The 108,666-nt window shown below is 39.2% G+C and overlaps 1 protein-coding gene across 1 annotated transcript; it reads left to right on the top strand.

Annotated features, from left to right (window-relative positions):
- Positions 1-3,502: 3,502 nt before the first annotated feature.
- On the top strand, positions 3,503-92,001 carry LOC139724402 (receptor expression-enhancing protein 2-like). Its single transcript, XM_071635547.1, has 8 exons — positions 3,503-3,670; positions 36,635-36,707; positions 43,672-43,748; positions 47,829-47,949; positions 51,131-51,244; positions 85,076-85,292; positions 89,436-89,908; positions 91,862-92,001. Exons 1-8 carry the CDS (start codon positions 3,639-3,641, stop codon positions 91,952-91,954), a joined length of 1,200 nt encoding a protein of 399 aa, XP_071491648.1. The 5' UTR covers positions 3,503-3,638; the 3' UTR covers positions 91,955-92,001.
- Positions 92,002-108,666: the final 16,665 nt, after the last annotated feature.

Below are 108,666 nucleotides of genomic sequence, written 5' to 3'. Positions count from 1 at the left end.
GGAAAATATGTCAAAGAAATAATTTAAGGCACATTCAGCTTAATAATCAGCTTAAAGGTGAATAAAGTTGTTTTCATAACCCATAGGTAATAAAATGCATGAAGAAGTATCAAATAGTTCATGTTAATTCGGAATTTTATGAATAACATTGGCAGCACATGAAAATTAGCTGGTAATACTGCTCACCGAAGTTCTGATTGCCTCCCGATGTAAATTCGCAAATGAGAAGGCATTGATTGGATTCTAATCTATATATTGGATTATATATATATTTTTTGCCTTGAGTGTTTAGGCTTCTTTTCAATCGTCTGAACACAATAAATTCCTTTCAAGATCACGCCATCATTGACTTAGTGAAATCACTGATATTGTCTCTGCAAGACTGCTTGCAATAATTGATTGCCAAAAGCAGGAAATTAATTAGCTAGTCATTAAAGGATGTGTCCGGAGAGACATAAATTATGAATATAATTCATGAGGTTTTCTGAATGAATTGAATCATTCCAATCATGTAATCCGAACATTTTGCACTTTGTCGACATAAACTAAAACTGAGAAATCATACTAGTATGCCAATTTCATGTATCTCGATGGTGATTAAAAAAAATTAGGCATTGTAAAAGATATCCATACGACTGCCGTCATCTCTCACCGTCAGATCCAAGTATAGCATATATAGTTTGGCTTACTATGTGGTTGGTAATGCTTTTCCGATGCAGTGGAAGACTTCCAAATGAAATTATAAATGTTGAAAAAATTGCAGATGGCAGCCACCATTTTAGCATCTGCAGGCTAGATTTTGGAAAAACAAAACGCAAACCAACAAACAAACAATGTATGTGTTGTGCACCGTTTATGTCCAGCTAATTGCCTTTCGATGTTATTTAGTCTTTTTGTCCACGAGGAGACTGCAAAATACAAGCTTAGCTTTTTAGCATGTCTCCTCCATTTCCTACAACTTTAATTTTGATTCAATATTCTCTTGCTTTTTTTCATGCGTATTATTGTTAACTTCACGTATTTTTCTTTGTTACGACATTGTATTGATGTTGTGTTATTTTGTGTATGAAAATGTTGTTGGAAATGAAATAAATGAAATGAAATGAAATGAAATGAAACAAACAAGTATGACTTTGAGTTTTGGTTTATTAACAACAAAATATGTTTACATGTGAATAATTATGAAGACATAAGTTACATATTTTGCACGACATGCGAGTATGACAGTACAATAAACAAATATGTACAAGTTAGAAACATGCATACACAATCCTTTTATTTACATTGCATGAGATGCGAGTATGATAATATAAATACAAGAAGCACATACATGATCGTAATATTTACCTTGATAGAGTTAGAGAGAGAGAGAGAGAGAGAGAGAGATGGAGAGGGAGAGAGGAAAGAGAAAAAAAAAATCGTCGCTAAATGGAGAACCAACAGTTTACAAGTACTAGTCGAAAATGGTTCTCCAGTGAATTTATATCAGAAAATTAATCAATATATATACTTTGTACAAAAACTTTAAATTTAGTTCGTAATAAACTTAAACTTTATCATCAACCTTTGATAACAAAGAAATCTTAGATTTTTATGAACTGAGAACTTTGTTTTGTATGTTACATGAGACTGATTTATTGATTGCTAGCTTGACTGATTTTTTTTTTCGCACCGGACAAAAACTGTCGAAGGATTGATTAATATTGAATGGCATACAAGTATGCATGAAAGCGCTCTGAATGTACAATGTGAATTACAATCTCATCCAAATGCCTAGTTACCTTGCTAAGTCATATGAGTGTACGTCAAGAAAAGTCAGCTCGAGTGTACTTCAAGAAAAGTCAGCTCGAGTGTACTTCGCTAGTAGACGATACAAAAATTGTAATTGTGAATCGCGCCATCTCTTGACAGACTATACCTGGTAGTTGTGACCTGTCGGATACGGCATGAAAGAAAAGAGGCGCATGCAGTCCATGAAGCTACTAACTCTATAAATGAGCGTTCACATCACGCCTATTAAATCATAATTTCATTTATCTGGTTATCAGATTAATCAATCAATGTGCATGCGCTCATGATTAAGTCAGCTGATAAATAACTTTTTTTTTCTTCTTTCTTTAGATACTTTCCAAACTTGGGTGAAAAACCTGCCTTTGGTCTTAAGTTGATACTTGTTGTTGTTGTTGTTGTCTTTTTAAGGCAGAACCGATTATATGCTTCATTTCATATGTGAATACTTGATCGCGGTCATTTAACAAAATTATGTCATCATGTTTTCCGTCACGGGTCATTTTCTGAATATAATTACAAAAGATATTCGTCCATCCATATCATAATTCCTATTATATCCATTTCGCCCGCCACGGTGCTCTGAATTTACAGCACAATCTGAAATTTACGTTGCGTTATATAGATAAGCGAAACTGGAAGATATCTTTGTAGATCTTTGGAAAGGATGTAGATAACTCTTCACGCGAATCAATTAAGGACCAGACTAAAGAGCAGTTATACACCCCTGAAATAATCTGTGGAAACATTACTACATCCAAGAGTGTATACAAATTTTTGAGTGAACTTCTAGAAGTTAGTGAAGATGCCACAGTACATCTTTTAGACCACAAACTGTAGCTTGATTGACACTAATTCAGAAAACTTTTGGGAACTGGGGATCAAAGATATTTTAATTCCCCCATGACTGATGTGCTAGCCCGATAAGAGATATGATTTAATCTTTAAAAAAAAAAGAAACTTACAAACCTTAAAAATCCTGTCAACCTCCATATTTAAGATTATAAAATCGCTGAAAAGCAATGTAAGAAGACAAACTCAACAGAATATGTTAATCTCGATCCCCAGAAAAACAAAAACAAACAAACACACACACACACACACACACACACACACACACACACACACACACACACACACACACACACACAACAACAACAACAACAACAACAACAACAACAACAACAACAAAACAAGGCAAGCAAACAAAATCATTTATCATACAAAAACTACAGCAAGAATAATGCCGGTGAAGTACGTGACTACCTAAAAAAAAAATAGATGTATGAAGCAGGGCGATAAACAAACAAAGAAACATACATGAAATTAAAACAATGATAGGTAAACTCATTTTCGTTCTGCTGGGTTTACAAATGAGAAAACCTAACAAGTTCTTTGATACACAACCCCCACACAAATAGTGTTGGGGGCAATGATTATGTGGATTCACCCCGGATTTCTGTTGATTGAGTAAAACGTAAGCTATCCATGGACTTCACTTTTATGTTTTACTACTGGACTGCATATGGTGTAAACGTCTCCAGAGGAAGTTTGACTCAAATGTACTCTAATGTAATCTAAATTCCTGAAGCGTAGGTTGGCAACTTCGCATGGCAGCAGCATGTAAACAGTGGAGACGCAAACGAAAAAGATAGATAATGACATTGAGCATGCGCAAACCGGTCAACAACAGATAGCGGATCAAGATGGCTTCGACAAGAAGCTAACGAACGTTCTCCGATTTGAAAAAAACAAAGTGCTTGGCAGCCTCTGTCGTAATTCCCGACACACCGAAATAAGTACCAGACGTTTAGGCAGGATTACTTAGACACGTCGTGCAAAGCTTCATAATGGTGGCCTATCTTTTATCCAGAATTGTCGTGTAAGTATTACTTTATTGGCATTTTGAAATATTTATTTGCGCTGCAGACGTCATCTGTATGGAAGCGCCCGTTGTGCATCGCTGGGCTGAGGTCGGGTACATACAGCTGGCGAAACAGCTACCCGGCTCGGGTGTTTCACAGCACATGCTGGCTGGCTGGCTGCCCGCCCGGCCTGCTGCTATTTACGCTGCAGTGGTATGCCTCTAATTAGACAGAAAGATCCGTCTGTCCGGAGGACTCTTTTGTATTTTGCCATTAACGCCGTCCTCCGTAGACAGACGGAAGGTTGTAGTAGCCATTGCTGTGTGGATGTTCTTAACCACTGTCTCTATGGAAAATTGGGTGAGGTACCTCACCCTTCTCGATTGCGTCTAATTCACGGCCCTAGGTCGGCAAATTTAAGCTTGAATAGTTAAATCAACTATTCAAGAATAGACTACACTCACCAGATTAATGAATAATCCAATATTTCGGTCAAATTTTCAACGCAAAACACACATCAACCAGCCCGTCGCGTCGTCACGTTCAAACTGCAGAAACATACAGTATGAATCTATTAGCCAATCACATGCGAGGTAGTTTCTACGTGTTTTTTTTACTTAATAAAGTACCTCGCATGCGATTGGTTTACAGATTCAAAATGGCGACCTACAGCTAGCGAACGGCGATGTTGCGATATGGATAAAATTTCTGCATTACAACCGCGTTACTGTGAGTATTTCGATTGCAAAATGTGAGAAATTAGCCCCAAATATTGCTGCATAATGTGTCATGTCATGTCAAACTTGTTTGAAAGTAAAAAAGCTGTCTGAAATTTGGTTTATCGTAACGTTTGATCTGTGCGCTACTGCCACACAGGAGCTGGCATCATTGACTTCGGTCTGTATACGGAGGGGATCCGTGAAGCCAGACGCAGTCTCCGCGGAACATTCCCCGACGGACAGATACAGACCGATCTTTCGGTCAAGCCTCTAATAAGACCCTATTGATAAATGTACAGTTTCCAGAACCATACTCGTACACACTGCATGCTGCAAAGAGCTACAGCTGTAGTGTAAGAGCACTGTGTTCGGATATGACCAAAGCAATAAATAATGCTCTCCTTGAAAAAGTTGTAAATTTAGTGTAAATTTACACTTGACTTCACTTGCCAATCCAATACCACTTTTTTTACCACTAACGTTAGATCTAGTCTACTAAAACTAAAGGCAATACACAACGCAATGAATAATATAAATAATTAGACAAATTTGTATATATTCTAGACTAGTGCAGCTACTATGTAAATAAACTCTACTGCGCTGTGATGTAACAGAGCTCCTGACATTGTCACTGATTAGACACACGAAAAATAGATAACAAATTAATCAAAGGCTTCTGAAAAAAGGTAAGTCTTCAATAAAGTCCGTGTGTACTTCGTAAATTAAGAGAATATGACTTGAGTGTGTTTTCATTGATATCAACTGAAATTACCTTGATTAAGTTACCGCAGACACAGAACAGATGTTATCCAAACGTTCAATATTATGAATGGGCTGGAAGACATGAGACTAAGCAAGTTTTTTAACTTGAGAACTGACAACAGGACTAGAGGGCACAAGTTCAAGGTAACGAAGAACAGATGCAAAACTAAAAAACGATCAAATGTCTTTTCACAGCGTATCATCACGGAATGGAATAATCTCCCGGATTATGTGGTAAACAGTACATCACTCAACTCTTTCAAATCCAACTTGGAGAAAGCATGGAAGTCAAAAAAGGACAAATACAACCCCGAACAACAATTCTTATGCCCATGTTCTCACTAAAACCGCACAGCACAGAAAACAAAAGTTTGCTAGTTACTGTATCCAGACAATGGAGCAGCAGAGGGGCAAATAAGTTCTGTATAACTTTAATGCCCACAACCAGGGCCCCATTTCATAAAAAGTTGATACGATAGCAACCCTTGCTAGAATGGCAATTGTCATGGTAACAACAAGAATCAAGCTTCCTGATTGGTTGTTGCTTTTGGAAGTTGCCATTCCAGCAAGAGTTGACATCCTAACATCTTTTATGAAACGGGGCCCTGGTATGTTAACCAGGTATGTAATCAATTCTGATAAATAACCAGGTGCTAGATCTAGACTATTGATCCTAACTCTTCTTGCAGTGACTTCTAAAAGTTCTAATAACTGCCAGGATCATGAAACTTTCAGATTTTACATTGCATTAGACCTGCCACATTGTAGATTCTACTATGATTTTTGGCTCTCAGTAGTAACTTTGCTTGAACTGAGTGGTATGTCATATAAATAATGAGCTGGCTGGCTATTCAGTTTCAGATTGTGCAGGCCAATGCAGGCAACGTACACCGCAATTGCTTTCGAAAAGTAAGTTGTTTTGAGCAACGACATGAAAATCAATGTTGACATCAATACTTCCCAACCATGGATTTGGTTCGTATTTTTGTGAGTGATTGAAAATAAGCTATTAAATATTTCATGTCATTCTGGTGTAATGTGGTGCTGTGGAATTTGAAGTAACTAGAAACCCTTCTATATGGATCATAGGAAAGTACTTAAACTCAGAGCCAATGATATTTTATAATATTTATATATCTCTGATAATATGAAAGTCACTCATGACTGGCCTTGGGGCCTCTGGCCCTGGCCTTGGGCCTGGCCTCGGGCCTCGGGCTTAGGCCTTGGGTCCAGCCTTGGGCCCAGCCTTTGCCGCTTTGGCCCCGAGCCCTACTGTACATTGTATATATGGTCTTTGTGATTTTCAGCTGCATTTTCTAGGTCATTGCCAATAAGACAAAACGATTCGTGTTGTATACCCTTTAGGTACTAATTTAGGTACTTTAGGTACTCATGTGCTACAAACCCCATGCGCTACATCACCTAGTCACCCCTATCATTAATCCATTTTTGTGCTCTTGACAACTCTTTAGCCATATATCTATAGGTCAGTAAAGTACAAAATGTCTATAATTTGGCAATTAATGTGAATGCGTCTATGTCCTCACTGACAAGACTGTGCATACATTATAAAGAGTGTATGTGTATGTGAAGCAAGATGTTTCATCTTTTTTGTTTAATGTTTACCTAATTTCTTCGTCATTTCATTTTTCTTGCAAATGTTTATTGTGACATTTCCTTGGTGTGTACCGGCTCCTATTTTGCAATAATTCATGTGCAGAGAGTGTGACTCATCACTTGCACAAGTAGCACTGGTGCTTGGCATGCTGTATTCTGTTCATCATGTAAGGACACTTGTGGCTGGAGCATGCCTGCAAGCTACTGATCTGCATGTACTCGCAAGAACCTCGCTTACATACCTTTACATGAAAGACTGCTGTGATGTCTATAGATACTGTCGGTCAAATGTTTGGTTGACGTACATTGTACAATGTACCATGTCTTTTCTGTATAGCATATCGATGCTTTTACATGTAGATCAGGTATCATATTGACAGAATTTTTTGATGGCAGATTATTGCAGAAGGTAAGAGTCACTGCAGTGAGTAAAACTTGTAATAATTTGAGGGGGGGGGGGGGGGAGTGGAGGGACAGAATTTTTTCCAGCTCTCTGGATGGCTTACCTTTGTAGAATTGTAGAATACATGCTTTTGAGATATCATATCAAGTACCACAGTTCGTCATATGGCAGAAATGTGATTTGTGCCCTGAATTTTGTTCAGATTTACATCTATGTACAACAAACTTCAAGAGTACATCAATAAGTGTAAAGCTTTAATGTTGATGTAAATGTCATGATTTAGTGTGACATGAATGTTGGTAGGTATGACAGTTTAATCTTTGGCAAAATGAGAGATCATTGCAACCATTTTGCGTTTGTTTACTTCTCATGGGTGTATGCAAGGGGGGGGGGGGGGTCGGAAGGGTCGTACGACCCCCCCAAATTTTCAAAGGTCCACTTTTTGTAAAAGGCATTTTTGTTTTTTGAGGGCTTTTTACCCCATATACAACAGAAAAGTGACTAGGTGGTGTTCCAGCAAATTGTCAAAAACCTCGTAAATTTCGTACTTAGTTTTAATATGCCATACCTTATTTCTAAGCCGCACTGCCATGCCGAAAGAGTCACTTTTGTATGCACCAAATGGCCCAATTTTAAGATATAAAATTCAAAAACTCCCTATCGTGGGAGGGGGGAAACCCCCCCCCCCCCCTCCCACACCCTCCCCCCACTCGGTCGCTCCACTCCCTTGCAAAGGTAAAGGTCCAAATATTTTGATTACGACCCCCCCAGAAAATATCCTGGATACACCCCTGCTTCTATGCTGTATGTAGTTCAGGTGACAAAGGAGTGGTAATGCTCAATGCAGGAAGCGTAATGAGAGTGTGAATGAGAAGTGACAGTTTGTGACTGATAGAGTCATTAACGGGGAACATTTGTTCAAGGGGTAAACAGGATGGATCACATTGATCACAAAACAAATTCTTTACATGTGATAGATTCTCATATTATGTGTACAATTTACTTGCTGCCTAGCTGTAATATTTCACTTCCTGCATGACAATGAGAGAACACATTCATTTTATATCTTGGGATCAATTTGTTATTCTTGGCTGCCTCATTCATGCCTTGAGGATATTATTTCATCCCTCTTTGTTTCTCTGGATGCAAGCAATTGTATAGTACAAGGCTCGAGGCCAGGTTCAGGAGTACTTTTGAAAGAATGTAAACTCTGTATTTAAATGGTCAGCAATAATTTAAAGTAGGGCTCCAGAAGTGGTACTAGTACATATGTATGTGATGCTGCGCTCTGTGAATACAGTTATACATGTTTAGAAGTTCATGCGCATGTGCAGGGGCGTGACATTTTAATGCCCCTCTCATCCACTTTGCGTGTGGTCTCGGCGAGTGGTGATTCTCTATATTGAACAAATTCAGAGGGGCATAAGTCGAAGCACTGCAGGAGTGTTCACTGGGCTCAAATTTGTGTAAAAATGGGGTATACATGTCTAAAAGGGGGAAAAAAAAACCCCCCCTCAATATTGTCCTGTTCTTATTTGTTTCTGGGCACCGTGACTCATTTCTTCATCAACATATCTTGAATAGACCGCTGTGCCATCCTCTTTCAAATTCTTTTCCTGTGTTTGACAAAAGTTGAGATGGACGTCGGCCCTGCGTATTTCCGTCGTGCTCAGCACGCCGCTGTCAATGTCACTCATAAATTGAGAGATGATAGCCTTTTCTAAAAAGTAACCAGGCATTTTGCAAACTTGATTATTTCCGTGACTACCCGTGACATTGTGGTTGAAAATGATGACGGAAAAGCCGAAGAGGAAGAAGAAGAATGAAAAATCTCTGTGATGCATCAGGATGAGTGCCGGAAGCACTGAAGTGTGTTTGTAATGATACCATTTAATGTCAACTGAGATATCAGTTGCCATCCTGCTTTTAAATATTTGCAATTCTGTTTGTCTAATGAAAGGTTACTGTCGTAGTGCAGACAAAGGATGGGGACCTTTCCCTCTGCATGAAGAAGAATAAAGATGTATGAAAGCATACGTCTGTATTTGGCTCATTTTAAAATTGTTGTTGGTGCAGTAATATGAGGTACACTTTTGTATGGACTGTCGGTACATTTTTAATGTCAGATCTATCACAATATGCAGCCATCATGTTGCCAGATTTTGAATGTGTATCAAAACATGACAACTGTCCAGGAAATTATCTGCTTGTAAAGATTGTATTATGTTTGGATTCCTTGATAGGACACACATGCAAAGCATCATGCAACCCAAGAGGGATGTTTTTTAATGTTCATCTGAAAGTGAAGTGCTCTCAAAACTGCTTTTAGAAGACCCATTTAAAGATCTAGTGATGTTCTTGTTTTTGGTTTTGGTTTTGTTTTGAACAAAAGCATTTCTCTATTCTGAAATACTGTGTGTGTGACCACAACTGACATGTCATCCATGTCCCACCTTTTCCTCAACCTACTTCTGAAGTGATGATCTGATCATATTTGTTGTTGAATGTATAGCGTTTAGCAATATGAATGTGACTGAGACCACAGAGCTAGTTTTCTGGTACATGCTTGATTGGCCGTTGGTTCAAGTCCGTAGGATGTCATTATGTTCCTGCAGTCACCCGTCACAAGGCATGGCGTCCTCGCCCACATATATATTTCACTTCTCACCAAGTAGCAGACAAGAAAACCTGTTGCGTGGGATGCTCATGGCATTTTTCACACCTCTGAGTAGGTGGAAATAGTCCTGAATTCAAGGGATGTGACAAATTGGTTATAATGCTTAAGTATCACATTCCGGTAATCACTATTGCCACTTTATGTATCTTCAGAGTACTGGTGTAGAGTGTTTTACAGGAATAGTGAAACAGATAAATGAAGAAAGTCGATAATATGTTCATATCATACAGAAGTAGATATGTTTGTGAAATGAAGCCTTTAATTTATGTCAGTAATGTAAATCTTCATTAAGTTTACACAAAAAATGTTACTTTAAGCAGGAAGCTATGCTGTAGGGTATCTTAAGTAACTTTTCACTGAACTGTTCGACCATCAATTTAATATCCTATTAAATGTGTCAACCTGAAAAGTTAACATGTATTGTGATAAGTGCAAATTCATGTATTAATTGCTCAAACCCACACCATATACTGTAGTTGGCAAAAGCCCACACCATTATAAATATAAGCCTATGCAGACTGTGGTAGACAGATGTACCCAGTTGGTTTGCTTGTTTCCATTTCAATATGTAAAGACACCCTTCTAATGTGTACTTCACATGATACAAAGTATTAATATCTTTGAAGTTGTCAAAACTAAAGAGTTGGCTAATTTACAAGAAATGGTCCTCTATTCATTGTGAATCAGTTTCAGTACGGACAGTGTTAAATAACTCGTTGAGGACGGGCTGACTTTGCTATGTACGTGTACGCATTTCCCATAGACAGTTGCCCGAGTATACTCAGGACTCGCCCTCAATGGTTACTGATGTCAGCATGTAGGCCTACAGTGTTCATCTTGTGCGTTGATTTCTTTAAAAAAACAACAACACATAAACACACATTTGATTTCGAGCATGTCCCCCAGTCTGTAGGTGTGAAGTGGTTATTTGTCTGTTGACTGGTATTGTCTGTAGAGAGCATTTCGATGATTCACCTGCAACCACAGCCCAAAATTGCACACACCATCATTGCATACATTTTGTACAGGCACTATAAATTAAATGGCAATTGGTTCACTGACTTTGTACGGTAAAGAGAGGACGACCCTTTAATAACCGATCATGAAGAGTTGTCTGCTGCTAGACAGATACAATGTGCAGCGTAATCTCCGGATGTGTTTTCATAATCCACAAAGGCCCAGTCACCCCTCCTGGTGACTAGAACCCTGGTGTATACATACCCAGGGCCCTGTTTCATAAAGCTGTTCGTAAAGTTACGAAAGACTTACGAGCGACTGGTGATCAGTTCTTGTGCTGAATTATTGAAATAAGTATTGATGTGCTATATAAGTATAGCACATCAGAACTGATCACCAGTTGCTTGTAAGCTGTTCGTAACTTTACGAACAGCTTTATGAAACACCCCCCTGTTATCATAACTTCCATTGACAAAACATTTCACCTGGGTATGGATATCCAGTAAACTCCATTTCTCCCTGCAGTGTGTATGTGTGTGTGTGTGTGTGTGAGTGTGTGTATGTGTTTGTTTGGAATGCCAATAGTAATTCAATCATTAGTCAGCTTTTCTCTTAAAGTTCAGTGCAGTAGTATTCTACAGAGAATGTCCAGTTAGGCGATTGAAATTGAAATTATTTTTCATACAAATGTATGTACCGGTACCTTATAGCCTGCTTAAAGAGATGTCCCAATACTTTTGTTTTCAGTATTGACTTGATAGAGATTTCAATAAATGGAACAATGAAACTGAACACTAGATAAGGTGTGTATGTGTGTGTGTGTGTTATTTATTTCATTTTTTTTCTTGAGGGAGTGCCATTTTATTTGTCCTAAGATTTTAAAAGGTTGATGATGTCTGAAGTCATACTCACCATCTGATTTACATGTTATGACTGCATTTGTTGTTGACATCAGATAGTAGGAAACCCAGAATTTTGAGACCAGATTTAATGTGTTTGAAAGAATAATTTCAGGCTGTCATGCATTGATAAGACATTTTTTTTTGCTATTGTAATCATCCATTTTCCTTTGCATTATGCTTCACATACATGTATAAGCATTACCATATTAAAGTGTTGTGACAGTCATGGGTATCTTTGTTGTGGAAAGATACAAGACAATGGAGCATATTTTGAAAGTGGGTGTTTTTAGAATGCATGTGTGGTGGCCCTATCATTCGTAATTTTGGGCAAGAATGTCAAGGCTTCATCTTGTGATTGTTATGACATCGTCACAGTTGATAGTTATTACATGTATGTACCTCGTTTAACAGAAGCGTGTCTACAAATAAGGGATGACTAAGCAGTGAGGGCAGTATATATGTTTGGATACCGTCTAGAAAATATTACGCTTTCATTTTCAGCACTAAATCCTTTTTTAGTGGTTGCCTTTAAGTAGAGGAAGGAGGTTGAGGGTTAGTTGTTTACAGTGACTGCCTTGTGCTAGGGAAACTGATGGTACTGGTATGACGTTATTGGGGGGGGGGGGAAGGGGGAATATAGTTACTACCCTTTGAATGAGACTGAATGACCAGGGGATGTCCAAAACATGATGTATCTGCTAGAGGCATTTTGTTTCACTTAAGCAAGAATTAAGAAGTGATAAAACTAGACATCAAGGATTTTGCAATGTCATTCTTCCATAGGTATGTTGTGCATGAGCCCAGTAAGACGTTTAATTCCGGGGTTAGCAGAGTGAAATTATATCACTGCATTTTTGGGGGAGGGGTGAGGGTCCTCTCCTTTGATATTTTTTATAATGCTACCTTATCCCAAGGATGGTATTAGTTGTTATTACGTTATTTTGCTGGGTTTTGTGTTGATATCAATTTATTCCTTTTACCCATTTGTTCTGTCATTGTGTAGTCAGGAAATTAGCATATCTCTCGCTCTTTTTAAACCTATCCTATTCATTTTATTGATTTAGTCTGTGCTTAGGCTGGGAAGAAGCCTAATTTATTTGTGGAAATAAAGCAAGATTTTTATTAGTCAAAATTGATGTGTTACTTTCAAAACTTTAGCTATCTGATTGGTGTCATATTGATGGTGTACAATGATCATTTGCATCTTACCAATCCAACTGAATTGTATTAATAGTTCTATACAGGGTAGAAGCCATAAGTAATGACAGTACAGCACAGGTCTTCTTGGTAATTGGCAATTATCTCTCAGCATTTGTGAGGTTTATTTGCATGAACTGATGACAACAATTATTCCCCCTCCATGTTTACTTTTCTCAAGCTTAATTTGCTATATTTATTGACCGTGAATGAAAGCCAAGATTAGTATGATCTAACATAATTGTTTATGGTCAGGTCCTGTTAAAGTTGTTTCACTGCTTTTATAGTGTGGTTTTCAAGTGTGCCAGATTGCTTGTTTGGCAAAGGATGGTAACATCTATATTGTCATTCAGGTGAGCTTGTTTGATTTGTATTATCGTATTGCTTGTGAGATTGTACAGATGATAGATGAACGTTATCCACCATTTCTACCCAGATGATGGCATGTATGCCATGCTCCTGAGTCATAAAGCTTGGTTTTAAATAGTTTTACTGGGTTTCACTAGCTCCCTGCTGACCAGTGATTTACTATAGGACAAAATATGTGTACACAACTCCTTTGGAGTGTTAACTTACACGTTGTACATGGTATGGGGAGATTGGTTGACTCAAACAAATTTCAAGTCGGTAAATATTGCAGTCATTTCTTCCAAAATGAATCACATGACCATTAGTTTGCACTTTGAATAAATTCTTTATGTGGATTTCACCTTCCAAATGATGTCAGTCTACCAAGCCTAGTTGATTGATATTCTGAGTCTGGAGTTGTTGCCTACTACAAAGCAAATTGTAAAATGGAAACTAGCATTGTAATGCTTATATGTGCCCATGAATGAAAAACATCTTGAATCATTTGATAACAGTGGTGACCTCGGCCGGAGAGAGAGGCAGAGAACCATTGTCATATTTAAATCACTTCTACAGGATGTGACTCCACGAAATGCCAAACTCATCAGCGCCGCCGCCACATTTTGAACTCTCTGTGCTCGATGACGTGGAGGATGTTTTGATCAGGGGAGCAGCTCCGGTGATGGTGTTGCTTCCACAAAACATGTTTATCTTGCTAGTTATCAGATATCAGACCACAATAAGGGATAGAGGAAAACCACTCGACAAGTTCTGACCTGCACCTCTCATGAATGTTTAGTAAACTTTCTTCTTTCTTTTATTTTGTTTTGACATCACCAGCGGCTTTTATCTCAAGAGTCCATGTCATTCGTTCGCCCTTTTGGTGATCGCAACTCAGCAAGGTCGTACCTTTGTCTGTGTACCACTGACATTTGTGCATTTCCTGTCATTGTGTGATGTGATAAAAAGAGAAGAAAACAACAGAATACTGGGTTATTTCTGTGGTATCAGAAGTTGTCATTAGTAAGAGGTTAGTTCTGATGTGACAAGGAATGATAAATGTTTGTAATCTGGGTGATTACTGAGTGACCGGAGTGCACTGAAGTCCTTGTGTTAGTTTCCAGTTGCACAAGGTGAAACTCGCCCACAGGTTTTCCATGCAGAAGTGACTACATTGTATATTCTTGATCACATTGCCTCAAATCACATTGAATCAAAGTGCTGCTTTTAGTTTCCATTTGCACAGGGTAAAAGTCGCCCACAGATTTTCCATATAGTATTGACTAAATCACATTGCATAAAGTTTCAGTTATTGTCAGTGGCTTTCTAATTACATAGCAGAAGATGTAGATCATCAAGTCAACAGGGAAATAGACAAGATTGTTTATTTTGTGCACTCAAGTTCAAAAGGACACATGGAAGTGATAAATGTAGGGCCGGTAGTTTATTGTTTGCATTGTGGTAGAGATTGCACATTCTGCTGAGAGCTAGCACTTTTGTGGTTTGTAATTTTTTATAATATTTGGCCACATTTTGTACATATCTGAAAAGGGAAGTTTGATCTGACATTTCTAAACTGATGGCCTTTCCAACTTGCATGGTGAATACAGTGGCAAGAAGGGACAAGGAAAAGGATTGTCATCATTCTTACTGTACTCTAAAATTTCTAGATATAAGAACTCCTTTGCACTCCTTGTAAACAAACCCCTCAATCTCAATGAAGAGATCAGCCAGCAATGACATAAATCATCATATTTAAGAATCAGCATAACTTTCTTGTGGAAGTAAAAGGTACAATCGATGCTTTTGTCTTGAGTTAGATCCTAATAAGAAATGTGTCTTTCATCTTTCAACAAAATTGGGGTGCTTTTGAGCTGTCATGGACAAAACAAATTGAGAATAATCATGTCATATGAAGATATAATGCAAGGCAACATCAAAGCTTTGAGGTGCCATCAAATTCATGTTGGAACACTGTATAAATGAATCCGACTTCAGATGAATGTAACTTATGGCGGCCATAACTGGGGGGCTTCCAAAGAAGATCAAAAATACTTTCGATGGGTTATGCACTGAGCTACAGGTGCATTGCTATGTCAGTGCATAAAGTATCTTTTGTTAGGCATACTTGCAGCCCCCCAGTTAGAAATTACCTTAAAAAACTACCCAAACCGAATTGGTCTATACTAGGCGTTTTCACATCAACCCGTTAAAATCCAAGCTCGACATATTTTTCGCAATCGCAAATTAGCGCGCTATTTCATTTCCTATTCACATCAGCCCAAAATTTTTTCGAGCTAATTCGACGGCTGAGCATGCGCAAACAGTGTCGGGTATGCCAGTAGAGCGCGCGCCCTCAAAAAGATTACCCGCGTGATCGCCATCACACACGCTGGGCATGATGGGATGCATCATGCTGATTTCTTGAGGCGATTTCACATTATCAAATAGCGCGCTAGTTCGCAAATCGTCCCGCTATTTCAGAAATTTCCCGAGTTGGACTCGAGAAATTTTCTCGATCAGAGCGATAAAATTAGTGCGCTAATTTGTATTCACATTATCAAATAGCGCGCTATTTCGTGATCGGGTTAATTTCCCAAGTCAGAAAATAGCGCGCTATTTCGAAACATCGGGCTGATGTGAAAACGCCTTTTGTCATGAAAATGGTCACAACTTCTGTGACCTTTTTTTCTTCAGTGTGAGTAAACTTATTTTTGTTGCTTGCATACATTATGTTCCAGATGTACAGTTTTTGTTTTTCCTAGGGAACATTCTCACCAGGAATTTAAAAAGAAGTTTTACGTCATATGGTGTATGCTGTCTTTTGTAATGAGGTGTTAACTAATTTTCAAATTACAGATAGTACTGAGCAGTGTGAAAACATTGCTGACTGATTGTTAGCTTCTGCGACGCTTTAAAACTTTGAACAGTCCCTTTCATCTGTATTCTGCTCTGCAAAATTGAACAACGGACCCCATACTGAGTATATACTGGGATGGGTGACGTCATTCATCCTGAACGGCGTACATGCATGTGATTTGACAGCTAGTGCCCACCTCAGCGATTTGGGCAGATGAAAACCGGTCAGTCGTGTGATCCGACAGCTCACTTCAGTTAGTTTGATATGTGCAGCGAAGGAGGGTGGACGATGAAATCAAATTCTGCATTTTTTTCTTATATAAAATGCAGTGTAAACAGTGCTTGTGGTGCACAGTGATGTCCAGTCCAACTCTCAGTGTATTGAATGATGTTTACTACTTTAATATCCATACTTTTTATGAGCAGAGTGAAATTAAAAGCTGAGCACAGAAATGTAAAAATACAGGAACCAATCACAGACTAGAAGGAAGCAAAATTGCTCTTCTAAATCAGCCAATGAGCATCAAGTACTAAAAAATTCCAAGTGGCTGCAAAGATCCAAGGGATGAGATTGCATTTATAATTTGTGTCAAATACACAACTTTGACACATAAGCACAATCAAAGGAGAAAATTCAATGAATTGAGTTATTTCTCATTAAAGTGATCTTCAGATAGTGCATGATGAATGCAGAGGAGTTCTTGAAAGTGGCAGAGGGTGCAATATCATTGTGTATAATGTATCATTGTTTATAATGCAATGTGTCAGACTTCACTGATTTGTATATTCAGTACTGTCAGGGCTAAACTTGTACTGGCAGTGCTGTGGAAATATTTCACAGGTGTATGGCAGCGTCACAAGCCTGCAGTAGAGGCAATAAAATGTATTTCTCAGTGGCACAATTAATGGATTAGTGTGACACGAAGTTACTCAAATTTCCAGAACAGATTTACATTTTTTTTAGTTCTTTCATGCAGTATCTGATAGACCTAATTTGTAAAAATTATGGAAGATCAAACAATATTCAATTTTGCACACACATGCAAAAAAAAAGAAGAAGAAGAGAGAATTAGATTTGACCTGCAACTTTCTTCTTTGAAACGGTGATGCACAAATGTGAGCAAGACGTGCCTCGTGCCAGATTTGACCTATCTTGACCATGCCGCTGACCATACTGACAGATTAGCGAAAGCTATGTAAGCTTGGCAAGGTGAATTGAATTGTTTGGGGGTGAGCTCAGTTTGATTGCCAAGAATCGTGTGTAATGAACGCAAATGATACTGAAATACTGAATAGGAAGGAACCTTCTGTTTAAGTGCCAGGGACAGGTTACGCTGTATGCAGTTCATGTCAAGTCGGTGACAGTGATTGACATTGCTGTTAAAAAGATTAATTGTTCGACTGTGTGTGTATTTGTGGTAAGTGAGTAAAACAGTAGAACGCTGGTTATATTCATCAAGTTAAATGCTATTGTTACAGCCATTTTCTTCAAGTAATTCATGACACATCAAGAAAAAAAATACTTAAAAGACATACGGGCAGTTCCAGCGTTACGGACATTACATTTCAGACAAAATTTACAACTTCAAAAGGTCATTAAGATAACAAAATATTTTCATTCTGAACTCATACAGTGGAATCACTCACATATGAGGCTAAATCATAAACAGTGAAAATTTCAATCCATTTCACCACATCATATGGCACTTACTGCATAAAATGTTGGCCGTTACGGACATTACATTTTTTGGACATGACTTTTTGCATGCCTATACAATCATTGAAAAGTCTGTGAGTTTAAGCACATAATTAGACCAATGTAGGAATATATTGAAAGGTAAAGAAATGTTTAAAGAAAATAAAATCAAATTTAGTGAAACAGATGGCACATGTACCTCCTATAGCCATAATTGTGGTGTTACGGACATTACATTCTAAGCGTTACGGACATTACAGATTTGTCCACTTTCATTAAGTGGCAGGAGTCACGTGCAAGTATTAATATTTTTTATCCATTTCACTTGGATGGTAATCAATACACATTGGACAATGCTACTATAGCCCTTTCAGGAGATCTTTTATTTCAGGAGTTGCCAATTTGAGGACTATTTAGTCAGTAATGGACCCCTACTTTAACAATTTGTTGACTTTTCTATCATATTGGAATTTAATCAACTTATTTAATGCCTGCAATAAAGTTATGATCTATAAATAACATATAGATCAGCCTTTTGACTTTCTATTATGATATTCAAACTTTTAATTACTCAGAATGTAATTTTAAAGAAATGTTACGGACATTACACTTTTTATTCACATCTACATAGCCATCACTGAGCGTAACTCTGCACGAATAAACAACTTTTATTTTAATCAAAACTAATGCATAATCAAAATCAAATAAAATAATGGTTCAACAAATGCTCAGTACAATGTGTATGTATTTTTACACAATGAATGTTTAGTTTTACTTTCTTTTTTCCCCCAACAGTTTGTTGAAGTACAACAGTCTTTTCCAGGGTCAGAAAAGTCTGTTTAGGAGAATATTGTTTATTCTGCTTCCAAATCAATCACCTTGGAAGCAAGAAAGGTGTTCTTGACCAATTGTTGGAGAGGGTCTAATACTAATGATTCCATCCTGTTCTAAAAATGGCTCTCCTTCACTACACTCAAAGAAATATTCTTGGATCCTTGTCTTTTCAGAAATTTCATAATTGATGGACTATCCTCATTTCATAAAGTCCAACCTCAGTTATCCAGCAATCACTTTTCTGGATTGCTCTATTATCCAGATATGGACTGGCACATTATTATTATTTTTTTTTTTGCATAATTCGGTGCAAAATATGACTAAAAATACATACCACTTTTTTATTCTTTACAAGGTAATTGTGATTCAGGACATAAATGTTAATCACTATGGTACAACATTATATTTCTAACAACCAAAATACTGTTGCTAGAAGGAATAATGAGGAAGTGTATTTCATTCACATTCCATTTGATTTCCACATTATTGAATAATAAAACATGAAATTTTCATGTAAATTATAATTAATAGTCAATTAATAATATCCTACACGATATGCTTACAAGTGTCATGCGTGAGCGTATCTCCCTTATCCAGCAATATCATTTTATCCAGATGGCTACCATTCACGACATGGTTAGAACTTGAGCTTGGACTGTATTTCCTTAACAGACAAGTCAGACCACAACTGACCATACATTGTGTAAATGGCCTTGTCCAGAGATGTTTTTGACTGTTTTAACATACATTCTTGCCATCATAGTATAATTACTCAACTTGATATGCTGTTGCTGTCATAAAGATAGCTTGCATCCATTTACACGTATTTCATGGGAGAAATAAGTAGACACAAGAAATAAGATTGTAGAGGAATGCAGAAGATTAGTCAAAACCTTGTTGAAACATTGTTGCTGAGTTAAGTCCCAAATCAATTTTCATGCAAGGGCTAGGGCATTCATTGTGACAGATATCAATATTGTAGGGTAGAATCCAAGCTATTCCTAATAATCATATGTAGCTAATACTTTTGCCCCAAATGTGTAATGTCCGTAACGCATTGGTTTTGTACAGTTGTGTAATGTCCGTAACGCTTTTTAAAAGGAATTATGCAGGTTCCCGAAAAACTGTGTGGATATGTTGTGTGATATCATATTTTAGCTTTGCATTTGAATTTAGAACAAAATTAGACCAAAACACAGTGTGTTACAAGAACTTTTACATCTAAAACGTTACGGACATTACACTTTGAAAGAGGTGGAAATTCAAAAAAATTGAAATGCTCATATTTTAAGAAAGAATTATTTTCTTTCAATATCAAGGATGATGATGTAAAAATTAGTCATCAGCTTTATTATAGCATAAAAATGGTTGCCTGAAAGTCATTTTATAGGGAAAATTTCTACTTCAGAAGAATTACATGCAAATTATACTGAATTTTTCTGCAATGTCTTAGAAAAAACACACGATTTCAATACCTAAAAAATTAATTTTTTTCCAAATTGTACCAAATTTTTTCATCATATCAGTTTGATATGACGCTTCCTGAATACTTTCCAGGGTAAAACGAAGTTGTTTCTTGATTTTCATTTTTCCACCCTCGGGTAACATTTTTCATGGAATTGCCCATACAATTGTGCTTCTAGTCATCACATGAATTAGGGCAACACTGTCTTGGTATTAATAGTATTATGCTGTTCATATTCAATGATATTATCACGTCATTCAGACAGAGAAGTTATGGGGTTAATGGAGTGGATGATTTGTCATAGCTGCATCCTATCAGTTTGTCAACTTCAATGTAGACACAGTTATGCTGTGAGGTTCCGTAAATGCTTCTTTAGAAGCATTTGGATGGGGAAAATATTAATATCCCATTTCCTCCGTATCCCAGACATAGCCTGTGATTCGACAACAGCAGGCTGAATCTGCAGCACTTCCAGGGGCCTTGTCTTCTTCCCTTGTAGGCATGACCATCCATGTAGCATGGCAGAATTGTGCAAATGTTGACACTGCAATTATACCGGTCTGTCATGTGCAGTAGCAGTGCTCATTGTTGGTTTGTTGTCATCTCCATGGTTTCTTGAAGAAAAAAAAAATGATACCCCCAAACGACAACTCATGTGGCGGCATGAGTACCACAGGAAACAATTCGAAGTCAAGAGGTAGCATTTAATATGATGGATTACACTTCCTTTTCTCTTCGGGCCATTATGAAGATGGCTCTCAGCAGGAAGAAGGAGTTCGATGAAGAAAACTAAGAATGACATGCAAGGAATAGATACCCTCTCTCACTCTGTTTGACCTGTTAGCAGAAAAATTGGACAAGAGCTAGCACTGAACTCTGATTAAGTGTTTTAAGTGACATGACACTTTGAAGACATTTGGAGGGCTTTGCATTGGGAGTGCCAGTGAGTGCTCTGGCAGCGAAGTTACTTGCCAAAGCAGGATGTTCAGGCACAAAAACTTTCACGAATTTCGCGAGGAGCCAATATTCACGAAATTGAAATTCACACAAAAGTTTTTGTCTACACTAAATGCATTGAACATCAGTGGCAATTCACAAGAGTTTCATGCCATGAAAACGGCCATCACCTCCAATTTGCGAAAATTTCATGCTGCAAATATTTCTGGTTTTACAGGATAGTGTGGATTTATGTGTCTGAATGCTGACTAACGACACATTATAATGAAACGAAATGAAGTGAGTCAGAGCATCATTTCGAACTAGAACTTGATAGTGAATCATCTTTCCATGTGTGTCTGAACACATGGCGGTCATAAAACAGTGTAACTGGGCGGGGCTTAAAGTGAACATGTGCAAAAGGTGACCTTACCTCATGTCTCATTTCCAGTAGTGACCATAGCAACATACACAGTGGAAAACTGCACATCGATACTTTTTTTCCAGTCAGTAAAGATATCTGTGTCTGAACCATATGTTACAGGCTATATTATCATATTTTGTGTCTGAACAAGGAGCAAGTACGCTCAAACAACTGCTAACGTAATAATGACACCTTACTATCCTGATAAAGGTCAATTTGCCCTGTGGAACAACCATTTACATCAGTGGAAGAGAGGTGATAATGACTATGGGAGGAACTGAGAAGGAAATTAGAGTGAGAAGGACATGCTCCAAAAAAGGCAGGTGCAAATGAAGAAATTATCACTCTTCTTTATTGAGTTAGAGACTTGCAAAATTAGATACAATGTCACTGTTTGTAGAGCATCCCTGATCTTTTCAAGACTTGAATTAAAAGTGATCTAAATTTGGTTTCATTTTCAGCGATGTGGACTGTCTGAAATGATGATATGACCATATCTTTTTCTTGATGATTTGACACGTCAGGAGTTTGACATTGACAGTAAACTGAAAGCATTGTCGGTTATGAACCAGCAGGGTGTGTATGTAAACACGCTGCAGACTTTACAGAATGTCAGAGCCCTTTTGATTCTCATGTAATGGTACACACTGCTCCAGCAGGTCTGTACATTCAAATGCAATTCAATTGGCACTTTGCAAATATAGAGTATCCCATGGAATATGTTCACTGTCTGGGTTGTTTGACAAATGATGTCTATGATCATGGCTGCCTTGCGCTCAATTACACATCAATGATGAAATGAGCTGTGAATTTTCTTCAATTTGTCTCCCTCCAACAAATGAAATTTGCAAGATCGCAACTGCTGATTTGTAATTTAACAATCATGTCAAAGTCAAGGGACTGTACAGTACTGGTTGAGGTGGGGATTCATGTTTTGAACATTCTTAAGTGAGATAATGAGAAACCTCTTATGAAATATGAAAGAGCATGTAATTTTAAGAAGGATTCAACGTTTATTTGATGAAAATTGGTTTTCAAATGGCTGAGATATCCAAAATAGTGATAATAATAAAAGGCGACAGGCCACAACTTTATTAGGATCTCTTTGTTTCACCTTGTTTTTGGATATCTCAGCAATTTCAAAACCGATTTTCATCAAATAAATTTTTAATACCCCTTAGAATTGCATGCTCTTTGACATCTCATAGAGTGGTTTCTGAATATCTCGCAAAACGTTAAAAGCTAAATCCTCACCTCGACCAGAACTGTACACACCCTTTAAGGGGAGACAAATTGAAGAAAATTCATATCTCAACCTTCACCCCTCTACGTAATATTCTCCTGCTTTCAATGATGAAATGTATTGATGAGTTGGGAGAGATTACGAGTCAGGCAGAGCTGTTTTCAGAATGTTATTATATTATTACACCATTGCATATCGGCTATGCACAATGTAATCATATTGCAACAGAGGATGAAATAGCATATTGCGACAAAACAGCATGACCATTACATGGTATAAGTGTCAGATAGCTATTGCTGCATATATATGCAATCAAGGAAAATTTACATGGAACTGTGAAAACATGTGAAAACACAGAACTTGGCTGTAAATTGTCTGCCAAACTCTTTTACTATAAAACCCTGTTCTGGTGTATAAGATAGTTAAGGAGAAAGGCACCTTCAAAAAGTTTGTGTTTTGTTGTGCTGAACCCTTTGACTGTTACACGTTCTTTTTTCCCTGTTGTGTGGTTGGGTGACAATTGTTAGAGGGGGGGGGGGGCAGCAATGGGGTCTTCTTGTATCATAGGGGTGTTCAAATCCTGTTGTGCTCAGAAAAATTGCCTGAACAACATGCTAAGCTGAAAGTATTGTGTGATTGTGTGTTTGGATGCACTGAACTGATTTCTTTTCTTTTCTTTTCTTCTTTTTTTTTTGTTATGCCTGTGTGTGTGTGTGTTTGCTGTTTTTGGGGACAGAATTGTTTAGAGGACCCCTGAAAGGATAAAAAGGATGGAGTCTGTCCTTTGTGAGTGACCTTAAATGGCTGAGCGATTATTAAGCAAAGAAGTGTTAAAGTGGATAGTAATCTTGCAGTGAAGTTAAATATACATTCATTGCACTCTATGCTATAGTGGCTTCGAATCAACCAGGCTTCAACCTTTATTGAATGTACATGTAGCATTCCACAACGTGTGTACAGAAAAGGAGGCTTGTGTGTAAGGGAAATGTGTGCATTTCAAACACAGCACAAATGGATAGCAAGAATGTACGACAATGAAGTATGAACTCGTTAGATATATCCTTGTGACCATCCCATCTAGATTAAAGAGGTCTTTTGGACCAGCTAAAAGTGGTCTTATCAAGAAAGAGTAAAACTGTATTTCAAATCACAACTATGAACATTTGATCAAAATTAGATTTTAAAAAAAACTGAGGAAGTTATGAAATGTGGAAGTGTCACTAATTTTCACCAAACAGTTCTTGAACAGTCGATATAAATGGGCAAATAAGTGAGTCGATTGTGTCAGTGCCTAACAACTTGCCATATAGTTTGTATACAAAATCTTGAAAATTCTTCTTTTCTTAAAGTTTAAATGCAAAAACATTACATTGTATGCCCCAGTCTCAAATCCTAACAGAGCTGACTGATCACTATTTTGAAGCTCTTCAGCCAGGAAAAATAAAAGGTTTCTTACCTTTACAGCCAAAAAAAGTTAATTTTTGTTTGGTTCTATGCACTTATATAGAAATCAGTGATTAGCTGTACACAATGTGTTATGAGGATTTTGGAAAATATTAGAGTCGACCAGCCTACCAGCCTTCCAACTCCATGGTATCCCCACACTACCAGGTCTTTAAAGGGAACCCAAACCCAAAGAGAAATATGGATTGAGTGAAAGCAGCAACATTAGTAGAACACATCAGTGAAAGTTTGAGGAAAATCGGACAATTGAGGCAAACGTTATGAAATTGTTAAAGTTTTGGTGTTGGAACCGCTGGATGAGGAGACTACTAGAGATTATGACAGCTGAGCTCAAGTGTTCTTATATACCACATTCAAATGAATGCCAGCACCTGACAAAACATAATCTGGTCAATCATATCCTCATGTTTTAATGCCAGTCAAGAAAGGAGAAATTATGTAAGTTCGTGATAATATTCACCTTTAATATTTCATTGCAGGAGGTAGCATCGATCTTTATTTTGATTTTTTGTTCTTTCTTGCAAAGTCTTGAATTCTTTTGCAAAAATTGTCATATTGTTTCATCGTCAATCAGGCGAAAGATTATGCAAATCAGTGCATAACACTACTTCATGCATCACCCGTGGGTCTTTGGCTATTGGTGTTACATACCTGACTTAGCGATGAAGACAATATCATGCACAATTCATGATTCATCACCTACATTTTCACATCCCCTCCCCCCTTCCCCAGACTTCAAGTGATATTATCATGTATTTTAAATTTCCGATCCTATGAATGCCATTCATTTCCCCCCAGCACACTGCAACTGTCGCGCTATATATGCCATGCAACAGTTGTTTGCAAAATGTCTTGAGCGTGCGTGCCAATTTGATTCGTGGGTGCTACCAATATGCCGGAGATCCTCCTCCCCCCCCCCCCCCCAATATGCAATAATAGTGAAGAGCACACTTCTTTCCCCAACCCTAAACCGTGGCATGCTGCTTGTACCGGCGATTGAAAAAGCTTGTGTGGCTGCTATTTGTTGGGCTGCCACCAGTTTTGACATGCCATTAAGGTCTTCTGTCACATGTCCGCCCATCATGGGAGTCAGAGAGAATCGGGATGCCGGAGGGTAGCGGCCCAATATCTGCGAACCCTCCTCTATTCTCCCACATTTTAGATTGATCGTCATCACTGGCTGTTCTTGATTAATGATAACACTTGTCATCACATTTTAGCATGTGTGTATAGTATAAAAGCAGAGAGCAAAAAGCAAGATTAGAAAACACAAGGTGCAGCTTGATTCCAGGGTATTATCTAGAAATAAAATAGAGGTGAGATAGCAAAGCAGAAAGGTATTAACACATATTGCTTTTCTTTCAAGTTCTGTCATTTCTGTTCATGAGATGTGATATTCTTCAGAGTACAGTTTTGCAATATAATATGCTCTATATTGCTGAAACTTCTGAAATGTTTCTATTTGATTATAGTCTAGATGAGACTGTGAAACATTGCTTTAAATACTTCTCTCATTTAAATTGATCTTTTTTCGGGGGGGGGGGGGGGGGGGGGGTGTTAGGTGAAGTAATTCTGTGTGCATCATAAATGCTTCATCAGTATATTTCACCAGTTCGGACTTGTAGAACAATTTCATGAGGGTTTGAATTCACAATCAAGATCCACATTGACAACAGTAGCAATTTCCTTAGATATGATATGCAATGCACTTGCATTACTAGAGGCAACACTTTTGCAAGTTGTTAATTTGATGAATTCATATCAGTTGACCTTAATATGAAATTCAAGAAATTGAAAACAAAGCAAAAATATACTACATGTGTATGAGATGTGTGCAGCCATGCTTTGGGTACTGGGGTTTAACAGCCTCCTGAGATGTAATAGTATGTAAAATGGTTTGAAATCTATCTTTGATTTTAATTCATATGGGGTTGATTGATCCACAGCTTTTCAGTTAAATGATGGCACTAGTTTTATTATTGGGCTCCTGATATCATCCTTTAAACTGAGGTATGTTGCAATTGGCTGTGTAGTTTGGTTGCTTTGTTGTAAGCAGAGGCTGGTGTGGTTCTTGTGTATGATCATGTGTTAATGTCAGAGTCGATCATACATATTTCATGCTATGACAAGCACGGGAAGTAGTTCCTTGCGGCAGTTTCAAAATAAACCGTGATTGAAAGGTTGAGTTTTGCCGGCAGCAAGACATTTTGGGTATTGGTTGTGATACATGTCTGCTCCGTGGAAGAGTAGCTTTGCAGTGTATTTCGTGCTTCATGGTGCACATAAGAAACCAGTATCGCATGTCAAGACTTTTTTCAGAATTCTTTTCTATTGCCCTTTGCTTGTCTTCGAGATTGTGAGATATTATCCATGGACATTAGACACGTAGGCACGAGATGTAGTTTTCACTTTGCTGTACAGATGGATATCCACAGACATTTGATATACCTACTTATGAGATATGTTTGTCACTTTGTTTGACAGATGGAAATAATAAGAAAGGTGGCTTTTAAACTTTCCTCGGGAAGTTAATGTCACATACTGCCATCTTGCAGTAAAGCAATAGGTCTTATTATTATTGTCAATTTAATTTACAGTCAGCCTGAAAATTATGCAAAATTAGTGAAGGCATTAGATTTTCCATTAGATGAAATTTAAGTTGAATCAAACCTAAATTTCATGTCAAAAGACATATAGCTTGGTGTTTATATTCTTATTTGTTGAGAATATGGGAAGCCATAGGACCAAAAAAAAAAAAAGGTTTTCTATATTGCCTAACAATAATAGAGCCTAGGAGTTTGCAGTATGACAATACATGTCTCTTCACATACAGTGAAAATGCTATAATTACATGTTTCTAGGACATTTTTGTGACTTTTAAATCACAACATTTCACTGTCATTCCCAGAAAAAGAATTAGAGAAATTATCAAGCCCCCCCCCCGAAAAAAAAGAAAAACAACCAAATTTTTCCATATCCTGAATATGACCTATATATTATGCAGTTGAGTACATTGTGCGACATGTGTCGGCGTGATCTCAGCGTCCGCTCAGAAGGGTACAGATATGTAAACATCAACTCGAAAATATATTTGCCCACACTCCAGGCAGGTGTTTGCCCCAGGGATGTTCAAAATCAAATCTGTGTAAACTCTTTTTGTAGCTCCGCTTGCTTGAATCTCTCCATAGGGAAAGAAAGATAGATGGATGGAAAGAGAGAGAGAGAGAGAGAAATGGAGGGAGCGAGAGGGGGAGAGAGATAATCTATATGTATGAATTTTACAAGTACACATGTTCTCGTCAACCTAGTTATATGCACAGTTTGAGAGTATAGTACTCGCCCGATAATCGCAAACTGCTTTAGAGAGATCGCCACCTAAATGCAACTCAGACATTCAATGTCACATTTAAAAATAAAACAATATAATTCTCATCTGATAATCAGGACTCAATAGCAGGACTACCGCCTATGTGCAAAGACATGTACCCGTACTGTAACATTTAAAAAAAAATGTATGTATGCTATTCTTATAGCTTTATCTGCATATCAGGACAATTACCACCCCCCCCCCCCTTGCTAAATACTGGTTAGTGATAAGGTTAGAGTAAAGATTAGGATTAGGGTTAGGTTTAGGGTAAGGGGAAGGCTCTGGGGTATTTGCCCAGTGGGTAATTGCCCTAGACCTCTTTATCGGAACTGGCAACCTGATTTTTTGACACATATTTTGGCTACATCATGTCCATTGTCCTTGATTAGAGTCTGAAAATGATAACTAAATCCAGAGATATAATCACAGGGGTTTCATTTCCTGAGTGGAATGGTCATTTCTAACAAATCCTACATAGGTTATGCCAATTGCAGAGCCTGAACATTTGCCGCTGGGCAGTAGGACAGCACAATAGGGTGGCATTATGCTAGCATTCATATATAGTGGGATATTAAATGATTTGCTAGCATCAATACCAGCCACCGTTTAAGCGGGAGCCCTGCTTAATGGAAGAAAGTTAACTTGTTTTCCAACTCTTCTGAATTTATCGGGGGCAACTGTGTAAAACCAGTGAGCAAATTCACTTTCCTTTACACCTAGTGGTTTGTCATTCACTTTAGCTGCATTTATACACACCCAAAATAAATGTTTGTCCAAAGTTGATTTTTACTTGTCACTTGATGCCAAAACTAGTAATTCTTGCATGTGAACGTACCAAAAGATTTTATCCATTGCGATGCTCATCACTATGTGAAAATCAGTCCAGCTTCATTCCTTTTTTAAACCCTCGTGATGATTTGCCCTCTGCGGTGTATATGAATGTGCTTGGCATGCAAAGAGAAAATTCATTAGGAAATGTGATGCCAGTAGTACAACATACAATGGAGGAAAGTTATACATTTATTGTCTTGTGCTGAAAGATACAGCATCAACAACGCTCTTGTCCTAGGGCACATTGTCAGTGAAAGTTCCTATTATTAAGTAGTCTTATTATACCCTAATGTGTTTTCTTTTTTCACATGTATTTTGTCTGTGTTCAAAATTTAAAGCTGTCATTCGCGTGATAATTGAAGTGTGGTTCTTTCATTGCTTGTGTTCAAGTGATTTGTTCAAATGAAAATTCAGTGAATCCCATCAGGGAGGTGGAAAGACTGATCCAATTTAGAGACCAAGTCTTCTTGAATAGACTCACACTAAGTGCCAGGTCTTTTAGTTTGCCATTCAAAACTGGATGTAAGCTTACCAAGGATGACGACAGGTCCTGGCAGCCCTTTGTCCAAATTAATTATAATTACAGGAAGATTGTTTCAAGCCCAGTCATCGGCGATAGATGATCAAATTGCAAAGGTGCCCGAAGGTGACGATGAGTTCACAGTCGTAGCTTGGGGTAGACATAAGCGTAGACAAGCGTGCATGTTTGTGTGTGTGTGTGTCTGTGTGTATCTCTGTGTGTGTATGTGTGCATGTGTATGTGTGTCTGTATATCTATGACTGTGTTCATATGTCACGGGGATGGACAGGGCCCAACACCTGGTGGGATCATAATCAATAGGGAAGATGAATGAGACTGTAATGTCAAACCAGCCATCTACCTTTCAGAGAAGAGGAGGGCCCAGGGTTTGATGGAATGCCATGATGACTGAGAGGTATACAATGCCTGTCATTTAGGGTTCAGAAAGAGAGAGAGAGAGAGGCATTTCACACTTGTGTAAGAATATGTTTGCTCTTATATATTTTTGTGAAGTGTTCTAAAAGTGGGACTGAACCCTCCCCCCTTTCAGACGAGAGAGCTCTTGTATAGATATAGGATGTTTTTTTTTTCCTATCTGAATGCCCTCATATCAATACGTTGTTTCAATACAGCAAATATTTCAAAGCAATGTTTTGACCAACGTTTTGTATGATTATGCTATATCCATATGACTTTTTTTTTTTAAATCTGAAAGCTCTCACCTATCCATATGTACAATAAGTGGGCGGGGCTTATTGGCAACAAGGCTTAGGGCCCGCCCTCTACGATAGACGAGTCCAGCACAAAGTATAGACACAAAGCAGAAAGCCTGCACAAACTTTGTACCCGTACATCCAGTTGAACTTCCCACGAAAGTGTGCAACTGAGTGCGACGTCTGAATGCTCCCATATGATTATCGAATAACGGGGCGCTGCGTCTGAATGGATGCATATCAATACATCGTATATCCATACGTTATGTAAATATTAGAAGTTGATTCGTCTGAAAAGGCCCTTGGTGTTCAGACACCGAAATAAGTCTCTTTGCTGACTCCCATCTGCTAAAAAACATTTCATTCAGTGGTTGTTGTGTTACAAGCTCCATTTCTCAAATGTCATTCATAGCAACTACAAGGAACCCCCAAGGTCTTTAAATTGCATCTTACTCCAAGCAACATAGCAACAGCTCATGCTTGTGTAAACGAAGTCTAGCCATAGAATTGAGACGTGAAGATACATGTTTGATAATAGACATCTTATCAAAACGAGTTTTCTAGAAACTGCCTTTATAAGTTGGGTGCATGCTAACATTCACAGGCTGGTCAGTTTAAACAGGCACCAGTGGCTCAAGGAGGATACAGTGTTATTATCATCTCAAGGAGGAGAAATGTATGGGGAAATTATCATCCCTTCAAGATTGTATCCATGGTGATGATGATAGCAGGAATTGGTAAGAAACTGGAGCTAAACTTTGGCCAGCTGAATGTTTAATGCCAGGAACTGTTGGGTTAATTCGGCAAAGAATGAGTACATCTTAAGAAAAGCTGTTAATGTTGTCACCGAAAGGTTTTTTACCAGCATGAAACCTTTTCTGAGTGTAGAGGAGATAGATACCCTCTCCTCCCCTCCGTTCCTCTTTGAGCATCATAATGTGCCGCCTGAAGGCAAGTAGGTTATTATCCCATAAGCTCACAAAGGATAGTACTGGGTCATCATCCCTTATCATTGCCAGTCTGGGGCAAGCCCATTACATTCCTATCAACTGAAAATGTAAACAGCGGGGAGTGTAGCCTTCAGTCCAGACTCTCCTTCATCTCCCGTGTCCCTCAGAGATTTCCTGGATAAGAATTAAGATGCACAGATGTCACATGCCTGCTGGCAACAACCTATTGATATTCCATTCCATGCTCTCTGACTTTGACGGCTGTGATTTTGTCGATTTCTAATACTATCTGCATGAATTGAGGCATCAATCATACCATATATCAAATACGATGTACTTGTAATACTTTTGAAAGTTCTTTTGTTTTAAATTCTTATGTGAGATTTAATCCGAGACATTCAACCGCACTGTGCAGTCATTCTACTCCAGTAATGTACTCGGGGAAGTTTGTGTTTCATAATTATTTTCTTTTGGTATAAATGTGAGAACAGTGATCTCCTCAACTCTTAGTGTGCTCTGTTCGCACGTCCAACTCCAGTCGACGGTTTGCCAACTTCACATAATTATTTTGCTGAAACGCACAGCCGTGCACACGCCATCGATAAATCGCAAGAAGCCCCTGTACATAGACATCATAATAGCCATAGTTTTGTCATAAAATTGACGTCACTGCAAAGCTTGCATTTCTCTCTACAACTTTGCTGTACTGCATTTATAGCGTAAATGCCTCTATGAGAAAATACCTGGCTTTGAAAAACAGAATGTTTTCCAAAAGTGCGCGTATCTCATGGTCTCACAATATTGTGGCACACAACGAGTTAATAGCCAAAAAAATCTTATTATTATATTACATGAATATTTGTTTTTATATCAGTGAACCTGCCCATGCAATATATTGTTTCAGTGTATATGTTCAATTTAATTTCTTTGCATTTTTTTTTTCCAGGACATAAGAAATTTTTCTTCTGTTTTGATTTGAACAAGGCAAATATCTCTCCATCCAACCAAGATCGTCATGGGATCTCTTTCCATGCTGGGTGCCTAATCAGTAACTTCCTTTGAATGTCACTGAGGCAGTAAAATTGACATTAATGTTATGCATGTCAGTTTCAAAGGTCTCAAACCCTCGGAGAGGATTACCCAGTTCTTCACTGGCTTCAGGATATCGTGTGGCAGGTGATGTCAACAAATTCTCACTTTGTGGGGGGGGGGGGGATTTATTTCAACAAGTTGTTTTGAGACGGCTGGGAATATTAAAAAAATGTCCTTGATCTCTATTGGCTCAGAGAGAGAGATTATTGACATAAGCAATATTTGTGCCTCATGTCCTTCTAGAGTTATGACATTGTAAACAAGAGTTGTCAAGCAAATACATATATTTTTTCCCCAAAAGTTCTTCATGACGGTTGTATTGAATAAAACCTATGTGTGTGTTTGTGTGTGTGTGTGTGTGTGTGTGTGTGTGTGTGTGTGTTTATTGCTGTAGCCAGCCATTGTTTTAGGTCAAAAGCTTCGCAGGGATCATGCCATGGCTGTATTAGTTTATAAGGCATCAGTTTATACATTGCATGGGAGGAATCAGCTGCCTATTTGCTGTATAAATGATAAAGTTTTTCTCAGAGACCTTGAAAACAGCAATAAGATAAGAAAGTAATCTTTTATGATAGAGAAAAGGTTGATGTTTGCTTACCTTCTTTTAGGCAAGACTCATTTCCTTCAAAACAACAACAACAACAACCACCGTTGATGTTTTGATAATATCATGATCACAAGACTTTATGTCATTGGAAATAAGTGTGCACATCTTGAAGCGAGGTTCAGATGTGAGCTTGTTTTTGTTTGTTCAAATTCATTCTTGGCAGACATGAAAATGATTTGGACATATTGCAGTGTCTAGCATTATCCCTGCTACTGATTTTTCCTTCAAGGAATCAAAGCAATTCAATTATCAAAAGGCATAGCTGTCCCTTTGCCATTTGTGCCGTACTTGTCAAGTTGTATTGCACAGGGCATTATTGACAGGTATTGATTTGAGAGGCCAGGAAATCTTGTCTTTTTTCTCTCTTTGTGTGTGTCTGTCTATATCTCTTGCTTTTGCCACTATCTTTCTTTCTGTACCTATTTATCTTGTTTTCTCCCCTGCCCCCCCCCCCCCCCCCCGTCTCAAGGATGAATGTTTGACGACATGCACGCATATGCGCAGCACACACACAGTGTTATTATTGTAAGTCTTCATAGTGTATTTGAACTTCATCCAGACTCCCTGTGTTGCTTTGCCTCCGAGATGTCTTGAGTGCCGTGATTCATGTTTCCCCCGCACCGCTGGAGGCTTAGCTATGCACATTTCATTAATGTGATGGCACAGCTGCCGTGGCACGTAGCGCAGGAAAGCGATAAACTCGTCTTGATTTTCGAATGGCAGGATGCCCCTTTTTCTTTCTGGGTTGTCTTTTTCTTCAGTTTTGTCATGCTTTTACGAGAAGGACGGTTTTCTTGCAAACAAACATCTTGCTGGTTGCCAGATATTGGGGCTAGTTGTAGAGATAATCCACTCTTTCCATCTTCTTACACGTTTTTCCTCTTGTTCATATTTTATGTACATGTATGCTGGACTCTGACTCACAAAATGCATGTGGGACACATTAAGGACAGAGGATGCCTACACATACACAGTCATCTCAGATCTACTGAAGATAAATAATGCATCCTAGAATTGTAAACAGTGTCGTAGCAAAAACAAGTAGAAGCTACCTGAAAGTATGTGGTATTTATGGTCCAACTTTGCCCCAAATACTTGTCATGTGAATGTGGTGATTCAATCAGAAACTTGCATGTTGCCTGTTCTGTGAATATCTGGCATCTCATTTGGATATAAATTATGAAATCCTATGAATAGCTCTTTCCATTCTTTTAGTTCTCAAAGCAGATAGCAGTTGCCCTAACATAACTTTGGTGTTGAATTAAAGTGTTGCAGTACTGCCCACATGTTCTTGCAAAGGCCGCAGTCCATTGACAGTTGTAAATATTCTATGATATTCTGATGTTAAGGGTGAGCTTTAAAATCTGTTTTTATCACAAATAGTGATGATGACATTGGTTAGGGAGTTAATCTGTTTGAAGGATGTTTGTGATGTGTCGAAAAAAAAAGGGGACATCAGCCTCAAGGCCAGTTCTCGTATTGTAAGCCGCATTACCTTTTGGAGGTCAAGTATAGAACTTAAGTCTTTCACTCGAGGGCGGCGGGCGAACTGCTCTCGAAATGAAGGTTCCAAGCTATGACATTCAATCAGTGTGGAGGTGTACTTAATTCTACACATCCACACCTACACTGGAAGAGGACACGGCTGGAAGATTCCTTGATGACGAAATGAAAACTGTTGAGCATGGGAATGATGTCAGTGGATTTGTCTGGAGAAATTCGGGTTTTTCAACTGCATAAAGCAACATTTTCCTTGCCTTTTTTTTTGTGTCTTTAAGTTACAGGATCATTTTTGAGGGATTAGGAATTACACACAACTGAAACAATGTGGAGCCATGACACGGTACCCAGTCATTACTTATTCCTGAGTCATGCGGGTCCCAGTGATACGCTAAATTGACTGCGCTATTACGCTCAATGAGTTTGGAAGATTTCATTATAGCGCTCCACCTTGGCTTTAATTTTGTGCCTGTAGTCTCTTGTTTTGTTGACAATTGGATTTTGCCCCATCGCTTACAGCAACCAGTAACAACTTTACAAGTGCTGTATGAGGCCATGAGGGAGATGTTTTACAGCTTTAAGTAAAGTCTGCATAAATCACAAGGTTTTCGTCCCGGTGACGTTACTGCATTTAGGCAGAGTCGCCAGGAAATCAATACAAGTTCTTCGCCGGCCAAACCCAGAATGGAATGGGGAGACCCAGAATAAAACCGGGTAACCCAGATTCTGTCGGGCATAAACTTTTTTTTTTTTTTCAATTGGGTGCGTGATGGGGCAAGTCAGAACTGGAAAGGCCGGTTTGCTGACTTTGCTCCATCCTAAGACCTTTTTACACTTGTGTTTCTTAACCCCGTACTTTCTCTGACCAAGGACTATCGTTAGTCCCTTACCAATTTTTTCAGCTTTTTACACTCGCCAATAAGTCGCGTACTAAGCTCTTGTCTGGGGCTAAGGAGAAAATTGACCTTTTTACACTTGTAATTCTTAGTCCGGTACTACCCAAACCACATGCATATTCATGATTACGCTGTGCACTGTACACGTACACGCACGCACCGGCAGCACTTGATAATCTCGTTTCTGATTGGTCAGTGGGGGTCGGACTTCGTCTCCATCGCTTAGCCCCGGATTATTTTTTCGTTCTGTTTTATACACTCGTTTGCTTGGCACCGCAATTGCGGGGTTAGCACCGCAATTGCGGTGCTAACCCCGCTATTTTGCAGGGCCAGATAGTACGGGACTATCGGTGGGGCTGGCCCACTTTGGCAAAAACGAGTGTAAACAGAAAGTGGGCTAAGGAAAGTCCGGTACCAACGATGGGGCTAAGGCCCCCCCTTAGCCCCACCGTTGGTCCGGGACTAAGCAAAAATCTGCAAGTGTAAAAAGCCCTCTAGTGGCGTTAAGCTGGTTTCAGTGTTGTTGTTTTTTGTCATTAGAACAACTGAGACAAATTTCAAAGTGAAGATTTGGTTAGATAAACAGTGTCTCCCTTATGCAGAGAGAATGAAGGGCTTTTTACACTTGTAAATTTTCGCTTAGCCCCGGACCAACGGTGGGGCTAAGGGGGGGGGGGGGGGGCCTTAGCCCCACCGTTGGTACGGGACTATCCTTAGCCCACTTTCTGTTTACACTCGTTTTTGCCAAAGTGGGCTAGCCCCACCGATAGTACGGTACTATCTGGCCCTGCAAAATAGCAGGGGCTAGCACCGCAATTGCGGGGCTAGCACCGCAATTGCGGTGCTAGCACCGCAATTGCGGTGCCAAGCAAGTGAGTGTAAACGGAACGAAAAAATAATCCTGGGCTAAGCGACGGAGACGAAGTCCGACCCTCACCGACCAATCAGAAACGAGGTAATCAAGTGCTGCCGGTGCGTGCGTGTACGTGTACAGTACACAGCGTAATTATGAATATTCATGTGGTTTGGAAAGTCCGGGGCTAAGAAATACGAGTGTAAAAAGGTCAGTTTTCTCCTTAGCCCCGGACAAGAGATAGCACGGGACTAATTGGCGAGTGTAAAAAGCTGAAAAAATTGGTACGGGGCTAATGATAGTCCTGGGTCAGAGAAAGTCCGGGGTTAAGAAACACAAGTGTAAAAAGCCCTTCAGTAAAGTTAGGTTGATGCATCAACAAAAACAATGAAATCAGATATGGACCCTGCATTCACCTCAGCGTGTGCATGCTAGTGTATGGTGTATTGACGTTTTTGCATGCTGTCGCTGGTGAGCGGAGCAATTCTGTTTTAGCAAAAATGGATAGCGCGTGGCTGGTGTCACCAATTCAAATGGACTCCAGTGTTAAACTGACAATCAACTCATAGTTTTTGCACCATTGCGCGCTTCTGACATCACAATGAAATAAACCTTTGCCATGCGCACTCGACAGTTACAAGCGCGCATTCAGACACTTGTCTTACTGCCCACAATTTTAACCAATCGCTTTCATGTGCGACTGACCGGACTGTGCCACCTCAACTTCATCTCGTTGAATAGAGTGCCTCTGTCTTTCACCTCAAGCAAAGTCTTGCACCGTCTCATACTCATGACCATTTACTATTTGTATACAGTACTATTACATTGATTTTCGTGCATGACATTATCAAATCAAATCATGTGAATCTCATGAAAACATACCTGAATGTTATCAAGCAATTGTGCTGTGCAAATTTAAGAACCTGCAAATATGTTTGGCACAAAAATAAGGATGTTTGCAGTACTTAGCAGACGATTTATAAGACAGCATTCAATGAAATGTTTGTTCTACACAGTGTATGTCTTGGAGGAATTCTGCTGTAGAGATGACTGGACATACTAATAGCCTGTAATCATTCTCAGTGCTCGTTTAGTGTGGAATGAATGGTGTGAATGATCATTTCCTCTTTCGTCTCTGCTTCATCACAGACTGGTGTTTGGAACCCTCTACCCTGCGTACTACTCCTACAAGGCAGTCAAGACAAGAAACGTCAAAGAATATGTGAGTATATCTAGGAGCCAGTCCCCAAAATTTCATCAGTACCACATGTATTTTGTTTTGTTTGTTTTTTATTTTGTTCTTTCATCAAGATGATAAGCAATGAATATAAATTGAAGTTTTCTATCATCTAGTCTTGGCTGTGAATTGATATCCGCAATTGTAATACAGAGCTGTATACATGTATCTGGTAGGGATATTTCATTGATAGGTTAGAGCTTGTTTTGGAAGGGAAGTGCACAGAGTTCAGTTCATCGCTCTTGGATTCGATGTGGTATGACAAGTTGACACATTGCTTTATGAGTGTATCTTTTCGAAGAATTAATCAAGATTGTCCCCTCTAGTGGTTAGCCACAAGAGACAAGAAATAGTCAAGAAACTGCATAAATGAGGCATATCATACCCAGATAAAAAAATAAGATTTAAAGAAAAGGAAATGCTGTATTTGCCGATCTGATGAAATGCATATATGGATATTATGGTGGGTAGAAAGTGGATTTGATTCGAAAATTGGACATTAGGAACCCAACCCACAGCAAAAGTTTTTGGGTACAATGTATGCTTGACGACTTTCAGGCTCTCTGGGTATTGTTAGGTCATGCAAACTGCAACCTGGCAGTTAATAGCTTGAGTTGAAGAGAGGCCCAGGCCAACTGAATCCAACTTCCTGGCTTGTGGTATGGGTTTTACTGGGTCCTATCTCTATCTCTTCTATCCTTTTACTCTTTTTTTTTTCATTAGGTTTTTGGTTTTGACAAGTCTTTGAACTTTTTGTAAGTGACTTTCAGTGATAGAAAGGAAAATGCTTGATAAAAAGTGCTGCACATATTCAAGTTGGATTGGAAATATTTCTAATGCAGCTGCAGTTGTATTTGTAGGCCTAGCTTTGCCTGACGATATTTGTTAGAGATGTCAACACATTTTTGTACAAAGGGAGTATTTTTTTGATGGACTTTTGTGCTGAACCTGTTACGTAAAACACTAGGATCAATAGTTGCAGGAAAATTCTGAAAGCAAGCCTCTAAAACCTGGTAGGAAGATAAAAAAGTTGTGTTTTGACCAGCTATCTTATTTTGACTGGCAGTCAATAACAATTTTCTAATCTGTGCATTCAATGATAATTTCTGGCGCCTTGTTCAGCATCACTCAGATGTTTACGCATTGATAGTGTAAAACTGATGTGATGAAATATCCTTTAGCTACTTTGATTCATTTTAAGTGGTCATTCGTGTGTATAGAAAAAAAAAGACAGTATTGATTAAATGCATTAAATGCAGTCACCTTAATGGGGCTTTTGCAAGTTGTGCATCTTCGAGGTAATAACTCTCTACTCATTCTCTCAAATTACCACCAAATTTCATGAGAATATGCTTGCTACCATGCACAATGGCTAACGAAAAAATGTTTGAGATTATTTCTTCTTTAGATTTAACTCCTTGAAATCTTGCTCTGTTTTCACTTCTTTATGATATGGGTGTCCAGATAGTCATGAATAATTAATTTTGAACTGATATATAGCACACAGTTTCAGCTAAGCAGGATGCAGGCGAGGTAACACCCACTTTTTGCTCTACACCCAGGCCATTTAACTGCAGTGTCAGAATTACCTCAAGAAGCTGTCGCTGTGGTAACGGGGAAATATTTGTTTCCTGTCATTTCAGCCAGCTGCAGTTAAATTTTCTATGCTGTAATTAGGTCATGATATTAAACAAGACTTGTAGCATGTATAGGCATTGGCACACACCTTGGTGTAAAACCTGTAAAGACAACTGAATACCTGTAGGACTTATTTCCTGTGTCTATGCAAAATTAAGTGAACGCTCTGCATTGTTTCTGGAGTGAAATTCATACAAGACACTTTCATGTAGGGACTTGCTGCAGTGAACTTTATAAGCCACTGATGCAGTGGGGGGAAAAAAAATTGCTATAAGTGAATGAATGGATGATGGAGGTTCTTTTAAAATTTGAAATTCCACGAAAACAGTTTCATGTAGGGACTTGTTGCGATCAGCTCTTTGGCGAAGCGGTAACGTGGTTGATCAGAGCTTCCTGGAGAAATGGACCGGTGAGTGCTAGGTGGAGCGGCCCTAGATACGGCTTATCTGGTCCGTGCACACAGTCCTCTGGCGTGTGCCGATGGGCTCTGTCTCTTCGCTGCAGAGTGGAGGAAGTGAGGGAGAGTGAAGATGACCCTCAGAGGGCTCGCGGAGTGCGGCTTCCTGCGCTTCTCCGCTGCGCCCGCATTGAATAGTTCCGATTGCGGCGGTGTTGACGGCTACCCTGCACTTTCCTCGCGTTGGACCCAAGGGGCTGCTGTTAACTAGTTTTCTGAGTGGATGACATTTCATCAATGAGAGTACAACCATGTTCACAGATCTGTCTCTACCACGCAAAGAGATTGGCTGAATTAGGTTATCGCTAAAATCAGCAGTTTTGATTGTCAAACCTCCTACCCCCCCAAAAAAACCCAACAACAACAACAAAACAATAGTGGTTAAGTCTTTTATGTTGACTGTGAGAAAGATGCTTGTGAGCAAGTCTTAGCTGGAAACATGCTCTGTGCTACTGCTGCTCTGGAAACGCATCACATACGTGTAGTTAGTCTGAAGGGTGCTAGTGCATGCAAGACTGTGTTTCTGCAACCCAGACAACTTTTAAAACTTGGGTAACACATTAAGTCATACTTTTGCATCAGGGCCCTTTGTGGTTCTTTACCACAAACTGAAGACATGCTGTTTTTTTTTTTTTTTTTTTTTAATTTCATTTTGCTTTTTTTTTTTTTAGAGAGAGAGAGAGAGATCACATCATGTGAATAAAGACAAATCAGTCATGCTGTTAGGGCCCTGCATTTTGAGCTCAGAGCAAGCAGGACAAGGATCTAGAGATGCTGTATGCAGACAACAAAGTGAGCATGCAACGGTGATGCGAGCTCCATAGGGCCGCTCCCGCATCTCTGATTGGCTTTGATGTGGGAGCGAGCAGGATGCATGGAAAGCTATGTGTGAAGAGCGCACATCCTTCCCACTTATACATGAATTTCGGCTCTCTTTTCCCCAGGACATAAAGACACATAAGCCACGGTCGGCCAGAAATTCATCATCATCATCATGCATGAGTACATTATTTATCTCGGTTCCTCCGTGGAGAATACATTATTTGTGGGGAGCTTTCTTCACCTCTAACAGACTGAACAGAGACTGCAAAGTGGCAGGAAAGACCCAACATGAGCTTTCCATTATGATGTTCAGTAATGTGAAAGTGCCATCCTTCAAAAATTTCTGCTCTCGTTACCTGTCTTTGAAAACACTTTTGTCGTCGAGAGCTTGTAGTCTGTAAAATAATTCAAGATAGAATGTCTTGTGAATTCAAAAACCAGACGAAAAAATGGTGACCCATCGCTTTTCTGAATTCAAGACATAGTGTAAGTCAGACTTGTTTTCTTTAACCCGTTGAAGACTAGTCCTGAGTATACTTAGCCAGGTGTCTATGGGAAATGTGTGTTATAGCAGAATTAGCTTGTCCTCAGTGGGTTAACCAAAATTCCAGCAACAGGTAAAGTACAATGAAACTGACTTGGCATAAATGTTTCCAGTGAATTTTGTTGGTATTATGTCAGATACATGTATGTTACAGTCAACAATTTATATTTTTATAAGCAAATGAAATATAATTTCTTCCGTAATGCTCGACTTTTGATGCCTTTTTGAATTAATTTGCACTAATATGACATGTCATGAAGATGCGGAGGGGGGGGGGTAGGGGGAGGGGATGTGTGTCTGAATTCTATGACAGCATGTTATTTGAATAGTGTGGGGCAAGAGTAAAGAGGGTATCGAACAGTATTTAAACTGCAAATATAAGTCTCCAGCATCTGGGATCTCAACTTCAGCCTGTTCAAATTTCTTGTCTTTCTGGAGGACAGAATGGACAGTGTGTGGGTGTTTGCCTTGTCTTTCGTAAGTCTTTGCTTTCGATGCTTCCCTGCTTGTCGAAAGCCGGAGACCGCCCTGTCATGAAAATGTCAAGAGGCATTCCTTATCAGGCTAGGTGGAGCTGAGTAAAGGAGAGTTTATGAGGTGACATCTTAAAGGACAAGTTCACCTTCATAGACATGTGGGTTGAGTGAATGCAGCAATATTAGTAGCACACATCAGTGAGAGTTTGAGCAAAATCGGACAATCCGTTAAAAAGTTATGAATTTTTGAAGTTTCTGCTCAGTCACGGCTGGATGAAAAGACTACTATAGCTTGTGATGTCACATGAGTGCAACGATATAGAGAAAGAATAAAGAAAATTCAACATATTTCCATTTTTCCCGCATAACAAAAGAACACTCGACTTCTCTCTTTCAGAAGGCAGGGGGAATGATATTACCCTTAACATATGTCAGTAGCAAGTCGAAGAACTGTGCACTTTATTCAAAAAGTGAAGTTTTGTAAAATTCTCTTTTTATTTTCCTTATATAGTTGTACGCATGTGACATCATACACTGTAGTAGTCTTCTCTTCCAGCAGTGACTGGGCAGATACTTAAAATATTAGTAACTTTTGAACGGATTGTCCAATTTTCCTCAAACTTTCACTGATGTGTTCTACTAATATTGCTGCATTCTCTCAATCCTTATGTATATGAAGGTGGACTTGTCCTTTAAAGATGCAGTAGCTTGGGGATACAATAGAGTGGGAAGGCTCACCCTGGCTCAGATATACTGTATACGCTGAATATTTCGTGAGGTTTTTATTTTCGCGAATTTTGCGAGTCAGGTGCTATTCACGAAATTAAAGACATGCGAAAATATTGACTCTGATCCCGATGTGAATGTGACGTACGCGTGTACACTGCTCCGTTCAGTACAGGACTCCACGATCGTGAATTTAAAGACACTCAGTCGTGGCGAGTGGTTTGTGCGGCACGGAGACGAACGCAACACGCTGCCTCCCCCATTCTGTATCAAACATAGTGACCCCCGAATGAGAATAGCGCTGGCTCAATGGGTCAGCGAAAATACGGTAGGCTACAAGGGAGCTCCCTGTGCTTATCTCCCAACCCAAAATGGCTGTCCCAGCGAGCCACGAGAGCTTCCGAATGGACGCACACTCTCAGTGCGCATGCACATGAAGAGAGGCCGAAAGAGCCACGCGTCTTCTGGCCTCTCTCCTCCAATCACCGCAGCTCGCGGTGACAATATTTGTGTATGATGCGTACACACACACGCACACACGCACACACACACACACACACACACACACACACACACACACACACGCCGCAGCGTCTTCTGGCCTCTCTCCTCCAATCACCGCAGCTCGCGGTGACATTGTTTGTGTATGATGCGTACACACACACGCACACACACACACTTGTCTCAGTGGTAGCATTGCGCAATTGCATGCACAAACTTCGGTCGTTCGGAGTTTACGTACCATTACGGATGGCGATCGGCTGCCTTTAACCACACGCGATATCGTCGGGAATTCCCGATTCGCAAAAATGTAGACTCGCGAAATATATGGCGTATGCAGTATATTCGAGAATCCCCCGAAACAGATTGTGTACAGCTTTATCACTGATCTCTATGTAAACACACACACACACACACACACACGCACACACACACGCACACACACACACATACACACACACACACACACAGCTGAAGAATCCTGACTGGAGGCGATCGTTACCGTTGAGCATACACTTCGATGCACACATTCGCCGACTCGCACTCTTCATGGTTTTCGAATGTACCCTAATGGGCAGCAAATGAATTGATTAATCAGGCCACCCATGTCTCCCCATGCTACAGGACCTTTAAAAGCAGTGTCTAGCTCTCTCCCTGTCTCTCTTCCTCTTTCTCCCACTCTCCGTCTATTTCTTGTATTTCTACCTTTAAAGGGGGAAGTCACCCCAAATGTACATGCAGTGGATTCAGTGAATGCAGAGAGATTAAACACCCTGAAAGTCTTAGAATGAACAGGCAAAAATAGAAAGTAGACAAAACAAAAAAGAGAAGTGGTTGAATTCTGAAAGTTCTTGTTAATTCCATTCCACGGTCTCTTTAGAGGTGAAAACTCCGACAGGTTTGTAATGTCACAGTACTGAGTAGAATGATATTTGTGAGTAATATTTAGTTCATTGTAGAAATAAAGTGTCCCATGCGTTATTCTTGTGCTCTGCTGTTACTCGCTACAAATTTCAGTAACATCTGGGGGGTGTTTCACAAAGCTCTTCTTAGAGTTACGAAGGACTTAAGAACGACTGGTGATCAGTTCTTATGTGCTATACTTATCAGAATCTCAATAATTCAGCACAAGAACTGATCACCAGTCGTTCTTAAGTCCTTCGTAACTTTAAGAACAGCTTTGTGAAACACCCCTCTGATGTGATGGAAATGCAGGTCCCTGTTGCATAGAAAGAGGGAAAATCAAACGTAAGTCAGCTATCAACTAATCAGAAAATTTTTGAGCATGTAGAGACTTATGTTTGATTTTCTGACTTATGTTTGATCTCAACTTCCACGCAACAGGTCCATCATGTGAAAATGTTAGTATTAGCATATTTTTGTTAGAAACAGTCTTACATTGCTTTAAACAAGAATGAAATAAGCTATATTTTACCCCCAGCAACCTTTGAAATGCATTCAGTGAATAGATGATAAAAGTGTAATGACATACTGTGATACATTGTTTGATAAAGAAAAAACTGGGGGGTGTTTCATCAACGTTTGTCAGCGCTGACAATTTCAGCAAAATCCTTGGTTTTGATTGGCTGAGATGCTGTGGTCACTGACTGTTACTATGGTGATTCAAGTTGTCAGCGCTGACAAACGTTGATGAAACACCCCCCTGATCTCCTAAAACAAAATTCTGACAGACTTTATCCGTTGAAAAACGTATCTTATTGTTTGGTATAATTGCTGATAAACCATTTCTCTCTCTTTTCTCTCTCTCACTCTCTCTCACTGCAGGTAAAATGGATGATGTACTGGATAGTGTTTGCATTATTCAGCTGCGTGGAAACAGTAGCAGATATATTTGCTTCAATGTAAGTATGTCATATTTATTAAGAGCAGAACATTGGAGACAGGTGAATCTGTCCTTACCACGTGCCTCTTGATCAATGATTTACCTGCATCATAACTGCTCTCTTGAATGCTTATTAATTCCCATTTACTCAAACTGTGTCTTGTGAACCATTAAAGCAACCGAGGCACTTTTCAAAATGTGGCACATAATATGCTGTCAATTATGTCAAGTGTCAATTATTATTATTCAGATATCCACTTTGGTGCCTGAAAAATAGTGTGTACTTATCTATTGAGTGTCAAAGTTTCCCAACATCTAAGCTATACAGTTTTATAGATATTTTAAAGCATGGAATATAAAAGGTATTGTCATGTAGAACTGACCAGTATTTAAGACTTTTATAAATTAATGACTGACGTAGATATATGGTGTAGATGAATCCCGAGATTGCTTGTGTTCATTTCAAAGTCATGAATGTAGCAGCACTGCATCGTGCATTCATGCAACAGATCGGGCAAACCGATATTGGAGTAGTGGATTTACATCTTATATACCATATACTGTAAGGCCATAGGTATGCTGAAAGTCCCAAGCGCAGTCGCAGGCGATGCAGTGGGCATCAGAGACATTTGAAGGACATCAGAGATGTTGAAGGTTACTTTCACTTTTTTATCTATCTGTGGGGGGAAAGTGGGTCGCTGATTTGAAGGTTATGGCACTCCGGATTAGCAGCCATCAAGGCCGTGATAAGACACTGCCGATACTGATTGTCATACCGCTACCCCATAGGTATGCTAATGTATCACTGACGCTCATTGTATCGCTGAAGGTAATTGTCATACCATCCATGCTCATGATACTAATCGTATTGAAAAGCATTCAGTCACACAGCATTTTTTTTTTTGTAGTGTGTGTGTGTGTGTATGTGTGTGTGCAATTGTGTTGTGTCTGTATGTGCCAAGGACTCGATCAGCATCCCTCTAGTGTTCAAGCTGTAAAAAAAAAAAAACTGATTTGCTGAAATTTTGTTGAAATAGGAATCTCTCACTATGTATAGAGGAAACGTCATAAGTAGAGTATCAAAGTGCTGTAATGAAGATAGGCTTTGAGCAGGTTTAGAACACTTGAGTCTAGTTGTGGATCTTCCCTTTACAGAGAATACAGAGGTGGTCTACTCTCCTGAAATCTATGCTGGTGTAATAATACCCTGGAGCAATCTTGAGATCAATTAGCGGCAGTGTGATTGCGAAAACGAGCCAAACCTTTAGCCGCAGAGAAAGGTGACGACGACCGCCAGGCCAAATGCCCTCAATTATGTACTGAGCGTCATGTGAGGATGATGACATACAGTGTGGATAATATCAAGCGTGAATTTCCTGTAGTTTTATTTATTGAATGATTAAAAAACAAATTGAATTTTAAATCTGCGACGTGAATGCTAAGATGACACTAATTAGGCCGAAAATGGTGTTCTGCAGTACGTGAGACGGCTGTTTCTCTTGTCCAACCTTGGAGGCTGCATCGTCTTAGCATTCACATTGCAGATCTAGAGTTTAGTAATGACTGGTATGGGAGGAACCATACAGAACTACAAAAGCACTTGGGAGAGGGCAGACCTATTCCAAACAGCACATTTTCACGAATAATTGTGATTTCCACCCTATGTTATAGTCCTACATTCATATCCTTTGCATTATTAGATTCATTGACCATTGATACATTCTCTTAGCATTAGGAATCATGCGCACTGATATCATTAAGAGGCAACTCGCGAAAATTTCATGCTGCGAATAAGGCCTTCGGCTCCTATTCGTGAAAATTTCATGCCACAAAAATATTGTATATTACAGTAAACAAGCATCTATTCTCATTCTTCATACACCATAAAATCCACATCCTGGCATTCTAAACTCTTTCCTTTCTTGCATTGACCAGATGGAAAAGAATTCATGAACCAGTTATGAATATTTGTATAGTCACAATTCAAGATATGCCCCATTCACAATTGCTAGATCATCTTTCTTCCGCGAAATCTTTTGTTGGCCCTATGGACACGGTTCTAGATTTTGACTGTGAATCAATCACGCAAGCTTCTTCTCAAGGCGCACGTCTAGCCTTAAGCAAAATGCTTTTGATTCAGCTACACAATGAACAAAATGTATGAGGAGAAAAATACATGAAATTTAGGAACACAATATATAGCAATGTAGCAAAAAAAGCTGTTAAAAATTACTTAAGTCCAATAGTGGTGAGCCAATGGAGCAAAAAAGGAACACTAAATATACTTGAGCGAAAACTTGTAGGCTGCTTGTAGTAAGCCATGCCCGTACTTGGGACAACTCTTGCCATTATTCAGTGGGCATCAATTTTCGTGAATAAACCATGACGTCTCGGAGATGATGAATTTTACCCACGGGGGGAAAAAAGGCTCTCTCTCTTCTCATGTTCACAAGGAATCTTGCAATCCTGAATATTTCAGCTGGTGCAAGTATTGGAGGAGCCACATTATGCGTGACGGTGGCTCAAAATGTCCCTAGCTACCCGAGCTGCAGTCTGGTCGGTCCCGTATCACTCATGATGTAAACGTGACGACCGGTCTCCCATGATGACAGTGAGACATTAGCCATAATTTGAAACGGGAGCAGGGCTCCACTTCATAAAGGTACATGCAATTGCGCCAATGAAGTGGCATTTGTCACTAATGCTTCATGAAAATGAGAGAGAGAAAAAAAAAAAGGAAAGGGGGGGGGGGTAGGATTTGGATGGATCAGTTTATTCAACGATTCGATCCAGTGCTATGGACTATCCCTGATATGGCATTACAGCAACAATGATGATTATTATGTTTCTATCACTTGCCCAAATGGCTATTTGGGCAAGGACAGGTGGGCAAGTGGCTCTGTAAGTACCCTGCCTTACTTGCCATGATACAGGATGATATTTCCTCTCTGAAAGTGCTATTCCTATTGCCATTGTTGCCATTGCTCTGATAGAGTTAAACACACCCAAGATGAAAGCCAGGCTACAATCAGGCAGGCCCTTCAGGATCTAGACTACAGCTGAGAAGTCATCTGCTCTGCAAAAGAGATAGCTTTGAACACGATACCTCATTCCAGATGTTAGCTCTGTATTGCCGGTATATACACGAGGTGCTTACAAACTCACCTGCCTCTTTACATGGGGCAAGTAATATTCTCTGTCAGGCAAATGAAATGAAGGGATGTTCGTGTGTGTAGAATGTGGAGCCCTTGCCCGATTCCCCAACGTGGAAAAAAAAAAATTTACGTAATGCCCTGCAATTATCCTTTCAGTTAACATCCTATGCTTTGTGTGTACTGTGTAAGTACATCACAGGGGAAGATCCACAGAGCAATCAAACCCCTTGTTCACCGGCACTGGCCCTCTACTCGTCTACACAGCTGCCAAGAGCAATTTGTGCGGGATAACTTTGATTAGGACGAAGCAATATAGGCATCAAAGCTACTTGGCCGGAACAGTCGCAAATTGTTTCATGAGAGAGCTTACCAGACAAGCGGAGAATGCGGATGATAGTGACATCGTGGTATTGTTTACCCTGGGTAGACTCTACCAAGGGCCCTGCTATCATTATGGTTCTTTTTTTTTTTCTTTTTCTTTTTTCGATACACGAGTCAAGTGGATTACAGTAGGTAAAACATATTGTGGGAGGGTGGACCCACCAGGCAAGGCTTGAACCTATAGTCCCCTATTTCCGGGGGGCCATAGCCTTACCAACTGTACCACAATGCATTCCAATAAAGCTCCAATTGATACTATACAAGCTATGCATGTATAGTGTTCTTTAAAAGGTCAATATTTGAGATAGTACTTTTAGTCATTTATCTTTTTTGGAAGAGGAAGCATGGGTTGGGAGAGTTTCACAAATGTTTAAGTTCTAAGACTTTAATCCTTATTGGTATTGAGGAAATGTACACATTGTCATGAGGCAAAAAGACGTATAATACTGCTTCACTCATATCATTTCACATCTTTGACAGACTTTCTGTTTATCCCCATCTCTTTGACTGTTTCTAACTCATGATTTTTCTCTGCTTGTTTGTTTCTTTGTTTCCGTCCACAGATTGCCATTTTACTATGAAATCAAGATCCTCTTCATATTCTGGCTCATCTCACCCTGGACGAAGGGCTCCACCTATTTATACCGGAAATGCATCCATCCGACGTTAAGTAAAAAAGAGCAGGTGAGCCACAAGGGTATTTGAAGTGGATGAAATGAATCCTAAAAGCTTGGTCATGTATATCCTGTTGTGGGTAAATGAGGCTAAGGGTTAAGAGTTTCAAGTCAAGTAGGAAAATCCTTCCCCACCCACCACCCCAAAAAAGAAAAAACAAAAACAAAAACACCAACAACAGCAAAAAAAAAAAGAAGAAAAAAACGGGACATAACAAAACAGAAACAAAACAGAGTCAGGCAGTGCCAATTGAAGTAATTACTGAACAACTACATACACGAGTATTAGAATCAGAATTAAAGTGGACAAAAGTACTGTAATGCAAAAGCCAAATAGTGCAACATTCCAGTTAAAAAGAGCAGCATATTGTGGTAAGGGAAACCTATTGCTGTGGGTATGTTTTATCTTACCATTATCATAACGGTGATTTCTGCAAATGACCGATGCAGATATTTTGAGATGCCACTAAAATACTGTATTTACGAATATATTTGTCTCATTTTGATGGGGTCACTTGTGTTTCCAAAGAAGCTTAGGACTATACTCTCCATCAAACAAGGCTTTGCCACTAACTAATCGTTTGAATTTCTCCATGACTTTCTTTATAAAATGTACCAGTACTGCTATCTGTCTGCATTCAATAGGTTGCGTAAGTTGTAACTCATAGTCAACTCATCGCATGAGTCACAAAAACACTCAGGGAAAAAAAAAAAAGTTCTTTTCTGAAAGTTAAGTTGAATGTGACCACCATATTATTTCTAGCAAGATGATTCACATACAAACATGAAGAGAAAAGTTCAGACACCTGCATCGCCACAGCCGGGAGCACAGCGGAGTCTTGTGTCACGAGTCGAAAATTAGCAGAGATGGTGCAGCATCAGCGTAGAGAGAGAGAAAGGGAGGTGAAACACAAATCACTGTTGTAGATGTCTTTGGTGCAGAGATATTTACAATTAATCACATGCAATATACGCATCCCTCTCTGCAAGATGCCACAGGGGAGAAAACGAGGCATCGGCTAGTCTGAACGCCCAGACCCTTCCTTACCTTGTCATATTGATGATACCAAATTTAGAAACTGCTGATCTTGTTCCCAAGGTTTCGAGTTTTAATTTGCTTGAGAGAAGAGCGTTGATAAGTGATCAGTCTATCAAGGCACATGCAGGTTATTTTTAGCCTTTTTTTTGTTTTGTTTTTTTGTAAAGAAGCATTATTGTGAATCGAACTGAAGGAAGATGCGTGGGATGGATACGCATCTATAGAAGAGTGAAAGGGGACAGAAATTTCATGGGAGCAAATGTGAAACATGTTCACACACTCACACACACACATACAAACACACACACACACACAAACACACACACGCACACACACACAGAGGAACACAAAATGACCAAGACACCAGGAGTACGGAGTCAGAGGAGGCGAAACGAGATGACAATTATACCAATTAAGATGCCATGCCCTCAAAATAGAATTTGTGTGAGTGTGATTTATGGGCTTTGAGTTTTGGCTTCCCTAATGTCATCTCGTTGTATGGTCGCCTCAAGGATTGTCAAGATAAGGGTCATTCCTGAAGTCGGAAGATGAACTGCTGATTGCTGTCATTTACTTTATTTCCTTTTTAAGCAAATTTATTATTTGTTATTTGTTTGATGGTTGCATTCTTTTTGTAAGCGTCACTTGGGTCTTTTTCCTGTCCAAAGAGTTGTGAGTTATTATGTGATATTACTTACATTTGTAATCAAAGGAAGTAGTTCTGTTATCCAGTAAGCTTCAGTATGAAGTAGTTTGCAAAAAGGAGATCTTGTAAAACATCAAAGCATTTAGCTAGGGTACTTCTTAAGTTTCGTGACATACGAATGAGACCTACCTTTAACCTGTTGAAGATGCGTGTTGTAGCAAATTCAGCCTGTCCTCAATGGGTTAATGTTTTATTTACATATCCATACTAGAAATTCTCATCCAAAATATGTGTCTGTAGGAGAATCTTTTTATAAGCTATTCTATGTTTGTTTGTTTTTTGTTTTTTTTTAACTGGGTATAATGCAGTACTATATGAAATACCAGTCTCAAAGAGACCTTTGAAAACTCAGCAGCAAATATCAAGCATTCTTTCTGAATAAAAAAGCAAAAAAACAAAAACAAAAACAAAGAGCAAAAATCCCAAGGGAGCGATGCAAAAATTCATTCAAATGTAATAAAGACAGTTGAAATTTTGTTTTTGCCATCCTGTTTGTGTGAATTCTTTGTGAGAGCTGTATTAATTTTAGCTATGAAAACCAAGTTGAAGTGAGCACCGATCATGTTTACACCCAGAATTCGGAACAAAGCAGAGAAAAAGGAAGGAACAAACAGAAAATACACACCAGAGGGAAAAGGAGTTGTGTTTTTGCAATCAGACGCTCTTCTATCTAGCTTTTAGCACCAGATACTGATCCGATCCTTTCTTGAGGCATGCAAGGGTACATTCTGTTCACCGAGCTACTCCCAAGGTGCTGGTGTAAGCCTGTTAAAATGGCGAATTGCTGAAATTGTTCCAACAGCATCGGGGAGTATCAGATTTTCAGTGCCCTGTATGAATTGTTAAAGCCCCGGAGCTCTTTCCATGTAAACTCTGACACTGTGTAATTTCTTGTTTTTCCTCTGTCCATCCTCCAAACAAGACAGGATATCATATGTGCAGCTACAGAGAAATATTTACATGTTTGCGAGAGTTGTTCCTATTTCTTCTGATTGCCCCTGAGCTGTGAAAAGCTGATGAGAAACAAACAGCTACCTCTTGTTTGCGTAAAAATATGCTGATGATCAGATATATTTTGCAAAATACAACAATGTTGACCTGTGATGTTTGCTATAAAGACTGTACAAAAGATGTAAGTTTGTAACTAGAAGTGTAACCATTTCATCCAAAGTAGATGCACAATTTGATGATGTACGTAACGCTGGATTGATGATGTGATATAGATTAAAATGTTGCATCTGAATGCTGATTTTGAGGCCTGTGAAGTTTCCAAGTTTGCTTGTCATTCCTTATGTAAAAATCATGACACTGCCCAATTTCACTTCCAGCTCACATTCCTAATTGATGGAGTCTGAGATTTTGTAACAAACAGTCTAGAAAAGTGTCTATGTGTGGGTATTCATTACACTTCATTTCAATCTGTCATTTTCCACTATCGCTATCAAGGAAATCGATGAGTACATCAACCAAGCTAGTACTAGGGGTTATGAGGCCCTCAAACGAGTGGGAAGGGACGGAATGACGCTGGCCGCCAATGCTGTTATGACCTCTGCAATCAAGGTAAGTCGAATGAACCCAAGCTCAGTGTCAAAGGTCAAACCATCAGATGGGTGAAATACAGGTTTTGATTCACTTTGTGAAGTTACAGTACTGAGATTAAGAGAGATTTTAGAATTATTGTTAGTTTTAGCCACTGGTCATGTAAGCTGGGCCTTGAACATTTCAACTGACTGAGGTCATAAGCGTACTTTGCTGACCCCATGAAACATTTCAAGCGCATGGAGATGATATACAGTTAATGAGAGGAGTGTGTAATGATTAGGCAGGGGTCGTATATGGTATGTCCTTCATGTGTGATACTACATTCAAAATCCTGGTATGGAGACTATCATAATAGTAAAATTACATTGTTTAAGAATGTCAGCAGTGAGAATGATTGTATTTGTGTGTTTTTTCGTTCTTGTGTATTTTCTGACTATTAGGTGATGTAAAATGCATTGCTTAGGCTGGGATCAAGGTCATGAGAGTGCAAGTGATATAACTGTGTCTTGTTGGCAAGCTGATGTCAGTGCGAAAGTGAGAGTTTGCCCATTTAGCTGATATTCTGCATGCATGAAAGCAGTGGTTTTCATCCGATACTGTACTTGAGAATTTCTCGTTAGCGTTACTGTCTCAGGTGACGTGTATGTTGCTCGGACAGTGAAGTGATTGATCAATGATGAACAACTTGATAATGTCTCAGATCGGGCCTAGAGCAATTACCCCCTGGGGAATTACCCCTGACCCTCCCTGTGGCCCTAATCCTAATCCTAATCCTATTCCTAATCCTAATCCGAATCCTGAACCTAATTGTAACCCTAATCCTAACCCTAATCCTAATCTTTACTCTAACCTTTCCATTAACTAGTATATAGCTGGGGGGTAATTGCCCGGATATGCTCAGATCCAATAGAATATAGCAGTGTTTCCAGTAGGTCATAGAACCATGATGTTTGTGATAGTGATTACATACTTTTTGGAAAAAAAAAGAAACAAATAAAAAAGAAAACAGTCGTGCAGACAGCTATTATCATTCTGTTTCCATGGATATTTTCACTGCGCTGGACTTTCCACTGGAAGCTGTTTCAGAGTCATATTTTCTGCATATATCATGCTGTCTTGGAAAGACACATTATACCAGACACTCATTGCACATGACCAAGAAATTTGACAAAAATGAAAAATGGTGTTGGGACATGTTCTCCCACATTTGAGGTTCCTCATACGAGAAAGCAATTATGCCAACATTATGCACTTATAGATAAGCACATCATTTCATCAAGTCATGATGTATAATCCTATTATGAGAAGCAGAATTAAAAAAAAAAAACAACAGCAACAACAGTCAACTAACAAATAAAAAACAAAATTAGGAATGAAGGCAAAGGTCACATGCATTTCATAGTCTGATGAGCATCGAAATGTCAGTAGGGTGATTGATGTGTATGAGTCTTCCATCATCCCAAAGGCTCGCATATGAGTAGGGCGGTGATGGTAGACCATTCTATCCTCAAAATTTTTCCTTGGGTAAGGACCATGTGTGCTTCCTTTCGAGTCGCGTAATGAGAATCATTCCCAAGAGACAATATTCTCTTCTTATTTGAAAGGGGAAGGGATGAAGGGGGAATAGTTTTGTAGAGGAAAGAGTTCAGAGAAAATTTCAAGGAAGAAATTTAAACAGCTGCTTGAGAATGAATGATCTACTGTATGCACCATAATAATATTTAGTGAGGTTAATTTTTCGCAAATCGGGATTTCCCGACATTTACAAGAGTAAATACATTTGCGATTGTGGAGTACAGCAATGGATAAAAAAAAATGTATACTTGTATTTATTATTCATGTAGGAATCAGAGTTGATATTTTCACTTTTAAAAACTGTTAAATTCTCGAAAAGCACCCGACTTGCAAACTTCACAAAAATAAAAACCATGTGAAATATATGGTGTATATATATGCAGTTGAAACTCAGGCAGCTTACATGGTGGATTGTATCACCTCAACATTGCTGTATCAACTAATGTTATGACTTTTGTGCCATTTGTGTGGCATTTGTCATGTTCTTTGTTGGTAAATTAAAAGAGACACAAAGACTGGTTTTGGTGTATCAAACAAAAGATTTAATTCTCTGTGAATGAGAATAGAAGTTTAAGCAAGAATGCTATTTGTTTTGTGAAACATATGATATTGGTTATGCCAGGGACATCAGGTCGCAGGACTGAAACAATTCCTTTGACTGTGCTTGGAAGTTGCTGTCAGAAATAACTCACAAACAGTAGAAATGGTCTTTTTCTTAATAATATATCTCAATTTTTCACCTATATATGCAAAGGAGATGCTGTCTGTCTTCTGTGTGGCAATTGTTAACCAAATACCGTTATATCATAATACAGATGGTCTTTGTCATATTATACATTGTAGCTCTCCAATTCTCACCAATACACGGCAGATATGGCCTTTGTCATATATATATGTCTCAAAATGTCACCATTATAGAATACAGGTTGTCTCAATTCTCACAAATATACAATAGAGATGGTCTTTGTCTTAAATATTACAAAATTTGGCCAATGTACACAATAAAGCTGGTTTTCGCTTACCTAGATCTCAAATTTTCACTGATGTACAAGAGACACGGTCTCTGTCATCTCGTAGAATTTTGTTCAGATAAACAATAGATGGTCTTCAATTGTCTCTCATTGACATTTTTCAATTTTTCATTGCATGGACATAATGCTGCTGTCTCTTATGAGGTATGGAACTTCCTGTGATATGATATAAGTCTAGGTGTCCTCAGGGTTATATCATGTGTATAGGTGTAACATTAGGCATAAGATAAAGTACTGGTAGGTAATTGGGTGGATAATATGTGACACCTCTGCAACTGCTGACAAATAGCTATTATGCATTACAGAGGTACTCGGGTGTATGAGTATTTGTCAGTGTTCTGGATGTGTTTTATTTTGTTTTTATGGGGGGGGGGGATGTATGTATGTAAATTTGTGTATGTGGGAGAGAGAGTTTTTGTATGTGTGTGTATTTGTCTATGTGTCTGTATGTGTGTCTGTGTGGTTGCATTCACTTAAATGCATGACAGGTACTCAGGTGCGTGGATATTTGTCAATGTCTGGATGTGTTCGTGTGTGTGTGTGTGTGTGTGTTGGGAGGGAGGGTGCATACATGTACATTTACATAATGTGGGAGAGAGAATGTATGTGTGTGTCTGTATTCTGTATGTGTGTGTGTGTGTGTATTTGCATACACATAGGAGAAAGTAAGAGATGAGAAGAGAGCAATGAGTATGTCTGAGTATATGCATGTGAGAGACAGAGAGAGAGATAGTGTGAGGTATGTGTATGTGTTTATGTGAGTTTGTATGTACATGTGCATGTATGAGAGTGATAGAGTGAGTGTGCAATGGTGTATAGCTGGATGTGCGTGTATGACTCACTGCTTGCGGGAACGACTTTAATGTACTCTATGTATGGAGGAATGGGTTGTGGCTTTGCCTGCAAGCAACTGAATGTGTCAACGGTATAAAGACATTACATAGTGTATTGAAGGCTTCCAGGAAGACTTGAAGGTATAGATGGAGGAAAAAAGGAAATAGCTATACCTAAACATTACCAATAACTGGTATTGAGAAAGACAAAGAAAGATAGATTAAAAAATAGAATGTAATGCACAAGTGTGTGTAGTACTTGGGTGGATTTTGACGTGAATTTGTGTAATGCAAAATTAGCATGTTTCAAGGTCTCACCTTTTGTAATACAGTGCACTTCCGTATAACGAACACGGGTGTAACGAAATTCCGGTTACAACGAAGTAAAAATTCAGGCCACAACATCATCCGCTCTATGTATTTTCATTGTTTATTTGTTCGGTAATAACGAAATTTCGATATAACGAAATAAAACTGCCGGTCTCAAGAACTTCGTTATGTTGGGAGTCCACTGTATAAGATTGAAGAGTCAAGGGTAAGAAATGCTGAGGTATGACCCCCAGAATTGTTGCTAATGCTTCATTTGCTCAACCTTATAAATAGAAATACAATGTATTTAGCAGGTCAAAGGCAGAAACAAAGTAGTTGCAGAATTCACATGACATGTTAATTACCTCCTGGTGCTGATTGATGAAGCATTGTAGAGTGTGCTAGATCAGTGCTTCTCAACCAGTGGGCCATGATATCTTCCCAAAATAAATATTTAAAAAACAGAAAGATTTGTATTGGATCATTACATGTAAATGGGCCTCAAAAACACTTTGTAGGAGCCAGAGTGGGCCGCAGGTTAAAAAAAAAAAGTCGAAAAGTGGCGCTAGACAATTAAAATGCATAATTAATCAACCTTGCCACACCCTTACAGCATACGAATTGACCATGTTCTTGTTCAGCTTATATATAGAATTAGTAGGAAGCTGTAGAGTATCATTAAAATTTGAAGGTTCTGTATGATTTCAGAGTAGGATGGTGTGTACCAAATTGGAAACCAGTAAGACGTGTGAAGAGAAAGTGAAAGATTCTCATACAATTACAAAAAAAAAAAAAAAATATGACAGTCACGCATGCTATGATTCAGGAATTATACCAATATTAGGTGGAGGAGACTTCACTGGAATTTTATGGCATTGGTAATTAAGTTATGAAAGGAGCCATGTCAAGCTGAATCACAGGTATGCACATTCTCAGAAAGGCATCATAACTCATTTGCATAGATGAAGTATCTCTACCCCCCGCTGTTTGAATTTAAATGTCAAAATTCAACATGCATAATGATTCGGCAGTCCTTCCTACATGTATCTCTGCGTCTCTTTTGTTTCAAAGTGTGTGTGCATCATGCCGAGATGGGTTTGTTATCGCGCCGGATGCATGTCGCTTATATCAGTTTCGCCTCTCGCACGTCCGCCAGCACATCAAAAGAGCCCAGTGTGAGGTGACTGCACCGAGTGTGTACATTGCCTCTCACGTTTCTATGAACACAAGACGTACCCGCATGGGGGCATGTTATGAGTGGATTCGAGTTAGACATGCCCACATTATCAGGGGAGATTGTGAGTCTAAAGGGGCTGCCACTCTAGCACTAGTCAAATAGACCTTTAGGTGTTGCGCAGTTACCAGGCCATTTTGTAGCTTGAAATGCACTTGTGCTGCATAGAGGAAGAGACATTTTCAACATTTTGATGTTCTGCTGCTAGCTGTATGAATGTCTCTTACTGTGAGATGCAGTATTTTGAAATGGGGATTGGAGCTAATGCTGCTTCAATTACAAGAAAAGATGTACAGATCACGGTTTGGCTGTGTAATATCACTCTGAACTAGTCCCACCCTTGCATATCTGCATGGGAATTTTGTTTGGCATGGCGAAAATTTTACATATAGACCTGCACTAATTGAGCAAATTTTCTTAAGTCATAATTTAGCTACAAAGCTTTTCTTGTATGGTTATAAATGTGTACATTCTTTGTCACCCAAAATTTATATTAAACAAGTCATGAATTGTTATATTTAGTGTGATATAGTCCTTGCATTGACAACTTCATTTTGCAATGCATTCGGCAAATGTGGCATCTCCCGGATATACACAACACCTGGGCAGAGTACAGTACACTCACCTCTCGATACACTGTACTTCAGTGGACTTCAAATGAAAGATTGTGACAAAAGAAAAACAATCATAGCACAATATTATGAGGAGTTAGCTAGTGTTTTGTTAACTGACATGAGACATCAACTCAGTCCAGTGCAATTTATCATACACAATTGCTTTTTTCATTGTAGTTTCCCTCACAGATACATTTAAGGAGATGAATGCAGAAGGAAAAGCTGCCATTTAAATGATTTTATATTTTCCATCTGCCCTCTTCTTGTAAGATATTATTGATTTCAAGGAAAAAGGTATTTGGTATAGGCAATGCCACAGCTTCTCTCCCCCCCCCCCCCCCCCATCCTTGTAAACAAACACATCAGCCTGCCATGAAACGGGCACAGCAGTGGGCATGACCTCCACCATGCCTTGCTCCTCCCTGGGGGGAAGAGGAGTGACAAGTTTGCACCTGCTTCACCTCGTTGGTTTCCACAGCAAACAATGATGGCTGCAAACAATTCCTGTGAACCTCTCCCTTCCCTCTCCCTCCCCCTTCCCCCTCCCCCTCTCCCTCCCCTCCCCCCTCGCGACCCATTCGTGGCAGTATATCCAGATCTAATGCAGATATGAATTGTACCACGTCTACGTTTGGATGGGTGATTGCAGTTATATAGTGTGTGAATTTATGTTTACTGCTGTGTCATTTTTTGTTGATGGGGCTGGGGGTGATAATGCCCGTGGAGGGGGTATGTGTTATTAGTTTGTGAGCCAAGGGATTTTATATTATTAGCTTCCTCAGCGATGTTTGCATTAATATGAAGAATTTATTATTTCTTATACAAGAAATGAATCAATTTCTTCATTATTTAAAGAAATCCTATTTCTTAATTGGTCTAAATGGTACCATGTGACCAAATATCACATTGCTATATTGAAGGCAAAATGTTGATTGAGAAAAATGTGCCATGCCATGACGTAGTAATGGAAAAGAATGAGAGATAGATGTGAGATTGAACTGGAGTGAAGTTAGGGATTTATCATGTATGTGCACTGGTGGTGCATATTCCTAATCTGGTGAAAATACATGCTCTTGAGTATAAAAGGAAAAAGGTATCAGTTGTATCAGTGATTTTGTTCATGCTGTCTCTGCAATGCAGTCTCTTTTACAGTATGTGTATAAACTGCCTCTTAGCAGGCCGCAGATGTTATGATTTTTCACCATCCGCTCATAGTCAAATCCCCATACGTGCGGATGATATTAAGTATTTATGATTTCAAGCAAGGAGCATGAGTCACTAAAGATCGTAATTGACGGGATGGTGCGGCCATTAAATCTCGTAATTTATGCTCAGATCTGGAGGTAGCGGGGCACTGGAGCTGGGGAGAAGCAACAGCAGCCCGCGGTAATGCACTGTGTAAAAAACAAAAATGGATTTGTAACAGAATGGCATATTACTCTTACAGATATTCATGTCATGCCTATGATTCAACAGCCTGTTTTTATTTGACTTTGGATGTACTATCTAGTTACAATGACACACCCTGCCATTGGCATTCACAATATTCAAGAGTATGCATGTCACATCTGCCCAACACTAGCATAAGGAAACAGGTGACCAAAGGAAAAAAAAAAAGAAGAAATATATCCAAATCTAGTTGCATATATTGTTTTAAGATTATACTCGACATGTCCTTTTAGGATGCCAGCTTTTTATAGCAAAAACACTTGTCTTTCAGGTAGGCATCTGAGTACTGCTTTATGACACTGATGTCAGTAGAAATGACAGTAAATATTTATATCTTTTATCTCTTGTTTCCTTTTGTCAGAAAAAATCAGATATGTTTTCTGCACTGTTGAATATTAGTTTTAAAAAATTGGGTAGTGAAAATAATAAACAAAAATTTCTCTGCTGAATACCTTTTTAATATGTTTATCTTTATAGAGATGGGATCAAGAAACAATATGATTTGCTTTCTGCTTGAATCGCTTGATTGATAGGTCCGGTTATGGGTTACAAATATGTGACCTTTTCTCCAAGGAGTGTCATATGTTGAGGAGCATTTCTCTTTCAAATCCTGCCCAGCAGCATCCTGGGGAAAGCGTGATTGATGGGCTGTGCTGTGCCACTGTGGATAGAATGATAGGAAATCCTCCCCCCCCCCCCCCCCCACAACCCACCGTGCTCTGATATCTTATATCTGAGAGCATGAAATGTAGAAATTACAAATTTCAACCATACTCTGCTAAGGTGCATTTCTTCATTTCTGATTTGAAACAATATTTTGTGATGTCCTGAGAATATCTTCTTTTTTTTTGGGGGGGGGGGGGGAGGGGGGGGTGTTCTTTATTTTTTTTAATTGCTGAAAGAAGTTGCATAATGAGCTATAACAGGAAACAGAAGTGTGGAAATGAGTCCAAAAGTGAAGTATTATGAAGGCAGAGTTGGAAATTTCATTTGAGTTAGATAATTTGAAAATTATTACTGTATGCAATATTCATGTTCCTCTCCCAACACAGAACAAACATAATATAACATGGATATGAAAGATGGCAAATCATGTGCAAACACTGAAAAAAAACCCCCAAACATTTAAATTCCACCTTCAATATCAATGGTGTTGAGTTTGGGAAACATCCAACAGCAAGTCATCATGTTTGCTGAAAGCTCGCTGACAAGAGAAGATTGCTCTTTCTAACCCGTACCCAAATCTCTGGGAACCGCCTTCTCGCTCGATCAGACTATTGCAAACATGACGCTTCTGTCAGCGCATTCTGAGCAAATAAGGGGAGTGACAGTGTGGCTATAACATGGATCTAATGTTGAAAAGGATGGTCAACAATTGTCCCCTGCTGCTGAATTCAATTTGTTGGTACAGATAAGTGAGTGCAACATACTGTACAGTGATTTAAAATGTATGTATAAAATCCGGGGGGGGGGGGGGGGGGGGGGGGGGGCAAAAGGGATAGGGAGAGGTTAGGTAGTGATTACCAGAGATCAAGGGTAGTGTCCACGGCCACAGATTTGACTTTATTGCAAATTTGACCATGTTTTTTCCGTAAATCAAAATTTTGCAGAGGCATACATCAGCAGTATATCTCAGCAAAAAACATTAATTTGGTGAAATACCTCATTCACTTTTCCTCTTTCAGACAAAAAAAAAAGAGAAGAAGCAAGAAATAAAGTTTTGCTCCCAAGCGTGCTTTCCACAGACTGTGTGGGATTGAAGGGAAATTCCATCCTAATATCATGGTGCTTTTTGTGAAAACAGAAAAATCAGAGAGGTAGATCAGTGAAAACTTGGGGGGGGGGGGGTGGGAATCAAGACATATGGAATTATCAACTGTTGAGGTTTATAGAGTAGGACAAATTTGTAACTCTGTATGATGTGGCGTGAGTTTCATTTGGTTTGAACACAAAAATCCACTTATCATTTTTTTCCAAATAAAATTTCTTCAGACCAATTCTTGGTCATCTATAATAAAAGTAATACATATTTTTGTGTCCTCAGTGGATAAGGTCTGTCTGTTCCCAAATATTTGAGAAAAATGAAAATTAGTAATATTATACAAAACAAGTGGAGACATGCCTAACAAATAGATTACACAGAGTTGCCAATTTTCCTTAATATTCTACACACTTCACCAATTCTTTACATTCTATCATGTATCCTATTGTCCCCCAAATTCTCTCCGATGAACTTCTACGATTTAAAAGCAACATAGTGTCAGAATGGATTTTCCCTTTAGTACCTGAAGTAAAAAAAAAAAATGTAAAGCAGGAGTTCTCTAAAGAAACTAAGACTAATACAGTCACTGATACGATGTAAACTGAGTCAGCAGCGGCGTAGGTCGGGAGTTCCACTGATGCAAATGCGATGTACCTCCATGGAAGAACAAATTGGTTTGAATGCGCTAATGGCATATTTGGCTGTGAGAGGCCGAAGGAAAAAAAAAATAGCGGTTCAGTGTAAACTGAGAGAGACTAACCTCTTGATGCGTCTTCAGAATACATTTGTATCAGTGGAATAGAAGTGTGTGTATGTGCGAGTGTGGATGTTTGTCTGTAACACGTGTTTTGGGATATCATGTGTATCCACTAGGCTGGTATTGAGTATGTCTGCGTGTGTATGTGTGTGTTAAGTATGCAGGAGTGTCAGTGTATATTTTGTTTGTTGTATGGCTGTGTATAGATAATGGGGGGGGGGGTAGAATAAAGGCAGTAGTGATGTATTCAAGCCATGATACTGTAAAGGAAGAATTAATTGATTAGTTCCCCTCTTAGCTCTGTATTTACAGCTCTTGGTACAACAGTCTTATGTTCAAGTGCAGGGTGTACATTTATGTTGAAGAATAAAGTTAAGAGATATTTCTATGCCCTGTGCACTTCATTTAAACCATACTTGCCCACACTGTTGTTGCACATCATCCTCCCCCCCCCCCCCCAAAAAAAAAAAAAAAAAAAAAAAAAAAACAAACTGTACTGTCTTTGCTATATGAGGAGCTTGTGAGATTTGTGTTTTCAGCATACAGCAAGCTATTGTTGCTTTGACCCATTGAATATACAGAACCAGAGAGAGACCAGATTGTATTTTAGCATTTCACGTCACAGAAAGGTTAAGAATTTGTGTTGCTTCCAACTATTTTCTTCAACACACTGTCACAAGAAATTACAGATACAACATCTTGAGTGTTTAGGGATATATTTTGACATTGCAAAATCTGTATTCACTATTACTTGCACACACATTAAACATACCAAACATGCCCACACACTAACACACACATACCTACAATTTCTTCCTAAATTAGAAATTCCAGCTAACAAGGAAGGGGAAAAAATGATAAAATAAGTACTAGCTATGAAATGCAAATGGAATGAAAAGGTGAAAATGTTCTCCAACAACGCTCTCATAGGGATATAAAAGCGTGTTCTTCTTGATAGTATGTGCAACATATGACATTAGTTATTGAAAGAGAGAGAGATAGAGAGGGAGAGAGAGAGAGAGTTATAATGAGAGATAGTAAATGTGTCCCATTAGGTTTAATTAGGCTAACTGACTAGAAGAACAAGGTGTGAAAATTAGAGCTAGACATCGGACCGGAGAGTTTGTGCAGTCGCATCTGTGTGTGCATATGACCCGTGGACATATTCAAGCAGGGGAGCCCAGACGAGGAGCCCCATTCACGTCGCAATCCTAACTCTGCCCGGGCGCTGTCAGACACGGGTTCGTTTTTTCTGCGTGCCCTGTAATCGAACGCCTCACATGCTCGCCCGACACTCTCTCTCTCACTGATTGCCGAAGCACATTTGGCGAGAATGGGAAAGCCATCAGCAATTCCGTCCCCCCACTTGATACGTGAGAAGGGAGTAGTCTGACTCTTTGTTGCCCGCTTGGCATAATCCACCACCCATTCTCCCCTCCACTTGCCGCATCTCTCACTGGGATGGGATGTTTGTCATCGTCAGCATTTATGCTTGCACAGTATGTCTTAGAGAGGGAATATTTTCGGAAGTGTGCAGTAAAAGGGGGCATTCAACAGTTGGGAAAAAAGAAAGTACTTGCTTAATAGGACATTCAGATATAATGCAGGAGACACATATATGTAGTTATTTACATTGCTTTCAGTCTCATTAAATGCTCACGTGAATCACGAGCGCTTGTCTTCATCGTCCAGATTTGATCATCTCCACGTAGCGGTGCGGCGAAGGAAAGGTCGATGTTGTAATTTGCAGCCAAAAATGCGCATGATTCGGGGCACTAAAACCATCGCTGGTTGATGATGCGCACGATACAATTGAAATGTCAATCCAGGCCTCATGTCCTTGGTGAGAGCCTGCTATGTCATCCTATCTCATCCCCTGTCCCCCAAATCTAATTTTTAAATTATTTTCCTCCCCTAACCCCCCCGTTCTTCTCTTTGGAGATTCACAGTGTACATAATCGAAAGGGTGAAACCATACTGATGAGATGAATTTAGAGCTTGAGCGATGAATTTATTATTATTTTAATTTGTGTTTGTGTGTGGAGATGTGCATGTGCTTAGCTATAAATTCTGATCACATGAGCTACTAGCCAAGCATAATACCTCATTTGTTTTCCCCATTTTCATTTGTTTGTTTTTGTTGTTCTTGTTTTTTAAAGAGGGCAGTGCAAAGCGAATTGTGTACTCTGTGCTGGCATACTGAATAAATATTCCCAAAATCTGCTAGTTGCTCACGTTTGATGTACTTTTCTGTAGAGCAAGCAGTAAAGTTATTATGTAACTGCTTAGAATATATTTGAACGGATACCCAAACTGGTTGTTGATTGAAAAGAAAAATAAAGAAGAGTAACAGAGAAAAACACACACAAAAAAAAACCAATGAGGTGGGTTTCAGCAGTTTTTCAGCACTGTATTACAACATAAATGTAGCCAAACTAGTAGTTATTGAATAGAGTTACTCAAGATCCGGATTAGATATGAAAGTAGCGTAGGTACTCTCCTTTACATCAGAGTTCTATGAAGGATGCACAAAGAATTGAACTGAAGAACTACAACATTGCTATGCATGATGTTGAAGAACTGCCGCTGCTTTGATGAGTAAATGCGCATGTCCATTTTTACTTGTTTTATTCATACCTGATGATTGATTGATTGATTGATTGATTAAGTGATTTTTGTTTATGTAATAAAGAATAAGTCTGAGTCATCAGATATTGTCACTCCCCTTGACAGTTTTCTTGTCATGAGAGCAGTGTTCATTTATGATGTACAGTGCGCGTTGTGTTCCGATTAATAACTTTGTGTGCTTTCTTCCTAATGTCATAATCATGTCACAGGCTTGTGGGACTCTAGTATCTTCATTCAACAAATTAGATTGTATTTAGTAAATGTTTGAACATGTTTTTGTCCAAAGTTGTAAAGAGCAAACAATCACCTGTATCTCGCTCATGTGTCCTCTGGGCACTGGGCTCCAATCTGAGGACAGAGAGAGGAACAGCGTGGTCTGAAACATCTGAAAGGGTTCGTTGGGAAATTGTGAATAGTTCTGCCTCTAGAGGGGCAATATTATATAACCATTGTGCTATCCCATGCAATCAAACTGAGCCCAGACCCTTCTTGTCTTTAGCAGTGACCTTTTCAATTTTTTTTAGTGCGAGGAATACTTTCTGATGCATCCTGTGTATAGCGGACACCTGCCATTTTGTGCAGTCAGGAGCCTCTGATTTGATAGCATCTTGTAGTCAGTATGATCCCCAGTAATAGGATTCACTTGTTTATCAATTCAAGGAATATTACTGATTAGACATAAACACTAATATTGCAAAGGTGCATATAAAATAGTTCTGTCGGAGTTTATCTTTAGAAAGAGCTATAACTGTTTAAAATACACTTCACTGGTTTAGTAAGTATTACTGATGAGACCAAAACTAATGTTACAAAAATGCAAAGAAAATAAACCCGCGTATTACCACAACTAAATTTGTTTCATTATCTTGTATATTTTCTTTGAAAGCTGTGTGAAGAACATGCATGATACTGATCTTAATATGTAGTTTTATGCATACTGTAAGAAGAGCCTTGTTAGTAGTTTAGTATGAGCATATGTGCTAAAATATCAAAGCAGCCACCAACATGTTCTACAGTGACCACCTGTTTATAAGTGGTCACTTTACAACAGCCATTCTAGTGGTATGTGTAGACATGTTTGATTGCAATCGCTATTCCCTGAATAAACAAGCCTTCTTTGTCTCTATGCTTTGTTCTTTTCTCAGGCACCGTTGATTTTGATACGGGCCCACAAATATAGGGGCTATTTGTCAGAGCAGGCAAGTTTTAGGTGGTTTTTTTTAACTATGCTTGACTTTGTCTTCTTGCATATTTTGAATGCCATACCCTGTCTGTTCCTAACGTGCATGGCAGTGTACCCGACTCACACTAAACTATACAGTGATGAAATTGCTTTTGTAAGTATCCGAACTCAATCAGTATTGTGTGCTCTAATAGTAATAACCATTCCTTCCAAAACCCTTCAATCCCAGGACGAGCTGATTGTGCGACAACTCACATTTCCCATAAACGCCTGCCCAAGAAAACTTGGGCTTCGTCTTCAGCGGGTTAATACCGAGACCAAAACTCCTAAGCTAACGAAGATTGAATTAAAAAAAAAAGAAATTGAATAGCAAAAAAGGTATTTAGTGGAGATTCATTCCAAATCTGTGTGGAATTAAGAATGTCAACAGCAGGCAAACAAGATGATTGGCAAAAAGAAGAAGAAGAAAAAAAAAAACAAACAAACAATAACGTTCTGTGTTTTCAAGTGTCAAGGTCTCTGATCATATTAAAAAAATATGCATAGCCAATAGATTGAAATGCATAATACATTGTATATTGATTGAAATTTTGTGGGTTTTTTTTTAAACGTGCTTTTACTTATAATCAAAAGAGACTGCAAAATATGAGAAACTTCAGCAATCTCATTTCTCAAATTGATGACTCTCATAGACTCCAAACAATCTGCCATTTTCTAACACCTGCCGTCTGAAGCATGGCTAATATGGCTGCTGAAAGACCCCTCTGAGTGTATCAATCATCTTTTTTTTTGTGGCTATATTGATTCAAGTGTGTAATGTCCATGGCACCTGTCCTAAGAAATAACCATTTTAACTACCCTTGGGGAACGGTCTATATTGCCACTGAAGTCATGTGAGTTTAGTGTTTGAGATTATTATTATTATTATTTTTTAGAACTGGCCATGGTGCAAGAATGACATGTGTTCACAAAATCTGTCATGTGAAATCATTTATTATCAACTCGTGATCTTCTGTCACCATTCCATCATGAGTCTGTCTAGATCTAAACGCTGCTTTTTCTGGACCATTTCCCCCTTTGTGTGAAATCAGTTCTGCAGCAGAATACATTATGGGTGACATGAGTGATCGACATGAAGTGCCCATTTTAACTCTAAACCATGTAGTATCTAGTATGAATTTACTTGACATAATATGTTTATTGTGGTTGGGAATGGGCCTTCATTATAACACGTATCATTATTATCACGTAATACCTACCTTATATTTCTTTGTAAGGATTAAACAAACAGGACAAATCTTGCACTGCAATTTTTAGTCATCATGTGAACACTGTCCTGGTGTAACAACCCTAAATACTGATTGACATCTTCATACTCTTTCATAACATAAAAGCAAAATATTTTGCTGGATAATATCTAGTTTCTCAAATATTTTCCTTGCATTTCTAAACAAAGTCAACGCCTTACTTTGTCATGCATTATACATTCGAAGAAACAGTTTGGACTAACACAAATCAGTTTGTACCATATTTGGCTAGTCTAATTTTTTCAAGAATCAGGACTTCCCAATAATTTCGTGTACGATTAAATTTGCAATTGTGGAGTACAGTACCTAGACAGCAAAATGCATGCCTGCAGGCGCATTCTCGTCAGGATCAGAGCTAATATTTGTGCATGTTTCATAAGTCACCAATACCACCTGACATGTAAAACTCAAGAAAATAAAAACCCTGCGAAATATATGGCATATACAGTGTATTGGTCAGGCCATGCTTCGAGCATAGTAGCTTTTGAAAAATTGTCTTGAAATATAGAAATAGTATGTGATTCATGTACACACTAATTTTGTGATGATTAGAACGCAGACTGATTTTTCCAACACAAGCTTGTAGCAGCGGATCGCATATCCCCAATGCATCTTGCTGTGAGTTGCCAAATATACCGTGAACAGTGTACGAGCCAGTCTTTGGATCGGAAGGCTTATATGGCCAAAAAAAAAAAGTATCAGCAGAGTCCCAACTGCTTGCGTGATGTTCTTAGTGTGTCGTCTCATGAAAGTTACTTCTCTGATTTCCCACAGGGGTACAGGGTAGCAATCCTTGAGCAATTGTCTGAGACTTTTGTCGGATATTTGTATGTGTGTTGTGGGTATGTGTGTGTGAGTGTGGGTGTGTGTGTACATATGTGTATGACAAATTGTTAATGAGTTGCAGAGAAAATGATCTAAGGGGGGTGGTGACGGGTATTCTAGACTGGATATGAGTTTCTTATTCAAATGTGCCATAATATCTAATTTTATCGTTGCAATGCCATACAGAGTTGTATTATCCTATTTTTCTTTTTCCATGAGAGCAAGGATAGGGAAAATGCCTGTGAAATTGACTACTTAGTAAAGGCAATGTCTTAAAAAAATGCAAAATATTTAGTGTCATGCAGGCTTTTAGAAAAACTGTGTTCTACTGATCCACATACACATAAATTGGGTGTTTATTATCATCAAGGTCCAGTTAAAGCCTTACTGTATTTTGAAATGAAATAATATGTGATTGCAAAGTGAAGAATCAGAAACGACAAATTTAGCAATTTTTCTTTTCTTGTTTAATTAGATCGCACTTGTACACCTGCGTGGCAGTAATAGATGCAACAAATTGATCATATTATGTAATGTGAATGTTTTAATACATGCACCGAAGTTCAGTTGTAGCTGTACTAGAAGACAGATAAAAGAGTGAAGGCTGAGTTAATCCTTAGCCCATCCCCTCCGTCGACAGTTAATCCCCATCCCCCGTACTTTAATGCACCGCTCCATATACTGACATCATCACTTTCACTTCCATTCTGTCTGCATCCAACCCGTTTCACCCTCTCCGCTAATCCGTCGTCGGTTTTGAAGGAGTTGTCGCCAGCAAGGAGGGTGAGAGAGGCATTGCCATTTATGTCTTGAGAACGTCCGTCACTTTTTTTTTGTGTCATCTCTCTTCCAGAGTTGCCATGACAATTGAGCTGTCATAGATGTACAAGTGTGGTTGTGTGTTGCCGTTGTCCCATGTTTGTGTATAAGGTTTTGTGTGTTGTTTGTCTTTTTTTTTTTTGTTAGTCCCTTCTGCATCATCTGGCTTTCGGGATATGGAAGGGCGACCGCTCTTACGACGTTAAATTTGAGCTGTTTTTATTTCTGCTCCCATCTTGTATTTTTTGTTTTGCTGTGATTGATTGAATCAAGAAAATGGGGAGATTTATGTGTATACTCGGGTTCTATGGTATTCATCTGTCAAAGACACAGCATGTTGTGTTAAAGTGTTACTTTCATGCCGGTACCGTACTTTGTGAATCAGTATTTGCATGTATGATGTGTGTTTCTTTAATAGTAAGTTTATCTAATCTGTATACATCCCTGCTAATGCTTCATATTTCTGACCGCAGGGCTCAACATCAGTGGTGGCCAGTTGGCCCAGGGTCACTAAAAATTGAAGTCGGGCCACCAAATTTCGAAGAGGGCTATGTCTTGGTGGCCTGATTGGGGCTAGAATTCATAATGATTCTATACTTCCTTTTTATTTTGGGCCGCTACATTTCTTTTTCGGGTCACCAAAATTTCAATTCAAAGAACAACATTTTGTTTTGTTTTTTCACATAAAAAAGTTTGCGTTGATCCCTGAGACAGATTTAGTTGATAGGTCTGTCATTTGTCACACCCATAGATCCTATCTCTGTTTTACTTGAGCTGAATTCATGGAAATTATCCCTGTCATGCCAAGAACCTGAGGGCAAGCTGCCAATAAAGACAAAATTCTTGATTTGAATCCCATCAAACCAGTCTGCATGCTATTGAACCTGTGTACTGAGGTCACCTGTGTTCACAGGTTTTCCTTTATACTTTATTTTGTTGGTTCCCTTTGATGGTCATTTCATACAGTGAAGACCGAACAATTTTTATTTTCTTTGCAGTCTTTGTCTCTTGGTTTTGTCACTTCTCAGGAGAATTTTACGGAATGTTGATATGATTGTATTGTCTGGTTAGAATTTGTATTTTGTAGCCTGCTTGTCGTTACTCAGTGTGACTATAATTGTGCAGTTTTACATCAGGTTTTAAAGACATTGACATTTTCGGCATTAGCATGGATGCTCTGTTGTCTTTTGCTGTAAGATGTGGTGAATTCAACGTTCTTGATATTATTCTTATTTGTGCTGTTCTTGTATTGTGATGCTATACAGTATTACCCAATGCAATGCTGAAATATTCCCCTGTGTATTGTTACGACCAAAATCACTCCGAGAATGATCGCACAAAAGAAACAATCAACTGATGTTCAGGCGGTTTATTAACAGTGATATTGTAGGTACAGACTGGTAATCGGTTTCACATCAGTACAATAATGATCAATAGAAACATATAAGTCAGTAATGGAATCACTTACTCACTAAATCACGAAATCCCTACAGTTTCCTGGTAGTGTCCAAATATGATGCTTGATGCACAAATGAATGATCCGTGATGCACCGATGAATGATTCCTTCGACGTAAATCCAGAGGCACAGGTTACAATAGTCCGCGTTATAAATCCAGGGTATATGTCCACAATAGATCCACCGTATAATGTTCCCAGCGAAATGTGCAGAATCCAACGACCACGTCCAGTCGATGCGTTGAATGATGATTCACTTTATATTGTCCAGTTAGGAATCCAGCCCGTCACAGCTTTGCCGTAGCAATGTCCGTTGACATTAAAATATGGAGTCCAATGAAGGCACATTAATTCTCTGCAGGCAAAATGTCTCCCAGGCCAAGTATCTCCACAAACATAACAGGTCAGCAGGTAACACAGGACTGACTATAACAAGTCGCTTCAGAGCCAGAAGTGACGTAACTCTCAGAGCAGAGGTGTTGGGTACTCTGCCTACTGCAGAATTTCTCTGGCTTATATACTATCCATTCACCCCCTTCTAGCACATTCTATAACTCTCTCCAACCTACTAGCCAGTCCAAGTTCCAGGAAACCTGGATGACTCACTGCCTAACTATGTACAAAACATCATTACCAAGAATAACTACCAATCACATTGGGCTACAGGGACAGTGCCTCACTCAGCCAAATATGTTAGCACTTCCCAGAACCTTCTGGAATGGGTGAAATCATTCTAGATTGAGTGAGCTATAATGTATTTCCTATTACATGCATATACTGTATAGCTACATTGTATACCACCTAGAAAATTCTCCACTTATCTGGTCAGCCTGTATGTACTATATCTATACCACATAGAATGTTCTCCATTAATCTGGTCCACCTGTGTACATACACATTAAAACAGCCAGGCATACAGTACATCATACATGTACGTGTACATAACTACTAGTGTGTACATTTGTGACACCATCCCCCATGGGAAAAAGAAAGCCTTGCTGTAGCAAGGGTTTCTTTTACCTTCACAATTTCTCATTGTTATTTGCAACGAATGTGAGGTAAAGTCCCAGTCAAGCAACAATAATCACATACTATCACATGCCTTTTGGATAGCTGTATTAATTCCATGTTCTCTTTTCATGGATACTATTTACAATGATATTGCTTGGATTCTCGGAGCTTATATAATCATATCAAACTGTTTTGCACACATTAATGAATATGCTAAACACATACACTGGAAATAATATGCGGTGAAACTTTTCACCTTTGATACTCTCTTCATGTTACACTCTTGACAGAGCGTCGGCAATTACATTGTTTTTGCCTGCCACATGTTTGATTTTGAGTGCATATGGCTGCGTCATCATGCTCCATCTGAACAACCTGTTGTTCTTCATTTTGAACCGGTCTAAAAAGACCAAGGGGTTGTGGTCAGTATAGACCGTGATCTCCCCTTTGCTATTTGTCAAGTACACTTCGTATTGCTGGAGGGCAAGGATGAGACTGAGAGCCTCCTTCTCAATTGTGGAGTACTTCTTCTGGTATGCGTTCAATTTTTTGGAGAAGTAGCTAACTGGTCGTTCAGTGCCTTCTTCATCTTCTTGGAGCAAAACCGCTCCCACTCCTACATCGCTAGCATCTATTGCCACCTTGAATGGCTTTGCGAAGTCAGGAGCTGCCAAAACAGGCTCATTAGCAAGGACTGCCTTTAGTTTCTCGAAGGCTCTTTGACACTCATCAGTCCACGTGTACTTCGCCTTGCCCTTCAGCAGGTTTGTTAGGGGAGTGACTACAGTGCTGAAATTCGGTACAAATTTCCTGTAGAAACCAGCCATGCCCAGAAATCTGAGCAACTCCTTCTTGGATTGGGGGATGGGAAAGTCTAGTATAGCCTCTACCTTGGCTTCTCTTGGCAATACTTGTCCCTGACCGACTACATGCCCGAGATACACCACTTTGGCCTTTGCAAATTCACTCTTTGCCAGATTAATCACCAATCCGGCCTCCTTGAGTCGATCGAAAAGTTGCCGCAAGTGTGTAATGTGCTCCTCCCATGTGTCACTATACACAAGGATGTCATCAATGTATACTACACAGTGGTCAAGTCCGGCAATGATTTGGTTTGTCAGCCGTTGGAAGGTGGCCGGAGCATTTTTCATGCCGAATGGCATTACTTTGCATTGGAACAAGCCATCTGGTGTAGCAAAGGCAGAAATCTCTCTGGCTTTGTCGGTCAAGGGCACTTGCCAGTATCCCTTTAGAAGGTCTATTTTACTGACATATGCAGAATTTCCGACCCTGTCAATGCAGTCTTCTAGTCTGGGAATTGGGAAAGAATCTGTTTTCGTCACGGCATTCACCTTTCGGTAATCTATACAGAATCTTTGCGACCCATCCGGTTTGGGCACCATGACGATTGGGGAGCTCCAACTGCTTTTACTCGGTTCTATTATGTCATTGTCTAGCATGTATTGAACCTCTTCCCTTACTTTTTGCAGTTTGCTTGGGTTTAGTCTGTAAGGGTTCTGCTTGATAGGGTCAGCATCTCCTACATCAACATCATGTACAGCCAGAGGGGTGCAGCCTGGTTTGTCTTTACACACTTCCTTGTACTCATGTAATAGACTAGTCACATCTTTCCTCTGATTTTCAGGTAGGTAGTTCAGTGCCTCATCTACTTTCCCTAACATCTCTGAGTTAGACAACCTGGCACTAGAGGGCTCACTTCCATTCTCATCTTGAGCTTCTCCCTCTTCATCTACTTCTTCTACTACCACCTGAGCTACGCCTACCGGCTGACTAGCCTTTCTCTCGTAGTACTCTTTCAGCATGTTTATGTGACACACCCTCTGATCTTTTCGTCTATCTGGCGTACTGATCACATAGTTCACATCATTGAGTTTCTTTTTGACACTGTACGGGCCACTGAACTTGGCTTTCAGTGGTTCACCTTGTATGGGCAGCAATACAAGAACTTTGTCACCTGGGTTGAAAGTTCGGGCTTTGGCATTTTGGTCTGCCTTTCTCTTCATAGAGTCTTGTGACACTTTCAAGTGTTCCCTAGCTACCTCACAAGCCTTTGAAAGCCTTTCACGAAACTTTGACACGTAGTCAAGTAGGTGGACCTCATCATCCTCAGTCATGAATTTCTCTTTGATGAGCTTCAGTGGGCCCCTGACTTCATGACCGTACACCAACTCAAATGGGCTGAAACCCGTCGACTCGTTTGGGGAGTCCCTCGTTGCGAACAGTAGGAAAGGGATGCCCTTATCCCAATCCTCGGGATACTCCTCACAGAACGCCCTAATCATTGTCTTTAGGGTCTGGTGGTAGCGCTCCAACGCACCTTGGGACTGGGGATGATAAGCTGACGACTTCAGCTGCTTCACACCCAAACGATACATCACCTCTTGAAATATGCCTGACATGAAATTTGACCCTTGGTCAGACTGCACTTCCTTGGGCAACCCATACCTAGTGAAAAACTGCACTAGAGCATCTACCACAGTCTTAGCAGTGATATTTCGCAATGGGATAGCCTCTGGAAACCGTGTAGACATATCCATGATTGTCAAGAGGTACTTGTGACCCGACCTAGTCCTAGGCAAAGGTCCAACACAGTCAACTAGAACCCGACTGAATGGTTCTTCAAACGCAGGTATCGGAATCAATGGCGCCGGCTTCACCGAATGCTGTGGTTTACCAGCCACCTGACATGTGTGACAAGTCTTGCAAAACTCAGCCACATCCACATTCAACCCTGGCCAATAGAAATGCCTCATGATCCGATCCTTTGTCTTTCTGACGCCTAAATGGCCGCCAACTGGTAACTCGTGAGCAATCCTCAAGATCTCATTGCGGTAACTAGGAGGGACAACAACTTGACGGACCACCGTCCAATCCTCATCAGCTGGCCTATGGGGAGGTCTCCACTTCCTCATCAAAATGCCATCTTTGAAATAATAGCACTCAGGGACCTTTTCAGCCTCAGCCTCAGAACACGCCGTCTGAGACAAGCCATTCAACTCAGAGTCTGCCTGCTGTGCTTCAACCAAGGAAGACTTGCTAAACAGCCCATCACTGTTAGCCTCGGAGCCTAATACAGCAACCCCATCATTCAAATCCTTGAAAAAGGTTTCTGCCAACCAAACACCGGAATTCTCCTCCACATCAACAGAATCCGCATCATCTTGAACAGCTCTACGAGCCTGAGACCTAGTCACAACACAATCTGGGAAAATCCCAGGAAATTCCTCCTGCAACTGCTCAGTTTCAGCAACCACCACTGGTTTCTCCGAAACAACTGGAGACGCAACCACCTTGTCCCCAGCCAAGTCATTCCCCAACAAGAAGTCAATGCCTGCCATGGGCAACTCAGGAACAACTCCAACAGTAACAGGACCAGAAACTAGGCCACACTTCAAATCCACTCTATACAGTGGCACTGACATATAACTGCCATCAACAGTCTGAATCAAGACTTTTGCATTCACTGCACTATCTGGTGGAAAAGTCATACCACCATCCACCATCAACGACTGAGAGGCCCCCGTATCCCTCAGGATAACCACTGGCTTACCTGCCTCACCAGAAGTACATGGGGTCACCTCACCATCAAACAAAAAGCTATGATAGCTCTCATCCACCTGCTTCAGCCTATCTTTGAATTTGGGAGATTGACTTTCAATGGCCTGTGTTTCACTGAACGGGACACTGTTTTCCGGTAGGACACTTTTTGACATGACAAATCCCAAGTCCTTCTTTGTTTTGTTTTGCAACTTCCAACACTGTGACTTTACATGCCCTGTCTTGTTACAGTGAAAACATTTGATGACATTTGCACTTGTACTGGACCCTTTGTCAGATTGAGGCTTTGGTGCCGATGAAGTTTCAGAACTCGTGCCTTTTTCAGGACCAGCATTCTTTGGATTGCTCGACTGAATTTTGTTTCTCTTATTTCCAGAGAAATTCCTGAAAGGTGGTCTGTTGTCATTTCTGTGGGTCAGCTCATACTCATCAGCCATCAAGGCTGCTTTATGCAAACTTGTCACTTTGTGATCATCCAAATGCGACCTCACACTGAAAGCAACACTCTTTTTGAATTCTTCCAAGAGAACAACCTCACGTAGGTTATCAAAATCCTGATCCACTTTCAGGGACCTGTACCACCTATCAAACATCATTTCTTTTTCACGAGCAAACTCAACATGTGTCTGGCCTGGTTTGCGGTACGAATTTCTGAACTTATGTCTGTACGCCTCTGGCACCAATTCATAAGCATTCAACACTGCTTTCTTGACTGTAGCATAGTCACGTGATTGCTCTTCAGAGAGAGATGAGTACACATCGGCTGCTTTGCCGACAAACACACTTTGAAGGAGCAAGGGCCAAAATTCCTGTGGCCAGTTCAAACTGTTAGCCACCTTCTCAAATGACACAAAATATGCATCAACTCTGTTTTCTTCAAACTTTGGCACCAATCGAATGTTCTTGGCCAAATCAAATTCAGATGGAGCCCTTTCCTGAGTTCTTACAGTCTGTGCATGAGCCAATTCCATCTCACGCAATTTCAGTTGTTGCTCCACTTCAAGTTTCTTCATTTCAATTTCTTTCTCCACTTCTCTTTGTTCTCTATCCCTCTCTCTTTCCATTTCTAATCTCATCTTTTCTTTCTCCAGTTCTAATCGAGCAAGCTCAAGCCGTGTTTGATCGGAAATTTGAGCTCGATCTGGAGTGTCAATTTCTTCTTTGAGCTCCATGTGACCAGCTACTAAGTCAAGAATCTCTGCCTTTCTTGCACCTTGTGGAACATCAACATTTAAATGCTGTGCAATAGCAGTCAAATCACATTTGCGTAACCTTTGCAAATCTTTGAGGGACAAATCTGTCCTCTGAACAAATGCCTGAACATCCATTGTACTGATTGACATTGTCACACTGTATTACACACAATATACAATTGAACAATCAACTCAACTGATATTTTGTCTGTGCCAATATTCTGGATTCCGGAACGTTCCAAATTCTAAGTTTTGGCTTTAAATTCATTTCCCGGACAAGCCCCCAATTTTGTTACGACCAAAATCACTCCGAGAATGATCGCACAAAAGAAACAATCAACTGATGTTCAGGCGGTTTATTAACAGTGATATTGTAGGTACAGACTGGTAATCGGTTTCACATCAGTACAATAATGATCAATAGAAACATATAAGTCAGTAATGGAATCACTTACTCACTAAATCACGAAATCCCTACAGTTTCCTGGTAGTGTCCAAATACGATGCTTGATGCACAAATGAATGATCCGTGATGCACCGATGAATGATTCCTTCGACGTAAATCCAGAGGCACAGGTTACAATAGTCCGCGTTATAAATCCAGGGTATATGTCCACAATAGATCCACCGTATAATGTTCCCAGCGAAATGTGCAGAATCCAACGACCACGTCCAGTCGATGCGTTGAATGATGATTCACTTTATATTGTCCAGTTAGGAATCCAGCCCGTCACAGCTTTGCCGTAGCAATGTCCGTTGACATTAAAATATGGAGTCCAATGAAGGCACATTAATTCTCTGCAGGCAAAATGTCTCCCAGGCCAAGTATCTCCACAAACATAACAGGTCAGCAGGTAACACAGGACTGACTATAACAAGTCGCTTCAGAGCCAGAAGTGACGTAACTCTCAGAGCAGAGGTGTTGGGTACTCTGCCTACTGCAGAATTTCTCTGGCTTATATACTATCCATTCACCCCCTTCTAGCACATTCTATAACTCTCTCCAACCTACTAGCCAGTCCAAGTTCCAGGAAACCTGGATGACTCACTGCCTAACTATGTACAAAACATCATTACCAAGAATAACTACCAATCACATTGGGCTACAGGGACAGTGCCTCACTCAGCCAAATATGTTAGCACTTCCCAGAACCTTCTGGAATGGGTGAAATCATTCTAGATTGAGTGAGCTATAATGTATTTCCTATTACATGCATATACTGTATAGCTACATTGTATACCACCTAGAAAATTCTCCACTTATCTGGTCAGCCTGTATGTACTATATCTATACCACATAGAATGTTCTCCATTAATCTGGTCCACCTGTGTACATACACATTAAAACAGCCAGGCATACAGTACATCATACATGTACGTGTACATAACTACTAGTGTGTACATTTGTGACAGTATTTCCCATGTGTACTCTGTAGGTACTAGGTAACTAGGTTACTGGTACATATTGTCGCTTTGGCGACAAGACCTCATATCTACAAAATGTCAGTTGTTCAGGAGAGCCAAAAAACATGGCGGCCAAAGCACTGTGGCGAATGGGATAGCCTTTCTTTTGACATGCCATGGTGGCTTCATTTTTGGAGTATGACAGTTGGGATTGGGACAGGACATCACTTAACCCATTATTTGACCATTAATTTAAAAAAGTCATTTTTACCAAAATTGCAGATACAAGGTCTTGTCACCCCAGCGACGATATGTCATAATAAATCTTTTGTGTGGTCTGTATGTGAGTGTCATTGTCAATACTTCTATCAATTATTCAATCATATTCATACTATGAATGTTATACTGCTTATGTGTCTGTGCACCGAAGCTACCAGAATACCGGTAGTGCCTTGAGCACACACACACACACGCTCTCACACATACACCTTCATGCATGCACACATGATATACATTTATCTACCCTCTATATTCAACACACATACATCATCAGGTAATTTTCAACTAGACGTCTGATCACCTTGTTTATTGCACTCTCTTCCCACTTTTATCAAATTTAAAACATTATCATCCATTTTTTAAGTGTACAGTGTATGATACCTGTTTCTCTACATATTTACGAAACTCTTCTTGTATATGTGCTACTTGTTATAAAATGTTGTATTTATGAAAAACAAAAATTTTGGCATGCTACGTGCAACACATATATATTTCATACCTTGCAGGCCCCTGGATAGTTACCACCCTGTCTCTCCATAAAGTGAGGCCGAGGCTAATTTCGCCCTGCCAAATGGACAAATTGAAAGAAATGGGTCGAAGAGACGAGTAAGAGAAAGAGAAGGAGAAGGAGATTGAGAGAAAAGGGGGGAAGAAGATATACAAGAGTGGCAAAGAGTAGTTTTATTGCGTTCTGCTGGCGAAGACAGATCTATTTCACTCCATTTATGGCAAATGCGAGTGAATGTTATTACCTTCTCCCCCCTCTCCCATACCCTTGACATTGGTGAATTCATTCTGTATGCCTTTATGGGAACATGCAAGTACATAATTTTTCTCCTTTTGAATTACATTATATTCAGAATTCCCTCACACAAACATACAATTTTACAGACATTCCTTTTTTTCTCTCTTTTTTATGGGGGGGGGGGGAGGGGAGCATCTCAGTGTGCCTTTGTGAAGAATAATAATATATGCACTGTTTCAATTATCATGCAGTTCTTATTGTTGACTTGAAGGCAATCATAATTTAGAACCTCCAGAACAATCAAATTCATTTACTCTTTATGTTTGCTGCTACGTGCAGCACTGGCATGGTCAAAATAGCTGTACTGTTTGTTTAGAGTGTTTTGTTGTGAAGAAATGTTGGAAATGTAATCCACAGGCTTTTGCTACTTTCTGTGATATTTCTAGAAATGTCATATATTTGGAGTATTCTACATAGCTCCCCAACCCATGGGGGTGGGGGGGGGTTGGTATGGGAATGGTATCCTAGCATAATTAGCCTGAAAAATAATTCAAAGCCCTCTCATTAAGAAGCAAATGGAAAATTGATTATTTATGTTTCATACTGCACTTCCTCTCATGCAACTAACTATCCAGAATGCAAATCCTGAAAACTCAAAATGAGTCAACAGATTATTACCCCCCCCCCCACCCCATTTAATTGCTAATTAGGAAGACTCTCCCTCCCCCTCCTTGCTCTGTAATTTTCTATGCAGTGTGTACATGTAGTTGGTTAGGCATAGCAGCTCATCAATGTAATTTGATGTGAACGTCGGGGTGTATCACTTTCTGCATAGTGATATATACTGGGGCTTAGCTTAAGCTTTGAGTGCTATGAGGTTAATCTGATTTTCCAGCGGTTAGTATTGTATGAATTGTGGATGATTTTTCAATGTGCTTTAAATGCTATGAACGTTCGAAGAAGAAAAAAGAAAACAGTAAAGGAAAAGTAATAGAGGTTATAGATTCTGATGTGATCTTTCATGATTTTTTTTCTCTCTCTAGAGCTGCTGAACTAATATTCACAAATTGTATATTTGTGGCTACTGTTTTACATGATCTGACACCCTATACAGCTGTGCCTGTCTAGACATTGTCATACATCTTGCTTGTGAATTGGCACGTTGCACTCAGGTCTGCATTAATGTGATTGTAAATAATGTGATTGTAAACCCCATCTCTGGATATGATCCCAGTGCCACACAACAGGCTACAGCATTCTCCCGATCTCCCCCCCCCCACCCCCCCCCCCACCCCCCCCCCCCCCCCCCCCATTCCTCTCAGAGTTGACATGCAAATGGCTGGCTGTACTGTAGAACCAGATATTTTTTCGCATGCATGAAACTTTTGCAAATTTCACAAGAAGCCAAGACTTGGGAAAGTTAAGTGCACAAGAAAGCTTTTGTGTATTCAATGCATCAACTGCCAGTGGCCCGCAGCCAATTTGCGAAAGTTTCACGCAGAGAAAAGGGATGTCGGCTCCAATTTGCAAAAGATTCATGTCACAAATGTTTCTGGTTTTTACTGTAATTGAGATGGGTACAATCTATGTCTGTCCTTCATGTATCTCAGAAGGACTCTCATAATCATGTCTTATCAATTTGTCTAGTTTGGGCTGCCCCATTCCATAGGTTGATCCCTCCCCCCCCCCCTCAAAAAAGAAATGAAATAAAGACACAATACACACATTTTTACGTAGCAAATACTTTTCATCTTAATAATTTGGAACAGGCTTCTTACCTGGCAATAAAATGCTAAGGAAAGGCTTTAGAAATTTGAGAATCATCAAAATAGGGCCATGATTTTCAGCATAAAATGCCTCACAACCAGTTGCCCATTGAGGCAGTTATTTCCTACACTGTATGTATAAGATATTAGTGGTGTGTCCTGATTGCGTGATCAGAATTGTGCCTTGGTTGTTTGCCAGGCTTCTATGTTTGGCTGCCCTGTGTTGGGCCAAGTACTAAATTCATGGCTTGATTTAGAATAATATATTTACCTTCCTTCTTGTTTTTTCATTTTTTTTAGAATTGATATCTAAAACCTCTGCCATTAATTATTGTCTGCTTAACCTTTCCTATGTTGCTAACATGTTAATCCCATTAAAACGCTCATTTGCATATCCCCTTCAATATGATGGCCTGAAAACCCAGTAAAAGTGATGTTAACGTGTCTGACATAGATCGTACAACTCTCATGAGGCGCATTTTATGATAATTTCCACTGGCAGTGGAGCATTGGTTAAGGATGGGGGGGGGGGGGTGGGGAGGGAGAGTTGCAAGTGGATGTGGTAAGGATGAGAACAGTAGGGAGCCAGGGGCTAAGGATTTGTGAAGAGGGTATGATGGAAGGGGGAGGGGGGAGTTGGGAGTCTGGAGGATAGGAAGTGGATATGAGGATGGATGGTTGGGGGGGGGGGGGAGGGCAGAAGATGCACCCATGACCAGGGGCTGCGACGACGCAGGTGGTACAGGATGTAATATTCATGGCATGCATGACGTGATGAGTGATGATGACATGTAGGGTGTGATGGGGGGCTATATTCTGTGAAACTTAAGTCCGCTTGCATCTTGTGTGCAGAGTATTGTGTAGGCCCTACATGTTATATAAGGTGGTCTTTACTTAGAAGGTAGGTATGGTGTTAGGAAACCACCCTTATAAAACATGTCTTACAAATGAACCCTTTCATGTTATAATGGTCTCAAAGCAATACATTTAATATGCCACCTCATGTAAAAACCAGGTTTTAACCTTCCAATATGACCTAAAAAACCCCCACTATATTCTTTACTAAGGCACTGAACTGCAGTATTATTTGATATCTTCTTTGTACTTCCTGCATATGAAATAAGAAGGATTTAACCAAGTATTGTGAAAAATCAATATTTGACTTATCTGTAAAATGCAGTGTTATTATCTTTTAAGTTTTATGCATATGAAGTGTCATCTAAATGTTGAACAAAGACCACAATTTAACTAATCAAGGAACTCAAATGTTTGTCACTTTTTATTACACATAGATTAAACTCTCTTACAGTATGATGTCTAACCAACAGGACGAGCGTGTGTAGACATAGGCTGGAGTTTTTCTTTTTTTATTCTTTCCTGCAATACGGATATTAGTCCAACAAATTTACTGACTTAAAAAAAAAGATGCATTTGTGTGTATTTTTTTTCTTGATTACATATGCTATCATTTTAGATTGTGAACAAGGAGGCTCTTTAAGTGACTCGTTGAAATGCTGGGTAAAATGGCATGGCTGTTAGTTACAGCATTTGTCGTTGCGTGCGATGCGCCGGATTAGGCTGCTGATAGAGCTGTCTAGGCGTACGTGAATGTCCCCCACCCTCTCCCTGGGTGGGCTCCACTGCCCTAATCCCACTATCAGTCAATCTGGAGGTTTCTCAAATGTCCCTTTTCTTCTCAGATTTCCCCTGCACCGAATTAAAAACTTTTTGCAGAGTTTTTGTTGCGTCTGTTGCATGTTGTGAAAGGGAAATGATGTGTGTTGTATCACATTGCACCTAAGGGATGATAGGTATGTTGTCCCTTTCATGCAGCAAAAAGTAACAAGTGACAAGTTAGAAAAAGTTTACCAATTGTTTGCTCGTTGGACCATTTTACTCAAGATCCCCAAAATGCCAAAGATACTAAAATGATTCATTGATATAATAATAGTAATAATGATAATGATAATAATAATGATAATGATAATAATAATGATAATGATAATGATAATGATAATAATAATAATAATAATAATGATAATAACAATAATGATAACAATGATAAGCATCATAATTATGATTATAATCATAATCATAATTGCAATGATGATAATATTGGTGATGCTGATGATGATAATGATGATAATGATAATGATAATAAAAGTAAATGATTATGACAGCAAGTTGAGTGGTTATGTTAGCTACCATTACTTTTATCGCTATATTACTCTCAGAACAATAAACAATCAATTATGAGAAAGGAATAGGACCAAAAAAAATTATTAATGCTATTATTGTTGCGAATATTATTGTCATCAATGTCCGCAGGCACACGGCGTCCATTATAGTAGTAATGATTATCAACAGAGATGATGTATAAGCAGAGCTGAGCAACAGCTGTAGAATATTGCACAAAGCTACCAATGTGGAGCAGACTGTTGTAAGTCTGAAAAGCCTGTCTGTGAGGAGCGCGTGAATCGCCGTGAGAGCAGCAGCCCTCGGATCGCTCGTCCCAAATTAACCGAGAAATCAGCTTCCTCCTCCTGTACCCTTCGCCGCCTAAATATAGCCCCTTGATGTGGCCGTCGATGCTTGAAGAGGAGGGTTTTAATGACTGGCTTCTTTTTGTCTTGACTCATCGTAGAAGAAAACAGACTAACAGTGGAGATGTGTTTTTTTTGTGTGTGATTTTTGCTGATTCTACCTTTTAGCTGAACGTCATTGCAATGTCAGGCTGTTGCATCTTTTATCAAGGAAAATATATCAAACTATATTTGGCATCTCTCTCATGCTTGCATGCTGTACTTTTTTCCTTATAAGCATGCTTAAGGATGGATTGGGGGACCAGAACACTTGTTACCTCTAACAAAAATGTTCCTGTGCAGCTACCATTTTCTTTCAAACACTGAAAGCCTGAGCTTCTCTGCGATGAGGCAACCTTATGACAGTGATGTATTGATGAATAAGCAACAACAACAACAACATGTTTTATGCATATATACATGAAATCATTTTGTAGAATACATTCTACTTTTCTTGAAACAATTGGGCTTATTGTAATCAGTGAACACAAAACCACCGACAGGTATTACTCTCGTTGGTTAAATGCAACATGCATCAATCACGACAGACATTTACTTGACACGGGACATTTAAGAATGGGAGCTGGAAATAAAAAGATTAATGCAATATAGATACCCAGGTAGGTATAACAAATAGATACCCAGGTAGGTATAACAAATAGATAGAGGGACAGATTCACAGACAGACAGACAGACATACATACAGACAGACACACAGACAGATTAGAGTGTTTGTTTGAAATACATTGATTCCTTGGCATATTGATGCCTTTCTGTGAGCTCCCCTCAAAGTAGAATTTCGTCAGTATTTTTTGCAAAATTAACCTCATCCTGTAGGGAGAAAAGTGCATCTTTGGGAAGTCACAATTTTGCGATCGGTGAGCATTTGCTCTAGCTTCATTGGAATGTATTCGAAAAATGATCATTTGTAGATTTCCTGAGATGAATTCACTTTAGAGTAATTACCATGCACAAATTGCAGAGATGATAGTTTCCTTTTAAAAGTCATGTGGAATTTAAAGCTCAGTGAAATTTTGAATAGCGATATACTTGTAGTTCTATTTTTGTGTGTGTATTTAATAGCCAAAGTTCTATCATATAAGATTCATTGTAGTTGACCATGTACGCTTCTGAAGTGTATCATAATGATATTTCTAACTGTAAACTACCCAGTTTCAAAGAATTTGGAAAGACTGATTTCTACTATCACTGCCACCTAGTACCTTTAAAAAAAAAAAAATCTCCCCCAAGAAGAAAATACTTATTAAGATAAAGTTGATCTGATGAGAATAATATCAAATTGAAGAAAACAAATGAATGAAAGAGGATTTTAGAAATTTGTTTTCATTTGAGATTCTTTACACCTGGCTTTCAAAGGGATGTGTGGAATAGCTGTCACATAACTGAGATTTCGCGTGTCCAGTTTTACGGATCTATTTCCCTCCGATTTGTTGCGGGAGGAAGTGAGCTGTTGGCATGGTCTGACGTTAAAAACCTCTTAGAGTTGTGTCAGCAGGATGCTGGGCAGTGATGTAGGAAATCCGTAGGAATTATTTCTTACGGTTCAGAATCACAGGTGCACAGGTCCGGGTTTCAGTCCAGCAGCATCCACTGGACATAGCAGAGCTCATTTATACAAAAGTTTTACACATAATCCACACCTTCTACACAGACACATATATATTTTGTGAGTATAGTATTTTGCAATTTGGATTTATGGACAATATGTGAGTGGTTGGATTGAGCTATGTTAAGGGTATTGTTTAATCAGGTATAGATACAAAAAGACAAAGACACATTTTATCTGTTAAAAGAAAGCGTGGTATTGCTTGAATAGTTTTTCCTTTTTCTTTTCTTTTTTGCGGGGCCTGTATTTCATGCATGCAGAAACTTGCGTGATTAATTTTATTCATTGGATGAGAAGTTCCTTGTTCGACAAAGTAAGTGTGCAGTGCTTTATAATCAGCGACAACTCTCAATTTTACAAAGCTGGAGTGAAGAATGAAAGTGGCAGGCACTTTGTATAGATCAGCATACAGCAAGATGTGCAATGAGCATCGAAGAGTGTGATCTGATCACCACTCTTACTTTCCTTCTATTTTGTTTGTTCGTTTGTTTGGTTTTCTTTCTTTTTTTTTGGGGGGGGGGGGTCGTTTTCTCTGAGTGTGTCACTGGTTTATTAGGAAGGGCACAGAGAGAAAGTCTTCCACAATACTGGTGTCCGGCAACGGTCACCAACCCCCAAACGAAGCCCCCATCAGTAAAGTGATACCTACGGATCACAATTGCAATCCATTTTGGACAGGAATCGATAATGAAGGGCCAAGAGAGACAGGAGGAAGAATTCTACACTTTTGGGTAGTCTGTGAGATTCAGACCCGAATGTTTTGTGTCGTGAATTAGGATCTTGGATCCCTCATCGTAGCACTAACTCAAGAAAAAAAGTTTGCACTGTGCAGAAGTTTATCTGAAACTGACTTGATGATTCCCTTGAAGAGTCAATCATTCACTGTAAAACCAGAAATAATCGCAGCATGACATTTTCGTAAATCGAACCCTACGGCCTTTTCTCGTCATAAAATTTTTGATAGTTGCCACTGGCATTCAATGCACATAGTGCAGACAAGAATTTTCGCTTGTATTTTAATTTTGCGAATCTTGGCTCATGATATTAGCGAAAAATTCTGGTTTTATTGTAGTATCATTAAGTATTATTGCATATATTTACCAGGGACTTGGGTTCATGACAGAGATTAATATTCTATATAATTTTTTTTTTTTGGTAGTACTTGTGAACATCAATGAATATAAATTTTTTCAGATATTTTTATACTAAGCAAATTATGCACAATTTAGCCTCTGGCCAGAGACACATGGTATTGAGTAAAACCACTTGTGAATTGCAGTGAATGTGAATGTATCAGTGTTTCTGTACTGCATGCAAAGTGATCATATGTTGTCAATATAATCCTTCCCTTGAATCATCTTTGTGCATTCGCTGCATGGAGTCTTTCCTACTTTGAATACCCATGTTCTTCCCTCTCTGTCTCATTATATGATGTGTGTTTCTAATGTCATATCCAAATACAATACTACAGTTGAGTTGATGCATGCAAAAAAAAAAACAACTGCTTTTCTATATTTTGTTTAGCTTTACAAGTGATATGTTATGCAATGTAATCAAACTGAGGTGTTAAATGTAGAAGAATTAGAAGGCTCATTTACACTGCCCTGTCCCACATACTTATATCCATGTTAGTTGATAGTGTTCTTGTGATTTTCAAGTACTGGTACTTCTTGAGTACTTCTTGCTGTTTCATATTCCCCATTGTGTGATACTTCCTGTTGTGGCAGATCATTCTATTTCAAAGAAACTTTAGACAGCTTTTGTGATGACAGGAAAATAGTCATGTGTTAAATTAAAACAGTTAAAACATGAAAGAAATGGCTAATTTTCAGCTCTACTTTTTGCCCCCCCCCCCCAAACCATTTGATATCACAACTTTAGGGACAGACCTCACTGCTGGATCAGCTGAAGACGTACTCTGGGATTGCCATAGCTGCCGGCTCAGCTGGATTGAGGGAGGAACCGCAGACCAAGAACCGCTCCGGCAGCGACCAGGCCGACGATGACGCTGGGGTCATGCAGAGGAGCGCGCGAGGGCTGGCGAGGTCGCAGGATGAGGCAGACAATGAGGACATGGGTGTAATGCTCACACCTGAATGTGAGTGAGGAGATCGACGCCTGACATGGAATGGTGTCGTGTCTATTTGCTTAAAGTTTCTATGATTATCAAATGTTATTTTCCCCAGCTCTCCCATTTCGCAGGATAAGAGTACATCCTGAATATAGCTTGAAATCCATTCCAGAGCAAGTTTCTTGTCGTCACAATTCTTTTTCTTCTCACTCTCAACACTGACCTTTGACCTCAACAGTCATCACACCATGTTCATTCCAGACGATGTCATTCTGAATGTCAAATTGTCATTCTGTCACCTTCACTCTCTCGAGTATCCTTCCACATTGCCAAGACTGTATTCCTATAAACACTCAAGAGTCACTTTCTAGAGGATGGTGATGTGGAAATGAATTTTATTTGCCTCCATTCATGCATTGCCTGAAACAAAATATCACTTGGGTGCAAGGGAAGCACTTTGAATCTCTAAATGGAGCAGGCTTGAACTATATGACCAGAGCATAACCCTGATATGCTTACCTCGGGCTTAGTGCAGCCAGTTGCATCATTAGCGGGGGGAAAATAAAAGAGGAAATTATGATTTTTTTAAGTGTGTGCCATAGATACACAATGTGCATGGCAAACTGTCGTGAGAGTTCCCACAAAATTACAAGATGGATTGATTTTTGTATCATGATTTGCATTGCGTTAATTACTAATTTTTGCATTGCGCAGCAAAAATCAGTTTTTGTAATGTATTTTTTTTTTTTTTTTTTTTTTTTGGGGGGGGGGGGGGCTGTGTGTGGACTGTAAGGGCTTGGTGACTCTTTCCCCGAGTGTATTTTTGACATGCTACAAGTATGATGTTTCAACATAAGATTTGAAAAATCCCAGCGTAAGCCCACGTAGAATACAAGTGACAGATCCAGACGTACTGATATCATCATCGATCACTCACACGTCATTTGACACAAACTTACCTTGCATGTGGATTAAACTTATTCCCTCAGCCTTCCTCTATCCTTCCCATGGAATTCAGAGTGTAACATATGTATGTGTAGTTTTTGCATTTAGCTCAAAACGAGGGCATTGCCTCTTGGAAATGTTGAAATCAACCTGACAATTCCTCCCCCATTCTCATTCCTTATTAATATTCTGGGGAGAAATATATATTTGATCTGCTTTAAGTGTGCTTTTTTTGTTTGTTAGTTGACTGACAGAGATTGAAATGGGTGATAATCCAGGTATGAAGACGATACTGCCCCCCAGTCACAGATCACCAGCAGATCAAATCCTCTCTTTATCCCCCCTGTGGCATCAAATCCTCCAATTAACCCATTGAAGTTAAGTTTGCAGGCAATGACAAAAAGTTAGATGGATTCTTTTAGGAGAGACCAGCTGTGTCTTTTAGGGCATTGACGTAGGACAGGACTGGCAGCTGTGCGGGTAGGGAATTGTTCAGCCGTAACCATGCACGTCAGAAAAGGGCATTTGGATCGGGATTCTCGTCTCTCTCCCTGTCCATCTCATTCCCTCTGGGTTTTCCTTACCTTTGTCCCACTTTCTAATGTTTTTTTTCCCTACACTCTTTGGCTATTCCACTTTTCCTTGTTAGGTGCGAATGTCTGCTTCACCTATTGGCTCTGTGTCTTTTATTCATTTATTTCTCTCTTTTTTTTTCATCTCTGCATCAATTATACTCTTTTGCCTCTAGACTGTGTGTCCTCTGTTCGTTCCTCGTGTTCTTGGTGCATATCTACATCTCTTCTCCTTGGTTCAGCCTTGATGTGTCTGTCTTATTACCTCTGTCTTTTTGTCCTCCTCAAGAGATTCCTGATTGTTTCATCTCGTGTATTTTCTGTTTCTCGCTTCATTCTCTGCCTCCCTTCGTATGCTCACGCTGTCTTGGCAGTGTTCATACGACATGAGTGTCGCAACCTCCCTATTTCATGGTTTCACTCTGTTAGTAGAAACAGGCCCAAAGTAATAGCTATCCCCACCAGCTAGTGTTTCCTTTTACTTTTCTTGATTGATTCTATTGATTTGTATGGTTTCTTTTATCAATAATGGTAAGTTCTCTTGTAGCATGGATTCTAGTTATGAGTTTACTGGCACATCGTAGTCTTGCTTCCAGACCAGTAGATATTTATCATTGTGCTAAAAGGTTGGCTTTCCCATAAAATCAAAAGTTTAAGTTTAGGCCTAGGGTCCTCATTTTCATACTTATGTAGATTTTTGTTTGTTTGTTTGTTTGTTTGTTTGTTTATTCCTTTAAAGCCATGATATTATATTGACAATGATTTTTTTAAAACGTATAACAATGTTAAAGTAGAACTTGGAATCATAATCAAATCCAGACTAACCCTGAAGTACCCTGTCAGAACACTCGTCACCTCTACTTTTTTGTTTCTCTCTCTCTCTCTCTCTCTCTCTCTCTCTTTGGGGGGTGGGGGGATTTGAAATACAAAATTTTGAGGAGAAATGGGGAAATGCAACATATGTTGTCATTGCCTGTCTTTGACAAGATGAGTTTGCCCCCCCCTTGGAGGAGGAAGGAAAAGAAAGGGGAGTGGGGACAGCTGGCAAAGTGAGGGAAAAAAGAGAGAGGGAGAGGGAAATCTTTCATTATCCCTGGGTATTTCATATGGCCCCAATCACTGCCATGACCATGCACATGGCAAAGAAAATTCAAAGCAGCTCGATCTCTTGTAGGGAACGGAGGTCTCATTAGGCAGGCCCCCTGCCATGACGCACTAATTTCTTCATTTTCTTCTCTCTCTTTATCTTCTTGTGCTTCTTCCTCATCTTGTTTACTGTTGTCCTCCTCCTCCTCATCATCTTCTGCTGTCTTTTTGTGTTTTCTGCTCTTCCTCTTTATCACTTTTGTCATCTTCTTTATTCTGATCTTCCTCTTTTCCTTTTCCTCTTCCCCTCTTCTTCCTTTTTTCTTCCTATTCTTCTTCTTCTTCTTCTTCTTCTTCTTGTTGTTCTTGTTCTTGTTCTTGTTCTTGTTCTTGTTCTTCGTCTTCCTCTTCTTCATCTTCACCATCATCATCATCTCTTCCATATACTCCTCACACACTTTTTGTCATCATCATCATCATCATCTATTCTTTTCTTTGTCATTTTCTTCTTTCATTTCTCTTTTCCTCTACCTTCTCCTATTCCTTACTCTGTTCTATTTCCTTTAATTTGCTGTTCCATGCTACCATCCGTCATGGTGGTCATGTGCTTTCTTGTCTCATCATCAGTCATCCTCTTATCTCCTACTGTATTTGCAGTGTCTCCATAGCAACCTATCATCATAACCTTTCTCCTTTATGAGTACCCCCCCCCACCCCAAAGTGAGATTCGCATGATGTAAACATGATATGTGCTGAACTGTACTACATACACTGTGGTTTGATAAAATGACACCAAAATTTCCAAGGCCCCTTAACTTGATACAGATGTTCAGGACTGGTACCAGACCCTTGATATTTATAGCATCAGTAAGGCCTCACTGATGTAGGACTTTTGCCTTGTGGAGGATATATTAGCTCCAGGGACGTTGTTGAATAACAAAATATCTAGATATGTCATCCACTCATGTGTGCTGTGTCAGGAAGTATAATTACAGTTCATCAACAGGTGCAAAATGTACTGGTGAGGGTGTGTCGAGATGCATCTGAAATATTCATAAAATTTGTGTCTTTCCTGTGCTATGATATTAATAGGTATGTGTGAAACCAACATTGAGACACAAAGATAAATCGTAATAAGATATATAAGTCATATATTTGCTGTCTCCACGTACCATTCTCTGTTTCTCTTTAAAGATGTACAATCTTAACTCCTTCCCTACAGTCTTATGTTTACTGGCATCTTTATTCATTTTTTTTTTCTTTTGTCCATGTCTGTCAGGGTTCTCATCGGCTGCACCTACTATATGTTCACATCCATCAATGCGATCTTGAAGGCAAAATAGAAACAAACGATAGAAATAGATGTGTATAGCTTTACAGCCAGTTCAAGGAATGTAGATTCTGTGATTTTTCACAAAACATGTGTGTTTATGATATGATAAAGTTTATTACCCACTCCTTGAGCTTTGCGTAATATGACATCCATACTTTACTTGAGTTTGTTTTTTTTTATTTGTGTCTGTGAGACTTTTCAAGATGTAATCTCCTCGTTTGGCCTTTTTTGCAGTGCATGACCTTGACTATGGCGGGTCAGCACACGGGGCCCTCCTGCAGAGCCTAGACAATCTGGACAACCGGTTACGGGAGGAAAAAGAGCCTGATGGTCAGCAGTACATCGATGCTGACTGGGGCCACGAGGACATCCACCAGCAGCCCGACAACGACTGGGGCCCCATGGACGAACGCCCCGACAAGGAGTACCTCATCCATGAGCACTACATGGGTCCGCCGCCCCAAGCCAAGCCCCGGGCCAAACCTCGCTCCCCACCCCGCCGCAAGCCCACCCCGCCCCAGCAGCCCCTGGAGTTTGATAGCGAGAGCAGCGACATCGAGCGGCCGGCCACGCTGAGGAGGTCCACCTCGCTGCGGTCGTCGACGCGCTCCAGCCGGTACTCCTCCAACGAGAACCTCACCGGGTCCAGGGCGCGCTACGCATCCTCGGAGAACCTCACTCGGAGACAGTCGAATCGTCGGCAGGAGGTAATGAACATGGATAGCGATGACTGTAGCACCTAAGTTTTGAATGTGGTAGGGTTAGGCTGTGAAGAGTTCTAATAAGTGCAGCAGACACAGAACACTGCAATGTACATACTGCCAAGTTTCAGTTTCACAAGCACTGCACACAACAGAGTGAAAGCAACAACTTGCCAATTGGTCTACTCAGTTGCATATGGTTAATCTGTGGAAGAGATACCACCATTTTCAAATTCTTATGCTTCTGCAGTGGATCTTTTGTCTAAAATGTGTTGAAATGTCATCTGTACAGGTAGAAATATCACTGCTTGTGTTAGTGTGTATTGAGTAGAAGATACTCCCATGTCACAAATGTAGGTCTAAATGAGTGGAATATTGTTGCATGTACATAAATCAGGCCATGAAAATGACAATAAACTGGGTAATGCCCTTCTGAAAAGTCAGTGATTTGGCAGAAATTCCAATTCTGCAATCTCAAACATGTATAAAAGTCCATGCAAAGTCTTGCATGTGATGAGCTAAAGGAGGGTTGTAATGTGCAAAAAATAATGTTGGGAGCTCTGTGGTGTAGTGAATAAAAGCTAAGCATTCTTTTGTCGAGAGATTCTGGATTCAATGCCCGCCCAGTGCATTCATCATTGGGACAAGATGTTTTGGCCATGATGGCTCCCCTCTGTTCCGATTGTGCAAATGGACAACTGGTGATGTTTGGGTAATAATAATGGCATCATCCAGCGGAAGAGCAGTGATATCACTGAAGTGGTTACTTTGCTTAAAAAGACCATATCATTATGATTATTATTTAATATAAGATGGGGAAAATATGAAGGAGAAGAATGATGCAGTATCAGGCTCTAATTACAGTTGTGGAATTTCCTTTTCTCATCAGGATATCCTTCCAAGGAAGATATTGAGTGATAAACTTTCTTCTAAAAATATTGTTTTCTTGCTTGCTTTAAAAAGAAAAACAAACAAAAATGCATATGTACACAGCTGAGGAAGGTGTTTTATATGAGTTATTTAAAGGGAAAGTCTTGTTTTTTAGTTATAGTTACGTCTGGCATGAGGCAGATGTGCTTTAATATATATTAAAAGCAACAGAGCACAATCAAGTTTCTGTTTTCACAGCAGTAGTTTCATTTGGTATTGTGGCCAACAGGATGCCACTTTATCACTGCAAATAAAAACGTGGACATTGCAGATGGTGCTCATGAACTTTGCGGAACCTAATGGCTGATAATTGCCAAAATTTAGAGGAGAATTTTTCTGGAAATGAATACAAAAGATGAGGCCTCCAATCCTGAACTCATGCAAATCTTTTTGACTTTATTTTTGTGTTCTCAAATTACGACTGTGCCAATCGGACAACTTAGCACAAGTGTAGCATCAGTTGATTGCAGTGAGCTGTAGTGAACTGCATTAATGATGAGTCAAAAATATGAATAGGAAACCTTGAGAAAGTACATGGCTGTGTGAAACCATTCCTTCAGTACCCCCATTAGAGTCTGGATACAGTGATTTAGTTGCATGAGCTCTCTATATATCAATGCTTTATGATTTCACACTGTCACAGATGAGACTTTCATAATGGCTCACAGAGTATTCCTGTAAAACTTTGAAGGCCAACTTTGTATTAAAAAAAAAATGCATTTTTTATATCTACTTAATGCCAATCACTGACTGTAAACACACAAGTATGAGTATAACTGTTTTATGTTCAGTTGACACGCCATGCAAGCTCACAGTGCCTTGCTTGTGCTTTGCTTGTCACTCTACACTATACTTCCATTTCATTCAGTAACACACGATTCCTTCGATTTCTTTCATATGCGTTCAAATTTGCATTATTTTGCATGTCTCTCACTTTCTTTTTGTTTTTCATTTGCTTTTTTTTCCCCCTTCTATCTTTCTCTCCCCCTATTTTTCTTTGTTTTGGTCTTTTATTTTCTGCATGCTCAGATGATGACGCGGTCACTTCGCCATTCCACACGCCAGATGACAAACCGTGATCCCAGCGACAGACATTCGCCATCCAAAAAACACCCCAAATAATCCCCCCCCGAGTCGAGACAAAAATTCAACTCAGGCCAGTGTTTGCCCAAATGACGATAGACATTTTTATGCCTCCTTGCTCCCTGTCTACCTTCTACTCAAGGCACCCTCGTCCCCAAACAATCCCAAGAATACTCCCGATGGAAGCCCCAATTGCCATCGTACACTCAAGCTGATCTCTGGGGTTGGGGGAGGGGGGAGAACGTACTAAAAAAAGAAAGAAGAAACAAAGCCTTGCTCCCCGGTGCGTAGGGCATGCCAGGCAATGTTGCAGGGGTTGCCATGGAGACAGCGTGGAAAGGGGAAAGCTGTGTAGTTGGGGAGCCTTGCGTCTCGCATCGTGTCATCATTGGGTCACAGTGAAGAAAAAGTACTAGAAGTAATTGTGTGATGTGGATTACGCACATTTCCCCTTGTGGTCTAATGTATGTAAGGGGTCATTGACCTAATGTTACTTTTGACCTGTGAGGTCACGTAGTTTTAGATCGACATTTGTATTTCACCTTGAATGTGTGCACTAAGTTCAAGAAAGCAAGATTGAGTGATAATGGAAATATCTGACCCATTGTAAGAAATTATGAAAGGAATCATATTAGGTTACTGTAAAAGTGGAAATTTTTGCGGTGTTGGAATTTTCGCGCATTTCGCGCAACCAGAAAATAGCTCGAAAATAAAAGCACGCGAATATTTTTGCGTACCATATGTTCCTGTGCGTGATGTCTTGATTCCGCGGATTTAAAAACACGCGAAACTCTTCTCACCCGGACTAGCGCGAAAATATCCACTTTTACAGTAAGTGTTTACGTGCAGTTTATATAGCCATGGGTCATGGTGGACTACAGAGAGTGCGGAGACAAATTTGCAGTGTGTCTAAATGGAGGCTATTAATATGATTGATATCATGTGATTAATAACCTCTGTTTTATCACATGATCATCTGTATTCAGTAACACTTTTTGAGTCAGTCGCCCACAAATCCATTGTAGGTTTTCAGTGTCACAAACATGATTTGACTCGATTACGCAAGTTTCCAGTCAGTCTGCTTGCCCTGAATTCTGCGCTCCGAATGTATGCTTCCAATTTGCAACAAAGAAGGATGAGGGGGAAACATAATTTGTTACATAGTTGGAGAGCTGAGACTTGTGCCATGTCATATTCTGCAAGAGTCAAAAGTTTATGCTTGATACAGTAACAGAATGGCTGAGGGTGTGTGAGGTTGTAGCTATTTTTTGGGTGTTGCTAATTCTGTGCACCAATAAACAAGACACACATATCATACATTATAGTGTGAAGGAGGCATTGATTATATCTAAGCTTGGTGCAAGTTAAGGAGGAAATACATTTAAAAAAAAAAGGTCATTCAGAAAAAGTCTTACAATTCAAGAAGTTAATGGTAATCAGTGATCATAGCTATGGAACGGTGCTCATTTTTAGTGCATTACTGTAACATGATGTGTATTATATCTCCTGGGATGAGAGACTGTAAATGCATTTTCTCTCTGATATGATACCAAGAGTGAGTCAAGTAGTGCATATATATATGCGATAAGATGATTCCAGCAGAATTCTGTGTCATTTACAAAGCTGACAGTTTTTCAGAAAGCATTGATATGGAATGGTGCACTGATGCAATCACACATCAAGATTCACACAATGATGCATTCTCTAAGAACATATGTACATCTCCTCCAGTACCGGCAGAGGAGGAAATTGTTCTTGGTATTCGCAATCTTCAAGATGTTTGTGTCCAAAACACTTGCAAACACTTAATTATGTACTAATATTTATTACTTGAGAGTGGTGAAACATCTACAGTAAGTAACGATGCAACGAAGAGTCTGGTACTCGCTATCAACAAAGCGCAGGTGAAATTGCAACAACAAAAAATTGTCGATGTAGCAGTAGATATAACTTGAGAAAGATATATATGAGAAGTGTCTGAGACAGATTAAGGTGCCAGGAAGGCCAGTACTGCAGCAAACAAACAGATATCGGAATAAATTCACTGGGTGTTAATATGATTGTGAATTTACGATCGCTGTTTTGAAACCCTTGATGCATCTCTGCTGTCGCCGGATACTTCTCCCAGGGTACGCTGGTCGCATTGCCGACAAAAATGTTCATGTGTTCCTGTGACATCTATTCGTATGTGTGTCCAAACTAGTTAACATTATTTGAATCTATTTAAGTATTGTCATTTTTATCATGCCTACCTGCTGAGCAAGTGAGCCAAGCCTTGTTCCCTAGTATGTGTGCATTCTTTTTGTGTCATCTTGTCTGTTAAGTTTCACAGACCTTACTAACAATCTATCCACCCAAATACAGTGCGCTGCCAATATAACAAAGTCCTCTGGACCAGTGGATCTCTTTCGTTATATCGAAATTTCGTTACAGCTGAACAGTAGCGTATATAAAGATATGCAGATGATAATTTTTGGACCTGAATTTTTACTTTGTTGTAACGAGAATTTCGTTATAGCTGTGTTTGTTATAATGGGATTGCGCTGTATGTATTACTGCGTTCTGCTGTCTCCTGTCCTGGCTTTCTTTCATTTCCTCCACATTCATACTGCTGATAAGACACTGCTTATTTATCATGACATCATGGCAGCACCTGCCAACATGCATGCATGTAGTGCTCATTGTAGATGACTTGTCCGATTCACATCCAAATAAAATCTTTGTTGGTTTTGTTTTTCCCCCCATCCCTGTTCCTTCTTCTCTTCCTCTGTCTGTCTGCCTGTCCGTCTGTCCGTCTGTCTGTCACTCTGCCTGTTTATTTATTTTTTTCTTGTGATTTGCAAAGCGCAGGATGATGCTGATATGACAGGGTCGGAGGAGGAAAGGACTGATATTCCGCCATATTTCGAAACGTCGCTGTAGGCAGCAAAATGAACAAGGGACAGAGAGAGAGAGAGACAAAATGCCCCCCAAAACAATGAGACAAATGAAAGTAAAAACCAAATATCATTATGTATGCATGGGACCATTGATGATCCTCTTGTTGGCATCCTTTTACAGCTCATTCAAGATAAGCACCAACTCGGTGCAGTCAGGTTCTTGTATGCCCACGTGCAGTAGGAATTTGTGTGTGTTTTGTGTCAACTCGCCCTTCCAGCATGAACAGTCGTTGCTTTAATGTGATCAATGTTAAATGCATGTACTACTTGCCTGCTGTCACTACGCCATGTGGTTTTTGACATTGAAAAAAAAAAAGCAAAACCAAAAAAATAATCATGCCAGGGAAGCAGTTTTCCGTGGACTTTCCCCCACTGGTCACCAAATTCCACATATTCTCAAAGGCCAGAATTCACTATGGTAGTTTACATCTAGTCCATGGATTATGCAAATTTTGTCTTCATACCTAAAAGTAAATGTGGGTGTCAAATCACGTGTGCCAGCAGAGACATCCAATAATGAATGCATGCTGACAAGCACATGTAATAGTTGACTGAAAGATTGATCTGTATCTGGTCTTTGGGGATATGTTCAGCGGAGACTACGTCTGGCTTTACTGAATGATGGAGAGCAATAACGTCAAAAAAATAAAAGACTCCTCCGGACAGACAGATCTTTCTGTCTAATGTAAGAGTTACCGGTACACCTTTTTTCATGCTTGTTTCAGTAGTCCCAAAGACACTTGGATTTGATTTGAACTACTAGTACCTTTGTGAATGCAGGCCAGAATGTTTTATCCAGGATTCTGCTCAGCCAATGTATGGTGTAGACCTCAGACTTGTTTTTTGAGAGAGGATACAACTTAATGGACGGAAAATTGAAAGAAACTAAAGTCTTCGCACTCGAGCAAATTAGAACTACTACGCAAGATACATGAAAGCCTTGTGATGACAAGGGTAGACATTTAGAGGTGTCCATTGGACAAAATGGTACAGTGTATGTGATTCATAGACATTCAACTGTACAAAAGTTTGATAACATTTGACCTTTGAACCCTCAATGATTTGCAAGTTGTATGGTTGTAAAGCCCTGAGGGGGAAAAAAACATAAAAATGATACAAATTTTCAAAGCATTGGCTAACAATAGGACTGGGCACTTATGTCTGATGATATGTAAGATTGGAAGTAGCTATCACATCATTTATAACATCAGCTAGATAGACTTGTTTAAAGGTGGAGATGGTGTTTCCCACTGTGGTGTCATATGACCTGAACCCTCAACACACTTGCTCCTGCACACAGCTTATTAGTCCCACACATAGGTTTATAGTGTGTGTGTGTATATTCTACTCTTCAGGCTAAATGAGATCATTGTACTGTATTTTGTATCAATCTCTCCCCCCTCCCCCCCCCCCTTTTTTTTTTTTTGGGGGGGGGGGGGTATAGGGAGCTGTCAGCAAATTTCAAACCTGTGTGACAAGATGAAAAAAGCAAACTGATTTGGGTTCAGTTTCACTGTAATATAACACTTAACTTTTACTGTTTTGGCATATAAGAATTATTATTGTTCAGGGTTTTTTCTTTTTTCTTTTTTCTTTTCTTTTCTTTTTTACTCTGTGAAATCCAATTTACAAGAATTCACTTGCTGCCTTGCATTGTTTCTGTATTATTTGTATATTTTGAAGATACATAAACTATGATGTGAATTATCAAGATTATGTTTGTAACCATGTACATTGGATGTTTCCTCTTGTATAGACTTTTTAAGTTCTTCATTGTAGTATTTTTTTTTTCATTGCTTTCCTTTTCATCTTGGTTTTTGCAATACCGTACGAGCACAAAGATAATGTTTTTGTGTGTTAGAATCAGATATCAAACACACCAGAATGTAAATAAGACATTATAATAAGCAGGTTGGTTTTTGTAAATTCTTACACGGCACATCTCTCCAAATATGCAAGACATAGTTGATGGGTTATTGTAAATTTCTATGTATATTTTATCTTTGATTATATTTCAGTTTTTGATTCTAATCCTGATTGGCTACTGCATCATATTGTTGTTTTCTGTTTTGGCATTGAAAGTTGTAACTTCAAGAAGATAATGATAGACGATATTGTAACTCGGTCCATGAAGTTCAGCATTTGAATGTCAGATGTGCAAAATTGAACACCTTGTTTTGATACTTGGTGGTAAACTCAAGATTTTTGTCACAATATCACAACTCCGTCTCGACAGCTTCTGTGTGTGTGCATTCAGCGTATATATATATATCTCTTTTATGTGTGTGTTTCATTGCTTTGACAGCAGAATGCTTGTGGTAAACTTACGTCTGTGGACACATTCATGCAGAGTCTGGAAACTCTGATGTTCAGAGAGAAGATAGAACTTGGAATCATCATATTCATTTATTGCAAGGCTGTGTGATTTCAGTGGCGTTGGATAGGAGAAAGAGAATTTGCCTCTGGCTGTTGATGTGTAGTCAACAGAGTATGAGTTTTCACTGAAAATTTTTTTAAATCCTTTCATCACAAGCTAAGAGTAGACTGCCTGGCGGTTAGCTTTACAAAAACAGGAATATCCCACCTCAGATTCTAAACAGGGCTTATCATAAAGCTACTGCTTGTGTTGATGAGAGTGATGATGATGATGATAATTATGATAATGACGAAGATGATGATCATGATCATGTTGATGTCACTGATGCTGCTGGTGCTCCTGCAGATGATGGTGATGATGATGATGACAAAGTTCAAAAAAAATTTATGAGTGAGATTTTCATGACTCGGCATCTCGGTGAGCGAATGTGCGCGCGAGCGAGGGTGTGGGAGGGGTCCCCCCCCCCCCCCATGGCCTCCCACGGTAGGGAGCTTTTTCAATTTTCAGCTCTTCAAGGGATCGTACAGTTTTGGTTGAGACCTAATTTCAGGTTTCTAGCATTTTTGGTGAGCTAATGAGAAACCTCTTATGAAATATGAAAGAGCACGTAATTCTATGAGGAATTCAATGTTTATTTGATGAAAATTGGTTTTGAAATGGCTGAGATACCCAGAAAAGAGCGATTCTAATAAAGTGTGGGACCCACACTTTATTACAATTGTTTTGTTTTACTTTGTTTTGGATGTTTCAGTCATTCCAAACCTGATTTTCATCAAATAAACTTTGAATTCCTCTTAAAATGGTATGCTCTGTACTATATCATGAGTGTTTTCTTGGTATCTCGCAAAAAGTTAAAAGCCCAATTCTCATCTCCACTAATAGTGTACTATCCCTTTAATGGTGCGATCAGGTGCATACTTAAGTGACTATTTTTACTTATTTTGAAAGACAAAAGGAAAATATACCTACTATTGCAACTATATCGATGCTCATTATTATAGGCCCAAGTTGCAGACTTTGCATGATGCGTGAGAAAAATGGATGCCCTGCGTGAGATCACGAGATGGCCCCTAAATGCTTGAGTCTCACGCAGAATGCGTGAGACTTGGTAGCTCTGCGAACATGAAATTATGATGATGGTGATGGTGATGGTAATGATGACGGTGATGATAACGATGATGATGATGATGACGATCGTGACAATGAGGACGGTGCAAATGATGGTGGTGATGATGACGATGATGATGACAGAAATGAGGATGATGATGATGATGATCCTATAATAATAATAATGACAGTGATGGTTATAATGATACTGATGATGAGAATGGAATGATAAAGAAGTTGCTGACATTGCTGCCAAAGCTCCTTGTGCACATCAACCCCCTCAGCCACCATGGGTGTATGCAAGGGGGGATCGGGAGGGTCGTACGACCCCCCCCCCCCCCCCCCCCCCAAAAAAAAAAAAAAAAAAAAAAAAAGGAAAAAAAATTCAGAAGGTCCACTTTTTGTAAAAGACATTTTTGTTTGGGGAGGGCTTTTTACCCTATACACAACAGGAAAAAAAGTGACCAGGTGGTGTTCCAGCAAATTGTCAAAAACCTCGTAAATTTCATAACTTGGTTTTGATATGCCATACCTTATTTCTAAGCCGCACTGCCATGCCAAAAAAGTCACTTTTGTATGCTCCAAATGGCCCCATTTTAAGATGTTAAATTCAAAAACTCCCTACCGTGGGAGGGGGCACACCCCCGTCCCACACCCTCCCCCCGCTCGGTCGCTCCGCTCCCTCGCAAAGGTAAAGGTCAAAAAAATTTTATTACGACCCCCCCAGAAAAAATCCTGGATACACCCTGGCCACCACCACCCTAAAGTGATAAGTGATATGGGCATAGTATATGCACATGTTGCTGATGTTTTTTTTTTTCCTCATTACATTCAGAAATCTGGGAAAACCCTGCTACCTGTAGTTTTTGATGAGTTAACCTTCTACATTATCTGATGTGATTTTTTTTTTTTCATATTTTACATTACATGTAAGATGGACTGAGTAGACATCCATTGACCAGAATTGTGTGGCATAATAATAATGATAATAATAAAAAAACAATGACGACGACCTGTGTGTGACTGATTTTGCACTGCTGCAATCTACAATTGTATCACGTATCCAAATTCCACCGACATCATTGGCAACACTTTTGGTTTCTTTTTTTTGTTGGTGTGAGCAATTCCCCAAATAAAATGACTTGCCTTTCATTGTTGGATTTCCATGACAAATTGCGTATTTGTTTGTTCATTTTTTTTTTTGTTACATTGACTTTTTTCTCTGCTGTCCGTGAATGTATCTGACAATTGTCTTGCTATTTATTCACTGCAAACAGGGAAAACTTCACTGCATGTAAATTAGTCAGAAATTTCGGTGCTAATGGACAACCAGACAAAAAAAATGAGAACGGTCATGTGGTTTTGGAAGCTTACAGTGAAAATGAAATGGGAAGATTTGTCTTGTGGAGGTGTTGTTGTTACATGCTGAGCTGACGTGCCAGTTGTGCTGAAATTTCCATTTCTGCAGAAATTAGGGGGTCAGAGGTAGATGTGTACTGTGAAACAATATTTTAATACCATAAAGGCCACATCTCCTCAGCAAAGAGTATTTTGAGCAATGTGTTGTCTGTGAAAGTGTCGTGTATCCACAGAAAATGTAAATGTATCGTGGTTGCAGATGTAATATATTATGTATAGTGATGGTCACTGGATTGTTGTACAGTATCAAATGCAGTGTACATAGGCATCGGACTAACGGGCGTAGCTGTGTCAACTAATTTGGTCTTGTCGAAAGTGTGAACTGAAAAGTTCAGTTCAGTTTTTGTTCACATCGTGTCATCTCCACAGCTAGTACCTGGTTCTTCTTCTTGTTGTTTAGTGGTATCTTTTGTAATCAATCTCAGCAGATACAACAGACAATAGACACAGTATGGTTTGTACATGTATTTGGAAACCTCAAGTGGCCAGTAAGTGCTTCAAGAGTTGGAGGGATCGGTAGGGACAGGTACAATGGTCGGGTTTAGTCAGCAGGTTTTTTTTTTTTTTTTTTTTTGGGGGGGGGGGGTTCGGATCGGCATCTATTCAGGCTAGAAAGAAGGCAAAACAACAAAAGCAGCAACCAAACACAAAAGACCACACTGTAAAGGTTCTGTTCATAAAATATGCTACGAGTCAAACTTTCTAACCGGTTGGAATTAAAAGATTAAAAGTCTTGTGAATGTAATGTAAGGATGAAAGTGGCAAAGAAGGTGGCTTGCATACATACGTTTTTCAAGAAACATGAATGTTAGATTTTTCTCTTCTGTTCTTTTATTCCTTTGTTTGTAATGCTACATTATGTCTACCTACCATCTCCACCACACACATAACATGCAAAGCTCTGATGAGTTCAAATGTTTTGAAGATTAATTAATTACTTTATTTATTCTGTTCTTTCTTTCTTTTTTACACAAGGGGGTACCATGTGACTTGTTTAAAATACCATATAAATTTGAGGGGCTGTTAGGGTTTGCACTCATATTGTACTTATTTTGTGAATGCAACAAAAATGTGTGTGTGTGAAAGTTGAGATATTATATCAGTGGATGTGTCAGGCATCCTATTATATTCATCATCACAGCAATTCCTGCAGTCAAGGCAAGTAAAATGTTAACTTCTGTATCTCCCCATACAGTGGTAACCGACGATTAGTTTTATGATTTTCATCAAATTGTACTTAAATTCTCCTCCTTTTGTGATGTCGTGTAGATCTACTTTATATTTCATTTATTTATGAGGGCTTCCATCGGCTTGATTTGATATATTCCGTGTAGCCAGACTTTATTTTGATATCGTTTGTTTGGGGGCATTTCTTTATACAGAGAGGAATTTGATGTTGGAATAATGTGTCGACTCTCTCTTGCTAAAATTATGTCTGAAATGTCAATGTACTTGTAGCATCGAAACAGAGCAGAAGTGTACAATTATTTATACGTGTACAATGTATTTGTTTGATTTTTTTTCTTTTTGTAGAGTATGTGCCTTTTGTGGATGTTATTGTGTTTTATGTGTGAAGGTCAAGGCTTGACAAATAAAAATAAAAACTGAAAAAAAAAAGATATATGCCACTTTATGTTAAAATATGTCAAGTCGTCTCCTTTTGTCTGTGTCAGTTTGTGGAATTATAGAAGATATGTGACAGTGTACCACAAAACTTGCTTAGTGTTATCCACTTGCTAATTCTGGGGCAACTTGACAATGATTAGCTGGGAATATTGCATGAAAAGGAAATCATCACCACAGCTTTGCTAGATTAAAATTCATATCTAAATCCAGGGCTCGATAGCAAAAAGTTATCTTGTGGTGGCCTGATTGGGCAACTGAGATTCAAAATAGACTACGTGTCCTTTTAATTTCTTACATTCTGTTGGTGGTAAACGGTTATGCAAAGATAAACTGGCCGGCCATATTTTGAGATCTGAATGGTTGACCTCGTCATGAGCAGGTTGACTGGCAACTAACAAATGCGTTTCATGTAACTGCATTTTCATAATCTCATACAGAACCATTCACAAGGAAATATGTTTCTATGCATTCACAACACTGGGTTTGTGTGTGTATGTATGTATATATGAATAAATGAATGAATGGATATATAGATTTTAAAAAAATATATATACTTTTTTTTTCCCCCAAGATTTAGGCTGGACCTAGGCACACTTTGATGTCCTCTACAGCTGACCACACCTCTACTTTGAAACTTACCAACGACCACATACACATGACGGCTAAACCGCTCCGCATATCACAGAGTAGACAAATTAGCTTTAGAAGTTTTAAAAGTCATATTACATTTTTATTTCAATGACCAAAAAAAAAAAAAAAAATATACAGGGCCAGACAATGGATGATCACATAGAGACCAAGACTTCCCCTTTGCCTGATGCTCTCTCTAGTCCACACTTGAGCATCCAGAAATTAAAACTTCTTTGCCGATTACATCTCTTATCCCTGCGACAGTTGATCCAGTCTTACTTTCTCCAAGGACTTGGGGTTAGGGTTGTGACAGGGTTGTAGGTGTAGTTTGATGTGATTATTAGGATTACGGTTAGGGTTATGTTTGTGGGTAGAATTTATTTTTGGCTTAGCATGCAGATATTTCATTGGGAGCAATTGTTGCACGAGCAAATGTCATGGAGCCATTGATATCTCCAAATTTTAACAGACACACACGCAATACTCAGTCACAGTTTAGTGGACACGTAGTCTCTATAGCTATACCTTCACATGCAAATACAGTTCTCAATTGGTGAGATTGTCTCATACATGCTCTTGACGCCAACACAATGGTCGCCATTGAAGCAATCTGCATATGGATTCACAGAACACATGTTAGGGTGCCACTGCGGGGTAACCAAACTTTTGTCAAGCTTTGCAATTTAATGTACTTGTAGTTTGCTGTACTGACTTGTACTTCAAATTCTGTGCAAATATGGAGAGTCAATCACCCTGTTTTTCAATGGCTAGATGATAAGTACTACTGTCATCAGACATATGCCACCATTTTTCACCTTCCAAAGGTCACATGTACAGATGTTCAAGTGAGATTTCTCCTTCGATGGTACATGGGACATCTTGACACACAAGAAAACAAAAGTGAAATACATTATATTATATATAGAGCGAGTACCCACACCTACAAATTGTTGCCCACAAAATTCAAGCATGGCAGTTCTGTACCAGAACATGACAAAGAGAAAATGTGTGGACAGAGTACTCTCATTGGTAGAAAATGAGTTCTGTATGCAGAAATCCTCCAGACTTGATCAACGTATTTCCAGACAGATTTATTCAATAATTCAATCAAATTCATCCATTCAGCAGCAGTCTAACACACGAGTGTAACATGCTAGGTGGGTAGTGAAAAGAGCCATTCTGTTGCATTTCACACACAAAATTGGAAACGATAAACACATGTCAGAGAGACTACAAGACTGTAGAGACTATCTACTCAGACAATATTGGTGAATTTGGAGATGGCTAGTTAGGGTCTGGAATTGTGAGGGGCTGTAGACTAGAGAAGCCTAAGTGAAACTTGAAAGTTTTTGTGATATGTTGAGGAAGAAGTTATGCAGATTCTGAACATACTGTCCATATACTTTATGATCCATCACAGTACTCATGAATTTTTGACATTGTATTAGACTACTTACATGTAAACAATGATGAGAAAATTTCTGATAGTCAAGGCAATTACGCTTGTAATGGATCACACGGCCTAATTTGGGAAGAATGATAATGTTAAGGAATAAATTCTTCTCAAACTTACGACACAATGCTGGATCTATTCCGACATGCTTGCCTCACTCTGCACTGATCTGCAAAGCAGTTTGTTTGGTAGGTGCACTCTGAAACTTGATGAGATGCAATATGCGACTTACTTGCTATGCTATCGGTTATAAGGTGATTTCAGAGGAACTTACATTAAATATCTTGAGTGGGGCTTAAAAAAAAGGTCAGTGACAATACTGTCTGGTTACATGGCTGCTATTTGGTTAGCTTCTCACGGCTTTAACAGCGAAATCTCATTTATTGAAAAAAAAAATAGTTATGGAAAAACATTGTCCGACAATTTCATGAAAAAAAAAATGGATAGAAATTTAGTTGTGCAAGGGTAACTTGGAATATGTGCATTTCTTTTTGATTCTTTTACCAAAAGTATAACATTATCTGGACATGTTGTCTTTACACACATCTTTCAACATTCCATCAGATCACTGGCTTAGCTCAAACATCAATACACTCGGAAAGCTGGTTCATCATTTCTGATAGTATTACTTAATAGACTTGCAATGTAGTCCACATTTTCTCTGAATATATGTGGAGCACTAGGGTTTCACACAGAAGCAAATTAATTATTCACAACTGGCAAATGCAGACACAAAAACCGGATCCAGTGTTGATGGATTTATTTGATTACAGAATGACATGGCAAATACATTGTAACAGGTTTTGTCCACAGGGGATAACATATCTGGGAGAATTAAATAACAAGGACAATGAACACTCTCGTCTTTCCTGGGCACATATCCATGGCATGTGAGAGAGAATGTATGCAAGTCTCCAAACTCTGAGAAAAACCAGCAAAGCTTGTTACGAAAGAAAACATTCCAGGAAAATTATTGTATGGCTTTGGTTGGCTTGAGACAAGTAGTGGAATATACATATAACAGGTACACAAGCTATCAAAGGGATGGTACAGTATTGGTGGAGATGAGAATTGGGCTTTTAACACTTATGATATGGTACAGAGTATACCATTTTAAGAGGCATTCAAAGTGTATTTGATGAAAATCAGGTTTGGAGTGACTGAAACATCCAAAAACAAAGTAAAACAAAGCGATCGTAATAACGTGTGGGTCCCACTCTTTATTAGAATCACTTTTTTTTTTTGAATATCTCAGCCATTTCAAAACCAATTTTCATCAAATAAATGTCGAATTCCTCATAGAATTACATGCTCTTTCATATTTCATAAGAGGTTTCTCATTAGCTCACCAAAAAATATTAGAAACCTGATATTAGGTCTCAACCAAAACTATACGACCCCTTTTTAAACTAACAGTAGTGAATGACCAATCTTCTTGTTACAGCAGACACGCTACGCTCTTACATGTATTGGTTCACACACTTTATTTGCTCTCTTTTCTTTGAACAACAAAAGCAGCATGTGTTCCACCTCTTTCTCCTCTTTTTCCTTTGCACTTTTGGATGTTTTAAATTCAGATGGCATTGCTGAAAGAATGTACAGTTTTGTTGCAGAATTACGGTCACTGTTTTTTAACAGCAGTGTGACATGTGACACAAAGCCATCTAAATACTTCATTTCATTGGTGTTTTTTTTACAAGATAAAGATATGTTAAAGCAAGCTCATTAAAATAAGTCTCTTCTATGATGGAAAATGAAGCTCATATTAATGTCATTTTTTGCCTATTAAATCAACAAGTAATGTTGGAAATGAATCAAATTTAGGGAAAAAAATATTCAAGAACCATATGTAACAGCACAAGCCCTCTGATGACATCATGAAACCACACGGTAAGCCCTTTAAACAGGCTGAACAGGAAACCAAAATGATAAGAATTAATAAACAAGGCCTGATTACACTGTAACGGGTTTACTCTGTTGAGCACTCAATTGCCATACAGCATTTCAAAAGAACACTGAAAAGATAAAATCAATGTTTACAACGCATAGGTGTCAAGTGTGCACCGAGGGGGGAAAAAAGAATATTAAAGATGATTACAGTATTAATAAAGAATATGATAGGACATTACTTGACATAATGATTAGTACGTAGTTGAAGATAATAATTGCCAGCAAAACATAGGGGGATGAAGTATAACGAAACAGTCAATTGGACATTTTAGCAGTGAAATGGTACAACAGCAGCTGGCTATGGGGACCTGGTAAAGGGGGGAAAAATACAGATTCCTTACATGGACACACTCATGCTAATGAACTGGAGCAAGTCTAACATTCATCTCAGAGCGACTGATCTTGTTTAAGTGCAATGAGCGAATCAAACGGGTAACTCATTTTGATGGCAATGTCCACTTCTCTTTTATCCTTGATTTACTCAAACTACAGAATATTTTGTAAGAAGCAACAGTCCCTGAATTATCATGACCATATTTTTTTTCACACTTTTTATTTATTTTTTAATCACAATTAAACGATGGAAAGGTTCATGATTACGTCTGCTTTTCTTTCTCTTTTCTGTTTGAAAAGCACTGAAGTTACTAATTATTACATAAAATTGAAATACTATTAGTAATTTGTGTCATTCATTTCTTAGTGTAAGGTTGCTGTTTTGTTTTGTTTTTTGTCACATCAAATATCTCTATACACGTCAAACTAATCACTTTCAGCGGTTACATCCATATCCTTATAACAGATCTGTCTCCACTGGCAGATTTTACACATGGATGACGCAACTGTAAAACATGGTGTACGTCATCAAAATGAGAGAGAGAGAAAGGAGGGATATTTGAGGACCTGGGGGGTGTTTCATCAACGTTTGTCAGCGCTGACAATTTCAGTAAAATCCTTGGTTTTGATTGGCTGAGATGCTCTGGTCACTGACTGTTACTATGGTGATTCAAGTTGTCAGCGCTGACAAACGTTGATGAAACACCCCCCTGGTGTGATTACAATGACATGTGAAATTTGATGTGATTTTGATCCTTTGCTTGATACTCTTAGACAGCTTTGATTGCTAGCATACAATTAGGCAAACAAAGAAAGGGGAAAAAAAATCCCTTTACCTGGCACTGGAGAGAAGGGGAAGAGATAAATTCCCATGAAAGAACTATTTGTGCAGCAATCACTACTGTATAGGCTATTATTTTCATGTACAGATATTTTTGCAAATGAGGTCACCGACATTTTCATAAGATGCTGTTTTCATGAAATGACACTGACACTATCAAAAATGCACTATTACCCTAGCGCATGGCGACATTTTCGCGTGTCGATTAATTTGCGATCCAATTGTGATTCCTAAAATTTGCGAAAATTAAACCCTCATGAAAATAACAGCTTATACAGTAACTCATTCATCTAAACAGAGTGAAGCAATACGTAGTAAGACAAAGGCAACCCAAATTCTAGCAAATTGGATGGACAAGGAAGGCGTTCACACAAGACAAACTTAGAAAACAGCAGTATCAAAATTTTGATTGATGTCAAAATGCATGATGCCTCTGCTTGGACAGAGACTTGTAGCTCACTGCTAGATGGGGAATGAGTGTTGGCTCAATGATGGGGAATGAGTGGTGGCAGGGGGTATGCTCTGTTGTGAACCAGATGGATTTATAATGCTTAGAGCCTTTTGGAGTTAATGGTCGTCTGATTTTCACCTGGCTTATGTTATTGAAATAAATCCTGCATACTACAGAATCCCACAACTCACTGCCTTGCCTTCATTCCATATGCCAGCTGCTATTATAGAATCTATGCATGTGAACATTTTTGTTTCACTTAATACTTTTCTTTAATTTTTGACACAAGAGAGTAGGACCGTCTCTTAAAAACCACATCATTACTTTAGCATACAAATAATGCAAAGGTTAGAGTGCATTAGTGGAGATGCAGCACACTCGAAGGTATTTACAATGGTGAAACATTCATTATAAAATGGGTTCAAGAATGTAGCCAATAGGAAGCGCTGAAATGAGTCACGTGTGCATTGGTTATTTTAGTCCCATTGCACAGCGTGTTGTCCTATTGCCGATCGTCTGTGCGCGCAGTGGCTCCTTTGAATTGCATGCATACGCGCTGTCAATCCTGTAAACAACTTCTAGTTCGGGCTGCCGGCCGGCCGTCCTTTCTTGTGCATAACATGAGTGGCGTACGTATACTCTTATACGTACAGTACTTATATGTGCAGGATTTCCGAGTGCGACGTGCGTAAATGTTTGGGACGAACATCTTCGGACATCTTGACCCACAAAGGTACGTGAAAAATGCTGTTAGTTTTCGACCCATTTTATAAAACAAATGATGCACAGGATGGACATCTCCACTAACGCACTCTATCCTGTGCATCATTTGTATACTATTGCATGACAATATGAATACCCGAGAGTACTCTGCATCTCCAATAAATCCTGAACTTAAACCTGTGCATTATTTGTTTTATGACATGGTTCTATGAACTATTTTCCATTTCCAAGTTACAGGTAAATATCCGTCAGCTACACGTAGAACTTGCTCAAAAGCCAGGATGATTTGATGAAATGTTCCAAACACACTGAACACGAACTTGGGAATTGTTTACAATAAATAAGTGATTGAGCATGCGCCTGTGACAGATTGAGTGCACTCTGCTAAAATATGCAATTGTGATGTTAGTGAGCATGATTAGAGAAAGCCACAACTGAATGAAGAAAGGTATTATTCAAGTATTGATATCTCTGAGCCATCTTTAGTAATGGTCATTAGTACCTGTCATTAGCAAAACTTATGCCCACTGGACGTGTTAGGCAAAATGAAAAAACTGGACGTGTTAGGCAAAATGAAAAACTGGTCAAGTGGTTGCTTTCAGTCAATCATTTGATAAGGATACATATCACCATTTTATAAATATCAATAATGTGAATCTTGTAGGGAATAGTTTCTACACCATCTCTGGTCATCTACTCTATTAAACCAAAGTAAATGATTTTATCATAGTGCGAACTTGTACGTGCTTTAAGCAATTAACTATATCAACAACCTGTGTGGACAGGAACACAGTGTTATCACACATATATCTCAAGTATATACCTGAACATGTTCTGACCACATACACAGTTTGCCTTCAGGTACTTTTAGCATTGAGTGAAAAATAGGACAAGTTTATCAT

The sequence above is a fragment of the Diadema antillarum genome, unplaced genomic scaffold (assembly GCF_040938485.1).
Source record: "Diadema antillarum isolate AM-2024a unplaced genomic scaffold, OU_Dant_1.0 scf00000212, whole genome shotgun sequence".
In the NCBI taxonomy this organism is placed as follows: domain Eukaryota; kingdom Metazoa; phylum Echinodermata; class Echinoidea; order Diadematoida; family Diadematidae; genus Diadema; species Diadema antillarum.
The sequence above is the reverse complement of the archived record's forward strand: the minus strand, read 5'-3'. Positions and strand labels throughout refer to the sequence as shown.

Excerpts from the sequence above, each read along its gene's own strand:
- LOC139724402 (XM_071635547.1), top strand. The coding sequence starts at position 3,639 with ATGGTGGCCTATCTTTTATCCAGAATTGTCGT. Across the intron at positions 3,671-36,634 it reads CTTTTATCCAGAATTGTCGT|ACTGGTGTTTGGAACCCTCT; the intron begins GTAAGTATTACT and ends GCTTCATCACAG. Across the intron at positions 89,909-91,861 it reads AGTCGAATCGTCGGCAGGAG|ATGATGACGCGGTCACTTCG; the intron begins GTAATGAACATG and ends CTGCATGCTCAG.